The sequence below is a fragment of the Hemiscyllium ocellatum genome, chromosome 44, assembly GCF_020745735.1.
Source record: "Hemiscyllium ocellatum isolate sHemOce1 chromosome 44, sHemOce1.pat.X.cur, whole genome shotgun sequence".
Classification (NCBI taxonomy): Eukaryota; Metazoa; Chordata; class Chondrichthyes; order Orectolobiformes; family Hemiscylliidae; genus Hemiscyllium; species Hemiscyllium ocellatum.
The window spans coordinates 6,768,746-6,912,924 of NC_083444.1; the positions used below are offsets into that span (position 1 = coordinate 6,768,746).

Genomic DNA, 144,179 nt, shown 5'->3' on the forward strand with positions numbered 1-144,179 from the left:
TCTCTTGGAGTGGGGCCGACGTGATAGGCAGGAAAAAAATTATAGGTGACAGCGGGTACTGCAGATGCTGGGTATTAGAGTCAAGATTAGAGTTGTGCTGGAAAAGCACAGCAGAGTAGGCAGCATCCAAGAAGCACGAAAATTGATGTTTTGGGCTAAAGCCTTCATCAGGAATTATGCTCCATCATTACTGTCCTGACTGAGACTAGACTTGTGATGCTCAATGCACTCTTTTCAAGACCCATACATCAATGCAGTCGCCAATATAGATCAGGTTGTCCCTGGGATTTGCTTTCCGGTGATGGACTCCTGCCTGATCCTGCCAAAACAAGTCAACGTGATTAACTCACAAAGCATTAATAACTCGTGCAGGATCTGCAAGTGTAGAGTGCAACACCTTTACAAACGTCTATGCAGCTTAAAGCATCATTGTGTCTTTGAACAGATTCTTTATCCATGGGGCGTACAAGGTCTGCAATATTTGGGCAGAACTATCCACAAAGTCATTGTTTCACTTGGTTACAGTTGTTTCTGACAGAGGTCACTAGCACCAACCCCTCTCTGTCCAACAGACTGTCCCTTTCATTTGGAAAGTTGGCTGAATAAATTACAGATTGAATTCTACCTTGTGATTTTTGTTTTGTGTGTGTAAATATTGGAATCATCTTGTGGGTCTTTTTCACACTGCCATTTCCATGTAATTAACTTGTAAATAAATATAGTGCTTTTAGCCTGAAAATAATGTGTGTGATGTTGGCCAACTTACGAGGGTAAACCAGATAGGGGCTGATGTTGTGGTCTCTGCTCAGCAGTTCCACTGAGACCAGTTCTTCATCCAGGGAATTCACAGCACACTATTCCCATTCCCATCACTGTATAGGATGACTAAGTTTCTCCTGATTTCCCCACTGGGATTCTTGGTGACAAGGTTACATTGATGTCCTTTGGATCTTTTCTTCCTTACTGTAAGACGCAATCAATTCCAAACTGTGGTTTTCTAATCTTTTCAAATGGATGGGAGCACATTTTAGTTTTTTCTTCCCACTTGGTGGGAGGCAGGAGGGAAGGAGAGGTGATGTACAAATTTCACACCTCCTATCTACTCCTTCCCCCCCTCCCCCCCACCCCCCGCCCCCTACCATTGCTGGTCCAATCCTCACTTCCCATTCCACCCAACATGGACCAATTCTTCTGTCTCAGTCCCCCAGCATCTTTGAAGAGATCATGTAAAACAAATCAGAAAAGCCAAGGTAATGAGATTGCTGTGGCTTGGTGTGGGTGCCCTGACCTCTGAGACAGGAGGCCTGAATTCAAGATCCACAGACTCCAGAGGTTGCATGATAGCATCTCTGAACAGGTTGCTTAGAAAACAAAAAGGTGCATTAGGAGATCTTTCAGAGCGAGAATAATATACAAAAGTAAGCAAGTCTCCTGAAGCCTGCTTGATGTTGCGGCTGTTAGCTGGGTTAGTAGGTATCTACGAATTGCTCCTCTCCATCTGGATCATACCCTGTCCCCATTTAAAGCCCTTTAGTCATACAATTGATGTTGAGGCATTTTAGATAGTGGGGTGGTGCTGACAGGTCATCATTGACATGGGAGATACAAGAGCAGTTAACTGTCAATCTTCAATCTCATAGTCAGCAAGCAGATTCTGATTTGTCACGGTGCTGCAGCAGAGGTGTTTCAAAAAAGGTGCAATGTGTCCACACATTACTCCTTTCCTACATAAAACTGAGCCTCATGTGCTTAAATGTGGCTTCCTGCACAGGCAATGCATCACTCTACAAACCTCGCTGATCTGACATTTGTTTCAGTTGTAAACTTTAGCATAGTCTGGATTGTTTAATAAATGATAGCCAGTCACAGATTCACATTAAATGTGGAACCTTCTTCAAATCTGTTTCTTGTGTTGCAGTTATGATGAGTACAAGACAAAAAGCTTCTTGTCGCCTTTTAACGTTATTTAAATTTGTACTAATGAGCATTTAATTTTGTTATTAACGTATCACCATTAACTCTTTCCAGTTCCATTTCCTCTCATGGCTGATCATTCAACTCAGTTTCCTGTTCCAGATTTCTCCTCCATGCCCTTTGATCCCTTTAGCCCTAAGGACTACTGTATATTCTCAAAGTAAAATCTAAAAATTTTGATTTTTATGTAAGGTTACATTTATGGAGTTGACCACTACTTGGATACTACTTCTGAGGGAATGAAGTTCATGCTACTGTCCAAAATACCGTATCCTGAGTAGAAGCCTTCCTTCTGCCGATTTCTGATTACAAACTGGCAAAACTTGAATATCTTATCTTTTAGCTCAGCAGGCAGCTATTCTGCAAGCTTAGTTCTCTATCAAATTGCTAAGTCATGCCTTCTGATATGTTGTGGTCTCTGTTGAGCAGTACCACTGAGGCCCGCCTTCATCGAGAGAATTCACAGCACGCTGTTCCGGTCTGGATACTATCCCATTCTGTTCACTTCAGTTCAGTGAGTAGAGCTGCACTCTTCAGAACAGCATAGAAACAGGCCATTCGGACCAACTAATTCATCCCATCTAGATCTACCTTCCTAACCCTTGACTCGTTTCACCCTCATGTGCTGGTCCGTTTTCCCAGAAAACGCATCCAGCTGTTTTCTTTCCATCACTTCTGTGCGAACCTTGGGAACCATCCAGAACTTGCCTTAAAATCTGAAATTGCATCCTTCTTTCATTCATTTCGTGCATGGATTCAGATGGCGTCACGACTAACACGTTTTCCATTTTGATGATTTTCAAGGACCCACTCTGCAACTTTTTTCCCCAGTTGTGGTGACTTGCAAGGTTTATCTCTGTTGGCAAACTTGCGTTTTAGCATTTTCTGAAGTTGGTTCGATATCCTTCTCCAGCCTGACCATTAACCTCATCTAGGTATATGACGTAATTCCATGAATGCTACAGAGACCTGAGCTCAGCTGAAATACAGACAAAGGGAGGTTTGACACCTGACTCTGACTTGATGTAGTTTGAACTTGTGTCAAATTGGTGTGAAAAGTACATCAAAACACACAATAGCACAAAAAACTTTAATTTCCTGATCATAACATTTATGTACAGGATAATACCTTGACTCAGAAATTTTGATCTGTTGTCCGTGAAGAACTAGGGTTGACTTTTACAAAAAATAAAGGAAAATTCCAGACTTTTTGGCCAAAAAGAGGAGGTTGACTTTTACTCGAGTATATACACTGTATTGATCTCCTTCTTGAAAACGTTCAATGTTTTGGCCTCAATCACTTTTTGTGGCAGAGAATTCCACAGGCTCCCCACTCTCTGGTGAAGACATTCCTCCTCATCTCAGTCCTCCCCAGTCTTCTTTAGACTGTGACTCCCTGGTTCCGGACTGTCTGGTCATCAGGAACATCAGGTCATCCGTTTACCCCTGACTAGTCCTGTTAGAATTTTATAGGTTTCTATGAGATTCCCTCTTCATTCTTCGAAACTCCGGCAAATATAATCCGAACCGATCCAATCTCTCTTCATACACCTGTTCTGCCATCCCAGAAATCATCTGGTATGCTCTTCATTTTAGTCCCTCTATAGACAGATCATATCTTCCTCAGATAAGGAGACCACAACTACACACAGTACACAAGGTGAGGTCTCACCAAAGCCCTGTACAATTCCAGCAATACATCCCTGTTACTGTATTGATGATATAATGATAGCCCCTTTAGAAAGTGCTTTGCTGATCCCAAAGCATTTGGGGATGCCCTGAAGTCATAAAAGATGTTTGAAAAAAACATGCAATTTAAACAATAATATTCTCCTTTCAGTCCTCTGCTGAGGAATAGGGGCCAAGGTTTTATCCAGTGAGTGTTACCAGCAGCCTAATTGCTAAAAAGATATCCATGTGGTCCCTTAGCCCCAGCTAGGTCAACAGTGTTTCTTCAGCTTGTCATCAAAGATCCTCTGGGATCTCAAGAGGAGCGTATTCAATAGAGTTTGGGAATGCTAGGATATCAATAACTCACTTTAGCTTCTCATTAGGGGTTTGGACGAGCGTTACCAAGCAACAAAGGCCTGTCAATTAATTACCGCTCATATTAATGAGAAAATCAAATGTGGATTTTCTCTGGAAATAGTGACCCTCTAGCGATTGCTCAGCCCACACACACAACTAATCTGCCGCTGATACGTAAGAAATTGTGTTCGGGCTGAACAATTGCATTTACACAGCTGATAACCTCATGCATTTTCCAAGAAAAAGGTGTTGGGGGCTTTGGTGGAGGGGATAGGGTGGGTGGTGGTATTTCACATGAGCCTCTCAGATCATGCAGACCAGATATTCTTTATAGATCTTGTCCCATTTGCCAGCATTTGGCCCATATCCTTCTGAAACCCTGCCTATGCATATATCCATCTTGATGCCTTTAAAATGTATTCATACCAGCTTCCACCACTTCCTCTGGCAGCTTATCCCATACATGCACCACCCTCAGCATGAAAAAGGTGCCCCTTAGGTCCCTTTTAAATCTCTCCCTTCTCACTTTCAACCCATGCCCTCTAGTTTTGGACTCCCCCCTTGCCAGGGAAGACACCTTGTCTATTTATCCTATCCATGCCCCTCATGTTTGTATAAACCTCTATAAGATCACCCCTCAGACTCCTACACTTCAGGGAAAACAGCCCCAGCTTATTCAGTCTCTCCCTGTAGCTCAAAATCTCCAACTCTGGCAATTTCTTTGTAAATCTTTTCTAAACCTTTCTATGTTTCACAGCAACCTTCCTATAGCAGGGGGACCAGAATGGCCCATATTATTCCAAAAGTAGCCAAACCAATTCTTGCACAGCCACAACACGACCACCCAACTCTTATATTGAGTGTACAGATCAATTAAGGCAAGCATACCAAATGACTTCTTCACTATCCAGTCTACCTGAGGGGCCACTTTCAAGGAACTATGAACCTGCATTCCAAGGTCTCTTTGTTCAGTAACACTCCCCGGGACCTTACCGTTAAGTGTATAAGTCCTTCTCTGAAACTCCACCTTCCACTCCTCAGCCAATTGGCCTATTTGATCAAAACCCCATAGTTGTCTGAGGTAATTTTGGTGTCATCTGCAAACATACTAACCATACCTCCTATATAAATGATGAAACACAGTGGACTCAGCACTGATTCTTGTGGTACATCACTGGTTATAGTCCTCCAGTTTGAAAAGCAATCCTCCATCACCACCATCTGTCTTCTACCTTTGGGCCAGCTTTTTATCCCAATGGCTAGTTCTCCCTGTATTACATGTGATTTAACATTGTTAACCAGTCGACTATGAGGAATCTTGTCAAATGCCTTATTTTGTCCATACAGATCATATCCGCTACTCTGCCCTCATCAATCCTCTTTCTTAGTTCTTCAGAAAACTCAATCAAGTTAGTGAGACAATTTCCCAGACACGGTCATGTTGACTTTCCCAAATCAGCCCTTGATTTTCTAAATACATGTAAATCCTTTCCCTCAGGATTCCCTCCAACAGCTTGCCCATCACTGACGTCAGGCTCACCAGTCTATAGTTCCCTGGCTTTTAGAGGTTTATAAAACTAGAAGGGGCTTGGATAGGTTGCAAAGTATTTTTCCCAGAGTTGGCAAGCCAAACCTAGAGGACATAGGTTTGAGATGACACAGGAAGGATTTAAAATGGACCTGAATGGTAAATTTTTCATGTAGAGGGTGGTCCTTCTATGGAATGAGCTTCCAGATTAAGTGGTGGAGGCTGGTACTGGATGGACCGAAGGGTTTGGTCGTACTGCGTGACTCTGAGAATGGTTGGACAGACAAAGGAGTGGCTAATCATCTGGCTAGGAGAGTGAATAGCTATTAATGGCGACTGTTTGTGGCTAACAATAGGTTGTGTATAGTAGTAGACTATGTGAAAACAGGGCCTACTGTGTGGGGTTTCGGATGTGGGAGATCTCAAGTCCTCAACTTATTGAACTCTCACAATATAGACATAAATAGAAGTTGCTGGAAAAGCTCAGGTCTGACAACATCTGGGAAGAGAAATCTTAATGTTTCAGGTCCTGTGACCCTTCCTCATAGAACAATACAGCACAGGAACTGCTCTTTGGCCCACCATGTTGTGCTGAACATGACGCCAAATTAAACTAATCTCTTCTGCCTGCCATTGGTCCATATCCCCCCATTCCTTGCATGTTCATGTGCTGATCTTAAAGTTCCTTAAATACCCCGATCACGTCCGCCTCCATCACCACACCTGGCAGCATGTTCCAGACACCTACCATACTCTGCAAGCCTGATCCTCCTTTGGACCTCTTAAGCGCATGCCGCTCTTAATACACATTTCAACTCTGGGGGAAAAAGATCAAACCGATGTCATAATTTTACAGACTTCTGCTCTCAGCCTCTGCGGCACCAGAGTTTTTGTTGAGCTTCTCCTTAAAGTACACATCCTGTCATCTATTTTTGAGATACGTTTTCAATTACATCACACTGTAAACTTTTGCTGTAAATTCTGTGTCTTACGATCTTATCCTCCACAGCCACCTGAAGCAGCAGCACCCAGAAAGCTAGTCTTCCAGATAAACCTGTTGGACTATAACCTGGTGTTGGGTGATGTTTAAGCTTTGTCCACCCTGTCATGTGGGCAGCCACCTGGTTGAACCCCCCTTCTGCAGCCTCTGAAAAGCCCTCCACATCCTCCCTGTAATGCAGCAACCTGAGCTGAACGCGATACTCCTTTGCAAGTTGCGGTCTAACCAAAGCCTGACGTCGGAACGGAAGTCCTGTGTGTACAAGTCCCACTGCAGGGAGGCCAGGCCCAGTCTTACCGAGCGCCCGTGAAGGGGGCGAGGGTCTGGCGCCAAAGCTCTGCCGCGCGGAGGGGGAGGGTCACGCGCCGGAGAATGGCCACGTGCCGCAGCGGGGGCCGCAGCACTGGAGACGCTTCAGGCAGGGGAGAGGGGGCTCGCGCGGGAGGCGGCTCACGCGCTGAAGGGGGGCACGCGGAGGGGCGCCTCGCGCCGGAGGAGGGTCATGTCGAGGGGGGGGGTGTGGGCCACGCGCCAAACGCGGGCCTCCTCGCGCCGGAACGTGGGGAGAGCCACGAGCTGGAGTGGTGCCGCGCCGCGGAGGCCGATTTCCCGGATGTGATGGACATCTCGAGGGGCGTCTTCGAGGGTTTCGACCACCTGCCCGCCCGTTACCACGCCTGGGTCAGGGACCCGGCTCGAAGAGTCTTCCTGGCGAAAAAGAAAGGGAAAGCAGTGAGTGTGACCTCTTCACCAGTTTCCAGCTCTGCCCCCAACCCCCAAACGCCAGGTTCACCCTCCATTAGCTCGCTGTGAACCCCAACCCCCCCTTCACTTTCCATTAGCCCCACTCCCAACCCCCAGATCCCTCCTCATTTTCCATTAGCCTCACCCCTAACCCCCAGATCCCTCCTCACTTTCCATTAGCCTCACCCCCAACCCCCAGATCCCTCCTTCACTTTCCATTAGCCCCACTCCCAACCTCCAGATCCCTCCTCACTTTCCATTAGCCCAACCCCCAGACCCCACCTTCACTTTCCATTAGCCCCGCCCCTAACCCCCAGATCCCTCCTCACTTTCCATTAGCCCCACTACCAACCCCCAGATCCCTCCTCACTTTCCATTAGCCCCGCCCCTAACCCCCAGATCCCTCCTCACTTTCCATTAGCCCCACTCCCAACCCCCAGATTCCTCCTCACTTTCCATTAGCCCCGCCCCTAACCCCCAGATCCCTCCTCACTTTCCATTAGCCTCACCCCAACCCCCAGATTCCTCCTCACTTTCCATTAGCCTCACCCCCAACCCCCAGATCCCTCCTCACTTTCCATTAGCCTCACTCCCAACCCCCAGATCCCTCCTCACTTTCCATTAGCCTCACCCCAAACCCCAGATTCCTCCTCACTTTCCATTAGCCCTGCCCCTAACCCCCAGATCCCTCCTCACTTTCCATTAGCCCCACTCCCAACCCCCAGATCCCTCCTCACTTTCCATTAGCCTCACCCCAACCCCCAGATTCCTCCTCACTTTCCATTAGCCCTGCCCCTAACCCCCAGATCCCTCCTCACTTTCCATTAGCCCTGCCCCTAACCCCCAGATCCCTCCTCACTTTCCATTAGCCCTGCCCCTAACCCCCAGATCCCTCCTCACTTTCCATTAGCCCCACTCCCAACCCCCAGATTCCTCCTCACTTTCCATTAGCCTCACCCCAACCCCTAGATCCCTCCTCACTTTCCATTAGCCTCACCCCAACCCCCAGATTCCTCCTCACTTTCCATTAGCCCCACTCCCAACCCCCAGATTCCTCCTCACTTTCCATTAGCCTCACCCCCCAGATCCCTCCTTCACTTTCCATTAGCCCCACTCCCAACCTCCAGATCCCTCCTCACTTTCCATTAGCCCAACCCCCAGATTCCTCCTCACTTTCCATTAGCCCAACCCCCAGACCCCACCTTCACTTTCCATTAGCCCCGCCCCTAACCCCCAGATCCCTCCTCACTTTCCATTAGCCCCACTCCCAACCCCCAGATTCCTCCTCACTTTCCATTAGCCCCGCCCCTAACCCCCCAGATCCCTCCTCACTTTTCATTAGCCCCACTCCCAACCCCCAGATCCCTCCTCACTTTCCATTAGCCCCACTCCCAACCCCCAGATTCCTCCTCACTTTCCATTAGCCCCGCCCCTAACCCCCAGATCCCTCCTCACTTTCCATTAGCCTCACTCCCAACCCCCAGATTCCTCCTCACTTTCCATTAGCCCCGCCCCTAACCCCCAGATCCCTCCTCACTTTCCATTAGCCTCACCCCAACCCCCAGATTCCTCCTCACTTTCCATTAGCCCTGCCCCTAACCCCCAGATCCCTCCTCACTTTCCATTAGCCTCACCCCAACCCCCAGATTCCTCCTCACTTTCCATTAGCCCCACTCCCAACCCCCAGATTCCTCCTCACTTTCCATTAGCCCCACTCCCAACCCCCAGATCCCTCCTCACTTTCCATTAGCCTCACTCCCAACCCCCAGATCCCTCCTCACTTTCCATTAGCCTCACCCCAAACCCCAGATTCCTCCTCACTTTCCATTAGCCCTGCCCCTAACCCCCAGATCCCTCCTCACTTTCCATTAGCCTCACCCCAACCCCCAGATCCCTCCTCACTTTCCATTAGCCTCACCCCAACCCCCAGATCCCTCCTCACTTTCCATTAGCCTCACCCCCAACCCCCAGATCCCTCCTCACTTTCCATTAGCCCCACTCCCAACCCCCAGATTCCTCCTCACTTTCCATTAGCCTCACCCCCAACCCCCAGATCCCTCCTCACTTTCCATTAGCCTCACCCCAACCCCCAGATCCCTCCTCACTTTCCATTAGCCTCACTCCCAACCCCCAGATCCCTCCTCACTTTCCATTAGCCCCACTCCCAACCCCCAGATTCCTCCTCACTTTCCATTAGCCCCACTCCCAACCCCCAGATTCCTCCTCACTTTCCATTAGCCCCACTCCCAACCCCCAGATTCCTCCTCACTTTCCATTAGCCTCACCCCCAACCCCCAGATCCCTCCTCACTTTCCATTAGCCTCACTCCCAACCCCCAGATCCCTCCTCACTTTCCATTAGCCTCACCCCAACCCCCAGATCCCTCCTTCACTTTCCATTAGCCCCACTCCCAACCCCTAGATCCCTCCTCACTTTCCATTAGCCTCACCCCCAACCCCCAGATCCCTCCTTCACTTTCCATTAGCCCCACTCCCAACCTCCAGATCCCTCCTCACTTTCCATTAGCCCAACCCCCAGATTCCTCCTCACTTTCCATTAGCCCAACCCCCAGACCCCACCTTCACTTTCCATTAGCCCCGCCCCTAACCCCCAGATCCCTCCTCACTTTCCATTAGCCCCACTCCCAACCCCCAGATTCCTCCTCACTTTCCATTAGCCCCGCCCCTAACCCCCAGATCCCTCCTCACTTTTCATTAGCCCCACTCCCAACCCCCAGATCCCTCCTCACTTTCCATTAGCCCCACTCCCAACCCCCAGATTCCTCCTCACTTTCCATTAGCCCCGCCCCTAACCCCCAGATCCCTCCTCACTTTCCATTAGCCCCACTCCCAACCCCCAGATTCCTCCTCACTTTCCATTAGCCCCGCCCCTAACCCCCAGATCCCTCCTCACTTTCCATTAGCCTCACCCCAACCCCCAGATTCCTCCTCACTTTCCATTAGCCCCACTCCCAACCCCCAGATCCCTCCTCACTTTCCATTAGCCTCACCCCAACCCCCAGATTCCTCCTCACTTTCCATTAGCCCCGCCCCTAACCCCCAGATCCCACCTCACTTTCCATTAGCCTCACCCCAACCCCCAGATTCCTCCTCACTTTCCATTAGCCCCACTCCCAACCCCCAGATCCCTCCTCACTTTCCATTAGCCTCACCCCAACCCCCAGATTCCTCCTCACTTTCCATTAGCCCCGCCCCTAACCCCCAGATTCCTCCTCACTTTCCATTAGCCTCACCCCAACCCCCAGATCCCTCCTCACTTTCCATTAGCCTCACCCCAACCCCCAGATACCTCCTCACTTTCCATTAGCCCCACTCCCAACCTCCAGATCCCTCCTCACTTTCCATTAGCCTCACCCCAACCCCCAGATTCCTCCTCACTTTCCATTAGCCCCACCCCTAACCCCCAGATCCCTCCTCACTTTCCATTAGCCTCACCCCAACCCCCAGATTCCTCCTCACTTTCCATTAGCCCCACTCCCAACCCCCAGATCCCTCCTCACTTTCCATTAGCCTCACCCCAACCCCCAGATTCCTCCTCACTTTCCATTAGCCCCGCCCCTAACCCCCAGATTCCTCCTCACTTTCCATTAGCCTCACCCCAACCCCCAGATTCCTCCTCACTTTCCATTAGCCCCGCCCCTAACCCCCAGATTCCTCCTCACTTTCCATTAGCCTCACCCCAACCCCCAGATCCCTCCTCACTTTCCATTAGCCTCACCCCAACCCCCAGATTCCTCCTCACTTTCCATTAGCCCCGCCCCTAACCCCCAGATCCCTCCTCACTTTCCATTAGCCTCACCCCAACCCCCAGATTCCTCCTCACTTTCCATTAGCCCCACTCCCAACCCCCAGATCTCTCCTCACTTTCTATTAGCCCAACCCCCAGACCCCACCTTCACTTTCCATTAGCCCCACCCCTAACCCCCAGACTCCATTTTCACCCTTGATTAGCCCCTTCCCTAACCCCCAAACTCAACATTCACCCTTCATTAGCCCTGCCCCTAACCCCCAAACCCCCACCTTCACCCTCCATTGGCCCCTCCTCAACCTCCAATTTTCCTCCTTCACCCTCCATTTGCCCCTTCCCTAACTTCCAATTCATATTTTTTACCCTCAGTTAGCTCCTCACCCAGCCTCAACTTTTTCCTCGGTCGAACCCCATTCCCCCCACAATGCCAGTATCCATTCCAATCCCCTGGGTCCATCCCCATCCCCTGTGTGCCCTACTTTGGGTCAAACCACATGTTAAGGTGGCAGTAATCCCCTGTCTGGCTCTCTCAGGTTTGTGGTCATGAGTTCAAGGGTCACTCTTTCGAAGGAGTTGTCTCACTCCCTCAATGGTCCCCAACCCTGTACTGCTCTCCATGGCCTCACCTTTGGCATCATGGTGAGGCAGTAAGGTCTGAAATTTCCTCCCTTATCCTCAGTGAGTGGTGTTGTCATTTGGTTAGTAATTCAAGGGGCTGTTCCCAGGGGCTTTGGTTCCCAATTGATATTAATCCAATCCAGTTAATGATGACCATTGGGAGGGTGTAGATGTGGCAGTGGCTCTAGAAGGAGGCCATTTTGCCCATTTGAATGATAGCCTGCTTCTTCTGGATGGTCTCCTCATTAATTTCCTTTCACAAATTCTCTCTGTCATTTCATCATGAGAGTTAATCGAACCTGTTTTATTTTATTCATTCATGGGATGTGGAAGTCTGCGACTAGGCCCAGCATTTATTGTCCATCTCTAATTGCCCAGAAGACATTTAGGAATGAACTTCATTATCGCGGCAGCATGGTGGCTCAGTGGTTGGCACTGCTGCCTCACAGTGCCAAGGACCCTGGTTGAATTCCATCCTCAGGCAACTACCTGTATGGAGTTTACATATTCTCCCTGTGTAGTGTGGGTTTTCTCTGGTTGCCCTGGTTTCCTCCCATAGTATAAAGGCATGCAGGCTAGGTGGATTAGCCGTGGTAAATGCAGTGTGAGAGGGTGGGTCCGCATGGGTTGCTTTTCAGCTGGATTGTTGAGGATTTGATGGGACAAATGGCCTGCTTTCACATTTTAGAAATTCTATGCTTTTTAAAATTCATTCAATTGGATGAGGGCACCACTGGCTGGGCCAGCATTTGTTGCCCATCCCTAATTGCTCAGAGAGCAGTTAAGAGTCAGCTACATTGCTGTGAGTCATATGTCGGCCAGACCAGGTAAGGACAGCAAATTTCCTTCCCTAAAGGGCATCGGTGAACCAGCTGGGGTTTTCTACCAATCCAAAATGGATTCATGATCATCATTTGGCTCTTAATTCCAGATTTTCATAAACTCAGATTCCAACATCTTGAATTTGAACCCATGTCTCCATAATCCTGAGTCTCTGGATTGATAATGTGGTGATAATAGCACTAGGCCATCACCTTCCCTGTTGTATATTGTTCCTAGGGCAAATTAAATCGTATCTTGCTATGAAAGCCGAGCTACTCAGCTCCTGAGACCTAACTGTGATCCATTGTCAAGAGTGTGTTGCTGTGGTCTATTGTCCATAAGCGACTACTGAACAGCTCACTAGGAAGGAGGAAACCCATCATTCATACCTTAGCAGTGATAACTATCACTGTTTATTGTGAAATATCTACCTTGCTCACTAATGCCCCCTCCTTGCCTGGACTCTACATGATGCCAGACCCCCCTCCCCGGTTTTACTTCTAACTGCCCTCTGAAAATGCCAGGTGACATTCAAGGAGACATGTGACAAATGCTAGGCATAGCCTGGAAATGCCCATGCCCTCCCCTTTCCGCCTCTTGCCTTCTTCCTTTCAGCCGCTCTGTAAAATCTTTGACTGAAGTCTCGCTATGAATGTCCCCTTCAGCAGTGTGGGGTCAAACCTTCTGCTTGTTTTGCCTCTCATTCACAGGATGAGGGTGTCACTGGTTCAGCCCAGTATTTATTGCCCATCCCTAATTGCCTGAGGGCAGTCAAGAGTCCAAAATCATTTTCTGGAGTTCTATGTAAGCCAGACCAGGTAAGGATGGGAGTTTTCCTTCCCTAAAGAATATTAGTGAACCAGGTGGGGTTTTCCAACATTCAAACCATGTCCATCATTGGAATCTTAATTCCAAACTTTTAAACTAGCATCTATCATTACATCGTCCCCAAGAACACCACCAGCGTCTCTGGATTAGCAGACCAGCCAATAATGCCAATAAGCCATCACCTACCCTTTACCTGAGCATCTTCAGACAGGAGGGGTGATTTCCATTTTACTGAGTGTCAGGTGCCAAACAAATGTGCATCATTGTTGTTGGCAGGTAGCCTTTGTTTCAGTGAATGTTGTGGACGACGGGCACACTGCGGTGGTGGAAGGGTTGAGGGTTGCATCGCTGGAGAGAGGCAAAGGAATCGGGCAGGTCGTCCAGCACTACTGCGCTGATCTGCTCAGGGCCCAGTTCCCAGAGGTCAAAGTGTGTCGTTACACCAAAGCTGGACCCCTGACACTCAAGACTATTGCCAAGTTCCGACTGATATGTAAACAGGTAACGCCACATGCGTGGCCGTGAATGAGGCAACACGTGGGTACATCCAGACCGTTGCCTCGCTGTCATATGGCGACCAGTCTTGACTGGTCTTAAATTTGAGTAGGGTGTATGTGTGTTGAGTTTTGATGAGTATTTCAGAAACTGCTGCAGATTCACGTCACCAGTACTCTTTATTCATGGTGGTTGGTTAGTTCAGTTGGCTGGAAGGCAGGTTTGCAATGCAGTGTGATGCTAACATGAATTCAATTTCCTGCACCAACTGAGATTATCATGAAGGTCCCACCTTCTCAACCTCTCCCCTTGCCTGGTCTTATGGGCCAGACCTACCCCTGTCAATCTATGTCAAGGAGATAACTTGAACTGTCCATTTCTGTTTTATTTAAAGGCACATCTTCAGATTTGGTGAAACTACTTGGTTTTAAAAACAAACATTATTGTTACAACAAAGTTAAAATATGAACACAAGAAAGGAGAACTGGTATAACTTCATTGAAATACTTGATAAACATAAAATATTATTTAACTACTGATCATCAACTATTCCAACACAGCAGCATCCCATAAACACACCCTTGGCAAAGGTAGATTCAGCAAAATGGATGTTGCTCACATGTGACCACCCTTCCTGTCCAGGAGAAAGGAACACTATCAGAAACAATATAGCAGCTGAGAGAGGCAACTCAGGCTTTTTGTTGCAGCAGACAGAGAGCTGTATCTAACAGCTTCAACCGCAAAAGCCCCAGCTGAAAATAGCTTCCACTTCTTCAAGCCCACAACAGCAACTGTTGAAAGCTCATAACTAAATTCCTTGGTTCTGTGGGCGGGAGGTTGACCACATCCACTCAGGCTGCTTCTGTTGTTCCAGTTTCTCTAAAAAAGAAAACCCAAGGCTTCCCAAGTTGTTTGTCTTCTCATCAACTGCTAGGCACCTGTCCCCCAATCTCTCCCTCTCTCACTCTCAAAGAAACCAGGACAAAACATACGACTTAAAGCCACAGTATCATCACACTGAGAATCTTCATCAATGCTTTCATTTTTCCAGGAAGTCCTCACTGTGCAGTTAGAGACGGAAGATATCCTTTCGAAGCTGGAAGCTACCATTGCCCAGCTGAAGGAGAGCGGGGAAGAATGGGAAGATCCCATCCTGCTCGGAGCCACTGATGTCAAGCGGGTGTTCCTTAGCCCCAAGGTGGTGGATGAGGTGCTGCCTGGGAAGACCATTATTCAAGACTGGGCTCCTTACAAGCCATTGGAGAGCAACCTAGAGAAGTTAATGAGGCAAGACCTCATCTGGATGGCTGACGACAAAGAAGAGCCCACGGTCGTCAGCCTAGGCACTGCCCCCTACAGGATACCCTTGGGTACTGGCTGCCTCCGGCTGAACATTGATATATTTGGGAAGCATTTCCCCAAGGTCAGGAACCAGTTTCTTGCTCAGATCCAGCAAAGAGTCAGCACCCTGGAGGGCCTAGTATACTGTCTTTTGAGCTTTGAGCCATCCTTGTGGCAGGACATGTTATTCTTCTGCCAAACTACCTTAGGACTCCACGTGGATGGAGACATTGAGGAGCAAAGCTTGCTGGAGACAAATGTATAGACCTGTGAGGGAAAGAGCCCCCTACCCCGCTATTGCCAGTCCTTTGCTGCTTCTGGGCTCAGTAGTTTGTCTGCTGTCTCTCCTTCTGCCATGCTATTACGTCAGAATGCAGAGTGTTGTAGATTCAAGTCCCACTCCTGGGTTTTGAAAGCCAACAAGCCTAATGGCAGACTAGTGTTGAATTGTTTGGTGTTTGATTGCACTGGTCTGATTATTGACCTCGCCCAGTGTACTTGACTGTTTGAGCTTGGATGTGGACTCAGATAAAGCAAACAGACACTGATTTCAAAAGGCTTTTGTAAATAAACCTGTTGCATGTTTTGAAACTTGTGTCACCCCTGTATTCTGTGAAATTCAGAGTGAGAACAACAGACAGTGGAGTGGGATGTTAAGGTAAGAATGCCTGCTCAAGCCTGATTGTCTTTTCTAAGGGGGATGTGAGCAAACCATTGTTGTTATTTGAAACGGAACATGGGAGAGGCTGGATAAGGACTCTAAGGTGCCCATCAGTCCCATCCATTCCCCTGCCACAGCACCAGGATTGGACAAATAGGCTGAACAGCTAAACCATCATTATTTGTGGGATCTTGCTGTGCTTTATGATCCCAACTGCCTATACACACTGGATAATTGAACGCTTACTACTCTACAAAACTACATCACATATTACAATACAGACTAGATAGCCACTGAACAATTCAGATTGAAGTCTGAGTGACAGACGGTGCTTATGTTTTACAGTTAGTTACCGTGGTGATCAGTCATCAAAACACCAGGCTGCTGGTGTTCGTTAATAGAATATAACGTTATTAGCCGAAAGGAAAAAGAAAATAAGGTTATATATCTGTGACAGTTAAAAATGTCTTAACGCAAACGGCAAAAAACAGTCTGAATGTTTTCCAACTACTGGTGGAGGCTGGCACAGTTACAATATTTAAAAGTCATCTGAATGTATATATGAATAGGAACAGTTTAGGGGGGTGTGGACCAAGTGCTGGCAAATGGGACTAGATTAATTTAGGATATCTGGTCAATAAAGACAGATTGGACCGAAAGATCACTTTCATTGCCGTACATCCCTGTGACTCTATGATTGAATGCAAAAGTTAGTACGTCATGTTGTGGCTGTGCAACGCATTGGTTAGGCCACTTTTGGAATACTGCATTCAATTCTGGTTCGCCCTGCTATAGGAAAGATGTTGAACCTGAGAGAATACAGAAAAATTTTGAGGATGTTGCTACGGTTAGAGGGTTTGAGCTATAGGGAGAGGCTGGATATACTACAGCCATTTTCGCTGGAGCATCAGAGTCTGAGCGGTGACCTTTATAGAGGTTTATAAAATCATGAGGGGCATGGATAGAGTGAATAGCCAAAGTCTTCTCCCCAGGGTAGAGGTGTCCAAAGCTAGAGGGCATATGTTTAAGATGAGAGGGAAAAGATTTGAAAGAGACCTAAGGGACAACTTTTTCACGTGGGGGTGGTGCGTGTATGGAATGAGCTGCCAGCGGAAGTGGTGGATGCTGGTACAATTATAACATCTAAAAGGCATCTGGATGGCTACACGAATAGGAAGGGTTTAGAGGGATATGGGCCAAATGTTGGCAAACAGGACGAGATTAATTTAGTATATCTGATCAGCACGGATGAGTTGGACCGAAGGGTCTGTTTCTGTGCTGTACAACTCTGAGTCTTTGATTATACTTTTGCTGATAACCAGCTCCAGAGCTATTTCACTCCTCTTCATTCTTTATGTTTTTAGTATCAAAAGAAAAATCGATACCTTTCTTGAAACTGTTCAGTGACAGGGCTTCCACGGACCTAAGTGGTAGAGAATTCCATGCGTTGACACTATATGAGTGAAAATGTGTTGCTGGAAAGGCGCAGCAGGTCAGGCAGCATCCAAGGAGCAGGAGAATCCTTCTTCAGGAGGGCTCATGCCTGAAACGTTGATTCTCCTGCTCCTTGGATGCTGCCTGACCTGCTGCGCCTTTCCAGCAAACATTTTCAGCTCTGATCTCCAGCATCTGCAGTCCTCATTTTCTCCTAGAAGCTTTCTACTATATGAGTGAAGAAATTACTCCTCATCTAAGTCCTAAGTAGCTTAGCCAGATGTAACAGGATCAGACATGGATAAATATAGAAACGATGTTCCCAAGGCCTGGAACCAGGGGTTACAATCTAAGGATATGTTGAGAAGAAATGTCTTCATGCAGTGCGTAGGGCGTCTGTGCAATTCTCTGACACAGAAAAGGGTTGACACCAATACATTGAATGTTTTCAACGAGGAGTTAGATCTAACTCTGGGTCTAAGTGCATCAATGAGTATAGGGGAGAAAGTGGGAAAAGGGGACTAAGTTGGATGATCAGCCACGATCCCATTGAATGGGGTAGCAGGCACGAGGGGCCCAATGGCCTACACCTGCTGCTATTTTCCCTCCACCTAACCTGTCCCCTCCCATTCCAACAGGACCCCTTTCTCTCTCCTCAAGCCAGACCCTTGCAGCACTCCTCATCCCTCTACCAATAGGGGTACAGTTGGGTTTGAACGAGGCATTGGTTCAGCTGTGGGTTCAGCCTGTGAGGCCTATCTCAAGCTTTGCACACCATCCCACGGGGAGGGCACCAGCTGTTGCCCGAGAGATTGCGGGTGAATGTTGTTCATTTCCCCCTCTTTCCATCTCTCTCTGTCCATTCCCTCTCAGCACCTGCCCTTGTCTTCCAATAAGGCTTTGACACCGCTTTTGATGGCAGTGGCCATTTTTATTTTGGTTATACCTCATTTGCTTCTGATTTGTTGACATTAATTTTAAGAGAAGACTTCGAGAGATTGTCATCAAGTCATGGAAACAGACCCTTTGGTCCAACCAGTCCATGCCCACCAGAATACCGAACTAAACTGGTCCCACATGCCTGTGCTTGGTCCATATCCCTCCAAACCTGTCCTCGTCATGAGCTTATCCAAAGTGTTTTCAACATTGTAACTGTACCTGTATCCAATACTTCTTCTGGAAGTTGATTCCACGTATGAATCACTCTCTGCGTAAAAACAATTGTCCTTTGTGTCCTTTTTCAGTCTTTTTCCTTTCACCTTAAAAATATGCCCTTAGTTTTGAAATCTCCCATCTCTGGGGTCACCCCTCAACCTCCTACTCTCCAGCTAAAAATAGCCTTTCCAGTCTATTTTTGTGTCTCAAACCTTCCATTCCCAGTAACATGCTGGTAAATCTTTTCTGAACCCTGTCCAACTTAATCATATCCTTCCTGTAACAGGGAGATCAGAACTGCCACAGTACTCCAGAACAGGCCTGACCAACATCCTGCACAACCTCAACATGATGTCCCAACTCCTATACTCAAAAGTCTGAGGAATAAATTGTCTTTGAAAAGTTCCCTTTGCCCCATCCCCCAAACAACCCCACCCCCCACCCAACCCCCCCCCCCCCCCCCACTGTGGAAGGACTACCTGGTATAGCTCTATACGGGGTACTCACTAGGACAATCTGGAGTTGGGCATTCTGACGATGCCACATTACTCTTGACGGAAGCGATTTGGTTGCGGTGTCCATATATCAACAAAAAAGTTGCACAATTTCTTGCAAAGTGGGACACAGTTCTCTGAGGAAATGATGGATGGAATTATTTTACGCACGGTACTGTGAATATGGCAAATTGGTTTCTTAACGATGACAAATTAGTGCGGCGTTAATGAGCCCAGTGGGGAATTCAGCCTCTTTACCCAGACAGCGGGGAGAATGTGAAATGCTTTCCCAAGGGGAGCTGTCGAATTGGATTGCAGCGAATCATCGGACAGTGGCAAGGCAGAACGAGGCCATTCAGCCAGTCAGGTATGTACTGGCTTGCTGTCAGACCATGAGATATAGGAGCAGAATTACACTAGTTCGCCCATCGAGGCTGCTGTTCCATTCAATTATGGCTGTTATGTTTCTCAGCCCAATTCTCCTGCCTTCTCCCCGTAACCCTTGATCCCGTTTACCAATTGTGAATGTATTTATTTCTGTCCTAAATACACTTAATCACTTGGCTTCCATAGCCTTCTGTAGCAATGAACTCCAAAGATTCACCACCCTCTAGCTGGAGAAATTCCTCCTCATCTCAATTCAAAAGGGTCAACTCTTCACTAGGATGTGCCATCGGCTCCTAGTCTCTCCTACTATTCAAAACATCTTCTCCATGCTCACTGTATCCAAGCTTCTCAGTATTCTTACAACACAGAGGTGAACCCCTCTGTTAATTAAACCAGACACCCAGAAAAGCTGACCTTGCCTTGTAATGTTAAAATATGAGTGACAGGGAACTCCCAAGTTCCACTATATAAAGAAAAAACATCAATTTGTTTTTTTTTTAAGTCTAAAAAATGAACATTAAACAACAACTGCAGAGGGACCTCAATTATCCGAATATCGCATTATCTGAAGGAGATCTCAAGGTCCCGATAGAAACATTACATCAAAGAGCTTTTCAACTCTGATTGTGTCTTTTGTTTACATTGATTAAAAACTATCTCAGCTGACTGAAACACTGCTGAGAACAGTCCTGGACATCAAGACCGAGTACCAGCTCCAAATGACTGACCTCTCACCCTCCACACTTTCCCAGGAGTTCTACACAGGGCTGTACCTGAAACCCCCCCAGAAATTCTCTCGAATATTGTCCTGTACAGGGCAAAGGTGGAACCTGTCAAAAGTTGCAGTAAAAAGTTGTGTGTGTGTGCGTGCGCGCCCCCAAAGGCAGCAGCTGTTTTACTGTTGGTATCCACTCCGGATGCCCAGGAGGGGGAGGGGGAGGGGGATGACGGTGAGGGACGCAGGACATCCGGGGGCAGATGCGCAGATGTGGGTGGGGCAGGCGGGGGGCGGTGTTGGAGGGTTTCGGGTCAGGCGGAGAATGATGTTGGATGGGTTTGGGGGGGGCGATGTTAGGAGGTGGGTGGCGGCAGTGTTGGATGTGTTTAGGAGCGGGCTGAGAGTGATGTTGGATGGGTTTGGGGGGGCGGGCGTAGGGCGGGGTTTTGGATGAGTTTGGGGGGCTGGATGGGGGAGTGAGTTTGGATGGGTTTGGGATGTGGGCGGGGGCAATGTTGGACAGGTTTGGGGTGCAGGCAGGGGGCGGGGGCTCGCGTGCGGTTTGCTGCTGCCTAGTCTCGTGAACGGGGAGCAGACTTTATAGAAAACTCCAAGCCCCAGAGGAGTGGCATTGAATCGATTCACCGAATAATCAATTATCTGAATGAAATAGTACCTGGTAAAAAATGAGGTCTGCAGGTGCTGGAGATCACAGCTGAAAATGTGTTGCTGGTTAAAGCACAGCAGGTCAGGCAGCATCCAAGGAATAGGAAATTCGACGTTTCGGAGGGCTTATGCCCGAAACGTCGAATTTCCTATTCCTTGGATGCTGCCTAACCTGCTGCGCTTTAACCAGCAACACATTTTCAGATGAAATAGTACCTGCCCATTTCGTACAAATAATTAAGGTTCCTCTGTATTTACAACTCTAAGCCCATCCTTTCTCTTAACTGCTTACTATCTGCTTCTAACCTTATAATATGCTGTTCCAATAAGATATTTATTAACATGACATCAACTTAATTTCAAAACCACACAGTCACTGTCTTCTTCTGTGTTTTCACTCTTCCAGCTGAGGGTCTCCCTGGGTCATCATCTTTCTTTTTATGTGGGTATGTTTCACATGAAAACGTTCCTTTGATAGAGAGTGTTTTCTAATTTCTGGGAGAGCAAGATATTAGATGGGCAATTAGCGCTCTCTCTACAGCAGTTGCTCTCTGACCAATTTTCAAATTGTCCGCATTCTTATACTCCCCAACATCAGATCGTCTCATTGGTTTGATGTTGGCAAAACTATAAATTCAAACTCGATTGGGTTTTAGTATGAGGGAGCATAATTTAAACTGATTGGTTAAGTTTGTCAAACTAGCAACCAAAACTCAGATATCTACTTTACAACCAAACATTACATAGGGTGATGTGGTGGATCAGTAATTAGTGCTGCTGACTCACAGCACCAAAGACTCGGGTTTGATTCCAGCATCGGGGCAACTGTCAATGTGGACTTTGCCCATTCTCCCTGTGTCTGCGTGGGTTTCCTCCAAGTGCTCTGGTTTCCTCCCACAATCCAAAGATGTGTGGGTTAGGTGATTTGCCCATGCTAAATTACCCATAGTGTTCAGGAATGTGTAGGCTAGGTGCATTAGTCAGGGGGAATGTTGAGTAGAATGGACTTGTTGGGTCAAATGGCCTGTTCCCACACTATATGGATTCTATAATATTTTCAATTTTCCAGTACACTTTGGGACTGCCATGTAGTCATATACATAAGTTTTTGTAATCTCTCAGTTCAGAACAGCATTCTCTCTCTCTCTTAAAGATACAGTGCCTACCTTCAAATTCATGACTGTGTGCTGTAAATTTCAATCAGATGCCTCCCCCCATCCTTCTAAACTCCATCAAGTGCAGATGCAGATGCTCAACCACTCCTCATATGAGCAACTCAGCCGGTCCCACACCTCCCATCTCCTCCCTGTGATCCAACATGTTCTTCTTTTCCACATCATGGTCCAATTCCCTCTCAAAATGTCAGCTTTGATGAATTGGTCTGAAGGGTCTGTTTCCATGCTGTACATCTCTATGATTCTACAAAAATGACATTCCAACTCCTACAATCAATTGTTGGAAACATATTCAGACTGATTTTTGCTGTTTGAATTAAGACATTTCTAACCGTCAAGATATATAACCTTGATTTATTTTTCTTTTCGCTGACAAAGTTATGCTCTGTTGTTAAAGAACACCAGCAACCTTGTATGTTGGTGACTAATCACCACAGTAACCAATTGCAAAAATTAAGCGCAACTATCAAGCCAGTTTTATTCTGTAATCTGATATGTGGGTATCTAGTCTGTATTCTAATATGTGATGCAGTGTGGTGAGCTCCCACTTATCCAGCTTGTATCAGCAGTTAGAAATCATAAAGCACAGCAAAATCCCACAAATACCAACAGGTTGGCTGTTCAGTTTATTTGTCCTTTCCCAGTGCTGTTGGTTGTGGCTAGGGAATAGATGTGTATGACACGCAACTTAGATTGTTTATACAGCCTCTCCCATGTTCCTTTTCAAACAACAATCATCATTTGCTAACACTGACCTCACAAAAAAACAATCAGGCCCAAGCAGGCATTCTCAGATTAACATCCCATTCTACTGTTTGCAGTTCTTACTGTGAATTTCAGAGAAATACAGGGACGAAACAGGTTTCAGAGCATGTTATGTTTATTGACGAGCATTTTGAAATCAGTGACTGTTTGCTTGGCTCTGAGTCCGTATCCAAGTTCAAGCAATCAAGTACAGTAGGCACAGATCAGTAGTCAGACTAACACAATCAAACACCGGAGAATTCCACACTATTCTGGTACTGGATTTGTCAGATCTCAAAGCCCTGGAATGGGACTTGAACCTACAAGCTTTTGATTCTGAGGTGGCATGTGAGAGATAAAGAGTGGACAACCTACTGAGCCCATAGGCAGAAAGGGATTGGCAATAGCAGGTTGGAGGACTCTTTCCCTCACAGGTCTACATATCTGCCTCCAGCAAATTTTGCACCCTCAACTCTCTATCCACGTGTAGTCCTAAGGCAGTCTGGCAGAAGGAAAGCATGTCCTGCCACAGGGATGGCTCAATGTACAAGATGCAGTATACTGGGCCCTCCAAAGTGCTGATCCTTTGCTGGACTTGAGCGAGGAACTGATTCCTGGCCCTGGGGAAATGCTTCCCAAATATATCAATGTTCAGCCGGTGGTAGCCAGTCCCCAAGGGTACTCTGTAGGGGGCAGTTCCTAGGCTGACGACCGTGGGCTCTTCTTTGTCGTCAGCCATCCAGATGAGGTCTTGCCTCACTAACTTCTCTAGATTACTCTCCAATGGCTTGTAAGGAGCCCAATCTTGAATAATGGTCTTCCCAGGCAGCACCCCATTCACCACCTTGGGGCTAAGGAACACCCGCTTGACATCTGTAGCTCCGAGCAGGATGGGATCTTCCCATTCTTCCCCGCTCTCCTTCAGCTGGGCAATGGTAGCTTCCAGCTTCGGAAGGATATATTCTACCTTGAATCGTGTACAGAGAATTTCCTGGAAAATGAAAGCATTGATGAAGATTCTCAGTGTGTTAATACTATGGGTTTAAGAAGTGTGTTTAGTGCTGGTTCCTTTGAGAGAGAGAGAGAGACATTGAGGAACAGGTGCAGAGCAGTCTATGGGAAGATGACCAACTCTTTAAGAGAGGTCGGTTCTGTGCTGTGTCTCTTGCAGGGAGGAATGGCCACAGTGGTGGCAGAATGTCTGCTTCAGAAGCCATGAGGAAACAGCTTTGAACTCCCTGAGTGTATTTTATTTTAAATTTGACAAAAGAAATTATGAGTGGGTAGACTCAGGCACACACAGACCAAAGGGTTTTCATTTGGCTTTCAGTTGAGGTTTGGCAATCGACGCTGATCGATGCAGCTCTCTCTCTGCTGCAAAAAAAACGTTCTCTCTTTGCTGCAAGATTGATTCTGCTGGTGTTCCTTACCCTGGATTTGGAGGAGATATCTCATGAGGAAAATTGGTTTTGCTGAATCTGCCTTTGCCAAAGCTGTGTTTATGGGATGCTGCTATATTAGAAGAGTTCATGATTAGTAGAGTCATAGAGATGTACAGCACGGAAACAGACCCTTCGATCCAACTCATCCATGCTGACCAGATATTCTAAACTAATCTCATCCCATTTGCCAGCACTTGGCCATATCCCTCTAAACCCTTTCTATTCATGTACCATCCAGATGCCTTTTAAATGCTATCATTGTACCAGCCTCCTCCACTTCCTCTGGCAGCGCATTCCATACATGCACAATCCTCTGTGTGAAAGCATTGCCTCTAATGTCCCTTTTAAATTTTTCCCCTCTCACCCTAAATCTGTGTCCTCTAGTTCTGGACTCTCCTACCCGAGGGAAAATACCTTGTCTATTTACCTATCCATACCCCTCATGATTTTATAAACCTCAATAAGGGGTTTTACAAATATATTAAAGACAAAAGGGTAACGAGGGAGAGAATAGGGCCCATCAAAGATCAGCAACGCGGCCTTTGTGTGGAGCCACAGAAAATGGGGGAGATACTAAATGAATATTTTGCATCAATATTTACTGTGGAAAAGGATATGGAAGATATAGACTGTAGGGAAATAGATGATGACATCTTGCAAAATGTCCAGATTACAAAGGAGGAAATACTGGATGCCTTGAAACGGTTAAAAGTGGATAAATCCCCAGAACCTGATCAGGTGTACCCGAGAACTCTGTGGGAAGCTGGAGAAGTGATTGCTGGGCCTCTTGCTCAGATATTTGTATCATCGATAGTCACAGGTGAGGTGATGGAAGACTGGAGGTTGGCAAACGTGGTGCTACTGTTTAAGAAGGACGGTAAAGACAAGCCAGGGAACTATAGACCGGTGAGCCTGACCTTGGTGGTGGGCAAGTTGTTGGAGGGAATCCTGAGGGATAGGATGTACATGTATTTGGAAAGGCAAGGACTGATTCAGGATAATCAACATGGCTTTGTGCGTGAGAAATCATGTCTCACAAACTTGATTGAGTTTTTTTGAAGAAGTAACAAAGAGGATTGATGTGGGAAGAGCAGTAGATGTGATCGAGATGGACTTCAGTAAGGCTTTCGACAAGGTTCCCCAAGGGAGACTGATTAACAAGGTTAGATCTCACGGAATACAGGGAGAACTAGCCATGTGGATACAGAACTGGCTCAAAGGTAGAAGATAGAGGGTGGTGGTGGAGGGTTGTTTTTCAGACTGGAGGCTTGTGACCAGTGGAGTGCTACAAGGATCGGAGCTGGGCACTCAACGTTTTGTCATTTACATAAATGATTTGGATGTGAGCATAAGAGGTACAGTTAGTAAGTTTGCAGATGACACCAAAATTGGAGGTGTAGTGGACAGCAAAGAGGGTAACCTCAGATTACAACAGGATCTGGACTAGATGGGCCAATGGGCTGAGAAGTGGTAGATGGAGTTTAATTCAGTTAAATGCGAGGTGCTGCATTTTGGGAAAGCAAATCTTAGCAGGACTTATACACTTAAAAGTAAGGTCCTAGGGAGTGTTGCTGAACAAAGAGACCTTGGAGTGCAGGTTCATAGTTCCTTGAAAGTGGAGTTGCAGGTAGATAGGATAGTGAAGAAGGCGTTTGGTATGCTTTCCTTTATTGGTCAGAGTATTGAGTACAGGAGTTGGGAGGTCATGTTGTGGCTGTACAGGACATTGGTTAGGCCACTGTTGGAATATTGCGTGCAATTCTGGTCTCCTTCCTATCGAAAAGATGTTGTGTCACTTGAAAGGGTTCAGAAAAGATCTGCAAGGATGTTGCCAGGGTTGGAGGATCTGAGCTACAGGGAGAGGCTGAACAGACTGAGGCTGTTTTCCCTGGAGCGTTGGAGGCTGATGAGTGATCTTATAGAGTCATAGAGATGTACAGCATGGAAACAGACTCTTTGGTCCAACCTGTCCATACTGACCAGATATCCCAACCCATGCACTCCATTTTCAAAGAGCTGCAAACCTGCAAGGTCTCTTTGTTCAGCGCAGGTCCTCATGAGCTTTCCATTAGGCGTATATGTCCTGCTCTGATTTGCCTTCCCAAAATTCAGCACCTCACATTGAACTAAATTAATAGTTAAATAATATGTTCGTTTATTATGTACTTCAATAAAGTTATGCCAATTTTCTCTTCTTTTGTTTGTATTTTAACTTTTTTGCAAGAATAAAGTCAAATCACATCTCTGGAACACTTGCCTTTAAATAAAATTGAAAAAAAGGCAGTCTATGCTATCTCCTTGATATATCTTGAGGGGGTTTGGTCTCATCATAACATCAGACAAGGGAAAAGGTTGAGAAAGTGAGACCTTCATGGTAACCCCATCAATGCAGAAATTGAACTCACACAATTGGCCTCATTCTGCATGGCAAAGCAGCCTCCCAGCCAACTGAACCAACTGGTCTCAATGAATTAAGGGTACTGGTTACATGAGTCTGCAGTAGCCTTTGAAATACTCATCAAAAGTCAACCCTACTATTTTTTAAATTAAAAAAAATCAAAATCCAAACTTTACAAGGATAGTGCAATTTACTTGTTGAGTTGTGGAAACTCTGACAGCATTGCATTACAGTTGAAACAGAACTAGCTCTTGCTTGTTCCCGCCTCCTGCCTATGTATTTGCTTCTTGAGTAGCAGCTAAGATTAAATATTATAGCGATGGTAATTTAGATCATCTTGAATAAATTTCTTAGATCCACCTACTTGCCTGTTTTCCTTCTGTATAAGAATTGGGAATGTTGGAGGTGAATTGCATCACAGGTTCAGCCATGAAGCAGCCTAAGATAGGAAAGGTGATGTTTTGCAGAAGAATTTCTGGACTGGAACCATTAACTCTGCTTTCTTCCCACAGATGCTATCAGACCCTGTTGAGTTTCTCCAGCAATTTCTGTTTTTGTTTCACATCTCCAGCATCAGCAGTTCTTTGTTTCATATTCAGGCAGGACAGAAACTTCACTGGGGTTGAGTATCTGTAAAGGATATTGCTGGGAAAAGAGTTGTATTGCTGTTTATGTTAAGATGTTTTTAAATGGTCTCAAATATGTGTATCGTTTTGTTTTTATTTTACTTTTGTGCAATAGGCTTGGCTGTTTGCTTAAGAGAACAATTGTAGCCTGATTGTGGTGATCTTGAGTGACAGATAACTGTGGTAACCAAACAGCAAAAAATAAAATTTATGGTCTATCAAGCCAGGTTTCATGCTGGGATCAGTGGTATAATCAACTGCTAGTCCAAAACCTTATTGTTCCAGTGAATTAATGCCAAACAATAGGGATGAAAATCTAACCCCAGTGGAATATAACAGCAGAAATATTCTACAAATACATTTAGAGCAAAAGAGTAGCATGGGAAATCATTTCTCACAAACTTGAATGAGTTTTTGAAGAGGTGACCATGAAGATAGATGAAGGCAGAGCAGTAGATGTGTCCATGGACATTAGCAAGGTTTGACATGGCAGACTGCTTAGTAAAGTTAGATCACATGGCATTCAGGGAGAGCTAGCCAATTGGATACAGAATTAGCTTGACCAAGAGAAGACAGAGGGTAGTGGCAGGCATTTGTTGTTCAGACTGGGGCCTGTGACCAGCAGTGTGTTGCAAGGATCAGTGCTGTAACCACTGCTTTTTGTCATTCATATGAACATTTTGGATGAGAATGTAGGAAACGTGGTTAGTATGTTTGCTTATAACATCAAAAGGTGATATAGTGGATAGTGAAGAACGTTATCTAAGATTTTGATTAGCTGTGCCAGTGCGCAGAGAAGTGGCAAGTAGAGTTTAATTTGGATAAATGTAAAGTATTGCATTTTAGTAAGACAATGCAGGGCAGGACTTTCTACAGCTAATGTAGGGCCCTGCGAAGTGTTATTGAACAGAGAGACCTAGGGGCAGAGGTACATAGTTCTTTGAAGGTGGAGTCACAGGTAGTCAGGGTAGTGAAGAAGCTCTTTGGCGTGCGAGCCTTTATCAGTCAGAGCAGTGAGTGTAGGAGTTGGAATGTCATGTTACGGCTGTACAAGACATCCATGAGGCCACATTTACAATTCTGGTCAGCCTGCTGTAGGAAGGTTGTTATTAAACTGGAAAGGGTGCAGAAAAGATTTACAAGGTTGCTGCTGGGATTGGAGGGTTTGAGTGATAAGGAGAGGCTGCATAGCCTGGGACTTGTTCCCTGGAGCACAGTAAGTTGAGGGGTGACAGAGAGGTTTATAAAATCATGAGGGGCAAAGATAAGGTTCAAGACAAGAGTCATTTCCCCAGGATGGGGGGACATACTTTCAGGTGGAGGAGAAAGATTTAAAAAAGCAATGAAGGAAAATGTTTTTAGACAGAGAATGGTTCATGTGTTGAATGAACTTCCAGAGAAAGTGGTGGATGCAGGTATGGTTACATCATTTACAAGCCATTGGGATCATTATATAAATAGGAAATGCTTGGAGGGGTACGAGCCAAGCGCAGGCAGGTGGGACTAGTTTGGAATTATGATTGGTTGGACTGAAGGGTCTGTTTCCATGCTCCATGATTCTGTCACCCAAAGTCTTTTCTCCGTTACCCTGCAACATTTTTCTCTCCCAGTCTAATTCTCCTGGTCTCCTTTCTTGAGGAAGGATGTGATGGCACTGGAGGCAGTTGAGAGGGCATTCACCAGATTGATTCCAGGGATGAAAGGGCTGTCAGATGAGGAGCAGTGGAATAGCTTGGGCTTGTACTAGCTGGAGTTTATAAGAATGAGGGGGAATGTGACGGAGGTATAATACTAAAAGGGATTGATAAGGTGGATAGTGAACTGGATGCTCCCTGTTATGGGACTGTCCTGAATAAGAGGTCATAAATATAGATACGAGGAAGTAAGTTCAAAACTGAGATGAGGAGACACTATTTCTCTCAGAGGGTTAGAAATCTGTGGAGTTCTCAGGCCCAGAGTACAGTGAAGGTAAAATCAATCAACAGATTCAAGAAATAAATAAATATGTTTCTGATGAAAAGTGGGGTAAAGGATTGTGGGGAGCAGGCAGGGAAATGCAGTTGAGACCAGGATAAAATCGGCCATGATCATGTTAAATCGCAGAGTGCATTCGATGGGCTGAATTGCGTATTCAGGCTCCTAATTCTGATGTTTTCATACCTCTGCCATAGTCTCAGGCGGTGCATTCCAAACCTTAACTGCACGCCGTGTATATCTTCATGTAACCATCCCTTCTTTCATCAATCACTATAGTTCAGTGCCATCTGGTTCTACATCCTTTACGGATGGGAGAGGAGGTTTATACATATCAGCACCGCCTGGAACACTCCCCCTTCCCCCGCCCCCTTTAGGAGTTTTCACCCTTCTATCAAACCTCCTCTCAATTTTCTCCTCTCTAATGAGATTTCTTTTCATTCTTTCATAGAACGTTTTCTCATTGAATGGCAAGTGCAGGCTCAAGGGGCTGAATGGCCCACCCCTGCTCTATATTCCTATCCCATGAGGGGCTGAATGGCCTACTCATGTTATTAATCCTGCAGGACAATTGTCGGCAGGACCTCTCAGCCCACTTGACTTGATTCCAACTGTTCCCCTGCCATTGCCCTTAAAGAACAAAACTAGTTGCTCTAGCAATGTGGAATGGTCTGGACAGAACCCCTGTGCCGCTTATTCACAGCCGTGCGTGTGATGTTACCTGTTTACATATCAGTCGGAACTTGGCGAGAGTCTCAGGTGCCAATTGGCCGGCTCTGGTGTAGCGCCGCACTTTGACATCTGGGAACTGGGCCTTGGCCAGATCAAGGCAGTAGCTCTGGATGAACCCAGCAATTCCTTTGCCTCTCTCTAGCGGCGCCACCCTCAACCCTTCCACCACCGCTGTGTGTCCGTCATCCACAATGTTCGCAGAAACGAGGGCTACCTGCCAACAACAATGGTGTGCATTTACATGGCACCAGTAAAGCAGAAGCCACCCCTCCTGTCCGAAGTTGCTCAGGCAAGGTGGAGGCAATTGTCAGGTGTATTATTGGCTGGTCTGCTAATCCAGAGACCCCCAGGTAATGTTCTCGGAAACCCAGGTCCAAATCCCATCACAGTAGATGGTAGAGTTTGAAATTGATGAAAATCTGAAATTAAGATTCCAATGATGGACGTGATTTGATTGTTGGAAAAACCCATCTAGTTCACTTTAGGGAAGAAAATCTGCCGCCCTTACCTGGTCTGGCCTACACGTAACTCCAGACCCATACCTGTGTGATTGGACTCTTGACTTCCCTCTGGGCAATTAGGGATGGGCAATAAATGCTGGGCCGAGCCTGCGATGCCCTCATCCCATGAATGAGGCAAAACCAGCCCAAGGTTTGACCCCGGGCCACTAAAGGAGACATTCAGAACGAGACTTCTGTAAAGATTTCACAGAGTGGCTGAAAAGAAGAGGGTAAGAGGCGGAGAGGATCCTTCTTTGGAGAGGGAGGGCATGGGTTTTTGTCAGACTGGACCCAGCATTTGTCGCCCATCTCCTTGAAATGTCACGCGGGATTTTCGATGGGCAGTTAGGAGTAAAACCACAGGGTCTGGAGTCACGTGGATTCCAGGCAAGGACGGTCATTAGTGAACAGGGTAACAAGCGATGTTGATAATCACTGCTAAGGTGTGATGAATGGATTGAATGGCCACCAATCCTCCTCCCTATGTCCAGCTAATGAGCTGTTCAGTAGTTGCTGGTAGACAATAGACCACAATTAAGTCTCAGGAGCTGAGTAGCTCTTCTTTCATAGCTGGGTACAATTTAACGTGCCTTACGAACAATATACAAGGTAAGAGGTGATGGCCTCGTGGTATTATTGCAAGTCGAGTGTGTTGCTGGAAAATAACAGACAGTTGGGCAGCATCCGAGGAGCAGGAGAATCAACGTTTCGAGCATAAGCTCTTCATCAGGAAATGTCGATTCTCCTGCTCCTCGGATGCTACCTGATCAGCTGTGCTTTTCCTGCACCACACTCTCGCCTCTGATCTCCAGCACCTGCAGTCCTCACTTTCTCCTGGTATTATCGCCAGACTATCAGTCCAGAGACTCGGTGTACCAGGGACCTGGGTTCGAATTCAAGATGTTGGAATGAGTTTATGAAAATCTGGAATTAAGACTCTAATGATGATTGTGAATCCATTGTGGATTGTTGGAAAAACCCAATTGGTTCACTGATGCCCTTCTGTCTTTACCTGGTCTGGTACACGTATGACTCCAGACCGACAACAATATGGTTAACTTTTAACAACCCTCTGGGATGTGCAATCAGTGTTGCCCTCATTCCATGATTGAATTTAAAAAAACATATATACCCTAAAGTGTGGGAGCAGGCCATTTGGCCAATTGAGTGCACACCAAGCCCTCCGAAGACCTCTATGCTACTCTCTCCCCACCCCACCCTCCCCTAGCTTATGTCTCCATGCTTCCAGCTCACTGCCTTTATTCCTGATGAAGGGCTTTTGCCCGAAACGTCGATTTCGCTGCTCGTTGGATGCTGCCTGAACTGCTGTGCTCTTCCAGCACCACTGATCCAGAACCTCCGAAGACCATCCCACCCAATCCCCCACCTACCCTAACCCTGCATTTTTCAAGGCTAATCCACCTAGCCTGCACATCCTTGGACATTCCTGGGCAATTTTGCATGTCCAATCCACCTAACCTGCACATCTTTGGACTGTTGGAGGAAACCGAAGCATTCAGAGGAAACCCACACAGACACGGGGGAGAATGTGCAAACTCCAGACAGACAGTCACCCGAGGCTGGAATCGAACCAGGGTCCCTGGCGCTGAGCTACCGTGCCACCCCTAAAATGAGGTTGATTCCTAACTGCCCTGTGGGTAATTAGAGATGGACAATAAATGCTGGGCCTAGTTGGAGTCATCCACATCCTGTGAATAAATTTTTAAAAATAGGTTACATCAACTCTCATGAAGAAATGGCAGAGAGAGTTTGTGAGAGGAAATTAATTAGGAGACTGTCTTGCCATCCAGAAAATGCAGGCTATCATCAAACTGGACAGAATAGTCTCGTTCTAGAGCCACTGCCACATTTACACCCTCCCATGAGCATCGTTAACTGGATTGAATTAATGTCAATTGGGAACCAGTTCCCTTGGGAACAGCCCAGCCACCACACCAGTCACTGAGGATTAGGGAGGAAATTCCAGATCTTGCTCCCTCACCATGACACCAATGGTGGGGCCATGGAAAGCAGTGCAGGGCTGGGGACAACTTGAGGGAGTGAGACAATTCATTTGAAAGTATGAGCCTTAAAATCATGCATGCCAACCCAAGCCAACTTAACATCATGTTTAACCCAAAGTAGGACACATGGGAGATGGGGATGGAGACTGGGGCGGGGAGGGGGTTGATGGTGATGTGGTGGTTGAGTGAAATGGAGTTTGAGGGAGGAGGAAATTTAGGTTGGGGGAGAGGCTAATGAAGGGTGCTGGAGGGATTTGGAGGTTAGGAGCGGGGCAATGGAGGGTGAAGGAGGGGTTTGGAGTTGGGGAGGGGTTTGGAACTTAGGGGAGTGGCAATGGAGGGTAGGGAGGGGGTACACACACCATGTTGGAGGCAGCTGGAAAGCAACGGGGGAAGAGGGGTGAGGGTGAAAAGTTAGAGGTCTTTCAAAAGTGAGTGACCACATGTTGGCTGGGAACTTAATTGGCCAGATAGTGCCTGAGAAATTAGCTAGTAGGCCCCAAGTCTGGACCGTGTTCAGAAAGAGCTGGTGATGGGCGCGGGTGGGAGCCTGGCCAATTACTTTGACAGGGAGCAAGAGGTCACACTCACTATTTGCCCTTTCTTTTTCGCCAGGATCACCCTTCGAGCCGGATCCCGGATCCAGGCGTGGTAACGGACAGGCAGGTAATCAAGGCCCCCGTAGATGTCTCCCGAGATGGACATCACTTCCTCAAAATCGGCCTCCTCGGCGAGGCAGAACTCCAGCGCGTGGCCCTCAACCGCCATCCTGGACACTTCGTAAGACTGTGTTTGGCGTAACCTGTGGAAGCGACAGGACTGTCATGTCGATCGAGTTTGGGGAGGGTGGGGTGGTTGGATAATGTTTTTTACTCATGAACCTTGAGCTGATGCCGACCCAGCATCAAGGTTGAGTTCACCCTACAAACTCCAGGGGGCCCTCTCGCTCTACTGCAGGGTAAGAGGCTCAAACCCAAACAGCCTGGAGTGGGAGTTGGGTGGCGGGTGTCAGTTCATGAGGAGTCTTCCTGCATTTGGTGGATGATGTGGAATTTGAGGTGTAGGTACCTGTCCAGGTCTACAAGCAGCCATTTTGAGGCCTGAGAGAGCCTGGAGTGTGGGAGGAATCTGGGAATACCAGAACCCAAGGGCACAGCCTCAGAGAGAAGGGACAATCCTCTTAGAACGATCCAGGCCTACAAGCAGCCATTTTGAGGCCCAGGATGCTAACTCTGTCTTGGGACAAGGGGTGGCAACAGAGAGCCAGCACTTATTGCTTATCCCTAATTGCTCCTCGAACTGAACCTTTTGAGGGGTGACTACTTTGGCTGTGGGTCTGGAGTCACGTGTAGGCCCAGATTGGCCAATTTCCCTTCCCGAAGAGGAACCAACTGGCTCTTTGTGCCAATCAGTGGCAGTTGTGTCAAGGTCATTGACACTAGCTTTTGATCTTATTAATCGAGGTCAAATTCTGCTGTAGTAGATGTTGAAACAGTGTTCCCCTCCAGAGCATTGGGAATTGGAACAATGACATTACCACCACACCATCATTGTTTCCCCCCAATGCAGATTTAGGAGCAGAATTAGGCCATTAGATCATGGCCAATATATTTCTCAACATTCATTCTCTTGCCGTCTCCCCATGAGCCCTGACCCTTCCCGTAACAATCATGAACTTATCTATTTCTGTCTTAAAGGCACTCATTGATGTGGCCTCCACAGCCCTCTGCGTCAATGAGTTCCACAGATTCACCACCCTCTGGCTGAAGAAATTCATCCCCATCTCAGTTTGTCCCTTCACTCGGAGGCTGTGCCCTCGGCTCCTGGTCTTCCCAAGATTCTTCTCACACCCGTGGCTTCCTCAGGCCTCGAGGCCTGAGGGCTGTCATGCATGCTCCCTAGCCCTCAGGCAGCTCCACCAACTAGGGCAGTCAAAGCATTGAGACACTGCCTAGAGAGGAAGGTTGCCCCTTAACCCGAGCCCACAACTGAATGGTTTTCATGGTGGTTATACCCTTCAAAGTGAAGACTTACTGGTCACTGGCTCCTAAATGAAGTAGGCCTCAGGCCGCAAAATCTTGACCAAAAGTAGGCATCTGGCCTCCTGATATAATTGATCCCTTAGCAATAGCCTCTCCAAGAGTCTTGGATCCAGGAACAGAAGCCTTTAAAGTAACAGCTGTGGGAGGTGGAGTAAACTTTAAAGGGCGAAAGTTGAAAGGGGATTTTCACAATAGAAAAGGAGGGTTTTCGCAGAATCACTTGCACATGGCAAGTACAGGAAATTCAGAAGGAGGTTTCACCTCCCCCCAATTGGCTGTGAATTATGCACTTTTCCAGCAATCTGTAAGATATTGGGCATTTGTTCACTGACTCATCTACCCAATACTGACCCCTCTTCCTCACGCACCCCCCCAAACCTCATGGTACTGCTTTCACCACAACACTACGCCTCTTCCGACCTCTCTTCCGTTTCTCTCTCTCTCCCTCCCCCCCCCCGCCCCCGTCTCTCTCTTCCTCCCCGTCTCTCTCTCTCTCTCTCTGTCTCTCTCTCCTACTTTCTCTCCCTCTTCCACCCTGAACCTCCCTTTCCCCCCACCTCTCTCCTTCTGTCTCTCTGCCTCTCCCTCCCTTTTCCACCCTGAACCCCCCTCTCTCTCCGCTTCTCTCATCCTGTCCCCCACCTCTCCTCTGTTTTTCTCTCTCTCTCTCTCCCTCTCTCTGTCTGTCTCTCTCTCCATCTGTTGTTCTTTCACTCTGTCGCTCTTTCTCCCTCGTCTTCTCTTCCTCTCTCTACACCTCTGTCTCTTGCTCTCACTCCCTCCCCCCTTTCTCTCTATCTCTCTCCCTCTGTCACTATTGCTGTCACACACTCTCCCTCCCTGTTTCTCTCTCTCCTCCCCCACCCTCGAACTCCCTTTTCCTCTATCTCTCTCGTTCCCTTTCTTTCTGTCTCTCTCTCTCTCTCTCTCTGTCTCACACTCCCTTTCTCTCTTTTTGCCTCTCTCTGGCTGTCTCTTTGTCTGTCCTCTCTTTCTGTCTGTCTCTGTCCGTTGTTTTCTTTCCATCTGTGTGTCTCTCTCCTTTTCTCTCTCTCTCTGTCTCCACCTACCCCTCTGTCTCCCTCTATCTCTCTCTGTGCCTCTGTCTCCATCTCTCTCTCTATCTCCCTCTCTCTCTCTGTCTCTCTCTCTGTCCGTTGCTCTTTTACTGTCTGTCTGTCTGTCTCTATCTATCTGCCAGTGTGTCTGTCTGTCTCTCTCCACCTCCCTCTCTCTCTCCCTCTGTCTCTCTCTGTCCCTTTGTCTCCATCTCTGTCTGCCTCCCTCTCCCTTTGCCCCTCTCTCTCCCTCTCTGTCTCTTTTCTGTCTCTCTCTCTCCCTCCCCCTCTCTCCTTGTCTCTCTCTCTCTCTCCCTTTCTCTACTTCTTTCACCCAGTCCCCCTCTCTCTCTCCCATCACCCTGTCTCTCACTCTGTCCCTTTCTCCGTCCCCTGTGATTCTCTCTCACACTGTCCCGCTAACTCTCCCTCTCTTTCTCTCCCTCTTACTCTGTCTGTCTCTCTCACTCTGTCCCTCGTCCCTCTCTCTCAATCTCTCTCTGTTGCTGTCTCTTACTTACCCTGTCCCTCTCTCTCTCTCCCTGTTCCTCTCTCTCTCTCTCTCTCTCTCCTCTTATCCTGTCATCCCACCTCTCCCTCTGTCTCACCCCGTTTTTCTCTACCTTTCTCTTTCTCCCCTATCTTTCTGCTTCTATCTCTCCCCCTCTCCTTGTCTACCCCCTTCTCTCTCTCTCTGTCTTTTTCTATTTCTCTGTCTCCTTCTCTCTCTCCCCCCCATTTCTTTCTCCGCCTCTCTCCTTCTGTCTTTCTCTTTCTCTCTACTCACCTTGCCCTCTCCCTGTCTTCGACCCCCGTCTCTCTTTCTCCCTCTCTCTGTCTGTCTCTTTGCCTCTCTTTCCTTCTGTCTGTCTGTCTCTTTATCTCTCACTCTCTCTCTCTGCCCCTCCCTCTCTTACTCTCTCCATCTGTCCTGAAGGCTGCTTCCTTCGACTGCCCCTCCCCCCTTTAATCTACCACACTAACCTGTTTAACAACACTGGAAACAAATTTTGAGCAGAGGCACTAGCGCTGAATTTACCTGTGGATGAAAATGTGCAGTGCCGGAGCTTGAGAGAGGCTTGCTTTTTGAAAGCTCCCCTGTTCTGTCTAATCTTTTAACATGCTTCCCATCCACCCATGACCCCATTCCACGTTCCAAAGTGCATTGGCAGTTACGCTGTAATTGTCATTCCGGACTCTTGGCAGGAGGGATGAGAAGATAAGCTAATTAAATTACCTCCCCTTTCTCACCTTCACCTCGCAACCTCCCCACAACCCTACCCTCAGTGTGATTTCCCCTCCCCCTCCTGACTCCCACAATTCCTGCTCGAAGCCTTGAAATGGTGTCCTGTTCGGGATGGGGGGAGTGCCTCCTGGTGTCCTGAGGTCAATAATCCCCTCCTCATTTCCTTTGCCCACCCCCACCATGCCCAAAAAAAAACTGCACCTTGAGCTGTTTCATTTCTGTCTCACGGTTGTAGGATCTCATTATGCACTGATAGGCTGCTGTCTTCCCCTCTCTTCCCCCCCCCCCTGCAGCAATGACCATGTTCACCAGTGAATTACTTCATTGTATTGACTTCACTCCCTGAAACAGTCTCTTTTGCTTAGAGATTTACAGCATGGAAACAGACACCTCGGCCGAACTTGTCCATGTTGCCCAGTTTTTACAATTAATCTAGTCCCATTTTTCTGCCTGTGGTACATTTCCCTTTATACCTATCCAGTCCTTGAGTCATTACAGCACAGAAACAGACCGTTCATCCAACCAGTCCATAAACCCAAACTAAACTAGTCCCACCTACCTGTTCCTGACCCATATCCCTTCAAACCTTTCCTCTTCCTGATTTGGAGATGCCGATGTTGGACTGGGGTGTACAAAGTTTAAAAAAAGCTAGTGTGCTTCCAACTAAACCTGTTGGACTATAACCTGGTGCTGTGTGATTTTTTTAACTTTGCTATTGATTTACTTTCCAAATTTCTTTTAAATATTGTAGCTATACCCATATCCACACACACGGTGGCACAGTGGTTAGCACTGCTGCCTCACAGCGCCAGAGACCTGGGTTCAATTCCCGACTCAGGCGACTGACTGTGTGGGGTTTGCACGTTCTCCCCGTGTCTGCGTGGGTTTCCTCCGGGTGCTCCGGTTTCCTCCCACAGTCCAAAGATGTGCAGGTCAGGCGAATTGACTATGCTAAATTGCCCGTAGTGTTAGGTAAGGGGTAAATGTAGGGGTATGGGTGGGTTTCGCTTCAGCGGGTCGGTGTGGACTTGTTGGGCCGAAGGGCCTGTTTCCACACTGTAAGTAATCTAATCTAATCTTCACTCCACACACAGACCACCCTTTGTCTGAAAACATTGCCCCTCAGGTCCTTATTAAATCTTTTTCCTCTCACCTTAAAAATATGCCCCCATGCTTTGAACTTCCAACTAAACCTGTTGGACTATAACCTGGTGCTGTGTGATTTTTTTAACTTTGCTATTGATTTACTTTCCAAATTTCTTTTAAATATTGTAGCTATACCCATATCCACACACACGGTGGCACAGTGGTTAGCACTGCTGCCTCACAGCGCCAGAGACCTGGGTTCAATTCCCGACTCAGGCGACTGACTGTGTGGAGTTTGCACGTTCTCCCCGTGTCTGCGTGGGTTTCCTCCGGGTGCTCCGGTTTCCTCCCACAGTCCAAAGATGTGCAGGTCAGGTGAATTGACTATGCTAAATTGCCCGTAGTGTTAGGTAAGGGGTAAATGTAGGGGTATGGGTGGGTTTCGCTTCAGCGGGTCGGTGTGGACTTGTTGGGCCGAAGGGCCTGTTTCCACACTGTAAGTAATCTAATCTAATCTAATCTTCACTCCACACACAGACCACCCTTTGTCTGAAAACATTGCCCCTCAGGTCCTTATTAAATCTTTTTCCTCTCACCTTAAAAATATGCCCCCATGCTTTGAACTCGCCCACTCTAGGGAAAATTCACCTGCCATTCACCTTATCTATGCCCCTCAGGATTGTATAAACCTCAATAACGTCTCTTCTCAATCCCTACACTCCAGTGAAAAAAGTCCTAGTCTATCCAGTCTATTGTTATATCTCAAACCTTCCATACCCAGCAACATTCTGGTATTTTTCTTCTGAACTATCTCCACCTTAATAATATCCTTCTTATAACAGGGCGACCAGAACTGGACACAGTACTCCAGAAAAGGTGTCACCAAATTCCTGTACAACCTCAACATGACGCCCCAACGCCTATACTCAAAGGTCTGAGCAATGAAGGCAAGCGTGCTAAATACTTTCTTAACCACCCTGTCTACATGTGACACAACCTTTAAAGATCTGAGAACCTGAACCTTAGGTCTGTTGGTTCTGCAACACTACCCAGGGCCCTACAGTGCTTGACATTGGACGGGGTCACCGTAGCAGGACTCCCATGACATCTGCCTCCAAGCTGGAACCACGAGCCCGGAGGTGTATGGGTTCCGACTAGCTCGGTTTAGGATATCTGGTCATCGGCCCGTTTCCGTGCTGTAAGACTCCCTCGCAATATGAGGGACTTGTTAGGCCATGTATGTTTTTATTGAACAGAAAGCCTGCCATACAAGTCATGGCCACCAGGTGGTGATATGCCCCCAGGAACAAAGGATTGAATCTCCAGATGTTGTGAAGTGCTGCCACCTGCTGGAGCAGACAAAATAAATGTCTCTGGCTCCCATCCCACAACTCAGCAACAATAATCTACATTGATGTAGCTGCCTTTCACCTCGGAATATGTCCCAAGAAGCTCCTAGCCCACATTGAGTGGCAAAATTCAATCCCAGGCTGCGTGAGGAGAGATCGAAAGTATAAAAACATGGGAAGTGATGCTCCACCTTTTCAAATCATTGGTGGACTGTGTTCAGTTCTGGGCACCTTACTAAAGCCACGAAGACAGTGCAAAGGAGGTGTATTAAGATGATACTGGGAATGAGGGATTTGATAAATATGTAACTTAGCTCGCTGAGCTGGAAGGATTGTTTTCAGATGTTTCGTCACCATGACTAAGTAACACCATCAGTGAGAGTCTCCAGTGAAGCGCTTCATTGATGCTGTTATCTAGTCATGGTGACGAAATGTCTGAAAACAAACCTTCCAGCTCAGCGAGCTAACTTACAGACTTAATATCAACCTGAGCTTCAAAAAAATGAGGGATTTGAGTTACAAGGAAAGACTAGAGAGATTTGCTCTGGAGCAGAGAAGCCATTACACATGTGGCCTCCACAGCGCCCGCGGCACCAAAGGCCGCCGCCGCCGACCGTGATGTCACTTCCGCCCCCACCGACCTCGGAGCCCCCGCGATCGCCGCCCCAACAACTGCCCCGGTGACCACCGCACAGACAACCGCTTCCACGATCGCCGACGGACCCGCGACCCACGCGGCCACCGGGAATGACCACCATTCCTCCGTCGCCGCAACCATTTCCGCCCCTCCGGTTGCCGTCGGCGCAGCCACTTCCGCCCCCACTGACATCACTAACCTGCAGGAGCACGAATCCTCAGGTTTCCCCGCCCCCACGCCGTCTTTCGTCACTACACGCAACCCCGCCCCCACGCAAACCTTCGTCACCACGCATAACCCCGCCCCCACGCCGTCTTTCGTCACTTCACGTAACCCCGCCCCCACGCAAACCTTCGTCACCACGCATAACCCCGCCCCCACACCGACTTTCGCCACCACACGTAACCCCGCCCCCATGCTTATTTCCGTCACGACGCATGACCCCGCCCCCACATTGAGCAACGTCACCACGTCTAACTCCGCCCCTACTTCGATCTCTGTCCCCGCCCCTAACCCCAGCCCCAGCTCCAGTCCCACATCAGGTCCTAGCTTCCAACCATGCCAGATTTTCACCATCCCTCCAGATCTCCCCCTCTCTGAGGATGAAAGATCAGTCCTCAGCAGGGGCCTCACCTTCATTCCCCTACGCCCTCGGATTAATGAGTTCAACACGCGCCGAGATATTGAACAATTCTTCCGCCGCCTTCGCCTCCGTGCCTACTTTCACAACCAAGACTCCCGCCCACCCTCTGACGACCCCTTCTCCCGCCTCCAACACACCCCATCCACCTGGACACCCCGTGCTGGCCTCCTACCCGCCCTCGACCTCTTTATAGCCAACTGCCGCCGTGACATTAACCGACTCAACCTGTCCACCCCTCTCACCCACTCCAACCTCTCACCCTCAGAACGTGCAGCCCTCCACTCCCTCCGCTCCAATCCCAACCTCACCATCAAACCCGCAGACAAGGGAGGCGCGGTGGTAGTTTGGCGCCCTGACCTTTATACCACTGAGGCCAAACGCCAGCTCGCGGACGCCTCCTCTTATCGCCCCCTTGACCACGACCCCACCTCCCACCACCAAACCATCATCTCCCAGACCATCCATAACCTCATCACCTCAGGGGATCTCCCATCCACCGCCTCCAACCTCATAGTCCCACAACCCCGCACCGCCCGTTTCTACCTCCTGCCCAAAATCCACAAACCTGCCTGCCCCGGCCGACCCATTGTCTCAGCCTGCTCCTGCCCCACCGAACTCATCTCCGCGTACCTCGACACGGTCCTGTCCCCTTTAGTCCAAGAACTCCCGTTCGGGACACCACCCACGCCCTCTACCTCCTCCAGGATTTTCGCTTCCCCGGTCCCCAACGCCTTATTTTCACTATGGACATCCAGTCCCTGTACACCTCCATCCCCCATCACGAAGGACTCAAAGCCCTCCGCTTCTTCCTTTCCCGCCGCACCAACCAGTACCCTTCCACTGACACCCTCCTTCGACTGACTGAACTGGTCCTCACCCTGAATAACTTCTCTTTTCAATCCTCCCACTTCCTCCAAACTAAAGGAGTTGCCATGGGCACCCGCATGGGCCCCAGCTATGCCTGCCTCTTCGTAGGATATGTGGAACAGTCCATCTTCCGCAACTACACTGGCACCACCCCCCACCTTTTCCTCCGCTACATCGATGACTGTATCGGCGCTGCCTCGTGCTCCCACGAGGAGGTTGAACAGTTCATCAACTTTACTAACACCTTCCATCCCGACCTGAAATTCACCTGGACTGTCTCAGACTCCTCCCTTCCCTTCCTAGACCTTTCCATCTCTATCTCGGGTGACCGACTCAACACAGACATCTACTATAAACCGACTGACTCCCACAGCTACCTGGACTACACCTCCTCCCACCCTGCCCCCTGTAAAAACTTCATCCCATATTCCCAATTCCTTCGTCTCCGCCACATCTGCTCCCAGGAGGAACAGTTCCAACACCGCACAGCCCAGATGGCCTCCTTCTTCAAGGACCACAGATTCCCCCCAGACGTGATCGACGATGCCCTCCACCGCATCTCCTCCATTTCCCGCTCCTCCGCCCTTGAGCCCCGCTCCTCCAACCGCCACCAAGACAGAACCCCACTGGTTCTCACCTACCACCCCACCAACCTCCGCATACAACGTATCATCCGCCGTCATTTCCGCCACCTCCAAACGGACCCCACCACCAAGGATATATTTCCCTCCCCTCCCCTATCAGCGTTCCGCAAGGACCACTCCCTTCGTGACTCCCTCGTCAGATCCACACCCCCCACCAACCCAACCTCCACCCCGGCACCTTCCCCTGCAACCGCAGGAAATGTAAAACTTGCGCCCACACCTCCACACTCACTTCCCTCCAAGGCCCCAAGGGATCCTTCCATATCCGCCACAAGTTCACCTGTACCTCCACACACATCATCTATTGCATCCGCTGCACCCGATGTGGCCTCCTCTATTGGGGAGACAGGCCGCTTACTTGCGGAACGCTTCAGAGAACACCTCTGGGCCGCCCGGACCAACCAACCCAACCACACCGTGGCTCAACACTTTAACTCTCCCTCCCCCTCCACCGAGGACATGCAGGTCCTTGGACTCCTCCACTGGCAGAACATAACAACACGATGGCTGGAGGAGGAGCGCCTCATCTTCCGCCTGGGAACCCTCCAACCACAAGGAATGAATTCAGAATTCTCCAGTTTCCTCATTTCCCCTCCCCCCACCTTGTCTCAGTCAGTTCCCTCAACTCAGCACCGCCCTCCTAACCTGCAATCTCCTTACTGACCTCTCCGCCCCCACCCCACTCCGGCCTATCACCCTCACCTTGACCTCCTTCCACCTATCCCACCTCCATCGCCCCTCCCCCAAGTCCCTCCTCCCTACCTTTTATCTTAGCCTGCTTGGCTACTCTCTCTCATTCCTGATGAAGGGCTTATGCTCGAAACGTCGAATTCCCTATTCCTTGGATGCTGCCTAACCTGCTGTGCTTTAACCAGCAACACATTTTCAGCTGTGATCTCCAGCATCTGCAGACCTCATTTTTTACTTGAAGATTAAGAGGTGACCTCATTGAAAATTATGAACAATTTTGACAGAGTCAAGAAGGATATCCTGTTTCCACTAGCTAGTATGTCAGTAACTAGGTGTCATAATTTTAACTGTCAGCAAGAGAGTATGGAGTGAGATGAGGGGAAACCTCTTTACTCAGAGAGTTGTTAGGATTTGGAATGCGCTGCCTCAGGGAGAGTGGTGGAGGTAAATTCTACTGGAGGTTTCAAAAGAGAATTGAAGATCTATTTGAAAGGGATGGATTTAGAGAGCAACGGGGGTAGGTCTGGAGTGTGTGACCAGCCGGATAGCTCTTTCAGGAGCATGACAGAGACGATGGGTCACAGAATCATTCAGCATCAAAATAGACCCTTCGGTCCAACTTGTCCTGCCAACCAGATATCCTAACTTAATCTTGTCCACTTGCCAGCATTTGGTCCATATTCCCCTAACCCCTTCATATTCATGCACCCATTCTGATGCTTTTTATGTGTTGCAATTGTACCAGCCTCCACCACTTCCTCATTCCATATGCACACCACTCTCTGCGTGAAAATCTTGTCCCTTGGGTTCCTTTGAAATCTTTCCCATCTCACCCTAAACCTACGCATCTAGTTCTGAATTCCCCTACCCTGGGGAAAAGGCCTTGACTATTCACCCTATCAAGTCTCTCATGATTTTATAAATTTCTATGAGGTCGCCCCTCAATATCCAATGCTCCAGGGAAAACAGCCCCAGCCTGTTCTGCCTCTCCCTATAGCTCAAGCCCTCCAACCCTGGTAACATCCATGTGAGTCTTTTCTGCACCCTCTCAAGTTTCACAACATCTTTTTAATGGCAGGGAGACCAGAATTGAATGCAGTATTCCAAAAGTGGCCTAATTGATGTCCTGTACAACCACAACATGACCTCCCAACTCCGATACTCAATGTACTGACCAATAGAGGCAAGCGTACCAAACGGCTTCTTCACTATACTGTTTACCGCAACTCCACTTTCAAGGAACCTATACACCTGTAACCCTGGCAACACTCTGCAGAACTTAGGCAAGGGTACATAAAAGGAAAGATTTGGAGGGATGTGGGTCAGGAGTAGACCGGTGGGACTAGTTTAGTTTGGGATTATGTTCGGCATGGACTGGTTGGACCAATAGGTCTGTTTCCATCCTGTACAACTCTACGACAAAGACTGTAAGTAAATCAAACACACTGTCGGATGGCCTCCTTCTTTACTGTAAAATCCTACGATCAAAGTCGATGAATAGGACCAGGGATAAGTAGGTTTTAAGAAGCAGGTTGGAGAAGGGAATGAGGGGACAATCAATATTAAGGAGTGAGAGTCAGGGAAACCCAGAGGATGGTGAGTCTGAAGGAGATACGTCGACTGTCCCAGCTAGATGGGACACAGAGCTTTGAGGTCATCGAGATGATGTCGAAGTAGTGCTCCTGAGTTGGACCTTGTCTGCTTTTCTTTTCTTTTTACTTAGTTGTCCTGAGCTTGGTCGACATTGGTGGCCGTGAGTGGGCCCAGCACGGACTGAAGTTGGCCCAATATGGACTGGAGTGGGCCCAACACGGAATCGAGTGTGTCCAACGCAGACTCGAATGGGCCCAGTACAGAATGGAGTGGGCCAAACGCGGACTCGAGTGGGCCCAGAACACCCTGCGGTGGGCTCAGCACAGACTGGAGTGGGCCCAGAAGAGTCCTGAGTGGGCCCAAAGCGGACTGCAGTGGGCCCAGCACAGACTGGAGTGGGCCCAACACAGACTGGAGTGGGCCCAACACAGACTCCATTTCTATCTCAGACGACCGACTCAACACGGACGTTTACTATAAACCGACTGACTCCCACAGCTACCAAGATTACATCTCCTCACATCCTGCCCCCAGTAAAAACGCCATCCCATATTCCCAATTCCTTCGCCTTCGCCTTCGCCGCATCTGCTCCCAGGAGGACCAATTCCAATACCGAACAACCCAGATGACCTCCTTCTTCAAAGACCACAATTTCCCCTCAGACATGGTTGACGATGCTCTCCACCGCATCTCCTCCACTTCCCGCTCCTCTGCCCTTGAACCCCGCCCCTCCAAACGCCACCAAGACAGAATTCCACTGGTCCTCAAGTACACCCCACCAACCTCCAGATACATCGTATCATCCTTCATCATTTCCACCACCTCCAAACGGCGGCACGGTGGCACAGTGGTTAGCACTGCTGCCTCACAGCACCAGGGACCTGGGTTCGATTCCCGCCTCAGGCGACTGACTGTGTGGAGTTTGCACGTTCTCCCCGTGTCTGCGTGGGTTTCCTCCGGGTGCTCCGGTTTCCTCCCACAGTCCAAAGATGTGCGGGTCAGGTGAATTGGCCATGCTAAATTGCCCGTAGTGTTAGGTAAGGGGTATATGTAGGGGTATGGGTGGGTTGTCGCTTCGGCGGGTCGGTGTGGACTTGTTGGGCCGAAGGGCCTGTTTCCACACTGTAAGTAATCTAATCTAAACAGACCCCACCACTAAGGATATATTTCCCTCCCCACCCCTATCAGCATTCCGGAAAGACCACTCCCTCCGCGACTCCCTCGTCAGATCCACACCCCCACCAACCCAACCTCCACTCCCGGCACCTTCCCCTGCAACCGCAAGAAATGCAAAACTTGCGCCCACACCTCCCCCTCACTTCCCTCCAAGGTCCCAAGGGATCCTTCCATATCCACCACAAATTCACCTGCACCTCCACACACATCATTTGCTGCATCCGCTGCACCCGATGTGGCCTCCTATACATTGCGGAGAACTTGCTGAACGTTTCAGGGAACACCTCTGGGACACCCACACCAACCGCCCCATGGCGGAACACTTTAACTCCCCGTCCCACTCCGCCAAGGACATGCCAGACCATGGCAACACGACGCCTGGAGGAAGAGCGCCTCATCTTCTGCCTAGGAACCCTCCAACCACAAAAGATGAATGCAGATTTCTCCAGCTTCCTCATTTCCTCTCCCCCCAACTTTTCTCAGTCCCAACCTTCAGACTCAGCACCGCCTTCTTGACCCTGCAATCTTCTTCCCAACCCCTCCGCCCCATCCCCTCTCTGGCCTTCACCCTCATCTTAACCTCCTTCCACCTATCGTATTCCAAATGCCCCTCCCCCAAGTCCCTCCTCCCTACCTTTTATCTTAGCCGACTTGGCACACCCTCTTCATTCCTGAAGAAGGGCTTATGCCCAAAACATTTTTTTGATTCTCCTACTCCTTTAATGCTGTCTGACCTGCTGCGCTTTTCCAGCAACTGATTGGAATGGGCCCAGTAGAGACTGGAGTGGGCCCAATACAGAGTGAAGTGGGCCCAGTAGAGACTAGAGTGGGCCCAGCACGGACGCGAATGGGCCCAAAATAGAATCTGCCCAACATGGACTGGAGTGAGCCCAACACAGACCTAAGTGGGCTCAACATGGATTCAAATTGGCCCAATATGGACTGGAACAGATCCAACATGGACTCAAGTGGGTCTGGCATGGGTGCAATACAGTCTGGAGTGGGCCCAGCACAGACCGGAGAGGGCCCAGTACAGACTGGAGTGGACCCAATACAGACTGGAGAGGGCCCAGCACAGACTGGAGTGGACCTAATACAGACTGGAGTGGGCCCAGCACAGACTGGAGTGGGCCCAATACAGACTGGAGTGGGCCCAGCACAGACTAGAGTGTGCCAAGACAGACTGGAGTGGGCCCAATACAGACTGAAGTTGGCCCAGCAGTGATTGCAGTGTGCCCAGTAGAGACTGGAGTGGGCCCAGCACGGACGCGAATGGGCCCAATATAGAGTGTGCCCAACATGGACTGGAGTGGGGCTGAAAAATGTGTTGCTGGAAAAGCGCAGCAGGTCAGGCAGTATCCAAAGAGCAGAAGAATCAACATTTCGAACATGAGCCCTTCAGGCCCGAAATGTCGATTCTCCTGCTCTTTGGATGCTGCCTGACCTGCTGCGCTTTTCCAGCAACACATTTTTCAGCTCTGATCTCCAGCATCTGCAGACCTCACTTTCTCCTATGGACTGGAGCGGGCCCAACATAGATTTGAGTTAACCCAACATGGACTGAAATGGGCCCAACACGGACTGGAATGGGCCCAACACAGACTGAAGTGGGTCTGGCACAGACTGCAGTAGGCCTGGTATAGACTGGAGTAGGCCCAGCACAGACTCAAGTGGACCTGAAACAGACTAGAGTGGGCCCAGCACAGTCGTGAATGAGCCTAATACAGACTGGGGTGGGGGCCCAACACAGACTGGATTGGGGCCAACATAGACTGGAGTGGGCCCAACGTGGACTGGAGTGGACCCAATACGCTGGACTGGGCCCAAAGCAGACTGGAGTGGGCCTAGCAAATACTTGAGTCGTCCCAACACGGACTCAAAACAATCCAATACAGACTGGAGTAGGCCCATCGTGGACTTGAATGGACCCAGCATGGACTCGAGTGGGCCCAGCACAGATTGGAGTGGGCCTAGTGTGGACGTGAGCAGGTCCAACATGGACTTGAATGGTCCTAATAAGACTGGAGTGGGCCCAAAGCAGACTGGAGTGGGCCGTGCACAAACATGAGTCATCCCAACATGGACTCAAAATGGCCCAATACAGACCGGATTGGGCCCAACATGGATTTGAGTGACCGCAGCACGGACTCGAGTGGGCCAAGCACACACTGGAGTGAGCCCAATACGGACTGGAATGGGCCCGACGTAGACTGGAGTGGACCCAGCACAAACCAGAGTGGGCCCAGCACTGATTGGAATGTGCCCAATAGAGGCTCAAATGGGCCCAGCACGGACGCGAATGGGCCCAACACAGAGTGTGCCCAACATGGATTCAAGTTGGCCCAACACGGGCTGGAATGGACCCAACACGGACTCAAGTGGGTCTGGCGTGGGCGCAATACAGACTAGAGTGGGCCTAAAATAGACTGGAGTGAGCCAGCACAGACTGGAATGGGCCCAGCACAGACTGGAGAGGGCCTAGCACAGACTGGAGAGGGCCCAGCACACACTGGAGTGGACCCAATACAGAATGGAGAGGGCCCAGCACAGACTCTAGTGGAATCGAAACAGACTGGAGTGCACCCTGACAGACTGGAGTGGGCCCAATAGAGACTGGAGTGGGCCCAGCATGGATTTGAGTTGGCCCAACATGGACTCAAGTGGACCTGATACAGACTGGGGTGGGCCCAGCACAGACTAGAGTGTGCCCATTACAGACTAGAGTGGGGCCAGTACAGACAGGAGTGGGCCCAGCACACGCTGGAGTGGGCCCAGACAGACTGGAGTGTGCCCAGTAGAGACTGGAGTGGGCCCAGCACTGATTGGAGTGTGCCCAGTAGAGACTGGAGTGGGCCCAGCACGGACGCAAATGGGCCCAATATAGAGTGTACCCAACATGGACTGGAGTGGGCCCGACACAGACCTGAGTGGGCCCAACATGGATTCGAGTTGGCCCAAAACGGACTGGAATGGGCCCAAAACGGTCTCAAGTGAGTCTGTCACATACTAGAGTGGGCCTAGTATAGACTGGAGTGGGCCTAGCACAGACGTGAATGGGCCCAATACAGACTGGAGTGGGCCCAACATGGACTGGAGTGGACCCAATACTCTGGACTGGGCCCAAAGCTAGACTGGAGTGGGCCTAGCAGATACTTGAGTCGTCCCAACACGGACTTGAAACAGTCCAGTACAGACTGGAGTAGGCCCATCGTGGACTTGAATGGGCCCATCGTGGACTCGAGTGGGCCTAGCACAGACCGGAGTGGGCCTAGTGTGGACTCGAGTGGGTCCAACACGGACTTGAATGGTCCTAATAAGACTGGAGTGGGCCCAAAACACACTTGAGTCATCCCAACATGGACTCAAAATGGACCAATACAGACCGGATTGGGTCCAACATGGACTCGAGTGACCACAGCACGGACTTGAGTGGATCAAGTACATACTGAAGTGAGCCCAATACGGACTGGAGTGGGCCCGGCACAAACTAGAGTGGGCCCAATACAGACTGGAGTGGGCCCAGCACAGACTAGAGTGGGCCCAATACAAACTGGAGTGGGCCCAGCACAGACTAGAGTAGGCTCAATACAGACTGGAGTGGGCCCAGCACTGATTGGAGTGGGCCCAGTAGAGACTGGAGTGGGCCCAACACGGACGCAAATGGGCCCAATACAGAATGTTCCCAAAATGGACTGGAGTGGGCCCAGCACAGACCTGAGTGGGCCCAACATGGACTGGAATGGACCCAATACAGATTCAAGTATTGGCACGGACTGGAGTAGGCCTGGTATAGACTGGAGTGGGCCCAGCACAGATTGGAGTGGGCCCAGTACAGACTGGATTGGGCCCAGCACAGACTTGAGTGGACCCGGTACAGACTGGAGTGGGCCTAACATGGACTCTAGTGGGCCTGGCACAGATTTGATTGGGCCCAACGTGGACCCGAGTGGACCGAGCACAGATTCAAGTAGGCCCAGTACAGACTGGAGTGGGCCCAGCACAAACTCAAGTGGACCCAATACAGATTGCATTGGGCCCAGCCCTCACTCAAGTGGGCCAAGTACAGACTCAAGTGGGTCCAGCATGGACTGAAGTAGGCCCAGCACGGGCCTGAGTAGGCCCAGCAAGGACTCGAGTGGGCCCAATAAAGATTGGAATGGGCCCAGCATGGTCTCGAGTGGACCCAATACAGACAGGAGTGGGCCCAGCACAGACTCAAGTCATCCCAACACGGACTCGAGTGTGCCCAGCTCGGACTTGAGTGGGCCCAATACAGACTGGAGTGTGCCCAGCATGGACTCGAGTGGGCCCAATACAGACTGGAATGGGCCCAGTATGGTCTCAAGTGGGCCCAATACAGACTGGAGTGGGCCCAATATAGACTGGAGTGTGCCCAGTATGGACTCGAGTGGGCCCAATACAGACTGGAATGGGCCCAGTATGGTCTCGAGTGGGCCCAATACAGACAGGAGTGGGCCCAGCACAGACTCGAGTCATCCCAACACGGACTCGTGTGTGCCCAGCTCGGACTTGAGTGGGCCCAATACAGACTGGAGTGGGCCCAATATAGACTGGAGTGTGCCCAGCATGGACTCGAGTGGGCCCAATATAGACTGGAATGGGCCCAATATAGACTGGAGTGTGCCCAGCATGGTCTCAAGTGGGCCCAATACAGACAGGAGTGGGCCCAGCACAAACTCGAGTCATCCCAACATGGACTTGAAACAGCCCAATACAGACTAGAGTGGGCCCAATACAGACTGGAGTGGGCCCAGCACAGACTGGAGTGGGCCCAGCTCGGACACGAGTGGATTCAGCACAAACTGGAGTGGGCCCAGTGCGGACTCGAGCGGGCTCAACACAGACTCGTGTGGACCCAATACATTTTGGAGTGGACCAACAGGGACTCGAGTGAACCCAGCATGGACTCATTTGGGCCCAGCACAGTCTGGAGTGGGACCAATACAGACTTAGGTGGGCCCAATACAGATTGGAGTGGGCCCAATACAGGCTAGAGTGGGCCAAGCACAGACTCAAGTGGGTCCGGCATGGACTGAAGTAGGCCCAGCACGGGCTTGAGTAGACCCAGCACAGACTCGAGTAGGCCCAGCACGTACTTTGTGGCATGCCGAGTGAACACCCCACTTACTTTTTCTGGGGTGACCACAGGACGAGTCATTGGAATCATCAGCTGCTACATCGGCGGTGGTGACGTCGGCCCATCAGCGAAAGATGGCGCCTGAGAATCAGCAACTTCTGTATTGGTTAGATCTGTTATAGACAGCAGAGAGGCAATGGAGGAAGGATTTGAGGCAAAGACATGACTGATGATGAGCTGGCTCAGGACTGACAGACTCCCTTTAAACTATATCTATTTATTTTTCTTATTTTTAAACTACTTAAAATGGTGCCAGATTGTGGTGACAGTGGAGAAGCTTTTCACTGTATTTTACTGTTTTTCTTGCTGTAAAATACGCCTGACAATAAAATCATTCATTCATTCAAGTTTAAAGTCAAGTCATTGTTCCTCTGGGACAGAGGTTCCAAAGACAAACGGGCAGAAAGATGCAACTTGAACAACGTGCTGCAGTTAACTGTCAGTCATCATCTAACTGATGCACTCTTCATGGCAATAGCTGTATTAGTCATCACTCTCTTCTCATACAGTTGTAATGGTCTTTATATTTTGTATTCTTGCGAGTTATCCTGATACAGGTAGAAATATTCACAAGATACCTCCCTTTCTTCAGTGAAAATCAATATGCGTAATGCCATAAGATTGCATTGTATGGTTCCATTGCTGTTTGATGGATTATGTCCCTTGGAAATTGTCTGCTGATATTTTGCACTCCAAGAAGTGCCACGGGATGTCCTCAGAATGGTGAGAGGCGCGAGGGTAGTGTAGCACCTTTCCTTCACAGCCCTCCAGGCTGATGTGCAGTCTCAGCAGCAGGAGGATGTAGACTCAGCGTGTGAGGGAAGAGTTGTGGCAGTGATACTGAGGAAAGGTAAGGAGTGTGGGACCATAAGATATAGGAGCAGAATTAGGCCATTCGGCCCATTGAATCTGTTCTGCCATTCAGTCGTGGTTTATATGTTTCTCAATCCCATTCTCCTTTCTTCTCCTTATAGCTCTTGATTCCCCCTTACCAATCAAAAAACTATCCATCTCTGTCTTAAGGACACTCAACAACTTGGCCTCCACCGCCCAGTGCAGCAATGAGTTCCACAGAGTCACCAGTCTCTGGCTGAAGAAAGTCCTCCTCATTTCAGTGCTCAAGTGTCATCCCTTTACCATGAGGCTGTGCCCTCAGGTCCTAGTCTCTCCTACCAATGGTAACATTTCTCCATAGCGACTCTAACCAGACCTCTCAGTATTACATAGAACATAGAAGGATACAGCGCAGTACAGGCCCTTCGGCCCTCGATGTTGCGCCGACCGAATCCTACCTAACCTATACTAGCCCAATAACTTCCAAATGCCTATCCAATGCCCGCTTAAATGACCATAAAGAAGGAGAGTTCACCACTGATACGGGCAGGGCATTCCATGAACTCACAACCCGCTGTGTGAAGAATCTACCCCTAACATCTGTCCTATACCTACCACCCCTTAATTTAAAGCTATGTCCCCTAGTAACACCTGACTCCATTAGCGGTAAAAGGTTCTTAGTATCTACCCTATCTAAACCCCTAATCATCTTATACACTTCTATCAGATCTCCCCTAAACCTTCTCTTCTCCAATGAGAACAGCCCCAAGTGCCTCAGCCTTTCCTCATAAGATTTTCCTACCATTCCAGGCAACATCCTGGTAAACCTCCTCTGCACTCGTTCTAAAGCTTCCACATCCTTCCTATAGTATGGCGACCAAAACTGCACACAATACTCCAGATGAGGCCTCACCAGAGTCTTATACAACTGCAACATGACCTCAGGACTCCGGAACTCAATTCCTCTACCAATAAAGCCCAGTACACCATATGCCTTCCTCACAGCACTATTTACCTGGGTGGCAACTTTCAGAGATATTCTGTAAGTTTCAGACAAATCCCCCACCCCCTTCCTTCTAAACTCCATTGGGTACAGAACCAGAGTCCTCCACCACTCCCCGTATGACAAGCCCTTCATTCCCGGGATCATTCTTGTAAACCTCCTCTGGAACCCCCTCCAACGCCAGCATATCCTTCCTTAAGTACAGAGCCCCAAACTGCCTGCAATATTCCAAATGTGGTCAGACCAAAACTATCTCTGCTCTTGTATTCTAGCCCTGTCGAAATGAATGCCAATATTGCTTTTGCCTTCCTAACTACCAACTGAATCTGCATGTTAGCATTAAGAGAATCCTGGGTGAGCTGAAAATGTGTTGCTGGAAAAGCGCAGCAGGTCAGGCAGCATCCAAGGAGCAGGAGAATCGATGTTTCGGGCATGAGCCCTTCTTCAGGGCTGCGCTATTCCAGCAACATATTTTCAGCTCCAGCATCTTCAGTCCTCACTTTCTCCTTAAGAGAATCCTGGACTAGAATTCCCAAGTCTCTTTGTGTTTCAGATTTCCAAAGATTTCCCCCTTTTAGAAAATAGTCTATTCTCCCAAACAAAGTGCATGAAGTCACTCTTTGCCACATCTGTCACTTCTTTGCCCACTCCCCAGGCTTGTCCAAGTCCTTCTGCAGCCTCCCCGCTACCTCAACACTATCTGTCCCTCCACCTATCTTTATCATCTGCAAACCTAGCAACGATGCCTTCAGTTCCTTCATCCAGATCATTAGCTGGGACAATCTGAAACAAAAACAGAAATTGCTGAAAAACGCTCAGCAGGTCTGGCAGCATCTGTGAAGAGAAATCAGAGTAAATGATTTCTCTCCACAGATGCTGCCAGAGTTACTGAGCTTTTCCAGCAATTTCTGTTCTTATTTTTGATTTACAGCAGCCGCAGTTCTTGGGGTTTTCATTAATGGATGTTTATTTTCGAGTTGTTGGGGGGGTGGGAGAGGCCTGGGGTAAGGAGTGATTGAGGGGCCAGCGATTGTAAGACAAAGCATTGGGGACTTTGGATCACGGGTTTTACACCGCTATGCCCATCATTCTGTTGTCAAGCACAGATTTGGAAAGGGGTTTGCTTCCAAAAGGAGCCACAAGGTGGCAGAATGGGTCTGGAAAACTGGTTAAGAGAAACATCTGAGCCTTCAGTCGGAGGGTATGCGTGTTAGGAGATATGCGTTGTTCACCTCGTTTAAAACCAACAGATCGGCCTCAGGGGGAGCACTGTGTCCAGTTTCGGACCATCGATCTTCAGCAAGGGGCTGAAGATGTTTGGTGGGGTGTGGAAGAGATTCACCAGGATGGTTCCAGGGATGAGGGTGAAGATAGAGCAGACAGTGTTCTCCTCAGTGAGGAGAGGAAGTTCGATCAAGGGAGAGAGGATGAAAAGGGAGATAGAGAGAAAGTGTTGGGGGTAAAGAGAGGGAGGGAGAGAGAGCAAGGGGGAATAGAGGGACGAAGCAGGGAGAATGAAAGGGAGAGATAGAGGGAGATTGAGTGGGGGAGAGAGGGAGTAAGAGAGATGTGGGGAGGGGGTGAAGGAGACAAAGAGAAAGGGAGGGAAAGAAAGAGGGAGAGGTAAAGAGGAAGACAGAGTGAAGGAGGCATAGAGATATAGAGAGAAAGGGGAGAGAAGGAAGGGGAGGGAGATAGAGTCCTCATGACCCTAATATACTTTTGGTTGGATCCCTTCTTCTCCCTTCTCTATCCCTGTCCCTCCCTCCTGTCTCTTTCTTGCTCTCTATCTGCCCTTTTTTCTCAAACCCTCCCTCTAACTCACTTCCTTTCTCTCTCACTCTCACTCTACCCTTTTTCTTTCCCTCCCTCCTCTTCTCTCTCTCTCTCTTATTCCTTTGCTCCCTCTCTCTCTCCCTGCTTTCCCTCCCTCTTTTCCTCTCTCCCTGCCTTTTTCCTATCTTTTTTTCTCTCTTTCTTTCTCTTTCTCTGTTAACCTCTCCTGCTGTCCCTCCCTCTCCTCTCTGTCCCCCTCCCTCTCACCCTCACACTCTCTCTTTTGCTATATCTCGCCCTTTCTCCAATCTTTCTCCCCCTACCTCCTCTCTCGCTATCTCTCTCTCTGTCTCTCTCTCTCTTCCTCTCCACCCTCCCTCTCTCATTTTCTCTGCCTGTTGTTCCATCTCTCTCTCCCTCTCTCTTTCTACCCCAGTCTCTGCCTCTCACTGCCCCTCCCTCCCTCTCATTCTCCCTCTCGGTCACGCTCTCTCTCCCTCCCTTCTCTCTGAAGCTGTCGGGGCCATTTCTAATCCCGAGTGATTGAGGGAGCACCTCAGCCCGGAGGCTGCTGTGCCCCTGACTTTCAGACAGAGTGGTGTAGAGGGAGCTTTACTTTGTATCTAACCCCATGCTGCCCCTGTCCTGGGAGTGTTTGATGGAGGGATAGTGTAGAGAGAGATTTACTCTGTATCTCACACTGTGCTGTCCCTGTCCTGGGATTGTTTGATGGGGAACAGGGTAGAAGGAGCTTTACTCTGTATCTACCCCTGTGCTGGGAGTGTTCGATGGAGAACAGTATAGAGAGAGAGATTTACTCCGCATCAAACGCAATGCTGTCCCTGTCCTGGAAGTGTTTGATTGGTTGGGTGGGGGGGGGGTGGACAGTGTAGAGAGAGAGTGTAGAGATCGATATCTAACCCTGTGCTGTCCCTGTCTGGGGAGTGTTTGATGGGAATGCTTTTGATGAAGCAAATGATCTTTACTTCAACAAGGACTGACCTCAGAAATATGTTGGACAGAAGTTGATGTAAAGAATCCAGGAAAGATTTACAAAAAAAACTGGAATCGGGAAAGTCATTGGATGAAAGTACTGGAAGGGACAATAGGAGAGTGTAATGTGAGAGATCAACGTGAGTGGGTAGAAGAGTGTGTGATAGGGGGAAGCAATGGGAGGGAACAACAGGAGGGAGCAATAGCAGGAGCAATACATTGGACTAATAGGAGGGAGTAATAAATGGGAGTAATTAGAAGGAGCAGTAGGGGGTAGCAACGGGTGTGAGCTTTAGGTAGGAATTACAGGAGCAGTAACCGGTGGCATTATTTTGAATGAGTAATAGGATAAATAGGAAAGGTGATCTCATGGAATGGGGAAGCAGATGGAATGAGGTGACATTCAACCAGAAACATTAATCAATTTATTTGTGGAGGCGTTGATTGAGTTAACTGAAGTAATTAGGCAATGGAAAAACAGTTCCAATGGAGGTGAATGAAGTGAACAGCAGTGGCTGCTGTCTGAGGTGAAGTTAATATTAAACGCATCGGCACTGTGTGTTAATATCCAGTGATGGTGTTTTTCTCTCTCAGCAGAGGCTGCAAGCCATTTGACATGCTGCCATTGTGCTCACTGAAGGGAGTCTTTCCCTACAGTTTGGGGAAGGTTCATTAGTTTAAGAGAATTGGCGCAGTGAGAGGCAGGAGAGACAAAAACGCCGGAAGAGAATGAGAATCAGGACGACTGGGGTTGGGATGGGATCTGTCAGGATAATTAAACTCATAATTAAAAACGATCATTGTCCAATCTGTAGGTGATGGCAAAAGGAGTGAAGGCAAGTTATTGCTTTTCAGGCTGAATAAAAACAAAATCAGTGAATTTTGACTAACGGACAGTGTTTAGAATTGATGCTGAAGCTGCCGATATGTTCACAAAAATGAATGCCCTGCACTATGGTTTGATTTGATTTGATTTGTTAATGTTACATGCACTGAGATACAGTGAAAAGTATTGTTTTGCGGGCTATCCAGGTAAATCACACATTATGTAAGTACATCAGGATAATGGAACAGAATGCAGAATATTGTTTGAAAGCTACCGAGAAGGTGACAGAGAAAGAGCAACTCTAATATATAAAAGGTCTGTTCATGAGTCTGATCACAGTGGGGAAGAAGTGATTCATGAATCTGTTTTCAAACTTTTGTATTTTCTGCCCAATGGAAGAGAGCGGAAGAGGTGAGAGGAGTCTTTGATTATGTCATGAATAATATACAAAGGAAGAGGTCTCTCAGTGACACTGGTAATGCTAATTCCGAAAGCTCGGGCTACATCTCTGGGGACATCAGTTCAAATCCCACTATTGGGTTGGAATTTAAATTCATACGATTGAAATCCGGAATTGAGAGCTAGTCTGATCATGATTGTTGTTAAAAGCACCATCTTTGCACCACCTTCAGCAAAGGAAATCTGCTGTCCTTATCAGATCTGGCTCCAGACCCATAACCATAGGGTTGAGCAAGCCAAATCGGCAGTAGAGAGGTAATGTCACTAGACTAGAGCTCCCAGCTAAAATTCTGAGGTTCAAATCTCACCAGGGTAGATGGTTAAAAATATGTAATAAAAAGTTCCTAATGATGAATCTATAACCACTTCTTATTCTTGTAAAAATCCCATCTAATTCAGTAATCTCCCTCTCGGCAGGGAATTCTATCCGTTCTGGCTTACACGTGACTCCAAGCCCACCATCAGTGCGATTGACTGTTAGCTGCCATTTGGACATTTAGACACTTGTGGACTTCCTACAGTGTGGAAGTAGGCCACTGAGTTCACACTAACTTTCCAAAAAGCATCCCACTCAGATCCAACCCCCCCCCCCCGCCCCCCCCCCCCCCGACCCAATGCCTGCAATCCTGCATTTTCTATGGCTAACCAATTTAGCCTGCATATTCCTGGACACTATGGGCAATATCCCATGACCACTCCACCCTGACCTGCACATCTTTGGACTGTGGGAGGAAACCGAAGCACACCCACGCAGACACAGGGAGAATGTGCAAATTCCACACAGACAGTCAACCGAGGGTGGAACTAAACCCAGGTCCCTGGTGTTGTGAGGTGGCAGTACTAACCATGCTGCCCATTCTTGGAAGGACAGAGTCTGATTTGTATGGAGACAAACTGCAAAAAGCAGCAATACAAAGGGACTTGTACACAACACACAGAAAACCAGCACACAGATTCAGGAAGGGTATGGAATGTTGGCCCTTATTTCAAGGGGGTTGGAATAGAAGAGTAGGGAAGTCTTACAGCAACTGCAAGACCCCCTTATTTAAGTCTAGTGAAGGTTGATCCCCAGAATGGAGAGATTGTCTTATGAGCAAAGGCTAAATACGTTGGGACTCCACTCGTTGGATTTTAGGAAAATAAGAGATGATCTCATTGAAACATATTGGATTCTTAAGGGGCTTGACAGATCCTTACTTTAGCATTTGGAATTCTCTTCCCGGAGGACAATGGAAGCCGAATGCTTCAAGGCTGAGAGAGATAGAGAGATGAGAGAGTCAAGGGTTAAGGGATGGGAAATGGATTTGAGACTGTGGAAGGCTTGAGGGGCTGAATGGCCTCATAAATGCCTTTAACATGGGAAAATGCACTAGGGAACTTTAAACCGTCTTGAAACCTCAATGTTACAATGGCTGAATAAAGAGCTTTTGTGTTCAGCTTTGCTGTAAGCATGAGTGCTAAGGAATGACTCACACAGACATTAAGGGAGATGCAATGCTACATCAGGTCGTGTCAAAAATCCTAGTGGCTTTAAACTCGGAGCTGTTTGTCACTCAGCAGACCGAGGATTGGCCTTTAATTCCTAAATCGGAGCCCTTGGGGAAAAGGTGTGGAGGAAGAGGCCATTCAGCCCCTAGACACTGCCGGCCCACTCAGTCGGAGTGTGGTTTGTCACCATCGGAGCTCAACCAACCTGCCACATTTCTCTCTTCATGCCCTTACCCAAGGCCTGGAGGGTATAAGGGACCATGGCAGTGGGGGTGGTTGGATTGACACAGAGAATATAAAGGGGACATGAATATGTGAGGTGAGGATGTGATTGGCATGGAGGGACCACAGTGTGGGTGGGAGGTGAGTGGTAGGCCGTGGGTTGGCACTGATTCAGATAGAAGTCATAAAAGGGATATGAATGTGCATGGCAGGGGTGGGCAAATCTCCTGAGAAGCACCTGACCCCTTTGCTCCTGGACTCTGTCAGCGATTCAAGATGGCGGCTCATCACTGCCTTCTCCAGAGCAATTGGGGATTTGAACTAACTGCTGGCCCAGCCAGTGAAACCCGCATTCTGTCAAATAATAATAAAGTAAAACACTCTTTGTTATAGCAAAGTCCCACTTTCTCCCCACTCTCTGGGCAAAGAACTTTCTCTTGAACTTACAGGAGGGTTTATTCTTGACTGTCTTATGTTGCTGGCTCCTAGTTTTGGCCTCTCCTCTAAGGTGGAAACATCTGCTCTACTGCAACCTTTTCAAACCCTTCTGTAATCACATTGTTATTCTGTCATAAGGCATCACTGTCTGGGTAAATGTTTATTGCCCATCTCTAGTTGCCCCTTGCAAAGGTGGGGGTGAGCTGCCTTCTTGAACCACTAAAGTCTGTGTGGTGTAAGGCCAGCCATACAGTGTCACAGTTTCAGGATTTTGATCCAGTAACCCTCAAGGAATGGCAATATATTTCCAGGTCAGGAGGGGAACTCATAGTGGGGTGGTGTTCCCATGTATCTACTGTCCTTGCTCTTCTAGATGGATGTGGTTGTGGGTTTGGAAAGTGCTGTCGAAGGATCTTTGGTGAATTCCTGTAGTACATCTTGTAGATGGTACACACTACTGTGACTGAGCGTTGGTGGTGGAGGGAGGGGATGTTTGTGGATGTGGTGCCAATCAAGTGGGTTGCTTTGTCATGGAGTCATAGAGTTGCACAGCACAGAAACAGACCCTTTGGTCTAACTCATCCATGCCAACAATATATCCTAAATTAATCTAGTCCCATTTGCCAGCACTTGGCCCATATCCCTCTAAACCCTTCCTATTCATGTACCCATCCAGACGCCTTTTAAATATTGTAGTTCTACCAGCCTTCACCACTTCCTCTGGCAGCTCATTCCATACACACACCACCCTCTGAGTGAAAATGTTGCCCTTCAGTTCCCTTTTAAATCTTTCTCCTCTCACTTTAAACCTATACCCTCTAGTTTTGGACTCCCCTACCTTGGGAAAGACCTTGGCTATTCACCCTATCCATGCCCCTCATGATTTTATAAATTTCTGTAAGGTCACTCCTTCACCTCTGACGCTCCACAGAAAATAGCCCCAGTCTATTCAGCCTCTCCCTGTAGCTCAAACCCTCCAATCCAGGCAACATCCTTGTATTTTTTTTTCTGCGCCCTTTCCTTTTTAATAACATCCTTCCTGTAGCAGGGCAACCAAAACTGTACACAGTATTCCAAAAGTGGCCTCACCAACGCCTTGTACAGCTGCAACATGCCCTCCCAACTCCTATACTCGATGCTCTGGCCAATGAAGGCAAGCGTGCCAAACACTTTCTTCACAAGCTGATCTACCTGTGACATCAATTTCAAGGAAATATTAACCTGTATCCCTCGCTCTATGTTCGGCAACACACCCCGAGACCTTACCATTAAGCGTATAAGTTCTGCCCTGGTTTGTCTTACCAAAATACAACACTCACATTTATCTAAATTAAACTCCATTTGCCATTCCTTGGTCCATTGACCCAGCTGATTGTTCTCTTCAATAACCTTCTTCACTGTCGACTATAGCACCTACTTTGGTGTCATCTGCAAACTTACTGACCTTGCTTCCTATATTCTCAACCAAATCGAGAAACAGTGACCCAGGACAGATTGTTCAACCCTACAGTCCTTGCTGGTCATTACATTCCACCTGAACTTCTTTTCTCACTAAGTCTTACGATGCTAACCCTCTTTCCCTTTCCCCTTCCCCCAAAATGATGATCTAACTCCACCCCTGCAAACTACCTAAACACATCCATAATATTTGCCCTCAGCTTGGCAGACCTCTACCTAATTTCCTCCCAAGCTTGGGATCTTAAACCTTGGCTTTTCCCGATCAATCAGCAGGGCTTGAAAATTCCTCAGCCCACTTTTGTAAACCTCCCTGAAGCGCAGACTCCAGAAAGGGACATGATTTCCTAAAAGAAAATTGCCAGGAAGGATGGAAACCCGGAGCTAGGTGCAGACTGAATTAGCCGACTGCACAGTCGCAGGGAAAAGATAATTTTTTTTTTCAAAACCTCCCGCATGGTATCCGAGCTCAGCAGAACAGAGGCACGAAATATGCCTATCTCTGTGCAACAGCGCTGGTGAGTCATCGGCTCAGCGGCTCCAAGCTCAGCTGCAGAAACATAACAGTAAACACTGTCTGAAAAGGATTGATGTTAGTCAGCCGTGACTGTCGTTGCTTTCAAGGTGATGTGTGGGGGATAGAGCTGGCTGTGTTTCAGAACACCAGCTTATTTCACGCTTGAGCCAGTTTTGATAGACTTGCCGAATCGCCCAAAAGGAGGCCATTTGGCCCATTATGTTCACTCTGGCTGCTTTCGAAAAGCAATCTGCTGGATCCCACTGCTGCGCACCTGTGTACCCCATGCAATTCTCTCATCCCGGAGAGTTGTGGGCGGCACGGTGGCACTGTGGTTAGCACTGCTGCCTCAAAGCGCCAGAGACCCGGGTTCAATTCCCGACTCAGGCGACTGACTGTGTGGAGTTTGTACGTTCTCCCCGTGTCTGCGTGGGTTTCCTCCGGGTGCTCCGGTTTCCTCCCACAGTCCAAAGATGTGCAGGTCAGGTGAATTGGCCATTCTAAATTGCCCCTAGTGTGAGGTAAAAGAGGTAAATGTAGGGGAATGGGTGGGTTTTGCTTCGGCGGGTCGGTGTGGACTTGTTGGGCCGAAGGGCCTGTTTCCACACTGTAAGTAATCTAATCTAATCTAATTAGTTCAGGATCAGATATACATACGAGTAGCCAATTACAATGATAAGGTAGACATTCTTACAGTGACTTTGAGGAGAACTTGTGAAGCAATGCACTTTGGGAGGTCAAATACCAGAGGGAAGTATCCAGTAAATGGCCGTATCCTTAGGGGCATTGATATGGAACATAGAACAGTACAATTACAGGAATGTGCCCTTCGGTCTGTTATGGACTAGGCTAGACCACTCAGAACATTCTTAAGTAGGCAGTCCCAGACCATAACTTTGCAATTTGTTTTGGTAAGGATCCAGTGAAAATTACCCAGGTTAAGTTAGCTAGGTCGACTACTGGATTTTGGAACAGACAAAATATTATTCACAAAATTACACAATGAAACACAAAGAACAGAATAAAGAACCTCTAAAGAACTCAGAATATCCAAACTAGACTTAATTATGCTGTTCCACATATACACAACAGTCCTAAAAAGCAAACTCCCTTTAAAACCCAGTATAAAAAGAACACATGCTTGCAGTTTGGAGTTGAAAGGCAGAAAGAGAGAGAGAGTGAGTTTCCACACAGCTCCCTGGTGAATTCTTCACCAGTTCAAGACTGAACTAAACTGCTCAGCTCAGATAGAGAGCTAATCATTCCTCTTTCTTTATACAGGTCACTTCTAAAGCTTTTGCCTGATGTCTCATCTGTTTACATACAAACAAAAGGCCTCTCAAAATCTTTTTCATCTCTGATCCAGACTGATCGGAGCCCGGTTTGGTTGATTACCCTTCTGAAAGAAATCAAGGACAGAGTCTCCTTGAGCCAAGGAACAGGTTTTAGAGAAAACAAAAGGAACTAGCTTTGTGACAGGCCCATAAAATTGTGCCAAACATGCCGCCTGTTTCCTTCTGCCTGCCCCTGGTACATATTCCTCCATTTCTTGCATATTCGTTGGCTTATCTAAAACCCCCTTAAACACCACTATAGTATCTATCTCCATCACCATCCCTGGCAAAGCTTTCCAGACTTCTACCACACTCTGTGTAAAAAACTTGCCCCTCATATCTCCTTTGAACTCCCCCCCGCACACACACACACAAACACACACACACGCACACCTTAAATGCATGCCCCCAAGTATTAGACATTTCAACTCTGGGGAAACGATTCTGACCTTTCAATGCATCTCACAATTTTACAGACTTCTATCAAGTCCACTCAGCCCCCGCTGCTCCAGAGAAAACAACCCGAGTTTTCTAGCCTCTCCTTCCACTCATGCCCTCAAATCCAGGCAACATCCTGGTAAATCTCTTCTGCACCCTCTCCAAAGCCTACACATGCTTCCAGTAATGCAATAACCAGAACTACACTAAATGCAGCCTAACCAAAGTCATACAAAGCTACAATATGATATCCTGACTCTTGTGCTCAATGTCATATGCCTTCTTTACCACCGTAGGAGAAAATGAGAACTGCGGATCAGAGTTGAGAGTGTGGTGCTGGAAAAGCACAGCAGGTCAGACAGCATCCAAGGAGCAGGAGAATAGATGTTTCGGACATAAGCCCTTCCTCAGGAATGAGGTTCATTCCTGATGAAGAGCTTCTGCCCGAACCGTCGATTCTCCGGCTCCTCGGATGCTGCCTGACCTGCTGTGCTTTTCCAGCACCACACTCTCGACTTCCTTACCACCCTATTTATTTGTGTGGTCACTTTCAGGGATCAATAGCTTTGCACCCCAAGATCCCACCTCCACAAGCACCCACTCCCTCCACCACCGATGCTCAATCACAGCAGTGTATACCATCTGCAAGATGCTGTACAGAAATTCACCAAAAGTGCTTAGAAGGCTCCTTCCAAACCCACAAGCATTTCCAAGTGGATGGATAAGGGCAGCAGATACATGGGAATCACCACTCCATGCAGGTTCCCCTCCGAGCCACTCAGCATCCTGATTTGGAAATATATCAGCCACTGCTGCTGGGTCAGAATCCTGGAATTCCCTCCCTAACAGCACTGTGGGTCAACCCACAGCAAGTGGACTGCAGTGGTTCAAGAAGGCAGCTCACCCCCACCTTCACAAGGGGGTAACTAGGGACAGGCAATAAATGCGGGGCCCAGCCAGTGACACCCACACTCCACCAATAAATTTTTAAGCAATGTATTCAAAGATGAGCTAGACAGATTTTTGACCGATGAGGGAGTGAAGGATTTAGGGTTGAGATCAGATTGGAAAGCAGATAGAGGCCAAAGTCCAAGCAGCCCTAATCTTATTGAATGACAGAATACCACTGGAGAAGCCGAATGACCTACCCTACTGCTAATTTGTGTGTTTTACTTTTTTTTATTCATTTATGGGACTTAGGTGGCACTAGCTGGCCAGCATTAATAGCCCAGCCCTATTTGCCCCTTGAGAAGGTATTGGTGAGCTGCCATCTTGAATCGCAGCAGTCCGTTTGCTGGGGTTGACCCACAATGCCGGTAGAGAGGGAATTCTGGGATTTTGATCCAACAGCTGTGAAGGAACAGTCATATATTCCCAAGTCAGGGTGGTGAATGGCTTGGAGGGGAACTTGCAGGTGCTGGTGTTCCCAAGTACCTGCTGCCCTTGTCCCTCGAGATGGAAGTGGTCATGGGTTTGGCAGATGCTGCCTAAGGATCTTTTGTGAACCTCTGCAGTGCATCCTGGAGATAGTACTGCTGCTGAGCGCCAGTGGTGGAGGGAAGGGATGTTTATGGATATGGTGCCAATCAAGCGGCTGCTTTGTCTTGGATGGTGTCAAGCTTCTCGAGTGTTGTTGGAGCTGCACCCATCCAGGGGCAAGTGGGGAGTATTCCATCACACTCCTGACTTGTGCCTTGTAGATGGTGGACAGGCTTTGGGGGTGTCAGGAGGTGAGTTACTCGCTGCAGTATTCCTAGTCTCTGACCTGCTCTTGTAGCCACTGTGTTTATGTGGTGAGTCCAGTTGAGTTTCTAATCAATGGTAACCCCAAGGCTGTTGACAGTGGGGGATTCAGTCATGGTAATACCTTTGAATGTCAAGGGGCGGTGGTGATGGACCACCATCTACAAGGCACAAGTCAAGAGTGTGATGGAATACTCCCCACTTGCCTGGATGGGTGCAGCTCCAACAGTGCTGTCAATGGGTCTTATGATGACTATGAGAAACACGATAAAGAACCTGCTGAAGAATGAGAGAATTTGTGTAGGTGAGGCATATTGTAACCTTGGTGGTGAGGAAGTGAATGTTTAAAATGTTACCTATTGCCTCGGGCAATCTAATCGTTTAAAATTAACTTCCTTGAAAAAATATTCATGTTAAAGCCATAAATGGAATGTGTCAGCCATTGCTTGAATCACACAGTGACCTTTATGGAGAATATCATGAACAGTATGTTCATGCACAGACTTGCATTAACCTTTGCACAGAATGAGGCAGTGCAAGGGTGGGGGGGCAATAGCGGAGGAGGGAAAGAGTGGAAGAGTGAGGTGGAAGAGAGAGTGTATGAGACAGAGATCATTGTTTTCTTGGAAAATAAACAGTATAAGGCTTAACAGAATGAGAAATATATGGATGCGCAGACTCAAATACTTGTTAATACAATTATTCACCCACTCACTTTCATGCACACACACATTCTCATGTACACTTTCATATATTCACTCGCAGACACACATTCTCCTGCATACCCATTCTCACACACACACACTCTCACGGACACACACATGCTCTCACACACAGATTCTCTCATGTGCTCTCTCGCAACACACACACACACACACACACACAATCTTACACACACACACCCACACACTCTCGCACACACACTCACCCAATCTCTCACACACAAAAGCACACTCTCTCACACTTTCACAACCACACACACATATGCACACACTCTCACATATGCACATTCTCTTACACACTCATTTTCACACGTACACACAGAATTTCACACTTGCACACAGTCTCACACATATGCACACACTCATTCTCACACACATACTATCACACACATTCTCTTAGATATGCACACAAGCAAACACTCTCATATGCACATTCTCTCTCACATACACTCTCACAGACGCTCATATTCTCACATACGCACACTCACAGATAGAAACATATACTTTCACACACAGACGCACACTCTCACACTCAGATGTATCCTCACCCAGATGCACAATTTCACACTCACAGAGACACACACACTCAAACACATATTCTCACACTCACAGGCACATACACAGACACACTCTCACACTCACAGACACACTCTTACATAAATCTCTCTAACACACAGACACACCCTCACATACAGACACTCTCATACATACTCGCACTGTCACACACTCACACATTAATACTTACATACTCTCACATACATCATTATGGGTGATTTAGACAGACATCAGATACAGACTCTTGGGACTGAAGCATACACTAGACACAGGGTCTAAGGACAACTAGACAAGCAGGAACTGCAACTGTTGAACAGAGCACAGGCAGACCTTGCCAACACTGGGAAGAGAGACCCACACCAGAGTTATAGGCCAGGGGAGTCAGACAGACATGAGGCAACAGAGTGGGGACTAGGACTAGGGATGGGGTGGGCAATGGCGTGGCTGGTGGGGAATGCTGGTTAGACCGAACGCTGAGCCAGCTCACAGATACTTGGAAGTGAGACAAGCCCGGACGTAGATGATGCAACAGAGATCTGATAAGGGAAAGCACAAGGCTGTCTGAGTTTTAATCTGAAAGGTCTCCGTACTTGGGTCCATGACTCATTGTTTGCAGCTTTGATAAATAGGAGAAAGGTACAGAGGGAACAGGTACTCTGACAGTTTGACCCAACCCTTTTCCCTGTACCCTGCTTGTCAGTCAATTTATTTGTTAACTTCAGCACCAGGGTGGCTCAGTGGTTCGCACTGCTGCCGCACTGCATCAGGCACCCGGGTTCAATTCCACCATCGGGTAACTGTCTGTGTGGAGTTTGCACATTCTCCCCGTGTCTGCGTGGGTTTCCTCCGGGTGCTCCAGTCTCCCCCCCCCACAGTCCAAAGATGTGCTGGTTAGAGTGGATTGGCCATGGGAAACGCAGTGTTACAGGGATAGGGTGGGATGCTGTTCAGAGGGTTGGTGTGGATTGAATGGTCTACTTCCATACTGTAAGGATTTATGAACGGGGTCCCTTGCGATGCGTTACATTTTGGTGAAGATTTGATTTGACTTATTGGGAATATTTGGACATTAAAGTAATACAAAGGGTTAAACTGCACTGACTGAATGTTGTGGAAGTAGGTAGGGATGATAGTCAGCCTGGAATGAGGCTGACTCCCACTCCAATTAGACAGTTATTTGCTGCTATTCCCCCTACTATTATCAGATTAAACGGTCATTCAATCTCTTCTATACTTTCACAGCATCCCCAGCCAATCAGATTCGCTTGAATGATCATTTCCCTGATGCAGAGGTCTATCACACCTACATTGTCTGAGGAAGAGGAAGAGCCAGAACTCATTTGCTGGGTCACCTCGGAGTTAGGACACACTGACATTGTCTTGGGAAATCACTGAGTCAGGGAATCATCAGCATAACGATTCCACAGGATTAGCATTTGCGTTATCTCCGAGGATGATCCCATCCTACCATTGGTACCTGGGGTGACGTGCATTGGAGAGGGGGGTGACCAGAGTATCTGTAAGCATTGCCAACTGACCTGTATAAAGGGAGTGTATTTTCTTTGTTCAGACTCGACTTTGCGCACCTGCGAAGAGGGTCGAAGAGGTCACCTAGTTTGCACAGACTTTAATAAACTTTAGCTGTTTACAGAAGTTGGTGTGTGTGAATTTCATCTTGTGTGTGAAACCTCGGGAAAAGAACCTAACACCAGGGTTCGCAAGAGGACTCCAGGAATGTGTTACCGCGATCCCATAGAAGTCATGGTGCAGTTGCTTCATGTAAGTCTTGCTACAGCTTGGTGGGACATTGGTGAGACTTTGTTTGAAGGACCCTGTACAGTTTAGACCTCCCTACCAGTGGAGGATATGAAGTATTGGAGGCAGATCGGAGCAGACATACATGGCTCATCTCTGGGATGAAGGGGTGTGCGGTTCACCTGATGAGGAGAGGTTGAGCAGGTGGGGCCATTACCCATTGGAGTTTTGAAGAACGAGAGGTGACCTTACTAAACCACAGAGTCATACACATGGAAACAAACCCTTTGGTCAAACCCGTTCACGCTGACCAGGAGTCCTAACCTAATCTAATCCCATCTGCCTGCATTTGACCTATAGACCTTTAAATCCTTTCTATTCATATACCCACCCAAATGTCTTTTAAATGTTGTCATTGTACCACCCTCCACCACTTCCTCTGGCAGTTTTTCCAAACATGCACCACCCTCTGTGTGAAAAATTTGTTCCTTAGGTCCCTTTTAAATCTTTCTCCTCTCACCTTAAACCTATACTCTCTAGTTTTGGACTCCCCCATCCCAGGGAAAAGACCTTGGCTATTCAGCTTAACATTACACCCTCTAGTTTTGGATTCCCCCTACCCTTGGCTATTCACCCTATCCATACCCCTCATGATTTTACAAAACTCTATAGGGTCACCCCTCAGCCTCTGACATTCCAGGGATAAAAAGCCCCCAGCCTATACAGCCTCTCCTTATAACTCAAACCTCCTGTCCCCAGCAACATGCTTGTAATTTTTTTTTCTGTCCCCATTCCGGTTTCACAACATCTTTCCTGTAGCAAGGTGCCCAGAATTAAACGCAGTATTTTAATGTTCTGTGTAGCCACAACATGACCTCCCAACTCCTGTACTCAGTGTTCTGACTGATCAAGGCAAGCATGCCAAACGCCATCTTCACTGCCCTGTCTACCTTGCTCTTTCAAGTATCTAACCTTCTAGGGGATATTTTTCAGGCTATATGCTAAAAAGGTCTATTAGTGAGGTGGGGGGGGGATGCTTGTGGAATGAGGGGAAGCATCACAATTAATGGTCCCTGTCAGATCGGCAGCAATGTATCAGTATGTGCTCAAGGCTGACATGAATGGATGTGGGGCATTATAAATCTCTCCCCGGCTGTGATATCTTATACCTGCAGCCCTACTGGGAGACAGGGTGGCAAATAAATGAGAAAGCTATGGTGTAGCTAAAGTGATCTCCCAGCCAGTGTCAACGTTGGCTCTGTAGTGTGGTTGGCAGTTGATTGATTTTGAATTTAGCAGAGCTGAAATCTACGACGTGTGCCCTGTCAGTTTCAATGTAATTGATAAAAAGAAAACAACAAAAGACTGCTCCTCCTGTGACGTGCAGCAGTGTCAATTTATTTTTTGCAAAAGCTGGATTCATTGACCTAAAGAGCCTGTGCATTGAGGTGCGTTAGAAATTGTCTTCTTTCTCTCTCTCTATCTGCCTCTTTATTTCGATTAATATTGTGCAGACTTTTCAATATCCCCCCACGTAGAAACACTGACGCACAGCGAGATTTGCAGTGGGTGACTCACCAGCCTCAGGAGAACGTGTCTTTCCCAAATATAACCTGCGCTGATAGCTCCTGAATATAGATGAGCTCTGTAACATCTCTCCCCAACTCCCCTCATCCCTCTCAGCCCAATCCCACCCTCTGAGAAAACAAAATCCACTCAAATGTCATTACTTCTTCATGACCCTTGACTTGGACAATGCAATGTAATTGTCTCTCTCACTCTGGCAGACAGCCACAGCAGTACAGACTATGCAGCCCCTTGCTCAGTGTTGTTTGTGATCAGCACCAAGTTTTCTCTGCGTAATCTTTTATCTCTGTACCCCTCCAACCCCGTTCTCTTTATCAATCTCTCTCTCTTCCAACTCCTCTCTCTCGTTTTTCACTTCCTATTCATTTCATTTTTTCTCTCTCTTTTTTCTTCACTCTTCAATCTCTCTCCAAACGCTTCCTCTCTCATTCTTTCACATTCTATTCTTTTCAATTTTTCTCTTCCCCCTTTCTCTTGATCAATCTCTCTCTCCAAAATCATTGTCTCTTTGTTTATCTGAATTTATCTTTCTCCTTGCCCCTTTCTCATCAATCTCTAACTCCTTCTGTGTCTTTCTTTCACTTTCTGTCTATCTTAAATTTTCTCACTTTTTTCTTTTTCCTTTCCCCTTTCTCTTTATCAATCTCTCGAAATTCACTCTTGCTTTTTCTTTCTGTTCTGAATTTCTTGCTCTCTCTCTCTTTTTCTCTTCCCTATTCTCTTTATCAATCTCTGTAAATGTTTTCCACTTTCTGTTCATCTGAAATTTTCTCTCTCTTTTTCTCTTCCTCACTTTCTTTTTCAATTTCTCCCTTTAAACTCTTTCTTTCACTTTCTGTTCATCTGTTTGTCTCTTTTTTTCTCTTTCGCATTTCTCTTTTTCAATCTGTCTCTAAACTCATTCCTTCGGTTCATCTGAATTTCTCTCTCAGATCTCTCCTCTCTCACTCGCTATCGACCTTGTGCTCTCATAGTTCTTTCTCTCTATTCATCTGAATTTCCATCCCTGTTCTCTCCCTGCTCACCCGTTAGCAACTCTTCCCTCTCTTTTTTTAGATTTAGATTCCCTACAGTGTGAAAACAGGCCCTTCGGCCCAACAAGTCAACACTGACCCTCCGAAGAACAACCCACTAAGACCCATACCCTTTAGTTTACCCCTCACTAATGAACCTAACACTACGGGCAATTTAGCACGGCCAATTCACCTAACCTGCACATCTTTGGATTGTGGGAGGAAACCGGAGCAGCCGGAGGAGAACTACGCAGACACGGAGAGAATATGCAAACTCCATACAGACAGTTGCGGTGGGCGGCACGGTGGCACAGTGGTTAGCACTGCTGCCTCACAGCGCCAGAGACCTGGGTTCAATTCCCGACTCAGACAACTGACTGTGTGGAGTTTGCACATTCTCCCCGTGTCTGCGTGGGTTTCCTCCGGGTGCTCCGGTTTCCTCCCACAGTCCAAAGATGTGTGGATCAGGTGAATTGGCCATGCTAAATTGCACGTAGTGTTAGGTAAGGGGTGGATGTGGGGGTGTGGGTGGGTTGCACTTCGGTGGGTCGGTGTGGACTTGTTGGGCCGAAGGGCCTGTTTCCACACTGTAAGTAATCTAAATCTAAGTTGCCTGAGGCGGGAATTGAACCCAGGTCCCTGGCGCTGGGAGGCAGCAGTGCTAACCACTGAGCCACCGTGCCGCCCTCCTGTTCCTGTTTCAAATTCAATTCAATCCTTTCCTTTTGTATGTGTCAGAATGTTTGTTTTTATCTCTCTAACACACCTCTCTCCCTCTTTTTGTCCATCTAAATTTCTCTCTCTCTCCTATCGCTTCTCTTTTTTTTAAATCAAACACTCTCTTTTGCAGCTCTCCCTGAATGACATTTTCTGGTCTCTGTATTGGTAAGGTCTTTACAACAAAGGGCATATCCAATTGATCTGTATATGTTGTTGAGGAGCCTAGATAGAATGAGAGGAAGGATAATAGCATCATACAGGACAAAAGAGGCCCTTTGGCCCATCAAGGCTGCACCAAACCAAATCTAGCTACCTGAGCGGAGATGCCAATAATTGGCATGAGGAGTGGAGATTGAAAGTAGATGGGAATTTGGCAGATAGCATTTCACCTGAGGGTGTTGAGATTCTGGAACTCACTGCCAAAAAGACAGGTCAAGATAGAAACCCTTGTAGCTTTGTAAAGATATTTGGATATGCACTTATGGGCTAAGGGCTGAGAAATGGGATCAGGCAGCAGAGATCTAAACAAGCTGAATGTCAATTTTCCACGATTCTATGCTTGAAGCCCATTCCACAGGCTGGAGCTCACAATTGGGGATGACAGTCCTGATACAGCGCAGAGGGAGTTCAGTTCTCTGTTTTATCAAGAGGACATCAAAAGGAGTTTACACGTTCTCCCTGTGACTGTGTGGGTTTCTTGTGGGTGCTCCAATTTCCTCCCACAGTACTAAGCTGTGTAGGTTACTGTGGATTGACCATGCTAAATTGTCCCATAGTGCCCAGAGATGTGCAGGTTAGGGTGGATTGGCCATGCTAAATTATCCAATAGTGCTCAGGGAAGTACAGGTTAGGGTGGATGTGCCATGTTACATTGTCCCACAGTGTCCAGGGATGTGCAGGTTAGAGTGGATTGGCTGTGCTAAATTGTCCCATTGTATCCAGGGATGTGCAGGTTAGGGTGGATTGGCTGTGCTAAATTGTCCCATAGTGTCCAGGGATGTGCAGGTTAGAGTGGATTGGCTGTGCTAAATTGTCCCATTGTATCCAGGGATGTGCAGGTTAGGGTGGATTGGCCATGCTAAATTATTCCATAATGTCCGGGGATGTGTTGGCCTGGTAGATTAGCCTGAGGGAGTGCAGGATTAAGAGATAGGGTAGTGGGGTGGAAATGCACTTCAAAGGGTCAATGTGGACTTGATGGGCCTCCACACTGCAGGCATTCTACGATTCTCTGATCTGAGAGATTGTATTGATCAAGGGGAGACTGAACGAAATGACACACAGTCAAAGTTTCCCCTGCAACAATGCCTCGAGCAATCACAACTGGTTTGAATTCAAGCAGAAGTCAGGCAGTTAAACATTCTCTGGTGCAGTCTCTGCAGCAACACCTCCACCAATCAGAGTCCACTTGCCAACCAATTGGCACCTTCTAGTCATGCAATACAAATTGCTGTTCCCTTTCTGTTTTGGCATTCTTGCTCTTTAGCCATAGATTCATCGAGATGTACAGCACGGAAACAGACCCTTCGGTCCAACCCGTCCATGCCGACCAGATATCCCAACCCAATCTAGTCCCACCTGCCAGCACCCGGCCCATAATCCCTCCAAACCCTTCCTATTCACATACCCATCCAAATGCCTCTTAAATGTTGCAATTGTACCAGCCTCCACCACATCCTCTGGCAGCTCATTCCATACATACACCACCCTCTGCGTGAAAAAGTTGATGAGAGCAGAATGTTACATTTCAATGGATGTATCTTATTTCAGCAACACTCAGCTATGTTCTACCCAGTGACAATCGATTCAGAATTATTGAACGGATTGGGAATGGGTTCTCTAGGAAGTAGAACGTAGTCTGATAGCGGTCTTCAAAATGACTTAAGGTCTTACTACTGTAGACATAGAGTTGTTTCTACAGAAAGACTAGAATTAGGAGGCCATAATTGTCCTTTCATGGGATGTGGGCAAAGACTGGTGAGGCCCATTCCTAGTTGCCCCTTAAATTGAGTGTCTAGCATTTCAGAGGGCAGTTAAAGAGTGCCCACATTGCCGTGGTGTAGAACCACATGCATGGTAAGGATGGCAGGTTTCAGATGGCGGACTGGGTAAGGATGGCAGATTTCTTTCCAACAGTGAACCGAATGGGTTTTTAGGGCAACCGTAATTGCCGTGGTCACCGTCACTGACCCAAGCCTCAAATTCCAGATTTTATTCATTGAGCTGCTGTGATGGGATTTGAACCCGTGACCCCCTTGAGCATTAGCCTGGGCCTCTGGAATTAAGAGTGCTGTGGCATTACCATACCACCAACATCTTCCCCGTAGTTAATCAACACGCGCAGGGAGGAATTTGAGGTTATGGGGAAGAGGCAGGAAAGTGGAGTTGAAGATTACTGAGCTGAGGATAGAATAAACTTGATGGGCTGAACGTGCCTCACATCCGCTCATGTGTCATCTGGCTTTATCCCAGAGAGTGGGGACAACTTGGAAGTTTCTCCAGCAGGGAATAGAAGGAGGCGAATGACATGTGGATATTGGATAAAGTTTCACGAGGGAGAGGGGTGGGGGGGGGGGGGGGCGGCGAAGGAGTGTTGAACGGGTAGGGGAAAGGAGACTAAGCATGGGATAGCATGGGCAGCTTGCTCTGAATGGCCTGCTGATGTGGAATATTTTGGAGCTCCTTTGTGAACAGGTACAGCTCCATCCCATCCCAGTAGGCACCTCCTTCTCTTGAAATGGGACTGGCGACTATTGATGGGGAGCGTGTGGGTCACAGCTAACCCCTGAACATACTCTCAATGCCAATAGAGGTGCCTGGAATGGGTACTGACTGGACTGGGACCCTGGCTGGTGCCAACTCTAGGGTTGGGGCATGGGGAGGGTGGGCGTGGGGAGGGTTGTGCCTGAGTGTCGAAGTTTTGACACATGGCCTAAAACTGGCACTCCAACCTGAACAGAAGAAACTCTTTCTTGGATGCAAGCTGATGATGTGCCCCTGTACGTGAATCACTGTAAGATGTCAAAAGAGATGATGGTATTGTGAGAGACGGCCTTCGTCTTCTCTTAGGCTCTGAGTGAAAAGAAATCTTTGCATTGAAATTCCAAATTGCTGTTTGATTCATTGCCTCTGTGTGAGTGTGTGTGCATTTATGTGAGAGTGAGCATGTGCGTACATAGATTCATAGATTCCCTACAGTGTGGAAGCAGGCCATTTGGCCCATCGAGTCCATACAGACCCACCGAAGAGCTTTTCACCCACACCCACTCCCCTATAACCCTGCATTTCCTACGGCTAGCCTGCACGTTCCTGGACACTATTGGCAATTCAGTACAGCTAATCCACCCTAACCTACACATCCTTGGACACTGTGGGACAATTTAGCACGGCCAGTCCGCCCTAACGTACACATCCCTGAACACTATGGGCAATTTAGCACGGCCAATCCACCCCTAACCTGCACATCTTTAGACTGTGGGAAGAAACCCATGCAGACGCAGGGAGAATGTGCAAACTCCACACAGACAGTCATCTGAAGGTGGAATCAAACCTGGTTCCCTGGCGCTGTGAGGCAGCAGTGCTAACCACTGAGCTATTGTGTGTGTTGCATCCCCATCGTTACTCCAATTCATGTTCTCTTGGTAGTCAGAGTGCATCGGGGAAATTGATAGGGAAAAATAAAGAAATGGCAGACAAGTTAAAGAGAAATTTTACATTGATCTCTGCTGTAGGGGACAACTTGCATTGGTCTGAACAGGTTAAGACCTCAGAGTGCCTTAAGCGCTCATAAGGTGATGCATGGGCTGGACCGCAGGGGATGTCAAAGGAGTGCAATCAAGCATCTGCCTCTCCTCAAACTCTGTAAGGATATCTGTATGATCAATCTCACCAGTAATGAGTTATTAATGTGCAATAGACATTGACCGCAAGTGACTGCTCTAGTTGGGCTGGGAAGTGGTTTAACTCCCTCACGCTACACCCAAGCAGGATCTGGAACAAAGACAGAAAATGTTGGAGAAACTAGACAGCATCTGCAGAAAAGGAAAGGCAATTAACTTTTCAAGTCTGGCCACTATTTTCGGAACTGTAGTTTCCTCAGCTTACAGGGGATCACGGAATCAATTTTCATCACAAGCTCTAGTGTAGTGATTAGATATTAGATTAGATTACTTACAGAGTGGAAACAGGCCCTTCGGCCCAACAAATCCACACTGACCCACCGAAGCGCAACCCACCCATACCCCTACATTTACCCCTTACCTAACACTACAGGCAATTTAGCATAGCCAATTCACCTGACTCGCACATCTTTGGACTGTGGGAGGAAACTGGAGCAGTCAGTGAGGCGGGAATTGAACCCAGGTCTCAGGCGCTGTGAGACAGCAGTGCTAACCACTGTGCCACTGTGCCACCCACGGTGTGATGATGTTTCCTGACAACAATGGCTAGAAATTCTCTGAATTTGCATAAATACTTATCAATCAAGAAGGGAAGAGACAAACATCTTACGACCAGCAAGGGAGGCATTCTAAGAATTATATTACAACTAAGAATTGACAAGTGCCCAGGTCCTGATGGACTTCAGCTTTAGCAGCTTAAAGAAGTGGCTGCTTAGATACATTGTACACAATTTTTCAAGGTTCTAGAAAGGTCCCTACAGATTGGAAAATATGGATTGTAATTCCTCTAATTCAAGAAAGGAGGAAGACAGAAACTAGGAATGTGCAGACATCAGGAAATTGCTGAATTCTATTGTTGAGGAGGTTGGAGCATTTCACAAGTTGCCTTGCAATCAGGCAGAGTCACCATGGTTTGGTGAAAGCAAAATGGTCTTCAATTAAACTGTTAGAGTTATTTGAGGAAGCAAAAGGCCACATTAATACAAGGGGAGTATATGGATGATGTATTTGAATCTCAAGAAGGCATTTGATAAAGTACCAAAGTCAAAGTTCTCTCATCAGATCTAGAGTTTCTGGTAAAAATAGGAACATCTTAGCAAAGCGAGAGGATTGGTAAGCTAACATGAAACATACATTTAGGTATCACTATGTCATTGTCAGGTTTGACAAGCTGTAACCAGCAGAGTGCTACAGAGATCAGTGTGAGGGCCTCAGCTATTTACTGTAATCTATATCAATGACTTGTATTCTGGTCGCCTCATTACAGGAAGGATGTGGAGGCTTTGGAGAGGTTGAAGAAGAGATTTACCAGGATGTGACCTGGATTAGAGGGCATGAGCGATACGGAGAGGCTAGAGAAACTCAAGTTGCTTTCTCTGAAGCAGCAGGGCTGAGGGAACTTGATAGAGATCTGTAAAATTATGAGGTGGATAGATAAAGTTGACAGCCAGAATGTTTTTCCCAGAATTTAAATGGCTACTACGAGGGGGCTTGCATTTAAGATGAGAGGGGGAAAGTTCACAGGAGATGTGAGGGCAGGTGTTTTTTGCATAGAGAATGGTAGGAGTCTGGAACATGCTGCCGGGGTAGTGGTGAAGGCAGATACGATAGGGGTGTTTAAGGAGCTTTTAGGTAAGCACATACTATACAAGGAATAGAGGAATATGGACCAAGGACAGACAGAAGAGATTAGTTCAGTTTGCTGTTATGTTTGATATAACATTGTGGATTGAACTATTCTGTGTTCTGTGTTCTACGTAAAGACCAAATGCCACAAAGATGACACAAAGATAGGTAAAAAATTAATTTGAAAAGGGGACACAAGAAGTCTCCAAATAGACGTAGTGAGGTCAAGTGAGTGGGTAAGAAGTTGGCAGTTGGAATATAAATGAGAAAGATTCTTGAACTCTGAGGTACAGAGGTATCTGTGTTTGTCCAGTACATGAATCTCAATAAGTTGTGAAGAAGACTTGAAAGATCAACTCTCTCTCTCTCTACCTCCCTCCCCCTCACCGCGCCCCCCACCGACAAATGCTGAGTTTCCCAGCATTCCCTGCATTTGTTTCAGATTTCCAGCATCTGCAGTGTTTTAGCCTGATACAATAAGTTAATGAGCAGGTATACAACTTATTAGGAAGGCTGTTTATTGCAAAGGGAATGGAATATAAAAGCAGGCAATGTTTTGCTCCTGCTGAACATAGCATTGAACCTCTGTAGTGTGGGAGCAGGCTATTCGACCCATCAGGTCCACACCAACCTCCCAAACAAAATCCCACCCAATCCTAGAAACCCTACATTTCCCATGGCTAACCCACCTGACTAGCATATCCGTGGAGACTATGGGTGATTTAGCATGGCTAATCTACCTCATCTGCTTGTTTTTGGATTGCAGGAGGAAACTGGAGCACCCAAAGGAAACCCCGAAGGGAGAACGTGGAAGCTTCACACAGCCATCAGAGAGAGGAATTGAACTCGGTCCCTGGTGTTGTGAGGCGGCAGTGTTAACCATCGCACCACCTACATCTGGGGTGCTGTGCATAGTTTGAATTGCCACATTTAAGAACGTACGTAGAACATTCCAGCCCAGTACAGACCATTCTGCTCTCGATGTCGTGCCAACCTGTGGAATCAATCTGAAGTCTATCTGACCTACACTATTCCATTCTCATCCATATGCCTATCCAATGACAATTTAAATGCCCTTAAAGTTGGTGAATCTACTACTTTTGCAGGCAGTGCTTTCAACCCCCCTACTACTATCTGAGTAAATAAACTATCTCTGACATCTGTCCTATACCTACCACCCCTCAATTTATAGCTATGCCCCCTCGTGCTAGCCATCACCATCCAAGGAAAAAGACTCTCACCGTCCACCCTATCTAACCCTCTGATTGTCTTATATGTCTCAATTAAGTCACCTCTCAACTGTCTCTCTAACGAAAACAGCCTTAAGTCCCTCAGCCTTTCCTTGTAAGACCGTCCCCCTCCATACAAGGCACTATCCTAGTAAATCTCCTCTGAACCCTTCCCAAAGCTTCCACATCCTTCCTATAATGCGGCGATCAGAACTGTACGAAATACTCCAAGTGTGGTCGCACTAGAGTTTTATACAGCTGCAGCATGATATCATAAGAAGTCAAGGTTCATTTGACTGATGTCTTGGATGAGGGAGTTAGCTTATGGGGGAAGGGTTAAACATGATTGGCTCATTTTCCAATGAAGTTTAGAAGAATGAAATGCGATTGCATTGAAAATTCCCGTCATGTGCCATCAGGATTTTATGCATCCCCTTGTGGGAAGTACTAAGGGACATAGTTTTCCATTGAAGACAGAGATGAGGCAATCTTTATCTTTCTCAAAGAGGGTTATGAGCTTTTTGGACTCTATGCCCCCAAAGAGCGATCGGGTCATTGAACAATTTTAGGGCACATTCCAATAAACAAGAGAATCCAATAGAGTAAGCAGGAGAGTGGAGTTGAGGTCAGAACTGAATGAGCCTATCGAGTGGCATAGCAGGATGGAGGGACTGAATGGTCTCCCTTGTTCCTACCTCATCTGCTTCTCACACTATAAAATGGTCAGGAGTTATCAGACACCCAAAAGTTTATCTTAGCTACCGTCTTAGGTGGGAAAGCCACTGCCTTAGAGTAAAGGGAAGACCCTTTAGATCAGAGATAAGGAAAAATATCTTCAGCCAGAGATCTGTGGAATTCATTACCACAGAAGGCTGTGGAGGCCAGGTCAATGAGTGCATTTAAAGCAGAGATCAATAAGTTCTTGGTTGCCGAGGGCATCCAAGGTTACAGGGAAAAAGCGGGAACATAGAATTGAAAAACCTAGCAACTGTGATTGAATGGTGGAGCCTACTCGATGGGCCGAATGGCCTAATTTCTGCTCCTAAGCCTTATGGTCTTGTGGATTTTGACAGATGGAACAATGGGGAGAGTCCCACTACAATGGGTGTCCCAACAAACCAAGGAAGATGGAGTTACATTGATATAGTGCCTCTAACATTCCAAAGGTGCTTCCTAGGAGTGTCAGTAGGCCAAATAATGTGGTACCGAACAATATAAGGAGATCATTTGGACAGACAAAGGGATACTTGCTCAAAAAGGGGAGTTTGAACAGTTTGTTTTAATGGACGAGTGGGATGTAGAGGTTGATGGAGAGAATTCCAGGGTTTGGGGACCAGGCAGCTGAAGACATGGCCACATGTAGAAAGGTAAGTATTGAATTCACAGGAGGCCAGGATTGGAGGAGCTTAGAAATCTCATTGGGACACAGGGCTAGAGTATAAGGTCAGTGGGAGTCCTGAAAGGACTTGTAATGAAAAAGGCCACTTTTGGAATATTGTGTGCAATTCTGCTCTCCCTCTCATAAGAAGGACGTTATGAAACTTGAAAAAGTTCAGAAAAGATTTACAAGGATGTTTCCAGGGTTTGAGCTAAACAGACTGAGGGTGTTTTCCCTGGAACGTCAGAGACTGAGGGGGTGACCTTGTAGACTTTTACCAAATTATGAGGCACATGATTAAAAACATCACACAACACCAGGTTATAGTCCAACAGGTTTAACTGGAAGCACACATCAGCTTTCGGAGCATCGCTCCTTCATCAGGTGATCAGGTTGACTATCACCAGATTAAGGAGTGTCGCTTCGAAAGCTAGTGTACTTCCAATTAAACCTGTTGGACTATAAGGAAAAAGTGAGGTCTGCAGATGCTGGAGATCAGAACTGAAAATGTGTTGCTGGAAAAGCGCAGCAGGTCAGGTCATTCCTGATGAAGGGCTTATGCCCGAAACGTCGAATTTCCTGTTCCTTGGATGCTGCCTGACCTGCTGTGCTTTTCCAGCAACACATTTTCAGTCCTGTTGAACTATAACCTGATGTTGTGTGATTTTTAACTTTGTACACCCCAGTCCAAAACCGGCATCGCCAAACGATGAGGCACAGGGATAGGATAAATAGAAAAGGTCTTTTCCCTGGGGTGGGGGAGTCCGGAACCAGAGGCCATAGGTTTATGGTGAGAAGGGAAAGATTTTAACAGGATCTAAAGGGCAACTTTGTCACACAGAGAGTTGTCTGTGTATGGAATGAGCTGCCAAAGGAAGTGGTGGAGGCTTGTACAGTTACAACATTTAAAAGACATCTGGATGGGTACTTGAATAGGAAGGGTTTAGAGGGATGGGACTAGATTAATTTAGGATATCTGGTCAGTATTGTCAAGTTGGACTGAAGGTTCTGTTTCTCGACTATACAACTCTGTGACGCTATGCACCTTTGGAGTTTGAGGTGATGGGTACACGGGGACTGGTACACACTGTGATGGGTACACGGGGGAGCCAAGGTAAGACAACTAAGACAGGGATGTGACAGAGGGAGAGGACTGTTGGGAGAAATTTGGGAATGTTCTGCTCAGAGACAGCTGAGAGGAGCTTCAATAAAAGTGTTCAAAATCATAAGCAGGCTGGATGGAAAAGTTAGGGAGAAAATCAAAAAATTTTAAAAATGTAGATTTAACTTTTTTTATTCACTTATGGAATGTGGGCATCACTGGCCAGGCCCAGCATTAATTGCCCATGCCTAATTGCCCAGAGGGCAGCTAAAAGTCAACCACATTGCTATGGGTCTGGAGTCACGTGTAGTCCAGACCAGGTAAGGATGGCAGTTTCTTTCCTTAAGGAACATTAGTGAAGCAGATGGGATTTTCCCAACAATGGTCATCATTAAACTCTTAATTCCAGATTTTCTCAAAAAAAATTCAATTCAAATTCCACCATCTCCCATAGCAGGATTCAGACCCTGGTCCCCAGGACAGCCATTGTTAACAGTCTGAGTTAACAGTCTAGCAATAATATCACTCGGTCATCACCTCTCTAAGTGGTATGTGTCCCTATGTCTGAGGCCAGGAGCTTCTGTCTTCAGGTTCCACCTGCTTCAGAGGTGTGTAATAACATCTCTGAACAGGCTAATCAGAAAATAGTCTACAATGTCACCAGAAATGGTAATAATGTCACCGCTCGCAGTTTGCTGTAAAAGTCTACCTGGCTGTCTAATCCCTTCCAGAGGAGGAGATCGCATCCTTACCCTAACCTGGCCTACACGTGACTGCAGACCCACAGCCAATGGAATTGACTCAGAAATGCTCTGGTTCAAGGTCAACAAGGAATGGGTATCAAATCTCACTAGCGATGGTCCCGTGCAAGATTCTATTTTTACAAAACATGTTGTTCAAGTTTTGCTCAAATTTAATTCCTGCCTTTTTCACTTTTGGAGCCACCTCGTGAGACTGTCAACAAGTCATGGAGTCATACAGCACAGAAACAGACCCTCCGACTCAACCAGTCCATGCCGACAAAATCCCAAACTAGCTCCACCTGCCTGTGGTTGGCCCATATCCCTTCAAACATTTCTTATTCATGTACTTACCCAAATGCCTTTTAAATGTTGTAATTGTACCCACATCCGTCACATCCTCGGGAAGTTGATTCCACACACGAATGTGTAAAATAAAGTTGTCCCCTTGTCTTTTTTAAATCTTTCTCCTCTCACCTTAAAAAATGCCACCCTAGTGTTGAAATCCATCACCCCACCCTAGGGAAAAGATACCCACCATTCACCTTATCTATACCCCTCATGCTTAAATAAACCTATATAAGGTCATCCCTCAACCCTCCAGCAGAAAACTGCCCCAGCCTATCCATCCTTTCCTTATAACCAAAACGTCCATTTGTGACAAGATCTTGGTAAATCCTTTCTGGTCCCTCTCCATCTTAATAGTATCCTTTCAATAACAGGGCAACCAGAACTGGACATCTTTCAGTGCATACAAATCCACATGGGACTCAGGGGAGCCATTATTTTTAGCTATTCCGCCATGGAAGCAGAAATTAGCATAGGAGCAGGATTCACGTTATCTTTGGCACTGAGGTAAATTAAACAGCCTGAAATATATTCCCCAAATTCAAATAATTGAATACAGCATTAAATATAGGGATCTGTTGGTCACCAATACTCACAAAAAATTAGTGCAGGGACCAACATTGTGAGAAATTGTGGTAAAGTTGCCCTGAATTGATTTTCCAAGCTACTTCCTCTCCACAACACTCTACACAGATGAAGGATGAAGGAAATCAAAGATTGGGGCCAATTTCAAGGGAGTTTAATCTCCGATTTCAACAAGAATGAGAAAGACTCCTTTGAGTGCGATCAGGTGTCGAATTATCATAAATTAATTCTAATTTTATCACTTGATGTTGCCCAGTTGCCTTAGGGAGTTGGAGAGTAGAGCTCTTTCTCATTGCAAGTCAGAAAAGAGGAGCAGGCCATTCGGCCCTTCAAGCCTGCTCCCCCCATTCAACAGGATCATGGCTGATCAGCCAACTCAGTTCAACTTTCTCCCAGGATCCTTTAACCTTAAGAACTAAAACTAACTCCTTCTCAGAAACAGTCAATGTTTTGGCCTCAATGACTTTCTGTGGCAGAGAATTCCACAGGCTCCCCACTCTCTGGGTGAAGACATTCCTCCTCATCTCAGTCTTACCTGGTCTCCTTTCAACTGTGACTCCCTGGTTCTGGACTCTCTGGTCATCGATAACATCTTTCATGCATTTACCCCCATCTAGCCCTGTTAGAATTTTATCAGTTGCCCCTCTTCATTCTTCTGAACTCTAGTGAATACAATCCTAACCCATTCAATCTCTCCTCCTGCATCAGTACTACCATCCCAGGATTCAGTCTGGTAATCCACTGTTGCACTCCATACCTAGCCAGAACATCCTTCCTCAGATAAGGGGACCACAAATGCACACAATACTCCAGCTGTGGTCTCACTAAGACCCTGTACAATTGCAGCAAGGCATCCCTGCTCCTGTATTCGAATTCACCCTGCCATGAAGGCGAACGCACCACTAACCTTCTTCACCACCTGCTGCACCTACAGGGCTTGCTTTCAGCTTTTCTTTGTGTGATTCACTTCCTCACTGAGCGGTGTCCTCGGGGGAGTGCACCTAAACTGGAACTGTCTCCAATAGGGCTGTCTCCACACTGGGACTCCTCCACACTGGGGACACCACCATACTGGGGCTGCCTCCGCACTGAGGCCGCCTCTGCACTGGGGCTTCCTCCGCACTGAGGCCGCCTCTGCACTGGGGCTTCCTCCGCACTGAGGCCGCCTCTGCACTGGGGCTGTCTCTGCACTGGGGCTGCCTCCGCATTAGGTCTGTCTCTGCACTGGGGCTGTCTCCGCACTGGGGCTGTCTCCGCATTGAGTCTGTCTCTGCACTGGGGCTGTCTCCGCACTGGGGCTGTCTCCGTATTGGGTCTGTCTCCGCACTGGGGCTGTCTCTGCACTGGGGCTGTCTCCACAGTGGATCTGTCTCCACACTGGGGCTGTCTCCATATTGGGGCTGTCTCTGCACTGGGGCTGTCTCCGCACTGGGGCTGTCTCCGCACTGGGGCTATCTCCACAATGGATCTGTCTCCACACTGGGGCTGTCTCCATATTGGGGCTGTCTCTGCACTGGGGCTGTTTCCATCCTGGGGCTGTCTGTGCACGGGGGCTAACTCTGCACTAGGTCTGTCTCTGTGTTGGGGTTGTCTCCATGCTGGATCTGGCCCTGCACTGGGGCTGTCTCTGCACTGAGGCTGTCTCTGCACTGGGACTGTCTCCGCACTGAGGCTGGCCCTGCACTGGGGCTATCTCCGCACTGGGGCTATCTCCACACTGGGGCTGTCTCCACACTGGGGCTGTCTCCACACTGGGGCTGTCTCCGCATTGGGGCTATCTCCGCACTGGGGCTATCTCCGCATTGGGGCTGTCTCCGCATTGGGGCTATCTCCACACTGGGGCTGTCTCCACACTGGTGTTGTCAAGCTGGCACCATCTCCATGCTGAGAACACCTTCTCAGTGAGGCTGACTCCTCACAGATTCCAACTTATCGCTACTACTCCCCATTCGTTCTGTGTGATCACCTCCCCACCCAACCACACACACACACACACACACACACACACACACACACACACACACACACACACACACACACACACACACACACACACACACACACACCCCAAGACCCATCCACGTCTGGAGGGGCATTGCTGACACATATAAACTGCAATACAGAAAGCCAGGTGGCCACTACTCCAACTGAAATCGCCCCTCCCTTTATAACCTCCTTTGAGTGCCCCAGTCTCTGGTGCGCAGTGATGTGGAATGTTTACTCCCCCAACCCAATGATCCACCATTGATGCTCAGTAGCAGCAGTGTGCAACATCTACAAGACGCACTGCAGAAATTCACCCAAGATCCTCAGACAGCACCTTCCAAACCCATGACCTCTGCCATCTAGAAGGACAAGGATAGCAGATAGATGAGAACACCACCCCCTTGTAAGTTCCCCTCTGACCCCTTCACCATCCCGACTTGGAAATATATCAGCCGTTCCTTCAGTGTCGCTGAGTTAGAATCCTGGAGCTCCCTCCCTAACGGGACTGTGTGGGTGACCCTACACTACATGGGATTGCAGCGGATCAAGATGGCAGCTCACCCCCACCTTTTCAAAGGGGCAATTAGGGACGGGCAATAAATGCTTGGCCCTGCAGCGACGCCCACATCCCACAAAAATGAATTTAAGAAAAAAAAAACTCCAATCAGTTCATATTTGCTCTAACCTAGGCTAGCTCTCCCTGTTCATTTGAGTTCGGAAACATTAACCCAAACCAGTCATCCAACTTCTTAAAGGGAGTTGGCAGCCAGCCAATGAAATTTCATGCTGCCTTTCCTTGAGGCAATCATATCCGTGCCTATTTATAAATGAATCTTAGAGACAATATACTTCACTGGCATTCAGTTTATTACTGCAAGCCTGCAGTACCAATAAAGAAATGCCAGACACCATCAGGCAGATGACGGATACGTTAAACCTACAAGGCAGCACCCAAATACTCATTAACATGGGAGACGGTAAACAAGTTCATATTTTCCCTTATGTCACCCAGGGTGGTAGTAGACGTGTGGTATTAGATATAGGGTCTCACTGTCACTTTATGCTGTTCCCCCATCAAGCACTCCCAGGACAGGGACAGCACGGAGTTAGATACAGAGTAAAACTCCCTCTATACTGTCCCCCATCAAACACTCCCAGAACAGGGGCAGTACTGGGTTAGATGCAGAGTAAAGTTCTCCGTAAACTGTCCCTCATCGAGCACTCCCAGGTCAGGGACAGCACAGGGTTAGAAATAGAGTAAGCTCACTCTGCACTGTTCCCATCCAGCCCTCTCAGAACAGGGATAACACAGGGTTAGATACAGAGTAGAGCTCCCTCGACACTGTCCCCCATCAAACATTCCACAGGATAGGGACAACACGGGGTTAGACACAGAGTGAAGCTCTCTCTACACTGTCCCCCATCAAATACTCCCAGGACAGGGACAACACGGGGTTAGATACAGAGTAAAGCTCTCTCTACACTGTCCCCCATCAAATACTCCCAGGACAGGGACAACACAGGGTTAGATACAGAGTAGAGCTCCCTCGACACTGTCCCCCATCAAACATTCCACAGAATAGGGACAACGCAGGGTTAGATACAGAGTAAAGCTCCCTCTACACTATCCCCCATCAAACACTCCCAGCACAGGGTTAGATACAGAGTAAAGCTCCCTCTACACTGTTCCCCATCAAATACTCCCAGCACAGGGACAGCACGGAGTTAGATACAGAATCTCCACTCTCCAATCTCATTACATCATCCCAACTCTCCCCAGAGCTGGTTTGTGAAATCTTCAGCTGGATCTTGTTCGACTGGCCATCCAGCGAATGGTCACACTCTCTGCTGTTTCACTCTTCGGAAGTAAAATGGGAGTGTTGGGCTAGCCCTTTCAAAGACCTTGATGGGCTGTATGGCCTTTGCGTGATCCAGTGGGACAGCTGTTGGCTGAAAATTATGAGGGGGCTGCAGGCATTTTTCATAAACACGTCCCGATGAAGCCTGCAGGGATTCTATGATTCTATGACTCTATTCTATGAAAAAACGAACTGGGAGAAAGAAAAGATCCTCGTCCTCTCCCTTGAGATAGAAATCTCAACGAGGTAATTTTAGATGGCACTTTTGCAGGAGGTAGGGTGGGAAGAGGTGTAATCTAGATAGCTGTGGGAGTCGGTGGGTTTGTAAAAAATATCGGTATCAAGTCGGTCATCATTAATGGAGATGGAGAGGTCCAGGAAGGGGAGGGAGGTTTTTTTATCCCCACCCTCCTCTCATTTATCTCTCCACCCTTCAGGCATTCTGCCTGCATTCCTGATGAAGGGCTTTTGCCCGAAACGTCAATTTTACTGCTCCTCGGATGCTGCCTGATCTGCTGTGCTTTCCCAGCACCACTAATACAGAAATCTCAAGTCCATCCCCAGTCTGACTGACACATAAGTCCAGACTCGCAGCAATGTGTCTGACTCTTAGCTGCCTCAAAATGCCCTAGCAGAGCCATTCAATTCAGGGGGCAATTAGGGATGAACAATAAATGTGGGCCCAGCCTCCGTCCAATGAATAAATAAGCATTGGGACCAGCTTCCTCGTTGTTGTTCTGAAGTTATCTGGAAGGGGGAGGGCTGCTTTGCCATATTCCTCTCCTTCCCCACACTCAGTCCTCTGTTCCTTCCAGTTGAGATTATGTAATCAAGTTCTCCAATTCATACCACGCTATTTTTTGCTGCGCACCTTCAGAGTTTGCCAACAGATTTGCTCATCTATCTCTTTCTCACCGTTTGGAGCTCTCTAAAAGCGTCGTTGCCTTGCAACTACTCTCCTTCTGTTGCCTACCTCAAGCCAAGCAGAATCTGTCCACAGCCACTTAGTGGATCTTTTGCTGTTTTTGACTGGATTTTTGTCTTAGACCGTTGCTGGGAAGGTTCACACTTTCACCTCTGAGTCAGTAAAGACTCTAATCCAGGCCTTGGCATCCACAGCAGGTCTGGTGTTAATAGCAAGTCCAATCGTGTTGCCAAGAGTTAAGTATCTTGAGCACTTAAAAAGAGAGTACAAATGTGTGGGATGACATCTTGTAAGAGTCTGCTCCTAGGCCTGACAAAGTTGGTTTTAAATAGGTCCAGGCGGGGAGGGTAGGGTTCAAAGAGTTAATTAGAACCATAGTTTCCCTACAGTGTGGAAATAGGTCCTTCAGCCCAGCAAGTTCACATGGACCTTTCAAAGAGTAACCCACCCAGACCCATTCCCCTCTGATTATCCTACATATACCCCTAACTTTATGCACCTAACCTACACATCCCCTAACACCATGGGCTATTTAGCACAGCCAATTCACCTAACCTGGACATCTTTGGACTGTGGGAGAAAACTGGAGCACCCGGAGGAAACCCACGCAGACACGGGGAGAATGTGCAAACTCCACACACACCCGAGGGTGGAATCAAACCGGTGTCCCTGACGATGTGAGGCAGCAGTGTTAATCATTGAGCCACCGTGCCACCACCCCTTTGATTGATTTAATCAGCCAGTCCTTACAGGTCTTCAAGGGGCTATTCAATTCAGGGGGTGGGACAGAATTGGGGATAGTGATGTCTGAAGGCTGTAGGAGCTTACAGAGATAGGGAGGGGAGAGTGGTGCTGGGAAAGCACAGCCTGTCAGGCAGCATCTGAGGAGCAGGAGAGCCGACGTTTCGAGCATAAGCCCTTCAATCAACTCCAAATGCTTTCCTGTACTTCCATCCTCATACCCATGTCCTGGGGTTCAGTGCAAAATCACTCACCAAAGGTCACATTTCAGTTTCCTTTCATTACAGTTAAGTGGGTCAAATGGCCTTACTTTATACCCTGGGATGGAGGAGTTCAAAAACACAGGGCTGTATTTTGAAGGTGAGATGAGAGATGTGAAAAAGACATGGGAGGCAAATTGTTCACACAGAGGGTGGTTCATGTGTGGAATTAACTTCCTGAGGAAGTGGTGGTTGCAGGTATAGTTACAATGTTTAAAAGACATTTCGATAAGTACATGAATAGGAAAGATTTGGAGGGATATAGGCCAGGAGCAGGCAGCTTTGGGATTATGGTGGGCATGGACTGGTTGGGCTGAAGGGTCTGTTTCTGAGCTGTATGACTCTATGACTCTCCTATAATTCAATTCTCTCTCTTGAATTTGCTTTGATTGGTTTAATCAGCAAGTCCTTATAGGTCTTCAACAGCGAAGAGGCTCTTCAGTTCAGTGGATTGGGCCAGAATTGGGGATAGAGATGTCCAAGGGCTGAAGGAGCTTACAGAGATAGGGAGGGGAGAGACCGTGCAGGAATTTAAAAACAAGGATGAGGAATTTCAAATTTATGGTGCCCCTCAACTGGATTCCAGTGTAGATCAGCGGGCAGAGGAGACGATGGATTGTTTGTAGTTAGGGACTTGGGTAAGTGAACATTTCGCCGAATGCACATTCTTGCAAAACTTTAGCAGATGGAGGAATGAAGAATAAAGGAGATATGCAAGTGGACCTCAGCTCAAAAAGAAATGCTCACCTCTTTCCTGCTGCCTGTTCACCCACACCTCAGGGAACACTGAAATCACAGTAAAGTATCCAACCTTACAGTCCGTCTTTTTAAGTGCTCCGTCTTGGGCCTGTTGGCCAGGCCAAGAGTCGCTATGGCTGCGCCGTCACCACCACTGCCACTGGAGGCTGCCAGTCTTCGGTGCCAACTTGCCATCACCGATGCCCTCACCACTGCGAGTGCTGGCTGATGCAGACGCCACCGTTGCCGCCAGGTACCGCACCGGCCCAAACCCGACTTTGCCACCCAGGCCCATGAGCCCGCCCCGTCTGCAGATACCCACCGGTAACCCGAACCCGCCGAGAGTCGGCATGGGGTTCGCTCGCCATCGCTGTGACAGCTTCCTTCAGCGAGACGTCAGGGAAACAAAGCAGGAAAAGGAAGAAAGAAAGAAAAAAAAAGACAAAGAAAGAGACAAAAAGAAAAACGGAGCAGCTCTGTGCTCGGAAGCATTACTCCACTGTTATCTTCCCAGAAAAGCAAGATGGACGACTCCTTGTGAGCTCCTGCATGCAGATCTAAGTTCCCAATTTCCTACAATTGTTCTACACTCTTTAAACTTAATAGCATGCTTTTAGAAATTACTAATAACTCTGTCTTATTTAAACTCACTGGTTTGAAGCTCCTCTGATACATTCTCCTTGTACCTGTGTTTTTGTTTTTGCTGCTGTTTACCTATTATTTACTTATCTATGTTACTTAACTCTGTGATCTGCCTGGATTGTTCGCAAGACAAAGCTTTCCTCTGTGCCTTGGTACACTTGACAATAAATCCAAACTTAAATTCAAATTCAAAATGCAAGTCCTCATGTGTCCACAAGTGTCTGATTACCTGAGCTGAACCAAAGGACATTGAGGGCTCCGATTTCCAAGGGCTCCCAGCTGCAGGCACGGCCAGAGGGACTCTTGGCCTGGCCACCAGGCCCAAGACAGAGCGCTTAACAAGAAGGACGGTAAGGTTGGATAGTCGAGTGGTTGGGTGCACTGACCACCCTCCTCTCCTGATATGTCGATTGCCACCTTGGGCAGAACGCCCCGCCTGGTATAAACCTTCCTGATGAAGGGCTTTTTGCCCGAAACGTCGATTTCGCTGTTCGTTGGATGCTGCCTGAACTGCTGTGCTCTTCCAGCACCACTGATCCAGAATATGGTTTCCAGCATCTGCAGTCATTGTTTTTACCTTGGCTACTACAGTCTGACTCCTCCACTCTGCTGAAACCACATGGATGTGCAGAAAGTACAGAGAAACAGACGCACAAAGATTTGTAACTGGGAAAAGGAATGAGCAGAAGTATGTTGCACATTGTACTGTGGTTAAGTTTCGTTTCTGCATTTGATGCTCATAAATATTATGGTTTTATACCACTTCCCTGTCTTACTCATTGTGGGACCCTTGTTTGCTGTTTCTCACTCATTTAATAAAGAATGATTCTTATGTATTATAGTAAAAACATCTATGACACAGTGCTAACAGAGTTGTAAACTCATTCTTAATTCCTTAAGAACCCACAAACAGCTAACGATATCCTGCAATGCTTACATTTGCAGATTGGAGTCACCCTGTTATAGGAAGGATATTATTAAGCTGGAGAGGGTTCAAAAGAGATTTACAGGATGTTGACGGAAATGGAGTGTTTGAATTATAAAGAGAGACTGGAGAGGTTGGATAGGCTGGGACTTATTTCACTGAAGTTTAGGAAGTTGAGGCTTGAGGTTTATAAAACACCGAGGGGCAAAGGATTATAGAGCCCCCTACAGCTTGAAAGCAGGCCATTCGGCCCATCAAGTCCACACCGTCCCTTCAAGAACCATACCATCCTGACCCAACTCCCTATAACTCTATATTTCCCTTAACTAACTCACCTGGTCTGCACATTATAGGGTAATTTAGCGTGGCCAGTTCATCCTAACCTGCACATCTTTGGACTGCGGGAGGAAACCAGAGTGCCTAGAGGAAACACACATAGATATAGGGGAGAACATGCAATCTTCACACAGCCAGTCACTCAAGGGTGGAATCAAACTCAGACACTGTGAGGCAGCAGTGCTAACCACTGAGCCACTGTGTTGATAAGGTGAATGGCAGGTGTTTTCTTTTTCCTAAGATAAGGGAATTCAAACCTAGGCACCATACTTTTAAGGTGAGAGGAGAAAGATTTAAAAAAGGACGTAAGGAGCAATTTATTCTCACAAAGTGTGGCTCATGTGTGGACTGAACTGCCAGATGAAGTGGTGGATGTGGGTACAGTTACAATGCTTTATAACTGAACTTCATGACTCTATGACATGATCAAGTTATTGTTGCTGTAATATTCCTGCTGATCTATCGATCCTGAAATAATTTATTTTCAACTGAAGACTCAGTTTACTTTGCAGGACCCAGTCTGTAGAAAGTAATGGAGTCTTGTTCTAATGATCTGAAATTTATCTTAGTTGAGGTTGTAGGCTGACCGTGAGTTCAACTGGACAGGGTTGCCTCACTGAGCAGTATTGATCAGAGAAGTATTAACTGTTTCTGCTGTATTCCTTAACCACTTTCTTTAATACATTATTGCCTGCAAGTCCTCAGAAGTCAGCCGCCTCCTATTCATATTAATGGCTCACCAAGCCCAATATTTAACATGTTAAGATACAAATCACCCAGATTCTGTGGATTTAGATAGCAATAAGTACATAGAAATCTACCTCAACTACAGTTCTGTTCTTGTGTGTTATAAGAAAATCTCACAATAGGCGTGCCATTTAAACTAACGGGCCAGAATCGTGTTATAGCCAATACAGGTAAGGAAAGTTGGCGTTCTACAATATAACAATCTACAAATAACGGTCTAAATTCTTCAATCGCGTTCAAGCGAATTCACGTTGGAGAAACATGTGTTATACTGGAACTGATTATTTATAATAAATAAAAAGTGGGCCATACCATCAGTGCTTCATCCAGAGGCTCACTGATGATGTTACCTAGTATGGTGATAAAACATCTGAAACTGAACTTTCCAACTTAGCGAGAAAACCTCCATCCAGAACCTCAACCTGAGCTACAAATCTTCACAAAGCTCACTAACTACTTGTAAATCCATTCTTATGTCTGTTCACACGGTGAACCCATGTATTCCTCATAAAGGCATAATTTTATGCCAATGTCAGTGTTGCACAATTGCGTTAAAACTTAAGTCAACCCCCAATCCCATACACCCACCCAATCCTGCCCTCTGTAATCAAATAGGGTGAATAGCCAAGGTCTTTGCTATTGAGAGGGAAACTTTTCAACATAGAGGGTGGTGCATGTATGGAACGAGTTGACAGATGAGGTAGTGGAGGTGAGTACAGTTACAACATTTAAAAGATATTTGGACAGGTACATGAATAAGAAAGGAAAGAGGGATATGTGCCAAACACAGGCAAATGGGACTAATTCAGTTTCAGATACCTGGCCAGCAACAACGAATTGGACTGAAGGGTCAATTTCTATGCTGTATGACTGGATGAATCTATCAGTGGCTGCCTGATTTTTGTATCCCCAAGTTCCAGTCTCCCCCAGAGAGGAGAAACATAATTTACTTGTTGGGCTTATCATAATCAGGAGAACTCTATCAGATCATAGTCATAGAGTCATTGGGTCATAGAGTCATTGAGTCATTGAGTCATAGGGTCATAGAGACATAGAGTCATTGGGTCATTGGGTCATAGAGACATAGAGTCATAAGGTCATAGAGTCATAGAGTCATAGAAACATGGGATTATAGTCACTGAGAGTCATAGAGTCATAAGGTCATAGAATCATAGAGCCATAGAGTCATAGAATCATAGGGTCATAAAGTCATAGAAACATAGAATCTTAGGGTCATAGAGTCATAGAGACATAGAGTTAGGAGAATGCTCAGGGTTGAGGTTGTGGAGGGAGAGTCTTGGTTGTTTACAGGATCATGCTGTGTCAAGAGGAGCAACACCCTAGGGGTGGTTTCCAAATTTATCTTTTTTCTGTGAGATTACAAGATGGCTGGAACTGTCAGAGCGAAAGTGAAACTCATGCTGGTCAGGGCAAGGCAGACTGTAATGCACATTGTCAGTGTTGCAACATCATGGAATGGCTAGGGTGCAGAATGAGACCATTGAGCCCATTGTTCCAGCCCCAGCCCTATTACATGGTCCCAGGATCCTGCCTTTTCTCCATATCTCTGCACTCCATTTCTATCCCTATAACCATCCAATGCCCCTCAGCTGAACCTGCACCCACCACATTATCTGGCAGTGCAATCCAGACCCCAACAACACACTGACTGAAAGAAACCTTTCCTCACATCACGCATGTTATGTTTATGCCCCTCTTGTTAACTTTTCATTTCCAAGTGGAGACAGTTTTACCCTACCTACAAAGGCCATAAGAAATAGCAGCAGGAGTAGTCCATTCAGCCCCTCGAGCCTGTTCTGCCATCAAAAATGATCATGGCTGATTGTCCAACTTAGCACAGTTTCCTGTGGTCATGAATTCCGTGGGCTGAAGGTGGGTAAATTCCTCCTCGTCTCCATCAATACCAATTGATGTGTAGATAGAGGGTTTATTTCAAATCTATGGCTGGCTTCGTAAAACCAGGAGACAAAACCCTTTGGATGTGTAACAGTGTTCGAGGCTTGTGATTTAGTGTCTGAAATGTGACATCAGAAATATGAGTGTGGTACCGTGACCGTATATTTGACCGTGCTGTGTCTGTGGTTTGACATATAGAGTGTGACGCTCATATTGATAGTCGTTTCTTTATCCTTTCAAATAATAGGATGAAAAGCTGGAGACTGGAGTCTGTCTGACATCACTGACTTATACTAACATGGCATTAATCATCTCACAGGCAAGACAGGAGAGGTGGTACCAATGGTGGTACAGACCTGCAGCTGAAATGAGTGGGATTTCTAGAATGCAGCCCACACATTAATGCCCACCAGCAAGATTGAAGGAGGAGCCTAGACCACCTTCAAAGAATCCTGAGGATGTCAGGAGGAGGAGAATGAGGAAGAGGCAGTGGTAGGAACTATTGACTAAGTTCTGCTTGGAGAGAAAGGAGGCTGCGAGGAGGTTTTCTAACAGGAGTGTTTTAATCAGGAGCGGGCTGGACAGATTTGCTCATTTCTGAAGGGTGATCGAAAAACAGAGTCTTATTTAAATGGAGGAAGACTGCGGAAAGCTGGGGGCATCCTGTACATGAAATATAGAAAGCTAGCACACAAGGGCAGCAGGGAATCAGGAAGGCTAATGGAATGTTGACTTTTATGGCAAGGCAGTTAGACTAGGGAAGTCTTACCGCAACTGTACAAGATGGCGGGGAGACCACATCTGGAGTACGGTGAGCAGTTCCTTATTTACGGAAAGGTATCAGTTCATTGGAGACAGTTCAGACAAGGTTCACTAGGATGATCCCCGGGATGGTGAGATTGTCTTCTGAGCAAAGGCTAAACAGGGTGGGATTCTACTCCCTGGAGTTGGGAAGAATGGGAGGGTGATCTCACTGGGACATATTCAGGGACCATACAGGGTCAATGCTGAGAGGATGCTCCCCTCTCAGGGGAGAGTCTAGGACCAGAGGGCACCGCTTCAGAACAGAGAGATGGGGGGGGAGGGGGGGCGCGATTTCACACTGAGATGAGGAGGAATTTCCTCTCTCAGAGAGTTGTGACTCTTTGGAACTCCTTGCCACAGAGAGCGGTGGGGGCAGAGTCCTCGTGTGTATTGAAGGCTAAGACAAATTCTTGATCAGTCAGGGAATCAAGGGTTATGGAAAAGGAGGATATGAGGAATGTCAGATCAGCTATTATACTACTGAATGATGGAACAGGCTTGATTGGCTGAATAGCTTACTTCTGTTCCTATGTCTTATGTTCATATGGTCTTAGTAGTTAGGGTGAATTGCTGTGTGAATCTGGCAATTATCCTTTCAAGACCCTTTTCACTCGAGGCTGGTAAAACTGTGGAGCTCTGTATCACATTATTTATAGCTAGTTTTTAAATAAATGTGTGCGGGTGTTGCTAGCAGGCTAAGCATTTGTTGCTCCACCTCAAACCGCCCCGTGAACTGAGAGGCTTGCTTGGCCGTTTTGGGGGGAGCAGTTAAGAGTTGACCACGTTGCGGTGAGTCTGACGTCACATGTAGGCCAGACTGGGTAAGGAGGGCAGATTTCCTTTCCTAGAAATGGAGTTAATAATGAACTTGAAAGACCCTATACAGACAAGAAGCAAAACTAGTGTCATTTACAAAATGCAGTGCAAGGACAGTAACAAACACTACATTGGACAAACAGGCAGAAAATAGCCACCAGGATACATGAACGTCAACTAGCCACAAAACAACGTCACCCTGTCTCACTAGTATCCTTATGTATAGATGAGGAAGGACACCACTTCGACTGGGACAACACGTTCATCCCAGGACAAGCCAAATAGAGACTCACACAAGAATTCTGAGAAACATGGCATTCCAACCAGATCTCTATCAACAAACGCATTGACTTGGATCCCATTGACCACCCCCTGAGAAAAAGGACAGGAAATGACATCAGCACAGGCGTGGGCCCTTCATCAGGAATGAGGAAGGGCTTGTTCCTGGTGGGGGCTTGAGCCTGGGGTGCCGATTCTCCTGTTCCTCAGACGCTGCTTGTCCAGCCTTTGCTTTTCCAGCACCACAAGAGGATTGATGAGGGCAGAGCAGTAGATGTGATCTATATGGACTTCAGTAAGGCATTCGACAAGGTTCCCCATGGGAGACTGGGTAGCAAGGTTAGATCTCACGGAATACAGGGAGAACTAGCCATTTGGATACAGAACTGGCTCAAAGGTAGAAGGCAGAGGGTGGTGGTGGAGGGTTGTTTTTCAGACTGGAGGCCTGTGACCAGTGGAGTGCCACAAGGATCGGTGCTGGGCCCTCTACTTGTTGTCATTTACATAAATGATTTGGATGTGAGCATAAGAGGTACAGTTGGTAAGTTTGCAGATGACACCAAAATTGGAGGTGTAGTGGACAGCAAAGAGGGTTACCTCAGATTACAACAGGATCTAGACTAGATGGGCCAATGGGCTGAGAAGTGGCAGATGGAGTTTAATTCAGATAAATGCGAGGTGCTACATTTTGGGAAAGCAAATCTTAGCAGGATGTATACACTTAATGGTAAGGTCCTAGGGAGTGTTGCTGAACAAAGAGACCTTGGAATGCAGGTTCATAGCTCCTTGAAATTGAAGTCACAGGTAGATAGGATAGTGAAGAAGGCGTTTGGTATGCTTTCCTTTATTGGTCAGAGTATTGAGTACAGGAGTTGGGAGGTCATGTTGTGGCTGTACAGGACATTGGTTAGACCACAGTTGGAATATTGTGTGCAATTTTGGTCTCCTTCCTATCAGAAAGATATTACAGACAATAGACAATAAGTGCAGGAGTAGGCCATTCTGCCCTTCGAGCCTGTACCACCATTCAATATGATCATGGCTGATCATCCTTAATCAGTATCCTGTTCCTGCCTTATCTCCATAACCCTTGATTCCACTATCCTTCAGAGCTCTATCCAACTCTTTCTTAAATGAATCCAGAGATTGGGCCTCCACTGCCCTCTGGGGCAGAGCATTCCACACAACCACCACTCTCTGGGTGAAGAAGTTTCTCCTCATCTCTGTCCTAAATGGTCTACCCGTATTTTTAAGCTGTGTCCTCTGGTTCGGCACTCACCCATCAGTGGAAACATGTTTCCTGCCTCCAGAGTGTCCAATCCTTTAATAATCTTATATGTCTCAATCAGATCCCCTCTCAGTCTTCTAAACTCAAGGGTATACAAGCCCAGTCGCTCCAGTCTTTCAGCGTAAGGTAGTCCCGCCATTTCAGGAATTGACCTCGTGAACCTATGCTGCACTCCCTCAATAGCCAGAATGTCTTTCCTCAAATTTGGAGACTAGAACTGCACACAATACACCAGGTGTGGTCTCACCAGGGCCCTGTACAGGTGTTGTGGAATTTGAAAGTGTTCAGAAAAGATTTACAAGGATGTTGCCAGGGTTGGAGGATTTGAGCTATAAAGAGGGGATGAACAGGCTGGGACTGTTTTCCCTGGAGCATCGGAGACTGAGAGGTGACCTTATAGAGGTTTACAAAATCATGAGGGGCATGGATAGGATAAGTAGGCAAAGTCTTTCCCCTGGGGTCAGGGAGTCTAGAACTAGAGGGCATGGGTTTAGGGTGAGAGGGGAAAGATATAAAAGAGACCTACGGGGCAACTTTGTCACACATAGGGTGGTACGTGTATGGAATGAGCTGCCAGAGGAAGTGGTGGAGGCTGGTACAATTGCAACATTTAAGAGGCATTTGGATGGGGATTTGAACAGGAAGGGTTTGGAGGGATATGGGCCGGGTGCTGGCAGGTGGGACTAATTGGGTTGGGATATCTGCTCTGCATGGACGGGTTGGACCAAAGGGTCTGTTTCCATGCTGTACATCTCTGTGACTCTATGACTCTATGACAGCGCTAATCCAAAGAAACCCATACATGTAAATAGAAAGCAGGAATCATCAGCAGTGCTTCGTCCTGAGATGTTACCTCGTATGGTGACAAAACGTCTGAAAATGAACCTTCCAGCTCAGTGAGCAAACCTAAATCCACTAGTTACTAATTTAGAAAGGCTTCTTCAATAACAGTTGCATGGAAGCTAACTTTATAAACCCAGTCTTTAATTAATGCAATGATAGGACAGGCTCTCGATCAGCTGGGCCAATGACCACCACCCTCTGCATGAAAATGTTGCCCCTCGTGTCCCTCTTGAATCTTTCCCTTCTCACCTTAAACCTTTGCCTCTCATTTTGAACCCCACCTACCCCGGGGAGAAACCTTTCCTATTCACCATATACATGCCCCTTGGTATTTTCCAAACCTACACTCCAGATTTTTTTTAAAAAGTCCCAATTTATCCAGCTTTGCCTTATAACTCAAACCCTCCAGTCCTGGAAACATCCTTGTAAATCTTGCCTGTAACCTTTCCAATTTCACAATATCCTTCCTAAAGAAGGGAGACCAGAACTGAACGCAGGGCCAAGGGGAGGCAGATGAACTTGAATTTAGATAAATGCGAGGTGTTGCATTTTGGTAAGTCAAACCAGAGCAGGATCATACACTTAATGGTAGGACCTGGGGGAGTGTTGTCAAACAGAGAGTCTGGGTACGTAGTTCCTAGGTACATAGGTAGACAGGGTAGTGAAGAAGGCATTTGGCACACTTCTCTTCATTGTTTAGAGCATTGGGTATATGAGTTGGGTTATCATGTACAAGACATTGGTAAGGCTACTTTTGTAATACAGCATTCAGTTCCGATCTCCCTTCTGTAGGAAGGATATTATGAAATTGGAAAGGGTGCAGGAAAGGTTGTGTAGAATGTTGGTGAGGCCTCTTCTGGAATACTGTGTCCTGTTCTTGTCCCTCTGCAATAGGAAGGATATTAACTTGGAAAGGATTCAGAAGACATTTACCAGGATTTTGCCAGAAATGGAGGATTTCAGTTATAAGGAGAGGCTGGATGGGCTGGGATTTATTTCACAGGAGCTCAGGGGTTCAAGATTTATAAAATTATGAGGGGCTGCGATTAGGTGAATAGGATGGGGGATTACAAGACTAGGGGGCATAGTTTTAAGGTGAGAGGAGAAAGATTTTAAAATGACATGGGGGCAATTTTTTTACACAGAAAGTGGCTCATGTGTGGAATGAACGTCTGGAGGAAGTGATGAATGCAAGTATAATTATAATATTTAAAAGACATTTGGATAATTACATAAACAGGAAAGGTTTAGAGAAATGGTGCAGGAGGGAGGGTTTGGGATTCTTGGATATTGGGGCTCTTTCTGGGGTCGGTGGGACCTCTACAAGCAAGATGGTCTTCATCTGAACAGAGGGGTACCAATATCCTGGGGGGGAAATTCACTAAGGCCATTGGAGTGGGTTTAAACTAATCCAGCTGGGAGATGGGAACCAAAATTATAGTTCGAGTATAGAAAAGGTTGAGAGTAGGGAGGTCCGAAATCAAGTTTCAGGGACGCAAGATGGCACTGGCAAGCAAGAAGTTGGTTTGAAGTGTGTCTACTTCAACGCTAGGACCATCTGGAATAAGGTGGGTGAACTTGCAGCATGAGTTGGTACCTGGGACTTCGATGTTGTGGCCATTTCAGAGACATGGATAGAGCAGGGACAGGAATGGTTGTTGCAGGTTCCTGGATTTAGATGTTTCAGTAAGAACAGAGAAGATGGTAAAAGAGGGGGAGGCGTGGCATTGTTGGTTAAGGACAGTATTACAGTTGCAGAAAGGATGTTTGGGGACTCGTCAACTGAGGTAGTATGGACTGAGGTTAGAAACAGGAAAGGAGAGGTCACCTTGTTGGGAGTTTTCGATAGGCCTCTGAATAGTTCCAGAGATGTAGAGGAAAGGATAGCAAAGATGATTCTCGATAGGAGTGAGAGAAACAGGGTAGTTGTCATGGGGGACTATAACTTTCCAAATATATAGTACGAGGACTATAAATGGGTCAGTTTTTGTCCGGTATATGCAGGAGAGCTGGTCAGATATGTAGACAGGCCAACAAGGGGCGAAGCCACATTAGATTTGGTACTGGGTAATGAGCCCGGCCAGGTGTTAGACTTGGAAGTAGGTGAGCACTTTGGTGATAGCGATCACAATTCAGTTATGTTTACTTTAGTGATAGAAAGGGATAGGTGTATACCACTGGGCAAGAGCTACAGCTGGGGGAATGGCAATTACGATGGGATTAGGCAAGATTTAGGAAGCATTGGATGGGGAAGAAAACTGCAAGGGATGGGCACAGTAGAAATGTGGAGCTTATTCAAGGAAAAGTTCCTGTGTGTCCTAGATAAGTATGCACCTGTCAGGCAGGGAGGAAGCTGTAGAGCGCGGGAGCCATGGTTCACGAAGGAAGTGGAATCTCTGGTCAAGAGGAAGAAGAAGGCTTATGTTAGGATGAGATGTGAAAGCTCAGGTAGGGTGCTTGAGGATTACAAGGTAGCCAGGAAAGACCTAAAGAGAGAGCTCAGAAAAGCCGGAGGAGACATGAGAAGTTGTTGGTGGATAGGATCAGGGTAAACCCTAAGGCTTTTTATAGGTATTTAAGGAATAAAAGAATGACGAGAGTAAGATTAGGGCCAATCAAGGACAGTAGTGGGAAGTTATGTGTGGAGTCAGAGGAGATAGGGGAAGCACTAAATGAATATTTTTCAACAGTATTCACTCTAGAAAATGACAATGTTGTCAAGGAGAATACTGAGATACAGGCTACTAGACTAGGTAGGATAGAGGTTCACAAGGAAGAGGTATTAGAAATCCTGCAGAGTGTGAAAATAGATAAGCCCTCTGGGCCAGATGGGATTTATCCTAGGATCCTCTGGGAAGCCAGGGAGGAGATTGCCAAGCCTTTGGCATTGATCTTTAAATCGTCATTGTCTACAGGAATAGTGCCAGAAGACTGGAGGATAGCAAATGTGGTTCCCCTGTTCAAAAAGGGGAGTAGAGACAACCCTGGTAATTATAGACCAGTGAACCTTACTTCAGTTGTTGGTAAAGTGTTGGAAAAGATCCTTCCATATCCGCCACAAGTTCACCTGCACCTCCACACACATCATCTATTGCATCCGCTGCACCCAATGTGGCCTCCTCTATATTGGGGAGACGGGCCGCTTACTTGCGGAACGCTTCAGAGAGCACCTCTGGGACGCCCGGACCAACCAACCCAACCACCCCGTGGCTCAACACTTTAACTCTCCCTCCCACTCCACCGAGGACATGCAGGTCCTTGGACTCCTCCATCGGCAGAACATAACAACACGACGGCTGGAGGAGGAGCGCCTCATCTTCCGCCTGGGAACCCTCCAACCACAAGGAATGAACTCAGATTTCTCCAGTTTCCTCATTTCCCCTCCCCCCACCTTGTCTCAGTTGGTTCCCTCAACTCAGCACCGCCCTCCTAACCTGCAATCTTCTTCCTGACCTCTCCGCCCCCACCCCACTCCGGCCTATCACCCTCACCTTGACCTCCTTCCACCTATCACATCTCCATCGCCCCTCCCCCAAGTCCCTCCTCCCTACCTTTTATCTTAGCCTGCTTGGCACACTCTCCTCATTCCTGATGAAGGGCTCTGGCCCAAAACGTCGAATTTCCTGTTCCTTGGATGCTGCCTAACCTGCTGTGCTTTAACCAGCAACACATTTTCAACTGTTGGAAAAGGTTCTCAGAGATAGGATTTATAATCATCTAGGAAAGAATAATTTGATTAGGGATAGTCAGCACGGTTTTGTGAAGGGTAGGTCGTGCCTTATTGGGTTCTTTGAGAAGGTGACCAAACAGGTAGATAAGAGTAAACCGGTTGATGTGGTGTATATGGATTTCAGCAAGGCATTCGATAAGGTTCCCCACAGTAGGCTATTGTACAAAATGCAGAGGAATGGGATTGTGGGAGATATAGCAGTTTGGATCAGTAATTGGCTTGCTGAAAGAAGACCGAGGGTGGTGGCTGATTGGAAATGTTCATCCTGGAGTCCAGTTACCAGTGGTGTACCGCAAGGGTCAGTGTTGGGTCCACTGCTGTTCATCATTTTTATAAATGACCTGGATGAGGGTGTAGAAGGGTGGGTTAGTAAATTTGCAGACGACACTAAGGTCGGTGGAGTTGTGGATAGTGACGAAGGATGTTGTAGGTTACAGAGAGACATAGATAAGCTGCAGAACTGGGCTGAGAGGTGGAAAATGGAGTTTAATGCAGACATGCAAAGTACTGGGTGGATAGTAAGATTCTTGGTAGTGTAGATGTGCAGAGATCTCGGTGTCCATGTACGCAGATCCTTGAAAGTTGCCACCCAGGTTGACAGGATTGTTAAGAAGGCATACAGTGTTTTAGCTTTTATTAATAGAGGGATCGAGTTCCGGAACCATGAGGTTATGCTACAGCTGTACAAAACTCTGGTGCAGCCGCACTTAGAGTATGGTGTACAGTTCTGGTCACCGCATTATAAGAAGGATGTGGAAGCTTTGGAAAGGGTGCAGATGAGATTTACTAGGATGTTGCCTGGTATGGAAGGAATGTCTTACAAGGAAAGGCTGAGGGACTTGAGGCTGTTTTCATTGGAGAGAAGAAGGTTGAGAGGTGACTTAATAGAGACATATAAGATAATCAGAGGGTTAGATAGGGTGGACAGGGAGAGCCTTTTTCCAAGTATGGTGACGGCGAGCATGAGGGGGCATAGCTTTAAATTGAGGGGTGATAGATATAGGACAGATGTCAGAGGTATTTTCTTTACTCAGAGAGTAGTAAGGGTATGGAATGCTTTGCCTGCAACGGTAGTAGATTCACCAACTTTAAGTACATTTAAGTCATCATTGGACAAGCATATGGGCATACATGGAATAATGTAGGTTAGATGGGCTTCAGATTGGTATGACAGGTCGGCGCAACATCGAGGGCTGAAGGGCCTGTACTGTGATGTAATGTTCTATGTTCTCTTGATATGGGGCAGGAGCAGGCAGGTGGGATTAGTTTAGTTTGCGATTATGGTCAGCATGGACTGGTTGGACCAAAAGGGTCTGTTTCCGTGCTGTATAACTCTATGACTCTATTGAATCAATGATTTAACTTTATTGCATGTAGCAGCCAAGATAAGATCCCTCAAGTGAGCAAGTTAAAGCTCCCAACTCGGCTTGACTATTATCCAATTAATGGTGGAAGCTCACCAGGATTTTAACCAACTGTGTTACCATTTCAGATTCAGTGATCCTTCCTCAGAACTGATGGGTCTACTCCCACAAACACCACCACAATCTGTTCTGAGGAAGGGTCACTGAACCCAAAACATTAACTCTGATTTCTCTCCACAGATGCTGCCAGACCTGCTGAGCTTTTCCAGCAACTTCTGTTTTCATTTCGGATTTACAGCATCCGCGATTCGTTCAATGTTTTTTTTTTCAACCAACAGTGTCCATCTCTGGAAGGGTCCAGGGTTTGTTTCTTGTGCAGTGTTGTTCCCTAAAGTTCTGCTATTGAATTGTTCTGCTGTTGGATGCCTGTTCTCTCCCTAATTAAGTCTGTGTGGGACATTCTTGATGATTCTTTCATCCCTAACATGGATGACACTTCCGGAGACCTCAAGTCTGTAGCTTGCCTATTTTATCAGAAGAAGCTCCCTTGTTCTTTGTAACATTTGAGGTTAGCTGTCTGTTTAAGAAACAGTTTTTCCTGCAATTAACGCCCTTAACTTCAGGACACGGTTTTGGTGGACAGTCTAAATGGTCCATTTGTCATGAGGTACCTGCCTATCATATCGTATTTAACCCCTGTCTCCCAGGAACCAGCCTGTTTATGGCGTTTCTTCCCAGAGATGGTTAATTCTCATGCTGCTGTTCATTGCTTTACAACAGCTTCTCATTATCCCTTTCATCTCCGGAAACATTCGATCCCCAAAAGAACTGTTACTGATTTTTTTCAACTTTCTGAAGTTTACATTGGCACACTGTACTCTCCTGGATCAGAGACAGAGACACTGTCACTGAACTGCAAGATACACTGCAGGGAAAGCTTGACAAACAAATGAAGGAATAAAGAAACAGAAGAATATAAATAGAGTGAGATAGAGGGAGGTGGATGGTGCTACTTGCACACTGTAAATATTGGCATCCATCAATTGCACTAGAACAAAGTAGACAAACAGGAGGCTGGGAGAACACAACAAGCCAGGCAGTATCAGGAGGTGGCGAAATCAACATTTCAAGTATTAACCCTTCATCAGCACCGATCAACCTGCCTTCCTGTTGCAAATACTCTCTCACAGACTTTCCTGAGCACAGTGGGTAGCAGGAAGTAATAGGTGAAAACGACAAATACGAGAGATCACAGCAGATCAGACAGCATCCACGGAGAGAGAGAGAGCAAGCTAATGGTTCAAGTCTAGTGACTCTTCATCAGAGGGGCGGCACAGTGGTTCAGTAGTTAGTACTGCTACCTCACAGCGCCAGGGACCCGGGTTCGATTCCAGCCTTAGGCAACTGTCTGTGTGGAGGTTGCACATTCTCCCCGTGTCTGCGTGGGTTTTCTCCGGTTTCCTCCCACAGTCCAAAGATGTGCAGGTCAGGTGAATTGGCCATGGTAAACTGCCCATAATGTTAGATGCATTAGTCAGAGGGAAATGGGTTTGGGTGGGTTACTCTTCAGAGAATTGGTGTGGACTTGTTGGGCTGAAGGGCCTGCTTCCGCACTGTAGGGGGTCTAATCTAATCTAATCTAATCTAATCAAGCTCTGCATCATCAAAACGTTAGCTTGCTCTCTCTCCATGGATGCTGCCTGGCCCACTGTGATCTCCAGCATTTGTTGTTTTCAGTACAGATTCCAGCATCTGCAGTAAATTGTCCCTACAGGTGGATCATAGGTGCCTGAAGGAGTGCTACACTGTCAGGAGTGCTCAGCCCTGGATTAGACGTCTGAGCAAGAGTCATGCTAATTTTTTTTCTCTCTCTCTCTCTCTCTGCAAATGCTACTGGATCCTGAGTTTCTCCAATGTCCTGTGAGTTTGTTTCAGATTTCCAGCATTGGCAGTGGTTTTGTTTTTATGTCAGATCACATTGCTGTCCCCCTTCTCAGGGTAAGAGAGAGGCGTTTATATTCTGGAGATTATCACCAGAACATATCCCCATCGTCTCCTGCCAGTTATATTTATCCTTTAGCAAACATAGAACAATGTAGAACATAGAACATGGAAAAGTACAGCACAGAACAGGCCCTTTGGCCCATGATGTTGTGCTGAGATTTAATCCTAACGTAAAATATTGTAACTTAACCTATGCACTCTTCAACTCACTGCTGTCCATGTGCATGTCCAGCAGTCGCTTGAATGTCCCCAGTGACTCTGCTTTCACCACCACGGCTGGCAACGCATTCCATGCATTCACAACTCTCTGCGTAAAGAACCTACCTCTGACATCTCCTTCCTCCTAATATCTTCAAACTATGACTTCTCGTACCGGTCAATCCTGCCCTGGGGAAAAGTTTCTGACTATTGACTCTATCTATTCCTCTCTTTATCTTGTACACCTCGATCAGGTCTCCTCTCTTCCTCCTTCTCTTCAGAGAGAAAAGTCCGAGCTTATTCAACCTTTCTTCATAAGGCAAGCCCTCTAGTCCAGGCAGCATCCTGGTATACCTTCTTTGCACCCTCTCCAAAGCCTCTGTATCTTTCCTATAGTAGGGCGACCAGAGCTGGGCACAATATTCCAAGTGTGGTCTCACTGGGGACTTGTAGAGCTGCAGCAAAACCTTGCGGCTCTTAAACTCGATCCCCCTGTTAATGAAAGCCAAAACACCATATGCTTTCTTAACAACCCTATCCACTTGGGTGGCAACTTTGAGGGTTCTATGTACTTGCACACCCAGATCCCTCTGTTCCTCCACACTGCTAAGAATCCTGTCTTTAATCCTATATTCAGCATTTGAGTTTGACCTTCCAAAATGCATCACTTCACATTTATCCAGGTTGAACTCCATCTGCCATTTCTCAGCCCAGCTCTGCAACCTGCCAATGTCACATTGCAGCCTACAGTAGCCTCTATACTATCAACGACACCTCCAATCTTTGTGTCATCTGCAAATTTACTAACCCACCCCTCAACCTTCTTATCCAAGTCACTTATAAAAACTACAAAGAGCAGAGGCCCAAGAACAGAGCCCTGCGGGACACCACTCAACACTGACATCCAGGCAGAATACTTCCCATCTACAACCACTCTCTGCCTTCTGTCAGCCAGCCAATTCTGAATCCAGATAGCCAAATCTCCCTGTATCCCATGCTTCCTGACTTTATGAATGAGCCTACCATGGGGAACCTTATCAAATGCCTTGCTGAAGTCTATATACACCACATCCACGGCTCGATCATCATCAACCTGTCTTCAAAGAACCTCATTAAAGAACTCAATAAGATTTGTGAGGCATGACCTGTCCCTCACAAAGCAATGCTGACTGCCTTTATTCACATTATGCTTTGCCAAATAGTCATAAAGCTTATCCCACAGAATTCTTTCCAAACTTTTGCTGACCACAGACGTAAGACTGACTGGTCTGTAAGTGCCAGGGATTTCCCTATTACCCTTCTTGAAAAGAGGAACAACATTGGCCTCCCTCCAATCCTCCGGTACGACTCCTGTGGGGAGTGATGAGGCAAATATCCTCGCCAGCGGCTTAGCTTCCCGGAGCAGCCTAGGATAAATCTGGTCTGGCCCTGGGGATTTATCAGTCTTAATGTTTTCAAACATTTTTAGCACATCAACTTCATCAATCTTGATCTGGTTAAGCCTGTATCCCAGCTCCTCTAAGTTTTCATTTACAACAAGTTCCCTTTCCTTAGTTAAAACCGAAGCAAAAAACACATTTAGGGCTTCCCCTATCTGCTCAGACTCCACGCTCAAGTTCCCTCCGCTATCCCTGATCGGCCCTACCTTCTCCTTGATCATTCTCTTATTCCTCACGTATGAGTAAAATGCCTTTGGGTTCTCCCTAATCCTTCTTGCCAAGCCTTTTTCATGCCCCCTCCTGGCTCTCCTTAGCCCATTTCTGAGCTGCTTTCTAGCAAGCCTGTAATCCTCTAAAGCTGTGCTAGATCCTTGCTTCCTCCACCTTACGTAAGCTGCCTTCTTCCTTTCGACAAGAAGTTCTGTTCTCGTCATCCAAGGCTCCTTAATCTTACCCCTTCTTACCTGTCTCAGAGGAACAAGTTCGTGCATCACTCGCAACAACTGCTCCTTAAATCGTCCCTACATGTCTGCTGTGTCCTTTCTGTGGAACAATTGCTCCCATTCTGTACTTCCCAACTCCTGTCTGACAGCGACATAATTTCCTTTTCCCCAATTAAATATCTTCCCTCGGTAACTGCTACTTTCATTCTCCAAGACTATGCTAAATGGAAGGCAGTTGTGATCACTGTCACCAAAGTGCTCTCCCACTGTGAGATCTGACACTTGTCCTGGCTCATTGCCGAGCACCAAATCCAAAATGGCCTCTCCCCTCGTCGGCCTGTCTGCATAACGAGGCTAAAAGATCAACGTTGGTTTATTCTGTTGCGTTAAAATTGGCTGCAGTACAGCAGTGACCATGAAAGCAGAGACCATTGTGAGACAGCAAAAAGGCACTACATAAATGAAAGTCCTCACATTTGGTCCTTTAAGCTTTCCCCAAGAGATGACTCCTTTGAAGGGAGGTGGCTGCTGAATTATCGGAGCCTTTGAGTCTGTAATAAATGACAAAAGTCAAGGGTTACGCTGCACCAAAGGCAAGTAAATCTGTGAAATTATACATTAGGCACTGGCTTGCAGTACAATTCAGAGACGCCTACTCAAACCAACTTCGTGACAAATGGTTCTTTAAAAGTGTGACATTAGATGGTGCAGAGGAAGGTTATAAATATTGCGAGTGTCTTATCTCCATTCGCATCTTCCTATTGCATATATTTCAGCATCAAACATCAAAGATTATACACAGATCAAAGCTATCCCATTTACAACAGATTTTGCATTTCAACTTTGATGTGGCCTCTCTCTTTTTAACTACATATTTGCTCTTTCCACCCCCTGTTTCCGCCCGATCAGTGCTTCCTCTTGCTAAAGGAGGAATTAGCATCTCACTGATAGAGGCTATTTAACCAGGCTCTATCCATGTTGGCTGTCTGGAAGAACTATCGAATCAGTCCCCACTCCTTCATTCTCCACACGGACTCTGTCCTAGTCATGTGCTTACTCAATTCTCCTTTTGGAAGACAATGGTCAATCTTTCTAGACAATAGGGTATCTCAAATTGTAATGGGTTGGAATTTTATTTTTTAACATGATAGATTCTCCACAGTGTGGAAACAGGCCATTCAGCCCATCGAGTTCACACCAATCCTCCACAGAGCATCTCTCTCAAACCTACCCCATCCCCATGGCCAACCCACTTAACCCGCACACCTGTATACGATGGGTCAATTTAGCACGGCCAATCCACCCTAACCTGCACATCCCTGGGCACTATGGGACAACTTAGCACTGCCAATCCGCCCTAACCTGCACATCCCTGGGCACTATGGGACAATTTAGCATGGACAATCCACCCTAATCTGCACATCCCTGCACACTATGGGACAATTTAGCATGGCCAATCCACCCTAACCTGCACATTCCTGGGCAATATGGGACAAATTAGTGCAGCCAATCCACCCTAACCTGCACATCCCTGGGCACTATGGGACAATTTAGCATGGCCAATCCACCCTAACCTGCACATTCCTGGACCCTATGGGACAATTTAGCACGGCCAATCCGCCCTAACCTGCACATCCCTGCGCACTATGGGACAATTTAGCACAGCCAATCCACCCTAACCTACACATCCCTGGGCACTATGGGACAATTTAGCACGGCCAATCCACCCTAACCTGCACATCCCTGGGCACTATGGGACAACTTAGCATGACCAATCCACCCTAACCTACACATCCCTGGGCACTATGGGACAACTTAGCACGACCAATCCACCCTAACCTGCACATTCCTGGGCACTATGGGACAATTTAGCATGACCAATCCACCCTAACCTGCACATCCCTGGGCACTATGGGACAACTTAGCACGACCAATCCACCCTAACCTGCACATTCCTGGGCACTATGGGACAATTTAGCATGGCCAATCCACTCTAACCTACACATCCCTGGAAACTATGAAACAATTTAGCATGGCCAATCCGCCCTAACCTGCACATCCCTGCGCACTATGGGACAATTTAGCATGACCAATCCACCCTAACCTGCACATCCCTGGGCACTATGGGACAACTTAGCACGACCAATCCACCCTAACCTGCACATTCCTGGGCACTATGGGACAATTTAGCATGGCCAATCCACTCTAATCTGCACATCCCTGCACACTATGTTACAATTTAGCATGGCCAATCTGCCCTAACCTGTACATCCCTGGGCACTATGGGACAATTTAGCATGGCCAATCCACCCTAACCTGCACATCTTTGGACTGTAGGAGGAAACCCATGCAGACATGGGGAGAATGTGCAAACTCCACACAGTCGCCTGAGGCTGGAATCGAACGCAGGTCTCTAGCACTGTGAGGTAGCAGTGCCAGCCACCATGCCACCATGCCACCCTTACAGGGAACAATACAGCGCAGGCTTTAAATATCTAACAGAACATGTACATATAGAAATCAATGTGCAAGTCCTGGTGTTGCTGTCAAATAAGTGGCTTTTCTCACCTACCTCCTTGAAAGTGATGTCACAGGTAGACAGGGTAGTGAAGAAGGCATTTGGTTCACTTCCCTTCACTGATCAGGACATCGAGTATAGGAGTTGGGAGGTCATGTTGCAGCTGTACAGGACAGTGTTGAGGCCACTTCTGGAATATTGCATACAATTCTGCTCACCCTGCTCGAGAAAGGATATTATTAAGATGGAAAGGGTGCAGAAAAGATGCACAAGGATGCTACCAAGGCTGGAGGGTTTGAGCTATAAGGAGAGGCTAAATAGGCTGGAGCTGTTTTCCCTGAAGCATTGGATGCTGAGGGGTGACTTTACAGAGGTTTACAAAATGTTGGATAGGTTAAATATGCGAGTTCTTTTCCCTGGGATGGGGAGTCCAGAACTAGAGGGCATAGCTTCAGTGTGAGAGGGGAAAGATATAAAAGGGACTTATGGGGGAACCTTTTCACACAGAGAGTAGTACGTTTACAGAATGAACTGCTGGAGGAAGTGGTGGACGCCGGTACAATGACAACATTTAAAAGGCATATGGATGGGCAGGTAAATAGAAAGAGTTTAGAGGGATATGGGCCAAATGCTGGCAAATAGAATGAGGATACCTGGTCAGCATGGAAGTGTTGGACCAAAGGGTCTGTTTCCGTGCTGTGTATCTCGATGACTCTATGACTTTAAGTGCTGGGAAGTGGGACTAGTGTAGATAAGGATATATTGGCCTTGGAGGAAGAACAACATACGTTCATAGGGATGATACATGGACTTCAGTGGTTAAGATTATGAGGAGAGACTGTGCAAAGTAGGACTACTTTCCCTAAAACCTAGAAGGTTAAGGTATAATCTCATCAAGGAATTAACAGGAAGAGACAGGGGAGATTACAAAATAAAACTTTTTCCATTATTCTAGAACTAGAGGGTATAGTTTGAGAATGAGGGCCAAGCTGTTCAGGAGAGACATTAGGAAGCACTTCCACATACAGAGGGTGGGAGAGGTTTGGAACTCTCTTCCAAAACTGCAAGCAAATGGGACTAATTTAGTTTTGGAAACCTGGTTGGCATGGACTAGTTGGGCCAAAGGGCCTTTTTCTCTGCTGTTTGACTGTATTGACATTGTATGGAATAAGTCAAAGTCTTTGATACAGCTTATCCAGCTAGCTCTCCCTCCCCGCGTAACCAATTACTGTGGACTGAAATCACCTCAAAATATGTCAGTTTGTTCAAGTCCATTCTTGATGGACTTGATGCTAAGCATTAATCACTGCCAATCTGTCTCTATGACTGAAAATAAATTTGTTTTACAAATGGAGAGTCACACGCCTCTTTAAACTTTAGAAATTGCGTTCTTGTTTCTGTAATCTTTTATTCCCACTCTCATATTTTACCTTTACCATCTGATTCATCCTTGACTTTATTATTCAAACTGACATATCATAGACTGTGTGACTCAGCGATGATTCTCCAATCTGACTGCTTAATGACATCCACAGTAATTGGTTGTAGACACTAAGGCAGTGATTATCCTGAGGCACAAAAAAGGAAAATTCTCTGGGTTATGTTTTTGCGTCTTTAATTTATTGAAAAGGAGAAATATAACGTCTCATCTCTTTGCCTTGCACTCATCACATCAATGCAAGAAAGCCAAATTTCAAACAATTTCTAATGCAGATGTAATGATTGGTCGTCAAGTTGACTCTAATTGGCCGGGGTGTCACCATGGAGAAAGGGACAGGCGACATCTCAGCCAATCAGAGTAAACCGTGCAACTGTTTACTGTGGTATAGCTGGTAATGAGCCAATCAGGGGAAAACTTGCAAACAAATAGCACCTTTTCTACTATGGGAAAGATTGTATTGGTCGTTTGAAATTTGGCAATCCTCATGAGCTCAAAATGTAAAACTAGCATCTCTCGGTGGTTAAAAGGGCACTTAGCACATTTGCCTTCATTGCTCGGTCCTTTGAGTATAGGAGTTGGGAAGTCATGTCGAGATTGTAGAGGACATTGGTGAGGCCTCTTCTGGAATACTGTGTCCATGTTTGGTTGCCCAGTTATAAGGAGAATGTTGTTAAGCGGGAGAGGGTTCAGAAGAGATTTACCAGGATCGTGCCGGGCGTGGAAGGTTTGAGTTGCTAAGAAAGGTTGGAGAGGCTGGGACTTTTTCCACTGGAGTTTAGGAGGTTGAGAAGTTTATAAAACAACAAGAGATATAGATACAGTTAATGGCAGGTGTCTTTTCCCTCGGATGGAGGATTTCAAGATGAAAGGACAGACTTTTCAGCTGAGAGAACATAGATTTAAAAAAGACTTGAGGGGCAAGTTTTCTACACAGAGTGTGGTTCATATGTGTAAAATACATCCACAGGAAGTGGTGGATGTGGGCATAATTACAATATGGAAAAGAGATTTGGATAAGTACATGAATATAGATTCATAGAGTCATAGCGATGTACAGCACAGAAACAGACCCTTCGGTCCAACCCGTCCATGCCGACCAGATATCCCAACCCAACCTAGTCCCACCTGCCAGCGCCCGGCCCATATCCCTCCAAACCCTTCCTGTTCATACACCCTAATATGAAAGGCTTGGAGGGATATGGGCCAAGTGCAGGCAGGTGGGACTAGTTTAGTTTGGGATTATGGTCAGCACGGACTCATAGAATTCCTAAAGTGTGGAAACAGGTCATTCAGTCCAACGGGTGTCTAGATTAGAGTGGTGCTGGAAAAGCACAGCAGGTCAGTCAGCATCCGAGGTCCTCCTCCTCCTCCTGCTCCGAGGATGCTGCCTGACCTGCTGTGCTTTTCCAGCACCACTCTAATCTAGACTGTGGTTTCCAGCATCTGCAGTCCTTGTTTTTACCATTCAGTCCAACTGGTCCACCGATTCTCTGAAAACCATCCCACCCAGACACACCCCCTCCTATCTCCCCCTGTGTTTCCCATGGCTAACCCACCCAGCCTGCACATCCCTGAACACAGTGGGTAATTTAACATGGCCAATACACTTAACCTGCACATCTTTGGGCTGTGAAAGGAAACCGGAGCACTCAACAGAAACCCATGCAAACACGGGGAGAACGTGCAAACTCCACACATACAGTAGCCCAAGGGTGGGATCAAACCCTAGCGCTGTGAGGCAGCAGTGCTAACCACTGAGCCATCGTGCTTCCCTGGACTGGTTGGACTGAGGGGTCTGTTTCCATGCTGCATGGCTCTACTAGGAGAAAATGAGGACTGCAGATGCTGGAGATCAGAGCTGAAAATGTGTTGCTGGAAAAGCGCAGCAGGTCAGGCAGCATCCAAAGAGCAGGAGAATCGACAAAACGTCGATTCTCCTGCTCTTTGGATGCTGCCTGACCTGCTGCGCTTTTCCAGCAACACATTTTCAGCAGTGTATGACTCTACTGCGTGGCCAAGAGATCATCTCTATTATATCATTGTTAGGAAACATTAGGAAAATGTTAAGCCCTCAAAGAGTGTGCAGATGAGCTTTACCAGAGATGAGATAGGTCGAGGGAGAGAGTCAAGGAGCTGGGAATATACTGTTTCGAGTAAGAGTGTTAAGAGACATCAAATTGAAGTGCTTACAATAAGGAAAATAGGGAGAAGCAACCTCCACTGAGTCATCAAGATAGGGAGCAGGCATAGAGTATATTACAAGGGCCAACACAAACTGTCTAACAGGACACTCAGGAAATTGCAAAAGTGGAGAATGATATGGGCCATGTGCTGGCAAATGGGACTAGATTAGGATATCTGGTCAGCATGGAGGAGTTGGATTAAAGGGATTGTTTCCGTGCTGTACATCTCTATGATGCTATGACTGTCACCTTTAATGTGATTAGCCTATCTGCCTGCAGCAGAATGAGAAGCGCAAGGAATTCAAGGTGGGAAAGAAAAGGAGCATAGATTTGGTGAGTCATTACTACATATCAAAGCCTGTTTCCCCCAGGAGACCATTCTGGAGTGGAGGAAGACCACTCAGGCTGATTAAAAGTCTGACAGTACACAACACAATAGTAGCTGATAGTAGCTGAAAGGATGGCGGGTTGCTGAAGTCTTCGCCCTAACCAACAGAAGGGGTCACCCATGCTCAAACAGAGCAAGAGTGAGTTCCTTAAGTGCACAAAGCAAACCATCCAGTCACAAGGGAAAACCCTGACAACTGCTGAGGCAAAGACTCTACACAGAAACCGAGGATAGATTGGGGCAAGTAGAGTACAGACACGTACTGAACCAGCCCCTGCTTGCAAGGCCCAAAACAAAACGCGAGCTTGTTAGATGTGCTCTGCAATTGGGAAGTACTTTCTGAACAATCCCAAGTGTGCCCAAAGCAATATTAATAGCCAATTGAAGATAAGCAGTTGAACTTGTAATGTGGCTCATTTGTGCTCTCCAGGCATTTAGCACACTTGCTTTCATTGCTCACACATAGAATATAGAACATAGAACATTACAGTGCAGTACAGACCCTTCGGCCCTCGATATTGCACTGACCTGTGAAACCAATCTGAAACTAACCTACACTATTCCATTCTCATCCATATGTCTATCCAATGACCATTTAAGTGACCTTAAAGTTGGCAAGTCTACTACCACTGCAGACAGGGCATTCCACACCCCTACTACTCTCTGAGTAAAGAAACTACCTCTGACGTCTGTCCTATATCTATCCTCCCTCAATTTAAAGCTATGTCCCCTAGATACCATCCACCAACCCCTCAGAAAACGAACAGGAAATGACATCACCACAAACCCCAGGAACCCCATCCAGGACAAACATATAAATAGAAAGCAGGAGACAACAGCTTCGCTTCACTTGGAGGTCGCCACTGATGATGTTACCTAGCCAGGTAATGAAACGTCTGGATCTCAAACCTACAGCTCAGCGAGCAACACCTACACCCTATTGACAAGGATGTTGCCAGGGTTGGAGGGTTTGCATTTTTGGGAGAGGCTGAACAGGCTGGGGCTGTTTTCCCTGGAGCATTGGAGGCTGAGGGTGACTTTAATGAGGTTTAGAAAATCATGAGGGGCATGGATAGGATAAATAGAGAAGGTCTTTTTTCCCCAGGATAAGGGAGTCCAAAACTAGAGGGCATAGGTTTACGATGAGAGGGGAGGATTTAAAATGGACCTAAGGAGCAATTTTTTCACACAGAGGGTGGTGTGTTTATGGAATGAGCTGCCAGAGGAAGTGGTGGAGGCTGGTACAATGACAACATTTAAAAAGCATCCGGATGGCTACTTGAATAGAAAGGATTTAAGGGATATGGGCCAAATGGGACCAGATTAATTCAGGATGAGTGAGACTGAAGAGTCTGTTTCCGAGCAGTAGATCTCTATGACTCGAATTATGACAAGTAAATGCAACAGCGCTACGAACAATGTTAACATTGTCCAGAAGGATTGAAATTTGCCAACACTAAAGATCTAGCAAAGGTTCCCCAGACTGATTCCTGGGATGGCAGGGCTGACATATGAGGAAAGCCTGTGTGAGAAACAAAGCTCACTCACTTCAATAATTTCAGTCCGAGACAAGATCTGAATCAGTAGTGTCATTTATTTTACTTTGCAAGAGGGTGCGGTGTCCACTGTCCACAAGGCAGGGACACACACACACACACACACACACACACTGAATTCAACTAATACACGATACTTATGTAATGTGGTTCCTTTTCTTTATCCCATTGTTCCTCCCCGTTTACACCTTCCCCTTCTCTAAGACCGGTACCCATTACTCCTGTTTATCTCTTGCCTTATCCGCCCTTGTCTGTGACAAAATGCTTATTTCTAGCCTCACAAGGCCATTTGACCACATCCCGCTGTGGGCCATTGTTAGGTATATCTTTTCTTCACCATTATCTACTCCCTCCATCTGTGCTTTCCCCAACCTCACTGATCCTTGTGACCTTCTAATTGGGGTTTGTTCCTGTGTTTCTGTAAAAGTGGGAAACAGATGCTTATAACTACAGCTGTACAAGCATATCAGGCTTCACCTACATCCTCACAGCACCGTATCTATTTGTCTGTAACATTACCATTGTTTTGCAGTCACGTTTCATACTGCATACACTTTTAGCTAATACAAAAACAATTATGCATTTCCTCCACATAGTTTCCATTCTTGTTGACTCAGCTCTTGGCTGAAACAAGTACACACTGGTGTGAGTTCATTTACCCTGCATAAGTAATTATAATTGCAGAAGTAACACTACTTTACCTATATCCCACAACTGGATCGACTGGGCTTGTCCTCACTGGAGGTTAGAAGAATGAGGGGGGTTCTCATAGAAATATATAAAATCCTGACAGGATTGGACAGGCTAGATGTGGGAATAATGGCCCCGATGTTGGGGTATGTCCGAACTGGGGGTCATGGCCTAAGAATAAGGGGGTAAGTCATTCAGAACTGACATGGTGAAGAATTTCTTCACTCAGAGAGAGTTGGGAACCTGTGGAATTCTCTCCCGCAGGGAGCTGTCGGGGCCAGTTATACAAGAGGGAGCTGGATGTGACCCTGTGGCTCAAGGGGTCAAGGGGTAATGGAGGGAAAGCGGGAGTGGGATACTGAGACTGTACATCAGCCATGGTCAGAGTGAATGGTAGGGGCCAGATTCGAAGGGCTGAATGGCCCACTCCTACTTTCTCCCTTTCTATCCTCACGCATCAACAATGCCGAAAAAAAAACAGAATTAAAACCAGTGACTGAAAGTTGAGTAATTGGAGGATGAAAGTTAAACTGCCACAGTGTAGAATGCCTGTAGGCTGCGGGAGGGAGTTAAAGCAATCCACTTATTAGAGATTGCAAAATGTTGTAATGTTCCTGAACTGTTTCTAAAAGGACAAAATGCTCTGATCGATTGGATGTGCGTAGTTGCTGACGTCAGCGCCATTGCAATTTCAACCTTCCATGAAATTAGAAAAACATGGTTTTTGTTGTTTTGATTTTGTTTTGTGAATGAAAACACGGGCGATTCATCTTCAGCCTTGACATGATGCTCACAGGAAGAAGGGTGTAGCCTCCTCCCTCGACTCAGAGTGGGGACTGGGACACTTCCAGCTATCCACGGCAAGAGGTGTTCCTGGGTCAGGTACAGAGTCCAGTGAATGAGGAGGGAGAAAGCAAAGGGCGAGAAACACTAGGAACTCTGATGCAAGGAAGGGGGACCCAGAGAGAGGGGAGACAACCAAATATATCAGAGGGAGAAATGACAATCAGCTCATGTCCGGAAGGTAGCGGGGAGAGTGAAAGAATAAGCAAAGAGAGAGAGAGTGGGAGGGAAGAGAGTGAGAGAGAGGGTGGGAGAGAGAGGGAGACAGAGAGAGGGGGAGGGACTGGGCAAGGAGATACTGGGCGAGGAGAGAGATTGGGAGAGGAGGGGGGGAGACAGAGTTAGGAGAGGCTGGGCGAGAGAGAGAGTGTGGGTGAGGAGAGAGGATGGGAGATGAATGATTGAGAGAGTGGGAGAGGAGTGAGAGAGGAGAGAGAGAGACAGTGGAGAGAGTGGGAGAGGAGAGAGAGAGAGTGAGAGAGGAGAGAGACAGTGGAGAGAGTGGGAGGGGAGAGAGTGTGAGAGAGGAGAGAGAGTGAGAGAGGAGAGAGACAGTGGAGAGAGTGGGAGGGGAGAGTGTAGAGAGAGAGAGAGAGAGAGTGCAGCCAGTGGGAGAGGAAAACAGAGAGGAGAGAGAGGGGGGGTGAGAGAGGAGAGAGTGGGAGTGGAGACAGTGAGAGAGAGAGAGTGGGAGGGAGAAGAAAAGAGGGTGGGAGAGAGAGAGAGGATGGGAGGGAGAGAGGGGGAGAGTGTGGACAAGGAGAGACTGGTCGAGGAGAGTGAGTGGGTGAGGAGTGATGGGGAGAGTGAGAGAGGGGGAGAGGAAAGAGGGAGAGACAAAGATGGGAGAGAGAGAGTAGAGTGTGGGTGAGGAGAGAGTGAGAGGGAGAGATAGAGAGAAGGGGAGAGAATGGACAATGAGAGACTGGGTGAGGAGAGAGAGTGGGAGAGGAGAGAGACAGGAGAGAGTGAGAGAGGGAGTGGCAGAGACAGGAGAGAGTGGGAGAGAGAGGAGAATGTGGATGAGGAGAGAGAATGGAAGAGGAATGATTGAGAGAGGAGAGAGAGAGGGACAAGTGAGAGAGTGGGAGAGGAGAGAGACAGTGGAGAGAATAGGAGAGGAGAGAGTGTGAAGAGAGAGAGAGTGCAGCCAGTGGGAGAAGAGAACAGAGAGATGAGAGAGGGACAGTGAGAGAGGAGAGAATGGAAGTAGAGGGAGTGGGATAATGAGTGAGAGAAGACAGAGAGTGGGACAGGAAAGAGTGAGAGAGGAAGGAGAGAGTGAGAGGGAGATGATGGAGTGAGAAAGGAGAGAGAGAGAAAGGGAGGGGGAGAGTGGGAAAGAAGAAAGTGAGAGTGGGAAAGAAGAAAGTGAGAGCGGGAGATAGTGGGAGCGGTGAGAGAGTGAGACAGTAGTAGAGGAAGAATGATAGAGTGAGGGAGTGAGAAAGTGGGAGAGGAGAAATGGGAGAGTGAGGAGAGTGGGAGAGGTAAGAGAGAGGTGAGAGTGAGAGTAAGAGTGGGAGAGGAGAGAGTGAGAGAGGACAGCGAGTTGAAAGAGGGAACAATGGGAGCAGAGAGAGAGTCAGAAAAATTGATAGCACTGGGTGAGAGGAGAGAGTGAGAAAGCAAAAGGTAAGAGAGGATGATGTGAGAGGAAAGACAATGAGAGAGAGGAGAAAATGGGAAGGTAAAAGGCAGACAGGATAGAAAAAAAGGATTAAACAAAATGGAACCATAAGGAATTGGGAGAAAATACAGAAGATGTAGAGAAAGTAGGATTACAGAAGGGAAAATTGAGAGAAAAATCATGAAAAACATAACAAGCTTTTTGACAGGCGGGGTGATTAATACTTAGTCATATCCCGCACCACCTGCTATAACTGAACGTTAGGAACAAGCTCCAGTGGAATTAACTTCCAAGCGAAAGAGAGAGACGTGAGACAGGATGAATAATGATTTAGAATAGGGCAGAATAGAGAGAACAATCAGCAGGAGGACGGGGTTCAGGGCCAGAAAGCAGAGGGTGATTATACACTCACCACTGAATCAGACTAACATTAAAAGCACAATTGCAAATATGAAATCAGAGGAACAGTTAGAAGGGTTTGGGTTGACTTAATTCTTTCTGTACTGAATCGGGAAAATTGTGTTTTTTCTCTCAATGTTGAAACTGACATGGCACATTTACAAATTTACTCTGGTTTAGATGGACGATATGAATCAATACTGGGAAAGAGCAGAAAGAAAAGAAAGCAGAGTGTGGGTGTGAGAGAGAGCAGAGAGAGAATGGGGAGGGAAGAGAGAGACAAAGAGTAGGACAGAGGAGAGAAAGAGTAAGAGAGGAGACAGAAAGGATGGGTGGGAGAGAAAATAGGTTGAGGACAAAAGAAAAGGAAAACAAAAAAAAACTAAGGGTAGGCAGAAGAGCAGAGATTAAAACCAGAAAATGCTGGAGAATCTCAGCAAATCTGGCAACCTCAGTAGGGAGAGAAATTGAGCTGGTATTTGGAGTCCAATATGACTTGTTTTATTTGGAAAGTAGCAGAGCGTGTGATCTAAAACAGTATGATTTAATGTTCGGCAGTATGTACAAAACAGAAACCCCAATGGGAGATCAAAATTCCATTTCATTCTCTCAGTCATAACCTACAACAAATAAATTAAACTTTAAAAGCACTCCGGCTGTGGTCTCCTTTCCGTTTTGAATTATCTAAAGCTGCTGATCCCAGGAAATAAACAGGTCATTTAATGACCAATTGCTCCTAATGCCATCAAACACAGGCAACTGAAAATGTACCACATTTTTAAAATAAGCTTTCACTTCCAAAGGTACTGAGGGAAGGCTGGTTAGGGTCAATGTCCACTCTGGAACCTACTTGTCAATCAAATAAGACTGCCTGGAACTGAAAGGGGGATGAGGAAAGTATCTGTTCATTGTGCTAAAAGTGCGCTGCTGGCGTATTTGTGGGCGGCACGGTGGCACAGTGGTTAGCACTGCTGCCTCACAGCGCCTGAGACCCGGGTTCAATTCCCGACTCAGGCGACTGACTGTGTGGAGTTTGCACGTTCTCCCCGTGTCAGCGTGGGTTTCCTCCGGGTGGTCCGGTTTCCTCCCACAGTCCAAAGATGTGCGGGTCAGGTGAATTGACCATGCTAAATTGCCCATAGTGTTAGGTAAGGGGTAAATGTAGGGGTATGGGTGGGTTTCGCTTCGGCGGGTCGGTGTGGACTTGTTGGGCCGAAGGGCCTGTTTCCACACTGTAAATCTAATCTAAATTCTTTCATCTAATCTAATCTAATCTAAGACTGACTGGAGTATGTATCACTTCTGAATTGAACATGGTCAGCAGCAAAGATTTCCCATACATTGACTTAGGGTCTCACTTGGAGTTGGAATAGTGTGTCCAGTTCTGCTCACCCTGCTATGGGAAAGATATTATTAAACTGGAGAAGGTTCAGAAAAGATTTACCAGGATGTGGCTGGGAATGGAGGGCTCATGCCAAAAGGAGAGCTTGGGACCTCTTTCACTGGAGTGTATGGTGTTGAGGGGTCTGAACTTATAGAGGATTATAAAATCATGAGGGGCATAGATAAGGTGAGCAGAAAAAAATCTATGCTCTAAGGTGGGGGAGTTCAAAGCTAGGGGTATATTTTTAAGGTGACAGGAGAAAGATTTAAAAGGGACCTGAGGGGCAACCTTTTCACACAGAGAGTCGGTCACATGTAGAATGGACTGCCAGAGGCTGTGGTAGATATAGGTACAGTTACAGCATTGAAAGCACGTTTGGATAGGTACATGGATAGGATAGGTACATGGATAGGATAGGTACATGGTTAGGATAGGTACATAGATAAGTTAGATACATGGATAGGATAGATACATGGATAGGATAGATACATAGATAAGTTAGATACATGGAGAAGATAGGTAATGGATAAGATAGGTACATGGAGAGGATAGGTACATGGATAGGATAGGTACATGAATAAGATAGGCACATGGATAGGATAGGTACATAGATAGGATAGGTACATGGATAGGATAGGTACATGGATAAGATAGGCACATGGGTAGGATAGATACATGGATCAGATAGATACATGGAGAGGATAGATACATGGATAGGATAGGTACATGGATAAGATAGGCACATGGGTAGGATAGGTACATGTATAGGATAGGTATATGAATAGGATAGGTATATGGATAGGATAGGTATATGAATAGGATAGATACATGGATAAGATAGATACATGGATAGAACAGGTATGTGGATAAGATAGGTTCATGGATAGGATAGGTACATGGATAACATAGGTACATGGATAGGCTAGGTACATGGATGGGATAGGTTTATGAATAGGATAAATACATGGATAAGTTAGATACATGGATAGAACAGGTACATGGATAAGATAGGTACATGGATAGGATAGGTACATGGATAAGATCAGTACATGGATAAGATAGGTACATGTATAGGATACGTACATGGATAGGATAGATACATGGATAGGATAGGTACATGGATAAGTTAGGTGCATGGATAGGATAGATACATGGATATGATAGGTACATGGATAATAAAGATACATGGATAATATAGGTACATGGATAGGATAGATACATGGATAGGATAGGTACATGGATACGATAGGTACATGGATAGGATAGGTACATCGATAAGATATGTACATGGATAGGAGAGATACATGGATGGATAGATGCATGGTTCGGATAGATACATGGATAAGATAGGTACATGGATCGGATAGGTACATGGATAGGATAGGTATATGCATAGGATAGGTATATGGATAGGATAGGTATATGGATAAATAGGTTCATGGCTAGGATAGATACATTGATAGGATAGGTACATGGATAGGGTAGGTACATGGATAGGATGGGTACATGGATAGGATGGGTACATGGATTGGATAAGTTTAGATGGATATGAGTCAAATGAGATGGTTCACTTTAAGGACCATGGATGAGTTGGGCCAAAGGATCTGTTTCTGTGCTGTATGACTCCATGATTCTAAGAGGCTAGAGCATGGATGTCAAAAAGAGCAGAGGTCTGAAGGCCGAGGTGGGTACAATGACAACATTTAAAAGACATTTGGATAGGTACATGAATAGGAAATGTTTAGAGGGACATGGGGCAAACACAGGCAAATGGGACCAGTTTAGTTTGGGGAACTTGGTTGATGTGGACGAGTTGGATTGAAGGTTCTGCTTCCATGCTGTATGACTCTCTGACTCAATTACTTGTTGGCCTTGCCTCAATAGCTAGCTTGCCATGAAACCTGCATTCATTCAGCTTACATGATGTAGCCAACAGAGTTCGCCTCTCACTTTGGAGGGTGAAAATGCTGGGAATCCCTGCATGCTTGTGTACTTCTATACCCTACACTGTCTCTTGGCAGGAGATAGTCAATCTTCATTTACAGCAGTGGGGATGGTGACTGTTTCACCGTTGCTGTGGCCTTGCATGTGTTGCCCTTGCTCTTGGAGGATGGTGCTAAGGATAGAAGCCTGGTACAGTGAAGCTTTCTATTGTTGGTTAGTTTTCTGTTAGTCCATTTGATCTCTTGTGTTTTGCAAGACAATCAGAGCCTTGGTAAACCCAATACTGAGTTTGGCATTGAGTGATGCGTTGCTGATAATTGCTAATCCAATTATTGACTTGAAGCTGTCAGTACAGACCTGAATAAGATTTTTGGTGCTGGTGGAAGATGGTAATCTTGGTCTTTCAGAGGCTGATTGTCTGTCCAACCTACTTGCAGCTCCAGAAGAGCCAATCTACAATGTCATTGCAGGTGAAATACAAAACAATATTGCCTCATTAGCAAGCAACAGTTCACAGATTAGGGCATTATCAATTGGTCTTGGTGCACAGTCTTGCTAGGTTGAATGGCCTTCCATCAAGAAACTGGAAGTTATTTGCAGCATCCCTTAGTAGCACAAGGTGGGTATTGGTGAGACCACAACTGTGCACTTAAGAAAAGGTGTAATTGCATCAGAAGCCATGTGGAGAAGGAGGTTCCTGCAATGAAGATGTTACTTTATGAGTCATGATTTAGAGATGCTGGTGTTGGACTGGGGTGTACAAAGTTAAAAATCATCCAACACCAGGTAAAGTCCAACAGGTTTAGTTGGAAGCACACTAGCTTTCGGAGCCACTATCATCTGATGAAGGAGCGTCGCTCTGAAAGCTAGTGCTTTCAATTAAACCTGTTGGACTATAACCTGGTGTTGGGTGATTTTTTTTAACTTTATGAGGAATGGGTACACAGGTTGAGCGAGACAGAGAAAACATCACCTTCCAGTGGAGAGAACAATTCAAAGAACTCCTAACCCAGAATGCAATCATTGATGAGGAGAAGTTTGAGGGAATTCCTGAACTGCCAATGGAAGATAGCCTTGGACTCCCTCCCAATGTGACAGCTTCCATTAGACACATGAATAATGGAAAAGCTATCAGGAGTAGATGATAAATAATGGAGATTTTCAAACATGGAGGAGCTGACCAAAATGTGAAGCTGTGGACATGATTTTCACTATTTGGCAACTGCAAGAGAAATGCAGGGACCACACCAACCACTCTACATAGCCTTCATCAATCTGACCAGAGTTTTTCAGTCAGTCTGGAAGTGTGAAGAGATATATTTTGTCCTGACATTTTTTTGAAGAAAGGTTTTAAGACAAAGGTGCTGAGATGTCTATTGAAAACTTAAATAAACTTGTGAGGCCTTGGAGTGTTTTGAAAAGTTTGAACAATAGAAGCAGCCCGGCTGGGTGTGGTCAAGCTCACACAAAACCAGGACTTCTCATTTTAGCTTTCAGTGGTTGTTGCTGGCTCTCAGCAGGCTTTGGAAGTTGCAGTTCATATCTCTCCCTCCTGCACCATCTCTCAGAGCTTTCTATGGTGTTTTCCTGCTGCTGGAATTGCATGTGAGACAATCAGTTTTTCTGAATTTGTCTTTGTCAAAGGTGTGTTTATGGGATGTTACTATGGATGTAGGCTTGCTCGCTGAGCAAGGTTCATTTTCAGATGTGTCATTTCCTGTGGTGATGTTATTTCTTGTTTGTTTTCTCAGGGGGTGGTAGATAGGGTCTAACTTGATGTGTTTGTTGATAGAGTTCCAGTTGGAATGCCATGCATCTAGGAATTCTCATGCATGTCTCTGTTTGGCTTGTCCCAGGATGGATGCATTGCCCCAGTTGAAATGGTGTCCTTCCTTATCTGCATGTAAGGATACTAGTGAGAGAGGGCCATGTCTTTTTGTGGCTAATTGGTGTTCATGTATCCTGTATCATGTAGCACCAACTAGCCACAAAACGCCATGACCCTCACTCACTAGTATCCTTATGTACAGATAGGGAAGGGCACCACTTTGGCTGGGACAATACATCCATCCTAGTCTAGGTTAGAGTGGTGCTGAAAAAGCACAGCAGGTCAGGCAGCATCTGAAGAGCAGGAAAATCAATGTTTCAGGCGAAAGCCCTTCATCAGGAATGAAAGCAGGTAGCCTCCAGGTTGGAGAGATAAATGGGATGGGGGTGAGGCTGGGGAGAAGGTATCCAAGAGTACAATAGGTGGATAGAGGTGGGGATGAAGGTGATAGATCAGAGAGAAGGGTGGAGCGGATTTGTGGGAAGGAAGATTGGCAGGTTGGACAGGTCCTGAGGACAATGTTGAGCTGGAAGGTTGAAACTGGGGTAAGGTGGCGGGAGGGGAAATGAGGAACTGATGAAGTCCACATTGATGCCCTGGGGTTGAAGTATTCCGAGGCAGAAAAAACACCTCTCTCCACCTTGGAGGCTTCCTGCCTTCACTGAAATGACATCACCAACCCAAAGAAACCCAAACATATAAATAAAAAGCAGGAATCATGAACAGTGCTTTGCCTAGAGGCCCACTGAAGATGTGACCTAGTAGGGTAACAAAATGTCTGGAAATGAACCTTCCAGCTCAGTGAGCAAACCTACATCCAGAACCTCAACCTGAGCTACAAACCTTGCAAAACTCGCTAGGATGTTACTATATTGGAACAGTTAATTAATCATAATAACAGTAGCTATTATTTTGTTAAACATTTTGACAGAGTTATAATTAAGCCAATACTTTTCTTTTGTTATATTTTACCTATAGCATGTGAATAAAGGAGTTTGACCAGTTGAATTGCATCTAGACTGCAAAGTGAGGGGATTTGGTCTGTTCCATAACAGAAGAAAATGTGTTGCTGGTTAAAGCACAGCAGGTTAGGCAGCATCCAAGGAATAGGAATTTCCTATTCCTTGGATGCTGCCTAACCTGCTGTGCTTTAACCAGCAACACATTTTCAACTGTGATCTCCAGCATCTGCAGACCTCATTTTTTATCCATAACAGAAGACCCTATCAAAGACCAGCTGTCCCAATATATTCATCAATATCTTCCATCTCTTCCACATTGGTGATAGTCCTCTCTGACTGTAACATGACAGAGTCCTTTGAGATCAGAACAGTGGTTCGGTAGGGATGTATTCACCCTTTTCACCTCCTTCATCACCGCCATTCTTCATTTTGTTAAGAATAAGCTTCTCAGAGTCACAGAGATGTACAGCATGGAAACAGACCCTTTGGTCCAACTCATCCATGCTGACCAGATATCCTCAATTAATCTCGTCCCATTTGCCAGCTCATACCCTTCCAAACCCTTTCCTATTCATATACCCATCCAGATGCCTTTAAAAATTACAATTGTACCAGCCTCCACCACTTCCTCTGGCAGTTAATTCCATACACTCACCACTCTCTGCATGAAAATGTTACCCCTTCAGTCCCTATTAAATGTTTCCTGTCTCACCTTAAACCTAAGCCATTTTCTTTAGGACTCCCCCACCCCAGGGAAAAGACCTTGACTATGCACTCCATCCACGCCCCTCATGATGTTATAAACCTCCATAAGGTCACCCTTCAGCCTCTGATGCTCCAGCAAAAACAGCTCCAGCCTATCCAGCCTCTCCCTGTAGCTCAAACCCTCCAATCCTGGCAACATCCTTGTCAACCTTTTCTAAACCGTTTCAAGTTTCACAATATCGTTCCTATAGCAGGGAGATGGAAATTGAACACAATATTCCAAAAGTGACCTAATCAATGTCCTACACAGCCATAACATGCCCTTCAACTCCTATACTCAATGCACTAACTAATAAAAGCAAGCATACCAAATGCCTTCTTCACTATCCTGTCTACCTTCCACTTCCAAGGAACTATGAACATATACTCCAAGTTTCCGGGTGTAGAAATTTTCTACAGGATGGACAGAAAGTTTTTCAACCTCAGTAAGTTGAAACCCAACAAGAAGAAGTTGATAATGGCCTCTTTTATTGAAGGTGACAACCTTGCCTCTGCTGTCTCAGAAAGTCTCACATATCATCTTGACAGAAGCACACAGAAGAATTGGTCTCAGCCTTAATCTCAAGAAGGCTCAAAGCCTGTCCCAAGGTCAAGTTGCACTCCACCCTTCTGTTAAGGGAGAAATCCTTTCGAATGTGAAACATTTCTCTTACCTGGGAAGCTACCTCTCATCTAAGATTGACATCAATATGGGGATTCAACATCACATCCAATCTGCAAGAGTTGCCTCTGGATGACTAAGGATGAGAGTCTTCAATAATGTTGGCATCCATGCTGTTACCAAGACCTTTGTGTGTAAGGCATCTTTCTGACTCTATATATAGCTCCAAAGCTTGGATTACAAATGGATGCCACCTCAAGATCCTTGAGAGGAACCATTAACAGCCAATAGCACTAGAATCAAGACATCACCTTCCAAATCCATGACCACTTCCATCTAGAAGGACAAGGGTAACAGACATACGGGAACACCACCACCTGCAAGTTCTCCTCCAAGCCACTCACTACCCTGAATTGGAAATATATCACTGTAGTTGGGTCAAAATTCTGAAATTGTCTCCCTAATGGCATTGTGGGTCAACCTTCAGCAGGTGGACTTCAAGAAAGCAGCTCGCCACCACCTTTGCAAGGGCAAATAGGGATGGCCAATAAATGCTGACCAGCCAGTGATGCCCATGTCCCACAGAATGAATTTTTAAAAATGGTCATTCTAAACCAACTCCACTGGATCTGCCATGTTCTCGAATGTCTGCGTTCAAACTGCCAAAGCAAATCATCTTCACCCAGCTCAAAGGAGAGAAGGACAAGGGAAGCATTTCAATGACTCATTGAAAGCTACCCTCAAGAAATGCAACGTAGATATCAACGCATGGGAAACTCATTCAGAAAAAAAGCTAATTTGAAGGAAGTTCCTAGATGAAGGAGCACAATTGTTCAAGACTACCCATCTGCAAGAGAAAGTTCAGGAAATGAACTGGAGAAAGGAATGCCAGTGACCTCAAGGAGAATGCCAGGTCCTAAAAACACCTTCGAAATGCATGGTGGGTGATGTGGCTCTTGGCTTGGGCTCATCAACCCAAAATGACCCACAGAACTCCTGACCTGTGCCATGGAATATCCTAAAGTTTCGAGTCTAGATGACTCTTCTGCAGCATCTGCAGTAACTTACTCTTTTACTGAGTACAGGAGTTAGGACATGACAGTGCCATTGTACCAGATGTTGGTGAGGCCACTTTTGGAGTAATGTGAGCAGTTCTGGTCTCTCTGCTATAGGAAGGACAATCATACTCATTAGGGGAAAGTGGGGACTGCAGATGCTGGTGATCAGATTCAACAGTGTGGTACTGGAAAGACACAACAGGTCAGGCAGCATCCGAGGAGCAGACGGATCAATGTTTCTGGCATGAGCCCTTCAATCATATTCATTAGCAAGTGACTGCCAATGACAATGATGGCAAATGTCAGTCAACTACTTCAGAGTTCATGCCCCTCCCTTTCCTCCATCATCAGGTTTAGAAATGTGATATTCACTGATGATTGCACCATTTTTGCACCATTCATGACTTCTCAGATAGAGAAATAATTTTGGTTCATATGAGACAAGGCATATATAATGTGCTACTTGGACTGATACATGGTAAGTAGCATTTGCATCACAATAATCTCAGCAATTACCATCTCCATTAAGGGAGAATCTAGCTATCAGCCCTTGACATTCAACTGCATTACCATTGTTGAAATCCCATCAATATCCTAGGAGTTATCACTGACCAGAAACAGAATTGGTTGAACCATACCAATACTGTGGCTGAACCAAATAAATACTTGGAATCCTGATTAAATTTCTCACCCCTTGACTTTCCAAAGCTTATCCGTCATCTACAAAGCACACGTCAGGATGAACACAGCTCCAGAAAGCTCAAAACCATCCAGAAGAAAGAAACCCAATTGACTGACATCCAGCTACAAACATTCAATATCTTTTCTCTCTACCATTGATACATAGAAATAGTTGAAGTAGGCATTTTGCATGTTTGCCTTCATTGCCAAGACCATTGACTGTAGGAAACAAAAAATGCTGGAAATCACAGTGGGTCAGGCAGCATCCATGAAGAGAGAGCAAGCTAAAGTTTCGAGTCTAGATGACTCTTCTGCAGCATCTGCAGTAACTTACTCTTTTACTGCGTATAGGAGTTAGGACATCACAGTGCCGTTGTACCAGATGTTGGTGAGGCCACTTTTGGAGTAACGTGAGCAGTTCTGGTCTCTCTGCTATAGGAAGGATATTATTAAATTGGAAAGGATGCAGAAAAGATATACAAAGATATTACCAGGACTGGAGACTTTGAGTTATAAGAAGAGGCTGGATTTTTTTTCACTAGAGTGTAGGAGGTTGAGGAGTGACCTTATGGAGGTTTATAAAATAATGAGGGACATAGATAAGGTGAATAGGCAAAGTTTTTTTTCCCCTGGGGTAGGAGAGTTCACAACTAGAGGGCGTATTGAAGAGAAATATTTAAAAGGGGCCTGAAGGGCAACGTTTTCACACAGAAGGTGGTTCATATATTAAATGAACTGCCACAGGAAGTGACAGATGCAGGTGCAGTTACAACATTTGAAAGACATTTGGATAGGTACATGGATAGGAAAGGTTTAGAGGGATAGGGAGCAAATGCAGGCAAATGGGACTCATCTGGTTGAAGGAACTTTGTCAACATGGACGGGTTAGGTCTGCTTCCATGTTGTATGACTCATGATTCTATCTACAAGATGCATTGCAGCAATTCACCAAGCCTACTTAGTCAGCATCTACTGTCCTCTACCATCGAGAAGAACAAGGGCAGTAGATATATGGGAACACCATCACCTTCAAGTATCCCTTCAATCCACTCCCCATCCTGACTTGGAAATGAATCTGCCATTTCTTCAGTGTAGCTGGGTTAAAATCCTGGAATTCTCTCCCAGACAGCAGTGTGGCTGTAGTTACACCACCAGTAGTTCAAGATGGCTGATCACCATCACCTTCTCAAGGGGCAATTAGAGATGGACATTGAACGCTGACCCAGTCAGAGACACTCAAACCCTGTCAATGAGTAAATAAATATCCCACCTCTAAAACAAGAGGTGGGAGTGCCGGGAGCGGAATCCTGGTCAGGACCAATATAAAAAAACTACTCAGTACCCAACACTAAATACCAACAGAGCTTACCAACAGTTCTCAGCTTCTGAAGTAGTCATATCAGATCAGAATTCTATCCCTCTTTAAAAGCACTGTGTGTGACTCTACGCCAAATGGTGTGCAGCTTTTCAGGATAGCGGCTCACCAGCACCTTCTCCAAGGTAAATAGGGAGAGTCAATAAATCTTGGTTCAACCAGCAACGCCCACATGGAATAGAAAGGAAACCGAATTAAAGTCAGGCGCGATTCAAAATCCGCACCTTATGTGAGGGGAGACTAAGAAAGTGACTGTTCTTACGCTGCGAATCCCTTGCAATGAAAGACTACATCCCCCGGGGGAGGGCAAAGTAGAGTCATCAACAAAGACACCGACGCCCCGCACAATGCGGCAGAACAGTCTCGACTGATTCGGAATGTAACAATCCATGCCGTGGTTAGCGTGGGGCAAGCCAATGCCGACAGGGAAATGGATTTCTTAAAAGGAATTAAACAAACCCGAACCGGGCCCACAGAGCGGAATGTTCTGCATTTCCTCCAATGGAGTGGAGGATTATATTATTCTCACAGATTAGAATGAAGATGTTTGCCCATAATGTTCAATTTATAAATTCAACGTATATACGGGCAGATGGATACCTGTGGAAACACTGTATTTTACACATAGAGAATATATATAGGGTTTATTCTATATATTGGTGGTATTGCATATAAATGAGCATACCATGTATACGTGTAACGTTACTACTATAACATAATATAATATTTATAAATAAATGACATACTTGAATATCCAGACTTCACTAATGCTAAACTGTATTGCAGTGATACACTGGTGAGCAGTTTTGACATATTTTCATTTTATTTTGATCCAACTTTCTTCTCTGGCGTAATCATCCGGAAACCCCACTCATGTTAACTAGCGTGTTCTAGAAACGTCCTTTGGTTCTCTCGGTAAACAGCTTTTAATCAGATTCAGCCTCACAAAACCGAAAGTCTCGCTGTCGTATACGTATTAGTGTTCGCCCCTCATTATTCCTTTGTCTGGAATTTGATTTATTTTATTTTGTTCCTCTCTCTTTGTCTCAGATTTTATTTTAGTTTTCGGCCGGGATTGTATCTGCATGAGGACCAGTGTGAATCGCAGTGTCCATGGCTGTCTGGGTGGCTTCTCACAGATGTGCCCTTCCTCTATTGTGAATGGAGCCGAGATTTCATTCATGAAATCCGGGGCTGCGGGTGATTTCCACACGAGAGGCTGGGGATGAATGAACCGATGACGTCAATGCAAGGTGACGTCAGGGAGGGGCGTGGAATCAAAAGGGGGGGTGTTCCCAGAAAGAGCATAAAAGCCACGGGCGCTGTCCGCGGTCCTGAAACCCACGGAGCCTGAGCTACCGACGCTGTCCACGGTCCTGAAACCCCACAAGAGTCAAGAAACTGCAGGCGCTGTCCACCGATCTGAAACCCACAGAGCCACGGGGAGCTGAAGCCCCACGCTGTCAGATCCACGGGGGCTGACGGTGGTGCTGAAACCGACAGTGTCTCACCCGCGGGCGCTGTCCGAGGTTTTGAAACTCGGACAGCTGGAGACCCCGGACGCAGAGCCCTGCCCAGCAAGCATCCCGACTGAATTCTCCTTCACCCTCAGACACCGAATCTCCCAGGTAAGAGCTACTGGAGCCCAAACATCACCCAAGAGAGCAAATCTCAAACGCCCACAGTTGGTGCGAAACCTATGAATTAAATGCGATCAGTCAAACGGTGAGCAAAAAAATTCCAAGGTGGTACAGACAGTTTCCCTTTGACAGTCACAAATCTACCAGAACAACAACAAACAAAAATATTCACCTTATTCCAGGGCACTTAGATGTAAAACCATTTTTTAAAAAATGAATAGAATTATTTTAATGTATTTCATGGAATGTTGCAATTTGTGAAATGTAACCGATTAGTGCATTAAGTTATCTCATTATAAAGATTCGCACACGAGGATACCTTAACTGGGAAATCAACAACTATATACAATTGCATGTTACTGATGTTCAATGCTTATTTTGTGTTTATGTATTCTCTATATAAAAACATTTGATATATGTTTTTGTGCATTCTCATTATATGTCAATGCATATACTATAAAGTATATTTATTGTTTTTATATAGTTATGTTTACAGATGGGGAACTCTCCAGTAACAGATACAGCAGAGTCGGCATTAGCTTGCTTGTTTCACAATGTAAACTGCAGTTTCAGGAATCACTAAAATACCTCACTCATTCTTGAAGTGCATCCATTTCCCTGACAGTGAATGGGAATGAACTGGTTCTGTCTGCGTGCATCAGGAGGGGATGGGCAATAATCCTGGACAGCCACCATTCTGGCTGAATTGTGTGCTGTCAGCAGCTCCAGTCTCTGGCAGCAGCACAAATGGGATTCCCCTGTTCAGGGCTGGCCTTTAGGTTGAGTTCTGATCCGAGTCACATATCTCTGCCTTGCTTCTTTCAATATTCAAGTGGTTGGACACTTACCACGCATACAGACAAAAAGAGAGAGAGAGAGAGATTAGGTGGATTATTACGTTTATTGATAGATAGATAGATAGTCAGACAGACAGATGAATGGATAGAAAGAAGAGATGGATAGACAGACAGATTTATTGAGGTAAATATGCAAGCATCATTATTCTGGTGTCAGACCAGTTGCGTTGGTGCACTAACCATTACTGATGTGCTTTGCTCACTCCCAGTGCAGGCAGCAAGTTTTCTCCCTGTCTGCAGTTACCAGGTTAAAATGAATGGACAACTGAGACAGAATCCTAGATGGAGTGAGTATTCAAGATAGAGCGATGTCTTTGACAATGACATCTGTATACACACACACACACACACACACACACACACACATGAATGTCCCTTCCAAGGGAAAGGACACCCCTCCATTCCAATCCCTGCACCATTCAGTAGCTTGGAGCTGTCATGGCCCAACAGAAATGCCTGGAGTTGCTGTGGTAACCAGGAGGCTGCAGACGTGGACAGTCTTAGGAGACTGCAGATCAATTGGTTGTCATGGTAGCAGCTACTGATGTCCTGCAGCTTGGCCGCTGTATGCAAACCCTTTCACTTCAGAACACATTTATTCTGCAGATCAAAAAAAGGAGAACATGGACCTCCTGTGATTCTTGGCCATATCCCCGGAAAGTTCCTCATTCCTTACAGCTGTGAAAAGGTTTCATTGTCAGTTTTCACATTCATCTTGAATAGAAACTGGCAAGCTTGTCAATACAATACAAATCTGCTTATCCTCCTTGAGCTATAGCTGTACAGGTGGAACTAGACTGTGCATCAGTGGAGACAGACACAAAAGCACACTTAGAGAGAGAGACACTCAGTAGCACACATACAGAGATATATACACCATTGTGCATATATAGTGACAACACACAGACACATGTGTAGTGAGGTATTTATGAATAAACATATTTAGTTTGATATACACATATCTATGTCTATCAGAGATATATACCCAAAGACACATATACGCTAAGATATATGCACACAGATGACATATAGAAAAATATACACGCAGATAAGCACACATATAGAGAAACATTCCAATGTAGAAAAGAGGAATATTTACACCAACACATATGCAAAGATAGCTACAAACAGACATAAGGAAAGACATACAGAAATATAGAGAAATATACAAATGGACACATATACAGAGATAGCTACAAATAGACAGAGAAAGACATACATATAGGCATCTCTAAAATCGTAACAAAACATATACATACATATAGACACGCATTAACTCATGTAGAGAGAGATGTACATGCAAATACACATTATGCACAGATGAACACATACATATGCTTACAGAGGGATATGCATACAACACATACAGGTACACAAGTACACAAAAAAGAGACAGAATGTGGCATTTGCAGGATAGTACAAGGAGCAGAGATACAGCGATAACTGAGACTATGAAATAAGGTTTATAACACAGGCATACACAGCAGGACCACAAGTCAAAATGAAAGAATAGGGAGTGACTAACAGAAGGAGGAAACAGCAACGCAGTGGGAGAGATTTTGGTGCTCATGAATATGTGGAAGGGAACAATACATAATATTAGGGAAAGAAAATGTGCATGAATAATGATGCCCTGAGTTTGTTCACCTGCCCAGATCTTGTTTTGTGACCTTGGTGTCATCCTCGCTCTATCTGTATGAATCTTAGTGTTTCTGTCTCTTTCTGCTTATTCTTAATGGTTTATTTCCAATTCCTCTCACTGGTTCCTCTCACTCACTTTCGATATCTATCTTTGTGTCTCAATCCCTCATTCTCTCTCTCTCAGTCTCGGTGGTATGCTCCTGTTTCTGAATATGTATTCCTGCTTCATTGCATAATTATCCCCCCCACCCCACCCCACCCTCCCTCTCAATGTCTCTGTTTGTCTTCTACTATCACTCTATCTATGTATCGAATGCATCTCCCTCTTTCCTTTTACTTGGTTAAATTTGTATATAATCCTATCCCTTTGTGTGTTCTCTCTCTGCTTTCATTGTCTCTTTGCCAATCTACACAACCATGGTTCTCATTTTATCTCTTCAGCTTCTTTTCTTTCTTTTTATTATTATCTTTTTCTTGTTCCTTCCTTCTCTCCTCTCTTTCTCCTCCAGGATTTATGCCTACATCTTTCTCTTTGTCTTGGTCTGTCTCCAGCTTGCCTGCTTTCTCTGTTTCTGTCCCTGGGTTTCAGTGTCTTTGTCCATCTCCTTCTGGCCAAATAGAATCTAAATATCCAAGGCACCTTCTGATGCCAAAGAGAATATCCAGGGTCAAGCCAGCGATCAAATATACTGCCTGCCGTTCACCAGATTTACTTATTGTTTAAAAAAACGATTGTCACAGAAACAGAACTCACAGAAATTCACAGCACACAATTTTTTTTTTTCAGTGACAGGATGTGTGGGTATTGCTGGCTAGATCACCGTTTCTTGCCCTCCATTACCTTGGAGAATGAGTCCATTTGTTGAAATATATGGTGCTGGAAAAGCACAGGAGGAGCGAGAGAGTCAAACGTTTCAAACATAAACTCTTCATCAGGAATGAGCGGGGTGGCCGAGAGGGGGGGGGGGCGGGGTTGCTGAGAGATAAATGGGAGGGACGTGGGTCTGGGGGAAGTTGGCTGGGAATACGATAGGTAATGGAGGTGGGGGGAGTAATGGTGTTAGGTCAAAAAGGAGGGTGGATTGGATAGGTGGGAAGGAAGATGGACAGGTAGGACAGGTCATGGGGGCAGTGCTGAGTTGGAAGGTCCACTCTGGGATAAGGTGGGGGGAGGGGAAATGGAGAAACTGGTGAAATCTACATTGATCCCATGTGGTTGGAGGGTCCCAAGATGGAAGATGCAGCATACTTCCTACAGGTGTTGGGTGGCTAGGGTTTTGCCCAGACCAACAGGGTAGCTATGGCGACCACATGGTGAGTGCTATGCCTGTCTCTTCATTGGGTACATGGAACAATCCACCTTCCACAGCTCCTCCAACACCACCCCCCCACCTGTTCCTCTGTTACATCGATGACTGTAGCGGAGCCACCCCATGCTCCCCTAAGGAGGCTGAACAGTTCATCAACTTCACCACCACCTTCCACCCTGACCTCAAGTTCATCTGGACCATCTTGGACACCTCCCTCCCCTTCCTGGACCTCTCCATCTCCATTTCTGGTGACAGACTCAACATGGACATCTACTTCAAACCCACCAACTCCCACAGCTTCCTGTACTACACCCCTTCCCACCTTTCCTCCTGTAAAAACGCTATCCCTTATTCCCAATTCCTCTGCGTCTGCTTCCAGGAGGACCAATTCCACTATAGAACATCCCAGATGGCCTTCTTCTTCAAGGACCGCAATTTCCCCTCCCATGTAGTCAATGATGCCCTCCAGCACATCTCTTCCACTTCCCATACCTCTGTCCTTGAACCCCACCCCTCGAATCGCAACAAGGACAGAACACCCCCTTGTCCTCACCATTCACCCCGCCAACTCCAGATGCAATGCATCATCCTCCACAGTTTCTGCCACCTAGAAACAGACACCACCACCAGGAATATATTTCCCTCCCCACCCCTATCTGTGTTCCGCAGAGACCACTCCCTCCATGACTCCCTTGTTAGGTCCACGTCCCCCACCAACCCATCATCCATTCCCACACCTTCCTTTGCCACTGCAAGAAGTGCAAAATCTGTGCCCACACCGCCTTACTCACCATTGTCCAAGGCCCCAAAAGATTCTTCCACATCTGACAGAGATTTCCCTGTAGTTCCACACACATCATCTATTGTGTCTGTTGCTCTCGGTGTGGTCCTCTCTACATTGGGGAGACAGGACGCTAACTTGTGGAATGTTTCAGAGAACATCTCTGGGACACATGCACTAAACAACCCCACTGTCCTGTGGATTTAACTCCCCCTCCCACTCCACTAAGGACATGCAAGTCCTGGGCTTCCTCCATCACCAAATTCTAGCCACCCGATTCTTGGAGGAACAACACCTCATCTTCTGCCTTGGGACCCTCCAACCACTCAAGTTCAAAGTGGATTTCATCAAATTCTTCATTTCCCCTCCCCTCACCTTATCCCATTTCCAACCCTCCAACTTGGCACCCACCCTCTTGAACTGCCCTACCTATATATCTTCTTCCCACCTATCCACTCCACCTTCCTCGCTGACCTATCACCATCAACCCCCCACCTCCATCTACCTATCACATTCCCAGATACCTTTCCCCTACCCCCACTGAGCTCTCAGCCCCTCTTGGCCCACCACTGTCTCCCCCCCACCCCCCACCCCAATTCCTGGTGAAGAGTTTATGTTTGAAATGTCAATTCTCCAACTCCTTGAATGCTGCCTGAACGGCTGTGCTTTTCCAGCACCACCTATTTTGACTCTGATCTCCAGCATCTGCAGTCCTTACTTTCTCCTAGAAAGAGGGCATTTGGCCCATTCAACCTCATCCCATTCCGTACTTCAAGGTCAAAAAATTATTCTTTGTTACATGATGAGGGTTTCTGCCTCGACTGTTCTTATATGTTCCAGTTCTCTGCTTCCACCCTTCCCATTCCAAATGCCCGACTGACCCCAAATTGAACCCCTCCACCCACATACCCTTATGTGTTCACATCCACTATAGGGTCTCCCTACCCACACTGCATGCTTCTTATAATTTTATATCTGTCATGGTACTTGGAAGAACACAAAACTCCCAGACTGTCCATACTTTGTTCATATCAAGCATCCATCAATCCTATTTGATCTGGATCTGTGTTTAATTAGCACCAAACGAGCCTTGCCTCCTCTAACAGGTAACGAAGGTTGGATTTAGATGTCACACAGCAAAATATACTTGCTGTCACAAAACACTGATGATGAGCAATGCCACTTGACATCTCCATTTGAAGATCTCTCAATGTAAACAATTATATCCATGGAAGGGTGTTGAGAAAACAAAGTGCTTCAACATGGGTGCAGGGGCAAACATCTCTTCTGTAAGTCACCTTAAGATCTGAGAATAAGAATGGTAGGAGTTACTCATCTGTAGAGCTGTGCTCTAGGTCATAGAAATGTACAGCATGGAAATAGACCCTTCAGTCCAAATTGCAACATGGCGTCTCAGTGGTTAGCACTGCTGTCTCACAGTGCCAGGGACCTGGGCACGATTCCCACCTCTGTGCAGAGTTTGCACATTCTCCCCGTGTCTGCGTAGGTTTTCTCCAGGTGCTCCGGTTTCCTTCCCCCAATCCAAAGATGTGCAGGTCAATTAAATTGGCCAGCCTAAATCATCCAGAGTGTTAGGTGCATTAGTCAGGGGTCTGGAAATGGGTCTGGGTGGGTTACTCTTCGGAGGATCGGTGTGGACTTGTTGGGCCAAATGGCCTGTTTCCACATTGTAGGGATTCTAATCTAAACTCATCCATGCCAACGACATATCCTATATTAATCTTGTTCTATTTGGCCCATTTGCCTCTAAACCCTTCCTATTCACATAGCCATCCAGATGCCTCTTAAATATTGTAATTGTACCAGCTGATGTTTGACTCTATAGCATTAGTCGGTGTGGTAAAGCTATCTTCTTTTTGTGTTTTTGCATCCGTAGCCTTCTCTCCCCTCCCCACTGACCCTGCAAGGATGGCTTGGCCAACCCGCTCACCAGCCGCTGTTGTCTTCGCCCTGACCCTCATGTTGCTCGGCGCTGTCAGAGCTGGCCCCCTTACAGATGATGGTCACAGGGAACACCAGCCCCCAGACAACCTGAAGGAGAATGGACAGACCCCTCACTACCAGGGCCAGGGGCTGTTCCCAGAGAATGGGAAAATGCCCGAGGGCGAGGCGGAGACGCTCAAGAGCCATCAGGTCAGGTCCGCTCCCTCCCAGCCCAGTTACGATGACGAACTGTTTAAGGACGTAGACGCCAAGACCCTGGCGGCCATTTTGCTGCAAGCTTTGAAGGTGGACACAGACCAGCCCAGCACCAGGGAGGAGCCAAGGCGGCATGATGGAGTGGCAACACCCTCCGCTGACCTCGGGTCACCGGAGGTGGAGGCTAATGACTTGACGGAGAATGTGAAGAGTAGGACCAGAGTGGGAAAGACCCAGAGGAGCCCCATCTCACAGGAGAGCGAAGAGTCAGACTGGAGGAACGGGGAGTACGGAGAAGACTCCCTGACCCCGCAGAACATCGACAGGCTGGAGACAATGCTGCAGGACTTGGAGAGGTACAGCGCGGCCACAAAAAGGGAGAGGTCCAACACTGCCCAGCTCTCACTAACCAAGGGTGACCAATCAACGGAAAATGATGTGCTGAGAGACCTGGATGCCTTCGAAGAGCTAGTGGGCAGGAAGGAGAAATACTCTGACTATGAGGAGAGCCAGGAGGACACCCGCGATAGAGTGAAGTACAGCTCCAAAGCCCCAGAGGTTAGCAGGTGGAAGAGTGGCCAGCAGAGGGCAAAGGATAGAGCATCTGACCTGTTGCTGCAATACCTACTGAAGGGGGAGTCCAGCCAGGAGGAAGAGGAGGAGGAGGAGGAGAAGGTGAGAGACAACAGGGGGAAGGCCGGAGGCGACTCAGAGGATAGCGCTTCCCAGGAGAAGAGGTCGGATGAAGACGAAGATGAGGATGAGGATATCGACCCCCAGACCATTGACAGACTCATCGAGATATCTAGCAAGCTCCATCTGCCCGCCGACGATGTGATTGACATCATCAATGATGTGGAAAAGAAAAGGAAAGATCCAACAGAGAGGCTAGAGAGCAGATATGGGACATCATCCCGGGACAGGTACAAGACCCCAGACAGCAATTACCTTCCCCGTCATCGGCCAGAGAAGACCAGACACCATGTCAACGATGAGCTGAGTCTTCAGGATCTCCTGGGTGCCAATAATGCTCTAGACTATGACAGCATGGCTTACCCTGTCCCCAGGAGGTACCATCTCAGGCCAAATGGTTACCCTAATTACATTCACCCCAGAATCTCCCAGCCTCGTTACCGCCCCTATTACTACAAGCCCCCACCCCCAGTCTACCGAAACAAGGAGTACTACGAGGATGAAGACAATGAGGAAGAGCTGGAGAACTACATTGAGAAGATCTTGCTCAAGCACCCAGAGGTCTTCCAGTAGAGTGAAAGGAATGATGAAAAGGTCTAATCATTGGTTCATTTTCCTCCCACTCCCCCACCTTCCAACACACACCCCGCGCCCGCCTTTTTTTCGTCTAGATTATCAGTTTGTTAAGGTTTTTCTGCATGAGCCAGGCAAATGTGAGGAAACATCAATTCCCCCGCTGCCCCGACTCATTCCAAACACAACCATGCACCCCATTTCACATCCCTCCTAACCCCGCTCCTCCAACCCTACTCCTCCCCTGACTGGACCAGAAACAGAGCAGTTGGCAGGACCAAGGTGAAATATTTTTGTACAACACCCTAGGCGCAAGGAGGTTATCCCCATCGGAACAGTGATGGCGATCATGTTGTGCGTGTGTGTGAGTGTGTGTGGGTGTGTGGGGGAGATGTGGGGCATGGTGAGGGTGTGTGTACGTGTGTGTGTGCGCGTGCGAGTGTGTGGGGGTTGGGTGTGTGGGTGGGTGTGTCTCTCTGAGTGTGTGTACACATGTACATGCGAGTGTGTGTGTGTGGGGGGTGTGTGGTGAAGGTGTGTGTGTGAGCGTGCGAGTGTGTGGGTGTGTGTGTGTGGGGTGGTTGGGTTTGTGTGGAAGGAGAGGTGGGTGGGTATCTGTGTGTGTGTGTGTGTGTGGTGGAGGAATCGTCCCTTATGGTGAAGAACACGGCCATTTGACGCATCATGGCTTTGCTAGCCCTCTTTGGAAGCAATTCACGTGGTGCCCTCCCATCCCACCTCCAGCTTTGCACATGCTCTCCCTCTCTCAGAATATGTACAGCTCAGAAGGAGACCACTCTGCCCATTTGTGCCCCTGCTGGCCTAATCCCACTTTCCAATACCTAGTCCATATCACTCAGGAGCACGTCCAGGCCTTTCTGTGATGAGCTGGGGGTTGCTCCCTCAGGCAGTGACTTTACACCTCCAGTCAGCCGCTGAGTGAGAAATGCTTTCCCCTTCCACTCACCACACACTTTAAATCGATGCAGCCCCCCTCCCAATCATTGGCCCCTTTGCTAAACAAAGAAAAGGAGATCCTCCCTTTTTCTCTTTATCCAAACTTGCACATCTCAAGCAATGACATTCTCTACCACTGCTACCCATTTTTCAAAAAAAGAGGGTGACCCATGGCTTAATCTGTGTGTGTTTGTGTGTGTGAGTGTGTGTGTGTGTGTCTGTGCCTGTATATGTGTGTTTGTATGTGCGTATTTGTGGGTCTGTGTCTCTGTGTGTCTGTATATGTGTGTTTGTGTGTGTGTATTTGTGGGTCTGTGTTTCTGTGTGTCTGTATTTGTGTGTCTGTATATGTGTTCGTGTGTGTCTGTATGTGTTTGAGAATGTTTGTGTGTGTGTGCGTGCTTGTGAGTGTATATGTGTTTGTCTGCATGTGTGTTAGAATATGTGTGTGAGGAGTGAGTGTGAGTGCATATGCGTGTGTGTTTGTGTGTATGTGTGATTGCGAGTGTGCATCGGTATTTGTGTGAGAATGTGTGTGTGTGTGAGAGAGAAAGAGACAGTGTATGTGATTGTGTATGAGTGAGAGGGTGAATGTGAATATGGTGCGTGAGTTCACGGGAGTGTGTGTGTGTGTGAGAGAGAGAGAGAGAGAGAGTGAGTGTGTGAGTGAGTGTGTGTGTATCAGTATTAGAGCTACCCCTCACCACTCCCTCGGACACTGTTGCATAGCAAGGGTCCCTTTTCAAAAAGTTGTTCCCCAGCGCTGGGTGGTGCTGTCAACTACACTGACGTCAATGGCATCACTTCCAGTCGCCCTGACAGTGTGGGGGCTGTAGCTGAATGAACCCCCTCAATCCCCTGCAGGAAGTTTCTCTGACGCTCACGATTACAAAATCCTTGTGGAATTTTCAGTCGAGTTGGATAATGCGGTAGGTGGAGACCCGAGCAGGTTCCAGAAGCGAGGAGCCTGCCTGCAGATCAGGAACTTGAGTAGGGAGACCATCAGATCAGGACAGCGTCTGGATGCACTCTGACAGCAGAGAGGGATGTGTCAAACACATGGTGTTACCCCCTCCCCCCCATTTAATGTACACTTCTGTCCCCCTCCCTCCCCCCCCCCCCCCCTCCAACACACACACCTTCCAGTTTCCATTCCCCACTCAAAATACCCCCCCTTTTCCTTTAGATTTATTTCGAAACGTTGAGCTGAGGTTTGGAAGTGACGCCTGTTCTGAAAGGGACGCGTTGACCAGGGGCAGCCGGCTCCAGCAGAGTCTTTGTTTAACGGATCATTTCTCCGGGACCGGGCTGTTCTTGGGGGGGCATTTAGACAAAAAGGAGGCGGCTTTGTTTCTGGGGTTGGGAGGAGGAGGGGGGGGGGGGGGCGGTGATAGGATCCGAGCTAGCCTCCTGCCGCCTTCGCTGGCCCCAGGATGTCGCGGTGGGCTTCAGGTGAAGAATGAATGCAAATGGGGAGAAATGGGTGGGGGGTGGGGAAGGAGGATCGTGGTGGGGGAGGGGGAGGGGGGGGAACTTTCTATTGTGCCCCTTTGTAAATTTCCCCGAGTCTGTGAAAATAGTTTCTTGGAGTGTACCTCAAGTCTTGTTACGTACCTGAAGAAAATACAGAGTCATTTGATGTTGCAGAGTTCGATGTCTTTTTGCATTTAATAACAGTGACTGTTGTAAATAGGACGGCAGGGGGAGGGGAGGGGAGGGGGTGGGGTGGGGTGGGGGGTGGTGAAGTGGTTGAGTATTAGTTTTGCAATGAATAAAAAGCACATATTTTATTCAACAGTGGTCTTTTTGTCTTAACGGTTGCACCTGAGATCCGGGCAGCGATCCTTACAAAATATCCAAAAGAATATCATAGCTCCTGTCCCGCTCTGGGGTTGGGAGCAAGTGGGCTGTCAAATGCGCATGAGCATCCAGTGCAGGCCATTCGTCGCCTCTGGACTACCCCGCCATTCATTAAAGCCATGGCCAATCTGATTGTAGTCTCAACTCCATCTCCTTTTTTTTGCCCCTCATTTCCCCCCACCCAAACCTCCCACCAAATGGAACTTCCCAATCCCTGTTTTCTCCCCTTGCCACAAAAGTATCCATTGATCTACCTCCCCCCCCCCCCCCCCCCCCCCACCCACTGTTCTTCTTGTGATGGGTGTTTGGAAGTCTTACCGTGTTGTGAGAAAATTATGTCCTTGTCTCAAAAGAGAGACCCCTTTATTTATAAACTGTGACCCCCCCCCCCCCCCCCCCCCCGCAACCTCTCATCTTTCTTTCTGGTTTTCCCATGACCAGGGAAAACAAAGACCCTGTCAAGTCCCCTCGGGATTTTACACACTTCCAGCATTCCTCCAAACTCCAATGGGCACAGACCCCAGATCTTTCCTCATCAGATGGTCACCCCTGGTTTTCACAGGGAAAGAATCCGTAATAGACAAAGGACACAATAGAATCCACTGTGAGGCAAAGAAATAGCACCCCTGAGGTGTCCCCTTACCCAATGAAGCCTGAGGAAACCAGGCACCCAATTTCCACAGAGCAGGGTCCCAAAAGCAGCATGGTGGCACTGATCCCAGTAAGACTGTGTCTTGCGATCTCAGCGGAGGGAGGAAACATCGGGCTGGAGGTGGAAGTTTCTCTTGACCATCGTCAAGGTGAGGCGCTGAGAAGGCATTTGCATTTCCCACAATACTTGGCAAGACAAAACACCCAACGGAGCAGCATTGCGTCTGCCACGGATTCTGCAGTTGCGTGGAGTACAATATGGAGTCGCAAACGGTCAGTAAAGGAAGCGTGCAGCTCATCCAGCCAGGCCCGTAGAGGCATTGGAGGGAATCAAGACGCACAAAAGGAAATGTGGCCCAGAAATGGAAACCCGCAGCATAGAATTGGGCAAATTGTATGGGATAATGGTGCTGAAGGGATTAATATTCATATTAACCCATGCTACTGCTGTCTCTCTCTCTCTCACACACACACACATACACAAAATGTGGTTGGAGAATCTAGCTTTTGGAGGGAACAGGTATATCTAGCTAGCTCCTGAAAGTTCAAGTGATTATACCTGACTAAATGTTGCTAAACTTGCTGTTACCATGCAATCATTCAGCTGGGAAGCAGACCCTTCAGTCCAACTAGTCCATGCCGACCATAATCCCAAACTAAATTAATCCCATCTGCCTGCTCCTGGCCCATATCTCTCCAAACCTTTCCTATTCATGGACTTATCTAAATGTCCTTTAAACATTGTAATTGAATCGACATCCATCACTTCCTCTGGAAGATCATTCCACGCGCGAACTACACTCTGTGTAAACAATTAACCTTCATGTCTTTTTAAAATCTCTTTCCTCACACCTCAAAAATCTGCCCTCTAGTCTTGAAATTCCCCCATCCGAGGGAAAAGACACCTGCCATTAACCTTATCTGTTATCCCTCATGGTTTTATAAATCTCTATAAGGTCACCCCTAAATCTCCTGCACTCCAATGAAAAAAGTCCCAACCCATCCAGCCTCTGCTCATAACTCAAACCCTCCATTCCCAGCAACATCCTGGTAAATCTCATCTGAACCCTCTCCAGTGGAATAATATCTTTCCTGTAAGAGGGTGACCAGAATTGGACACAGTACTCCTAAAGAGGCCTCAGCTATGCCCTGCACAACCTCAACATGACACCCCAACACCTATGCAAGTAACCATCTTGTTATCTAAAAACTGAAGAGGCGATGGCCCAGAGGTATTATGACTGGTCCATTAATCAAGAGACCCAGCAATGTTCAGGAGTCTTGGGTTCAAATCCCACCTTGGTAGATGATGGAATTTGAATTCCATCACAGACAAGTGAAGGGTCTAATGACGACCATGAATCAATTGTCAGGAAAACCCCCATCTGGTTCAGTAATGACCTTTAGGGAAGAAAACTGCATGGTCTGGCCTACATGTGACTCCAGACCCACAGCCCAATGTGGGCTGACTCTTAACTGCCTTCTGGGGCAATTAGGAATGGGTAATGAATGATGGCCTAGCCAGTGATTCCAACAACTTGTGAATGAATTGGAAAAAAAGGATCCTCCTCTATACATACTGTACAATTGGGGTATTGTTTCTACTAATCACTAGATTAGTTAAGACAAAGGAGAATTGGTGGCAATGCTCACCCAGTGCCAACTCCTGGTAAAGGTGGCAAATACCACAAGATACTGGCATCTGTTTCTGCTCCAATGACATAAGGCCTTAAGCCAGGAGTGGTCATCTGGGAAAAAAAACATGGTTGCAGTGGTGTTGATCTGACATCCCCCACCAACCATGAGGAGCAAAGCTCCACAAGATCTAGAAAAAAATAATCAACCCCTCTAAGATCCATTACCAATTTAAGAAGATAGGGTAATTCAGGAAGGGCTTATGCCCGAAACATCGAATCTCCTGTTCCTTGGATGCTGCCTGACCTGCTGCGCTTTTCCAGCAACACATTTTCAGCTCTGATCTCCAGCATCTGCAGTCCTCACTTTCTCCTCGAAGATTTCTATCCAAATATTCATCCAATACCCACTTGAATGTCTCAATTGAACCTGCCTCCACTAGACTTCCAGACCCCAACTATTGTGTGTGTGTGTGTGTGTGTGTGTGGAGATGTGTTTTTCCCCCTCACTTCAGCCTTGCTTTGCATGCACATCACACTTAAATCTAAGCCCATCTCTCATTCCTTTTCTGTTTATAAGCTTCTTCCTGTCTATCCATCTCATTCACATTTTAGAATCATAGATCAGAAACAGTTCAATTCTGGTCACCCCACCATAGAAAATATGTTGTGAAACTTCATAGGGTGCAGAAAAGATTTACAGGGATGTTGCTAGGGTTGGAGGATTTGAGCTACAGGGAGAGGCTGAATAGGCTGGGGTTGTTTTCCCTGGAGTGTCGGAGGCTGAGGGGTGACCTTATCGAGGTTTACAAAATCATGAGCGGTGTGGATCGGGTAAATAGCCAAGGTATTTTTCCCAGGATAGGGGAGTCCAAAACTCCAGCGCATAGGTTTTAAAAGGGACTTAAGGGGAAACTTTTTCATGCAAAAGGTGTTGCATGTATGAAATGAACTGCCAGAGGAGGTGGTGAAGGTTATTACAGTTACAACATTTAAGAGGCATTTGGATGGATATATGAATAGGAAGGGTTCAGAGGGATGTGGGCCAAGTGCTGGCAAATGGGATCCTGGGGGAAAAGACCTTGCTTATTCAACCTATCCATGCCACTCATGATTTTACAAACATCTGTAAGGTCACCCCTCAGCCTCCAGTGCTCCAACCCCAGCCTATTCAGCCTCTCCCTATAGCTCAAACCCTCCAACCCTGGCAACATCCTTGTAAATCTTTTCTGAACTCTTTTAGTTTAACATCCTTCCAACAGCAGGGTGATCAGAACTGCACACAGAGAATCCAAAAGTGGCCTAACCAATGTCCTATACAGCTACAACATGACCTTCCTACTCATATAGTCAATGCTCTGACCAATAAAGGCAAACATACTATATACCTTCTTCACTATCCTGTCTACTTGCAACTCCACTTTTAAGGAGCAACGAACTTGCACCCCATGGTCTCTTTGTTCAGCAACACGCCCCAGGACCTTACCATTATAGTTATAATTATGTGCCCTGAGTTGTCTTTCCAAAATGCAGCATCTCACATTTATCTCAGTTAAACTCCATCTGCCACTCCTCAGCCTATTGGCCCAACACATCAAGGTGCTGCTGTCCTCTGAGATAACCTTCTTCTCTGTCCACTACA

The 144,179-nt window shown here is 46.9% G+C and overlaps 3 protein-coding genes across 9 annotated transcripts; 2 read left to right on the forward strand and 1 right to left on the reverse strand.

Annotated features, from left to right (window-relative positions):
- Positions 1 to 6,532: 6,532 nt before the first annotated feature.
- On the forward strand, positions 6,533 to 15,737 carry LOC132835258 (histidine N-acetyltransferase-like). Of its 2 annotated transcripts, XM_060854645.1 has the most exons (3): positions 6,533 to 7,262; positions 13,587 to 13,811; positions 14,857 to 15,737. In XM_060854645.1, exons 1-3 carry the CDS (start codon positions 6,903 to 6,905, stop codon positions 15,409 to 15,411), a joined length of 1,140 nt encoding a protein of 379 aa, XP_060710628.1. In that variant the 5' UTR covers positions 6,533 to 6,902; the 3' UTR covers positions 15,412 to 15,737. The 2 variants fall into 2 exon arrangements, with proteins under 2 accessions (XP_060710628.1, XP_060710629.1); XM_060854646.1 differs by lacking the exon at positions 13,587 to 13,811.
- A 6,961-nt stretch (positions 15,738 to 22,698) lies between these two features.
- LOC132835259 (histidine N-acetyltransferase-like) lies at positions 22,699 to 108,177 on the reverse strand. Of its 6 annotated transcripts, none has more exons than XM_060854647.1 (5): positions 108,107 to 108,177; positions 106,009 to 106,085; positions 32,868 to 33,078; positions 29,742 to 29,966; positions 22,699 to 23,571 (listed from the first exon to the last, which is right to left on the reverse strand). In XM_060854647.1, coding segments are annotated over exons 2-5 (993 nt in total). In that variant the 5' UTR covers positions 106,011 to 106,085; positions 108,107 to 108,177; the 3' UTR covers positions 22,699 to 23,016. The 6 variants fall into 6 exon arrangements, with proteins under 6 accessions (XP_060710630.1, XP_060710631.1, XP_060710635.1 ...); XM_060854648.1 differs by lacking the exons at positions 106,009 to 106,085; positions 108,107 to 108,177 and adding exons at positions 34,311 to 34,455; positions 36,164 to 36,191; XM_060854652.1 differs by lacking the exon at positions 29,742 to 29,966.
- Positions 108,178 to 129,138: 20,961 nt separating this feature from the next.
- LOC132835272 (neurosecretory protein VGF-like) lies at positions 129,139 to 137,860 on the forward strand. The gene is made up of 2 exons (XM_060854683.1): positions 129,139 to 129,408; positions 135,907 to 137,860. The coding sequence occupies exon 2, from the start codon at positions 135,939 to 135,941 to the stop codon at positions 137,433 to 137,435; it is 1,497 nt and encodes a 498-aa protein (XP_060710666.1). The 5' UTR covers positions 129,139 to 129,408; positions 135,907 to 135,938; the 3' UTR covers positions 137,436 to 137,860.
- Positions 137,861 to 144,179: the final 6,319 nt, after the last annotated feature.

Bases quoted from the DNA above. Each gene is read 5' to 3' on its own strand.
- LOC132835258 (XM_060854645.1), top strand. From the start codon at position 6,903: ATGGCCACGTGCCGCAGCGGGGGCCGCAGCACTGGAGACGCTTCAGGC. The intron at 7,263-13,586 runs GTGAGTGTGACC...TGTTGTTGGCAG, and splicing joins CGAAAAAGAAAGGGAAAGCA to GTAGCCTTTGTTTCAGTGAA. The intron at 13,812-14,856 runs GTAACGCCACAT...TCATTTTTCCAG, and splicing joins TCCGACTGATATGTAAACAG to GAAGTCCTCACTGTGCAGTT.
- LOC132835259 (XM_060854647.1), bottom strand. The intron at 29,967-32,867 runs GTGAGTGTGACC...TGTTGTTGGCAG, and splicing joins CGAAAAAGAAAGGGCAAATA to GTAGCCCTCGTTTCTGCGAA. The intron at 23,572-29,741 runs GTAACATCACAC...TTCATTTTCCAG, and splicing joins TCCGACTGATATGTAAACAG to GAAATTCTCTGTACACGATT.
- LOC132835272 (XM_060854683.1), top strand. From the start codon at position 135,939: ATGGCTTGGCCAACCCGCTCACCAGCCGCTGTTGTCTTCGCCCTGACC.